A 144,179-nucleotide genomic window follows, 5' to 3' on the forward strand; every position below is an offset into this window, starting at 1 on the left:
TTTTTTGGGAATAAATATGTTTGTGATGTTGAATGTAAAAAAATTAATAGGATTGTGCTTGTAAAGTTATGGGAATGGTGCTTATAAATGTAAGATAAATAGAGAAATTATTGTAAGGGATGAAACTTTCTCAAATTATAATCGCCATAGAAGCTACTAACAGGTAGAGAAATTGAGGTTGAGAATAAGATGTAAGTATTGAAAATTCAACCTCAGTACATCTCCATCATCATTTAACATAAGTCTTGATGTCAAATAAAAATCGGGCTCAAGTTTAAAATTTATGAATGGTACAAATTTACAGAGAACCTCTAATTTGTCTAAATTTAAAATTAAAATATAGACAACCACAGAATAGAACTATTTAAATAATTTTATTAAATCAGAAAACTAGTGAAAAGATGTTAAATTACAGGAAAACTTCAGCTTACTGCTCATATCAGTAGCATATAATAATCAATTGCGGTGGAAAAATAAACATAGACTGAAAGAACACCTGTTTCGACTATGCCATATTAAAATAGAGAGTTGATCAATATAAATATATAAAAAATTGCTACATTCCACAGATGAGAACAATTTTGCACTGACTTCAATCAATTTCTCAACTGTTGATTGACCCAGCGCAAAACTGAACACGGAAGGAGGTGAGTATGTAAGGTGACTGCTTGAATGAATTTTAATTTCACACCTCACATGAGATTTTATACATCATAACAAGTTGATGGATATGTCTCCTGACGTACTTCGGCGATAGTGAGCAGATCTGCCTATCAAAATGTACAGCATGTAATGCCAAAAGGGATGACACTCGATTCCATGGTATTTACGCATTGAACCAAACCCTGCATGTCAATGAGCAAAAGGTGAAAAGAGCTGCTGGAAGAAATACTTTGGTTTGGGGACAGATGTGAGTTGCGCCGTCATGACCTGCAGACAACGGAAGGCTTCTAACAGGGATCAGTGTCCAGTGGCGGGAGAGACAACAAACGCACTTGGCGATACATCGAGGGGAGCAGGTAGCGGCCCAGCGCAGCCTGTGATGGAGACATTCTACGGTGGGGAATTTCTGGATCAATACAAACAGGCCTGAGACGCAGTTAAAAGAGAGACACAGTTACTGATGATGTGAAAGGTCCGTGGTGCTCTTGTGATGCACGCATGTAACTTCTAGGCGTCAGGAGAGGGCACAAAATATCTGACTGGCTCAAATAAACCCGGAAGGAGTAGAAGTGGCAATAATTTGACAAAGTTTAAAGATAGATCCTTTGCGATTGGCGGAGGTAGTTTGGGTGACATTCAGCTAGAAATTAGCTGAAGAGTCATTGAGTTCTGACAGTGGAGAAACGAAACAGCCACGTAGTTAATTGTTTTTCGAGAACTGAGAGGGCATTGAAATATACACAATGCTCCATCTATGCACGTGTATATCGCCATATTTTTGTGACTAGGAATGAATGCGTGTTTTCTCGCCTAACGAGAAACATAGGGCAATTTCAGCTGAAAAAATCAGTAAAGATTTTGATTAGCTTTTTATAGGATTTTGAGTGGGTGAGAGCAGTCATGCTGCTGACAACATATCGCAGCTGAAGGTAAATGCTGCTGGCACAGGCGTAAAATTGTTGGATCACCAGTGATCAGTAGCTTGCGTCTCACTTTTAACTGCGTCTCTGGCCTGTTTGTGTCCATCTGGAAATTCCTGAATGCAATTTTCTAATGAATTTCTCCATCACAGGCAGCGCTGGCCGCCACCTACTGCCCTCGACGTATCGCCCACCGCGTTCGTTGTCTCTCTCGCTGCGGGTCACCGACCCCTGTTAGAAGCTTTTCGTTTTACGCGGGCAGTGACTGTGCAACTCGATTCTATCCCCAAACTAAAGCACTTCTTCCAGCAGCTCTTTTCATCTTTTGTTCAATGACATGCAGGGTTTGGGTTCGGTGTGTTAATTCCATCGAATCGAGTGTCATTCCTTTTATGCATTAAATACTGTGCATTTTGATAGGAATATCTGCTCACTTTCATAGAAGTATATCAGGTGACACATCCATCTACTTGTTATGGAGTATAAAATCTCATGTAAGGTGCAAAATTAACTTTCATTCAAGCTGCCACCTTGCAGCCTCACACTTTCGCAGATGATGCAGTTATCTATAATGAAATATTTTCTGATAAAAAGCTGGACAAAATAGTATCCTTTGACTAAAACATCAATGACACACTGTTGGAATCAGTCAATTCATACAAATACCTGGGTCTGTCTGTTTGTAGTGAAATGAGTTGGAGTGATCATATGGGCTCAGTCGTTAGTAGGGCAGGTGGCAGCCTTCGGTTCATCGGTAAGATCCAGTCAGTGTACTAATGAGATTGGTTAAAAATTGCTTCTGGGACCCATCTTACAATATTACTGATGTGTGTGGGACTCGAAGCGAATCAGAGTGACAGAGCACAATTTACGTATAAAAAGAAGGATACGCCGAATGGTCACAGGTTTGATGGACTCACCGATGTCACAAATGCTTGAAGAGATTGCAGTTTTTTCGCGAAGGCATATTTACGAAGGTAAAAGATGTAATTTAAGGATCTATTTTCCTGAGTCAGTCTGTAAAATAAGCTATTTTTACGACTTTGTTTTTCAAAAACTAATGCCGCAGTCAACATAAGCATTTTTGAGCATTATTTGCTGATTTATGGAGAAAATATTTTCTGATTTTTTAAATAAATTTAGTCTCATGAAACCCCCCCCCCCCCCATTCGAGGAATTAAAATTGCTCTGTCGAAAAAGAGGTGCAGCCATGGCAGAAGTCCAGCATTCTGAATTTTCTTAATACACTCTAACAAGGGGAGGCCGCCAATTGTGAAATTCAGATTCGATTCATACTGCGCATAATAAAAGCTCATGGCCAGAGGTGCAATGTGGCAAAGCACCAAGATGCACTTCTCAGCCGTTGTCGAGAAAATCGACAGTTAAAAGAAACCGTTGCGAGATTCGATCCGGCGACCTTCGGATTACGAACCCGAGCGCTTACCGCTGCACCAAACTATTAATCGTACCGTATTTCATCGGAACGGTTTCTTTTAACTCTCGATTTTCTCGACAACGGCTGAGAAGTGCATCTTGGTGCTTTGCCACATTACACCTCTGGCCATGAGCTTGTATTATGCGCAGTATGAATTGAATCTGAATTTCACAATTGGCGGCCTCCCCTTGTAAAACAAGTAAAACGTCACAGCACGATGGTATGATCCAAATGGGACGGAAATCGGTAGATGTGATGTACTTGTACGGACAAAAAAGTGATTACAATTTCAAAGAAATTTGGTGATTTATTCGAGAGAAAGAGCTTCACGAATCGAGCATGTCAATAACAGGTTGTTCAAACTGTGGCCCTTACTCAAGCCCAAGCTTCATTGTTAGTTTCTGGCTGCGCTACTGACGGTCATCGCGTCAAACTCTGTCACAGTGGCGCATTATATCGTCAAAATACCGAGATGGTTGGAAAGCCCTGCCGATAATGCTCCATGCATTCTCAAATGGGGAGAGATCCGGCGACGTTGTTTGGCCTAGGACTGGTCTAGCGAGCATGTAGACAAGTAGTAAACACTCTAGCCGTGGGCGCCCGGGCACTATCTAGCTGAAATGTAAACCCTGGATGGCTTGCTATGAAGGGCAAAAAAACAGGGTCTAGAATTTGGGGGACGTACCGCTGTGCCGTTTGGGTGCCAAGGATAATAACCAGCAGTCAGGTTCGTATCCTACTACTGTCCAGGGTGTCTCCAGATAGACGCTGGTCATCAGAGCTCAGATCGAAGCGGAACTCATCACCGAAGGTTGTTCTACTCCAGTCAGTGAGAGTCCAGGCTGAAGATGTGTCGTTATTGGGGTTCCTACTGTGCAGATCTCCGGCGGTGGACAGTTTCCGCCAGCATGCAGTGATGGGAGCTCTTACACTTGCCGGTGTGGCCGTGCGGTTCTAGGCGCTACAGTCTGGAACCGCGTGACCGCTACGGTCGCAGGTTCGAATCCTGCCTCGGGCATGGATGTGTGTGATGTCCTTCGGTTAGTTAGGTTTAAGTAGTTTTAAGTTCTAGGGGACTGATGACCACAGATGTTAAGTCCCATAGTGCTCAGAGCCATTTGAACCATCTTACACTGACTAAACCGACCACATGTAATGTGTTAGAAAATACAATAATGTGGTACACCTGAACATGGGATTTTCAAACACCCAAATTTTAGTAAATAATTTCTACAACTGATGCGGAGCTCTCTAAATCAGTTATCATGACTCCCAGTTGCGCATGTCCTACATACCAAATGTTGTATTCGTACTACTCTAAGTGAGGTTGTAGCTGTACTGACAACAGATGGGGCCACTGCTGTTAACTGAAGGAGTAACTGCATGGGGAAGCGTGAGTAGAACTTAAGACTTATTTCTTCCAGGACACTCAATTAAACAGCGAGATCATGACGCGAACCTACAGTTTAGTTTTGCTTTTCTAGTCCTAGTTTAGTTCATTTTATATTGTCAGCCTTTCTTTTTAATTGTGGATCCCTGATTAACTTTCGTTAGCATTTTAAGATGTTTGCTTTCTTTCTGTTATACCTTTTTTAGGATTCAGTACCTGCAAACGGAACCCTGATAGGATCACCTTGTTGTCCGTCCGTTTGTCCGTCTATTAAGACCCCTTTTCTCAGAAAGGGTTAGTTTTCAGGTTGAAATTTGTGTCAAATACTGATGTCTACTGTCCCATGGAGGTGTAAAAATTTTGTAGTTCTAAGTCAATGAAAACGAAAGATACGGCCATCACATTCTTACACTCGCAAACTCTAATAAAAAAAATAAAAAAAAGTTTAGCTGACTTGTACGTATAAAACAATATTGCACTTGAGTCCACGGATGTATTACGGCACTGCACTGAACAGATATTTGTATGCTGTGCAGGGGTAGTTGAATTTGGTGAAACTAAACTTCTAATTTTTATTGTTTATAGATCCAATAACTCTGACCTCAGAGCATTTCTGCTCAGACTAGACAGGGTTCTTTATTCACTTTATAGGAAGTACCAGAAATTAGTTATATGTGGTGATTTATGGATGTTGGTAGATCTCCTAAATTCATATGATCTGATGCAGATAGTGTTTTTTTCCAATTAGGGCCATGGGAACAGTAGCACAGCCATAGACAATATTTTTATTCATTCTTTACTACTAGTTGGGCATTCTTTTAACGGAAGGGTGAATAACTTTACAGACCATGATGCACAAATTTTAACACTAAAAGGCTTTTGTACTGAAACCAATGTCATATTTAATTACAAACTATGTAGGAAAATTAATTCAATAGCATAGAGAGTTTTTTAAACCTTGTCAAGAAACACGAGTGGCAGGATGTTTATAGTGCCTATAACATACATGATAAATACAATGCTTTCCTTAACACATTTCTCATGCTCTTTGAGAGTTGCTTTCCATTAGAACGTTCTAAATGGGGTACTAGCAGTAAAAGGCAGTCCGGGTGGCTGACTAATGGGATAAGTGTATCATGTAGAACAAATCGGGAATTATATCAAAATGTTAGAAGTCACAATCAAGCTACAGTAGCCCATTACAAACAGTAATGTAAGGTGCTTAAAAATGTTATTAGGAAGACAAAGTGTATGTGCTTTGCAAATAGAGTTGCTAGTTTACAGGATTAAATTAAAACCATATCGTCAGTTGTGAAGGAAGTATCTGGTCAGCACCACAAGGTGGACGATATCAAGTCAGTTTGTAGTACAAATATTTCTGTTACTGATAAATCAGATCTATGAACAGTAATAACAATAATCTTCTGAGTATTGCTGGTGAATTAAATAAAAATTTACTTTATACTGGGAATCATATAACTTTCTTGGCAAATGCCTTTCCGACATTGATGACCGAAATATTCCTCTTTGATAGAGACAAGGGGAAGATTGAGTCAATAATTACGAGCGCAGTTCAATAAGTAATGCAACACATTTTTTTTCTCGGCCAATTTTGCTTGAAAAAACCGGAAATTTCTTGTGGAATATTTTCAAACATTCCCGCTTCGTCTCGTATAGTTTCATTGACTTCCGACAAGTGGCAGCGCTGTACGGAGATGTTAAAATGGCGTCTGTAACGGATGTGCGTTGCAAACAACGGGCAGTGATCGAGTTTCTTTTGGCGGAAAACCAGGGAATCTCAGATATTCATAGGCGCTTGCAGAATGTCTACGGTGATCTGGCAGTGGACAAAAGCACGGTGAGTCGTTGGGCAAAGCGTGTGTCATCATCGCCGCAAGGCCAAGCAAGACTGTCTGATCTCCCGCGTGCGGGCCGGCCGTGCACAGCTGTGACTCCTGCAATGGCGGAGCGTGCGAACACACTCGTTCGAAATGATCGACGGATCACCATCAAACAACTCAGTGCTCAACTTGACATCTCTGTTGGTAGTGCTGTCACAATTGTTCACCAGTTGGGATATTCAAAGGTTTGTTCCCGCTGGGTCCCTCGTTGTCTAACCGAACACCATAAAGAGCAAAGGAGAACCATCTGTGCGGAATCGCTTGCTCGTCATGTGGCTGAGGGTGACAATTTCTTGTCAAAGATTGTTACAGGCGATGAAACATGGGTTCATCACTTCGAACCTGAAACAAAACGGCAATCAATGGAGTGGCGCCACACCCACTCCCCTACCAAGAAAAAGTTTAAAGCCATACCCTCAGCCGGTAAAGTCATGGTTACAGTCTTCTGGGACGCTGAAGGGGTTATTCTGTTCGATGTCCTTCCCCATGGTCAAACTATCAACTCTGAAGTGTATTGTGCTACTCTTCAGAAATTGAAGAAACGACTTCAGCGTGTTCGTAGGCACAAAAATCTGAACGAACTTCTCCTTCTTCATGACAACGCAAGACCTCACACAAATCTTCGCACCAGAGAGGAGCTCACAAAACTTCAGTGGACTGTTCTTCCTCATGCACCCTACAGCCCCGATCTCGCACCGTCGGATTTCCATATGTTTGGACCAATGAAGGACGCAATCCGTGGGAGGCATTACGCGGATGATGAAGAAGTTATTGATGCAGTACGACGTTGGCTCCGACATCGACCAGTGGAATGGTACCGTGCAGGCATACAGGCCCACATTTCAAGGTGGCGTAAGGCCGTAGCATTGAATGCAGATTACGTTGAAAAATAGTGTTGTGTAGCTAAAAGATTGGGGAATAACCTGGTGTATTTCAATGCTGAATAAAACAACCCCTGTCTCAGAAAAAAAATGTGTTGCATTACTTATTGAACTGCCCTCGTAAATCATTGAAGACTAAGGTCTCTCATGGATATGATGGAGTGCTTAGCAGAAAATTAAAGTACTGTGCTGCACATGTTAGCCCTGTACTTAGCCATATTTGTTATTTTTCCTTTAGGTAAGGTCAGTTTCCTGAACGATTAAAATACTCAGTAGCACAGCCACTTTATAAAAATGGAGAAAGGGATAAGGTAGACAATCTTAGACCTATTTCTATGCCATCAATGTTTGCTAAAGTTATTAAAAAGGCTGTGTATGTAAGGATAATTGATCTTTTCATATCACACAATTTGCTATAAAATGTACAGTTCGACTTTAGAACGGTATCTGAAGTGAGTGATCCTCGAAGAGTAGTCTACTTTGCTTCTTTTCATTCGCTTATGTCGTATGGTATTATATTTTGGGGCAACTCTTCCCATTCTAAAAGGATATTTTTGGCTCAGAAAGGGGCGATTCGGGCAATAAGTGGTGTAAGTTCACGAACCTCTTGTCGACCCCTGTTCACGAGTCTGGGTATTTTGACATTGGCCTCTCACTATATGCATTCCATACGGTCATTTGTGGTTAACAATATTAGCTTATACCCACTCAGTTAACACTCGGTAGAAATCAAACCTGCATTAGGATCGGACTTCCTTAACTCTTGTGCAGAAAGGTGTGCAGTATACTGTTGCACCCATTTTCAAGCTACCACTCAAATTCCAAAATCTTACCAGTAATCCACGCGCTTTCAAATCGAAACTGAACAGTTTCCTCATGGGTCACTCCTTCTATTCTGTCGAGGAATCCTTTGAAAAATTAAGCTGATTCTCGTTGTATTGTTGTAAACTTATGGCTTGACTTTTTTCGGGTTCATAAACTTTTTATTTTTATCTGTTATTACTTTTATGTTGTAATTTCAGGTACTGGCACGTCCCATGACCTTGGAGATTTGCTCCTCAATTTGGTCCTACGGAACTTGACGTTTAAATAAAATAAATCAAACGTTTCACATACATTCAATTTTTTTTTTAATTTCATACTTGTCTGTTGTTGTTACCGATCGATGATCGGGAAATACATGCTTATGGGTTCACAGACATAAAAACATTGTTGGTTGCCTTCGTCGCAAAAAGATCAACGAACTAATGAGTAGGCTGCAGAAGCTCACTGTCGCAAAGTATTGACTGAAGAATACCCGTACCACTGATGGCCAAATAATGTCATTTCCTGAATGCCCCGTGAAGCTCTTCTTGCCGCGACTGGATTGCTGCGAGTGCACAAGTTCAAAAATAATCTGCCATAAAGGACGTTATTATTCCGAATTGGTAACCCCCTGCCCCAAAGCCACCTAGACTGGCGTTGTTCAGAAGAACTAAGTTCTGTGAGGGCCCGCTCTATACCTTTCTGGATGGAATGATAGGCGAAAGAACAATTACAAGAAAGAAAGCTGAGAGGACCACGAGTCACTGTCATGACATCTCTGATAGACACTGAGGTGACAAAAGTCTTGGTGTACCTCCTAATATCGTGTCTGACCTCCTTTTAGCAGGCGTAGTGCAGCAATTCGCGTGGCATCGACTCAACAAGTCGTTGAAAGACCCTTGCAGAAGTAATGAGCCATGCTGTCTCTATAGCAGTCCATAGTATCGAAAGTGTTGCCGGCGTAGAGTTTTTTGCACGAACTGACCTCTCGATCATGTCCCATCAGTGTTCGATTGGGTTCATGTCGGGCGATCTGGGTGGCCAATCATTCACTCCAGTTGTCCAGAATGTCCTTCAAACCAGTCGCGAACAGTTGTGTCCCGGTGACATGGGGATTTTTTTTTTTTTTGAATGGAGTCCATGAATGACTGCAAATCCTCTGCAAGTAGCTGAACATAACCATTTCCAATCAATGGCCTATTCAGTTCTGCCAGAGGACCCAGTGCACTTCATGTAAACATTAGCTACACTATTTTGGAGCCACCACCAGCTTGCACAGTGCCTTGTTGCCAACTTGTGCCCATGGCTCTCCGCCGGCCGCGGTGGTCTCGTGGTTCTAGGCGCGCAGTCCGGAACCGTGCGACTGCTACGGTCGCAGGTTCGATTCCTGCCTCGGGCATGGATGTGTGTGATGTCCTTAGGTTAGTTAGGTTTAAGTAGTTCTAAGTTCTAGGGGACTGATGACCACAGCAGTTGAGTCCCATAGTGCTCAGAGCCATTTGAACCATTTGAACCATGGCTCTCTGGGCTCTGTGCCACACTAGAACCTTACAATCAGCACTTACCAACAAAATTTGGGCTCTTGTGACCACATCACGGTTTCCCAGTCGTCAGTCGTCTAGAGTCACAAGTGCAGGAGAGGCGCTGCAGGCGATGTCGTTCTGTTAGCAAAGGCACTCTCGTCGCTCATCTGCTGCTGTAACCCATTTCGCCCCACTGTCCCAACGGATACGTTCGTCGTACGTCGTACATTGATTGGTGTGGTTATTTCACGAAGTGTTCCATGTCTGTTAGCACTGAAAACTCTATGCAAACGTCGCTGCTCTCGTTCGTTAAGTGAAGGCCGTCGAGCAATGTGTTGTCTGTGGTGAGCCGTAATGCCCGAAATCTGGTATTCTCGGTACACTCTTGACACTGTGGATCTCGCAGTATTGAATTCCCTAACCATTTCCGGAACTGAATGTCTAGTTACCATTCCGCTTCATAGTCTGTTAATTCCCGGTGTGCGGTTTTGATCAGGTTGGAAACCTTCTCACACGAATTATCCGAGTACAAATAACAGCTCCTCCAATGCACTGCCCTTTTATACCTTGTCTACGCGATACATTCGCCATATGTATATGTGCATATCGCTATCCCATGACTTTTGTCACCTCAATGTGCGTAATTAAGTTTATATGGAACTCTAAGAGCAAGAGTCCTACTTAAACTGCCAGGTTTTATTCCTTTTTAAGTAATGTTAGCTCTGAAATGTTGATATAACGAGTCTACTTGCATGATGTACATTTTTCGAACACGATCTACTCTCAGATACTGTTTACTCATCTTGAGTCACAATCCACCTTCTGATATCAGACAGACTAGTGCGCAATTCTGTGAATACTAGATGGTTGTTGAAAACTCCGATAGATTCCAATACCGAACGGCGTAATCCATATAGGGAAAAAAGATTATGCGTAAGACATCTACTCTTATCTCAGCCAGTGGTTAACGCCGTGGAATGCCATCTACACGATCGATGAACGGAAATGCTGTCCTCTACAACGCCTGAAACTGTCCTACATCCAGGAGAAAGCTCCTCCATTCGACCAGCTTCGGGAAGTTTCGACTACCCTGAACAACATCCGTTCGGACCATGGAAAATTTCCATACACTCTCCTCAAGTGGTGCAAATCTTCATCACCACCTTTTGACTGTGGTGTGGAAAAGAAGATAGTTGCTCCTATTACATTAACATGCCACCTACATGCCTACAACTGTTCTTTCAAAGATTTTCTGATAGTGGTATGTAGTGTGATAAACTGTAAGGGGCGATCAAAATGTTTTCGTTCGAAGGCCACACTAACCCCCTTGCATACGTGTCGAGTATACCTGCTTCGGAATCGCGTTGGGACGCATATATGCTGCAGCAACGCCCTGAAACGGAACTATATGATCGCCCCTTATGTACTCTAAGACAAGAAAAGGAGCACCACGAAGGAATTATTCGAGTGGAACGGAAATCGGTAGATGTGATGTACATGTACAGACAAACCAAGAATTGCAATATCAGAAAATTTGGATGATTTATTCCAGACAAAGAGCTTCGCAAATTGAGCAAGTCAGTAAGGCTCTTATGAAAGCAGTTATTCGGCTTGGCTTTGATTGATGGATGTCCTCCTGAGCGCTATTGCACCAAATTCTGTCCTACTGGTGTGTTCGTCAAAATTGCGAGCTAATTGCAGCGCCTTTCCCATAATGTTCCAAACGTTCTCAACTGCAGAGAGATCTGGCGACCTTGCTGGCCAAGGGTGGGTTTGACAAGCATGAAGACAAGCGGTAGAAACTCTCGCCGTGTGCGGGTGGGCATTCTCTTGCTGAAATGTAAGCCCAGGATGGCTTACCATGAAGGGCAACAAAGCGGAGCGTAGAATATCGTCGATGTACAGCTGTAGTGTAAGGGTGACGCGGTTGACGACTGAGAGAGTTCTTCCCGCTATGAAATGAAATGGTGCCACATACCTTCACTCCTAGCTGTCTGACGGTATGGCGGGAGACACCCAGGTTCTGGGGCGTTCCAGACACGTCTTCGCTAATCAACTGAGCTGAATTAGCAGCGGGACTCGTGAGTCAAGGCAACTGTACTCCAGTCAATGAGATTCCAGACTCCAATGGCCAGCGAAGAAATAACTCTAGACCCCCCAGGCAGCAGTGGGATACCAAAATGACTATCGCCCGCCATACGGCACGACAAGCAGGAGTGATGGTCTGGGGTGCCTTTTCTTTTCATAACAGCCCCCTTTTGGTTGTTATCCGTGGCACCCTTACAGCACAGCGGTACGTGAACGATATTCTACGCCCCTTTTTGTTGCCCTTCGTGGGAAAACATCGAGACTATACATTTCAGTAATATAATGCCCACCCGCACACAGTTGGAGTTTCTACTGCTTGTCTTCGTGCTTATCAAACTCTACCTGCCGGCCGCTGGTGGCCGAGCGGTTCTGGGCGCTTCAGTCTGGAACCGCGCGACCGCAACGATCGCAGGTTCGAATCCTGCCTCGGGCATGGATGTGTGTGATGCCCTTCGGTTAGTTAGGTTTAAGTAGTTCTAAGTTCTAGGGGACTGATGAGCTGAGATGTTAAGTCCCGTAGTGCTCAGAGCCATTTGAACCATTTGAGCCAAACTCTACCTCGGCCAACAAGGTAGCCTGATGTCTCTCCTATTGAGATCGTTTGGAGCATTATGGGCACGGCCCTACATCTATGGGTTTTGGCTACCTAAGGCGCCATTTGAACCGACTTTTGCACGATATCCTTCAGATGGACAGCCAAAAACTCTATCGCTGCCAAGCCGAATGCATATGGGCCAGAGGTGGAGCGACGTCTTACTGATGTGCTCAATTTGTGAAGCTCTTTCTCTTGAATATATCATCCAATTTCTTTGTATGTAAATTACATCACACCTACTGATTTCCGTCCCATTCATGGTGTGTCGATTTTATTTTTGTCTTAGGGTGTATATATACACGTAAAAAAAAAGTTTTGCATCACCTCGGTTCCGAGAGTTCCGGAACCTGTACAGGAAATTGGAACAGAGATCAACATAAACATCATTTCCGCCATTTTATTGCTCACGAAAACCACACACTGCATATTGTACCACCGTACAGTGAGACCTTCAGAGGTGGTGGTCCAGATTGCTGTACACACCGGTACTATCCACAAGTTCATCAGGCCACTGTTGGTCCAGATTGTCCCACTCCTCAACATCGATTCAGAGTAGATCCCTCAGAAGAGTTGGTCCGTCACGTCGTCCATAAACAGCCCTTTTCAATCTATCCCAGTCATGTACGATAGGGTTCATGCCTGGAGAACATGTTGGCCACTCTAGGCGAGCGATGTCGTTATCCTGGACGTTATTCACAAGACGTGCACGATGGGGGTGACAATTGTCGCCCATGAAGACGAATGCGTCACCAATATGCTGCCGATATCGTTGCCCTGTTGGTCGTAGGATAGCATTCACCTATCGTACAGCTGTTACGGCACCTTCCACGACCACCAGCGGCGTACATCGGCCCCTCATAATGCCACCCCGAAACAGCAGGGAACCTCCACCTTACTGCCCTCGGTGGACAGTGTGTGTAAGGTGTTCAGCCTGACCGGGTTGCAGGCCGGCCGTTGTGGCCGAGCGGTTCTAGGCGCTTCAGTTTGGAAACACGAGACCGCTACGGTCGCAGGTTCGAATACTGCCTCGGGCATGGATGTGTGTGATGTCTTTAGGTTAGTTAGGTTTAAGTAGTTCTAAGTTCTAGGGGACTAATGACCTCAGATGTTGAGTCCCATAGTGCTCAGAGCCATTTGACCGGGTTGCCTCCAGACACGTCTCCGACGATTGTCTGGTTGAAGGCATATGCGATACTCATCGGTGAACAGAACGTGATGCCAGTCCTGAGCGGTCCATTCGGCATGTTGTTGGGTAAATTTGTACCGCGCTGCATGATGTCGTGATTGCAAAGATTGGCATCTCCATGGACGTCGGGAGTGAAGTTGCGCATCTTTCCGCCTATTGCGCACAGTTTGAGTAGTAACACGAAGTCCTGTGGCTGCACGAAAAGCATTATATAACATGGTGGTTTTGCTGTCCGAGTTCCTCCGAGGCATAATCCGTAGGTAGCGGTCATTCACTGCAGTAGTAGCCCTTGGATGGCATGAGCCAGGCGTGTCATCGACAGTTCCTATCTCTCTGTAGCTCCTCCATGTCCGAACAACATCGCTTAGGCTCACTCCGAGATGTTTGGACACTTCCCTTCTTGAGTGGCCTTTCTGGCACAAAGTAACAATGTGGGTGCTATCGACAGCGATATTGACCGTCAAGGCATGGTTGAAATACAGACAATACGAGCCGTGTACCTCCTTTCTGGTGGAATGACTGGACCTGGTCGGCTGTCGGACCCCGTCCGTCTAATAGGCGCTGTTCAATCATGATTGTTTACATCTTTGGGTGGTTTTAATGACAACTCTGAGCAGTCAAAGGGACTATGTCTGTGATACAACATCCGCAGTCAACGTCTGTCTTCAGAAGTTCTGGGAAACGGTGTGATGCAAAACTTTTTCTGATGTGTATAAAAGATCTTGATGTTCACGTATAGCTCTTGTCAGTTGTGTTGTATTCCGCTGGCGAGCTGTGCTGAATTGTTGGTATGTAGTAGTTCTGTAGTCTTTTTATATATATAGCTGTTTTTGTGATTCGGAAACTATCAATATATGCCATACGATAAGTAAATAAATAAATTCGAACACGTTGTGTAGAATGCAACTTGTCTTTAGATAACAGCTATAAATAAATGAATTAAATAAATCCAAGCACCTCCCAACTTTGAGTGTTTGCAATGGAAGGCTTTCTGCTTAAGCGATAAGTTTTGTTCCGCTGTTTGTTCTTGAGTCCCAAGTCCTCGGCGGCTGCTGCAAAGTTTCTCGCTCACCAATTCCCAGCTGACAATGAGCTGAAGTTTCCTTTGTTACGTAAGACTGTGCCGTATAGCAAATCTCACCGTCCTATCTTCTTTTCTTTACTAATAAAACTTTAGAAACATGCTGCAACGCCTTTGTTTGTTCGCGGTCTTCTGTTTTCTAAATTTTCATTACTGTTTGCTGTTTTAATTTGCAATACCTCGTAGCTGAAATTGCCCTTGCCGCCCAGTACTGAAGTAAAGTTATTGTATGAAAACTACTGGACTCTGAATTCCAGACTCTGTGCTCTTATACCGAGATTGTATAGTAAATATTTCAGTAAATGGTCGCAAAGCAACTGGCGCCAGCAGGAATGAAGTAAATTAGAACAAATGAAGTCGAGGAGCAGTCCGCAGAGAGATAACTAGGTAGCTTGAGGAAAACAGGTCGGGACTGCTGCTTCCTGGAAAGTCTCAATGCCACCATTACTTTGTGATGACGAGCAGAGAGATTCCTCCAGTGTTACGTGCCCTGGTTTTTGTGCTCGGTGTTGAATATTCCATTCACATTATACTCGCTAGAGAGACATTATGTTAACAAAACTTCCAGCCAGCTGGTGCATGTGTTTCGCTCGGTTCCTCGGTAGGACAATAACATTAAATGTCAAACCTTACAAAGTGCTCATATTGTATCTAGAACGGATCCTTATAGAACATACGTATCCGCGCAATAACTGGACTAAAATCTGGAAAAAATCAACAGTCCGATCCGAGGAACTAAACTAAGTTCTCCATGTTGTGGCATTATCAACGAAACAATACCTAGGAGAGAAAAACTGAAACAAAGGGTGCATCAAAAAGAAAAATCCTCTTTACAAAATCACAACTATTATGTTATTTTAGATATGTGCATGAACAATGTACTGTTGGAAAGAGAAAACTTTCGAGTTTTACATGGTTCCCGCTAGGTAGCAGCAGTGTGCGCCCACTTCAGATCTGGTAAAGATGCTGTTGGGACAACAGGAAGCGTTTTGTGTTCTACGTTTTGCGCAGTGGGGGTCAGTAATAACTGTTCAGCGTAACTTCCGTACTAGATATGGTGTGGTTCCTCGTACACCACAGAGTATCAGATGATGGCATGATCAGTTTCGAGAAACAGGTTGTTTGTGTAAAGGCAAATCGCCAGGCCGTCCCCGAGTGTCTGACACACATTGAAACGTCCCCTTTTGAAAAATTATAGAAGACTGTGCTTATCCTGACACACAATATTTTTAGCGCAACGCAATCTGACTTTCAAAAATCCCTACAAAAGAATGGCCCTGACTAACATTAACCTATACGTTTCACGAATCACTTACCTCACAAAAATCTTCGTCACTCGAATTACTGCAATACAGCGAGCGCCACTACTGCCAGCTAAATAAAAGATTCAGACTACTGAAGGCACTGACTACTGATAGGCACAGTTAGCAAAAGAAAGATTTTGATAGAGAACAAACAATGTATTTACGTTAACAGTGTTCAAAAGTTATAATTTATATAGCAGTTCATGACATCCATTCTTACAAATTTCCTGTCTCTGTCCAGATCATCCGCTCTCAAAAATCTGCCATCTCACTTCCCCACATCCACAACTGCTGGCGGCTCACCTCCAACTGCGCAACGCTACGCGCTGTTAACATCCAGCTGCCCAACACTACAATGGCAGACAACAATGCAAACTAGCCACAGACTGCACACAGCACAGCCATTGATTTTCATACAGAGCGCTACGTGGCGTTACCAATAAGAAAACCTTAACAGCCTACTTACATAGCCCCCATGCTCCCCACAAAAAAAATTTAAATTGTTTTGGGCAGTGGCCAATACAGATTTGAACAAATTTTTCATGATCATAATTACAATAACAAAGAAATCAAATGCACACACTTATTGATACAATGTTGGTCAAAAGCTAAAATTTTCTCACAGTCCATAAAGATAGTCCTCATCATTCATCACAGTAAAATTGCAGTTTTTTATTTTCTCAATGTCTGAGCAATAAAAGAAAATGCTCACGGAAGTAGTGGATTTCCATGCAGTCTTGAAGAAGTAGTGTTGTCCGTCCAACGGAAAGACAGTGCTGACTCTTGACATGCAGACAGGTAATGGGCCACACCAGAGCAAACCCACAGCAGAGTCAGTTGAAGTTATGAAGAATATTGGTAGGTAGGTCATCACAGAGTAGACCCACTGTAGTCCTGGTAGAGATTACGGTATTGGTGGGCCTTCAAAGATGCAGACCCACTATAGTCCCTGTAGAGATCATGGTATTGGTGGGCCATCAAACGTGCAGACCCACTGTAGTCCGTGTAGAAATAATGATATTGGTGGGCCATCAAAAATGCAGACCCACTGTAGTCCTTGTAGAGATGGCTAGCAGCCATCCGTTGCGACTGTGCAGGTGCACAATCGCCATCAAAGAGTCTTGTGGACAATATAGCAAGTCCATGAACCACCACTTGTGCACTCACAATGTTTTTGGAATGTCCTTGGAACCAGCAATGCTGTTATCCAGTCCCTTGCTGACTTATCAACAGTCCCAACTTCTCACATACCGTGCATATATTATGACCAACAGAAATGTGTACAGTGAAATGATACTTAATTTGAAGAACTGGTGTCTATACAATTATAAATTTACAATATAATAATACAATTACGAAGGTACAAAATACATCATTAAAGAACATAACAGTACAGATAACGTTTGTAGTAACACGGGCATTACAAAAGAATAGAAATAAACATATGCATCAGTGTTACAGGAATTACGACATAAGTAAATACATAAAGACCAGAATAACTTTTGAAACATCACCTTCACATATGAGCAACAAAACAGAATAAATAATGTCTAAACATCTTTACAAAGTAAATAGCATATTATCAGAAAAATTCTACAATGTAACTCTCATCAGATAAACACATAAAGACAGGAAGAACACAAATACCCAAGGGTACACAAACACATAGTGGGATAACACAAGGGAAGGACAGGGTTCGTTTTACTGCAGTATTTCGCAAACAAAACTTTCTTTACTTCTTGGAGATCTCCCTTCGTTCTTCATTATTCCCAAAAAGTCCTATCTATACCTGCTTTCTGTACTTTTTTCGTATAACTTCTCAATGCATTTCTTCCAATGCATCGCAAGTCATTCTCTTATATAGTCTCCCCCCCCTCTTAAGCTAACTTAAATCTACTGAGCTCAGATATATATACCAAGGGACGAGGCAATGCAGCAGCACATAACAAATTAACACAAACAGCAATGACAAAAAATGCAAATTGGCAATGTAAATGCAATATTACAACTAATATAAGGCAATGTGCAGCGACAAGAAAAATAAATCAGTTGTAAAACTGGCTTAACAGAGTAATACAAAGTGAAATTCAGTAGCACTATGCCTGGCAAACAGCAGCAGCAAATGCAATAACTTATATCTAAACATGACAGAGCTCAAGCACAAAAAATAGTAGACTAAAGACAACAATGCAGATAAGGGAAATGTCTATTCACATCTTAATATCTATGTCATTAAAGTGGTGCACCACAAGAAGTTATTCTACCAAAAATATTACCAAGTAGTTGAAAAGAAAATTATGTATGCAGTAACTGTTATTAATCCCTTCTTATTGTTCTTTCCTTTCCAAGTGCTCCTTTTTGGAAGAATGTGGATCTTAAAATAATTATTTAATAGATCTGTTGACAGAAAGTGTTCACATTAGTAAATGTATTTAATTTTATTTTATAATACCAATGGTGTAACACAGCTGGAAACCAGATATCAAATGAAATAAGCAACTATGTACAAAGTAAAGCATAAAAATATCATTCAATAGTCATGTGGCATTTCATAAGTTAGTAGAAATTCTCTCAACTCTCGTAGAAAGACGCTTGTCATAATCAAGTGTGCAGATGTATCTTTCCAAGTAATGAGCGTGTCGTATTTGCGATGCTTTCTAGAAATGAATCTCAATAGTGTCGTTAATGGTCCCTCTTTTTTTTTCACCTGTGACTCTGAAAGGCACACACTAATGGCTTTTCTCCAGGCAATTGTCGCACAGCTGGGTGCTTACAGTGACCTACCTTCCTTACCGAATCATTTACGACATCAGTTTCCGCTACACTGACAGTTTGATACAAATAAAGTTTCACAGGTCGAAATATTTGCGTTACAAATCTGTAGAAACAAAATCCTATAAATATAACAGTGTCCAAAAAAATTTCGCCAGCATTGTGATACATTCAGGCATTTACACACATTTCATAACTCTTTAAAGTACGATTCTTGGTTTCCATCATCCTTTTTCACAAGTCAGAGTCCCTAACCACTACTCATTATTCCATACCTTATTACACATATACATATTCATCGACATGTCTTCAGTATTTCATCATAATAAATACAAATCATAATAAACATTCCTCAACAGCATAATGCACATTGTCGTCGTAATAATAACATCATAACACCTCAGTCAAATCTCAAAAACGTCGTAGGTTCCTGCAATAATTTCAAAACCTAAAAAAATTCTCTGCTCATTTAAATAGTGTCATCTACCTCAAACGTACTTTAAAAATCATGATCCCATGTCAAATATATCATTCAAAGCTCTCATAGTATCACAATGGTTCTGAAAAAATATGAAGAGTTCACAAAGTACATACAGAATACAATTTCATAAGTGTGAAGTTATCCAACTGTGTAATTACATAAACATCTGTCACTGATGTAGTAAAAAAAATGTTTCTTTCTATGTTAAATAATCAGATAGCTGTGTAATTCTGTGTTAGAGAAATATGGTACCGATGTGTAAAGTTGTATAAGCAAATACCATATTAGCTAGGGCTCCTTGTGCTAGCCAAACACATGATACACAAAGTAAGCATGTACCCCCCTGAGGATAAATGTAATTATACCCTCAGGTGTTACCGATTACAGAAATGGAATGAAATGTATCACAGAAAACCTTTGTATCATTGTACTTCAAATATCTTTAAAAATAAATGTTTTAAGAACAAAATTAATCACTCAAATACGTGTACTGTAGCGCTAAACTGTGCATCTTGTTGCAAGATAATCTCTGTGGAAGTGTCGTAGTTATCGTCCTCTGAAAGCTAAGTTCTGCAGAAGTCAATGTACTTACCTCATGATAAACAATAGTGAAATGCTTTGCTTATAGATATCTTAGTTATTACGCTTATTGCCGTGATGAAGAAAGTACTGTGCTGTAGCGTACTGTTGTGCTACGGAAAATGCTGTCTCATTGTAGCTATACCACAAAAGTTACTACTAAAACATGTTTTACTTTCCAGAATAATTCAGAAAAACTCTACAGATATAAAGCAAATACAGCACATAAGCAACAATGTAAATTGTGTCACACATTAGTAGCGCCGTAATATAATTGTGTAGCTGTCAAAGAAACCAAATACTAAGTCATCTTTAATCTCACAGAAAGTACTTCAAATAAAGAATGTCTTTTCAAGTAAACCAAAATGTTGCATTAAAATCTCATTAGCAGTACCAGTATATGTTCTAAGTATGTAAGCCTTATAGTCGTTATGTAATTGTGCAACTAACAAGCAAGAATGCACACACACAGTAACACTGTGTCCTCTGTTCGCTATAACAATGCATTTGTAATTACTTGTCTAAATAAGTTCCTTGGGTTCTTGACTGGATAGTTAACTTTAAAACATAGTTGCATGTTAACAGTTTATAAGTGTGACAAAGACTACTAGTAACGTGAAGTGAAAAATTCTATAGCAAAGACTAAATTAAAAAACAGATTATCTCTTAATAAAAGATTTTACATGTGAAATGTGGTGCAACCCTTTCTAGTGTGCAGAGTTTCAACTTCAAAGTAATTATCATGTTGTATACGTCGGTAAGGAATGCTGAAATTTTTCTCATGGTTTGCGTCTATGTTATTTTTCGCTGAGCCAGCCGGCGCACGTGGCTGCCTGAGGTGCGAGTCATTGTCTGTCTCTTTGTTGGCGCGCGTCGTTATTGGGATTAGGAGACCTAACTTCTACAAATTCACCTTGTCGAGATGGCCTTGCCCTGTTTGAATCCCGCCAGTTCTGATGCAATTCAGGTCTGTCGTTACGATCATATCGTCTGTCGTCATGTCGGTAGATTCCATAGTTTCTTTCTTGTCGGTCACGTGGTGGAGAATTTCTCCCGGAATCGTAACTGCGCGCTGGATCGTTGCGTCTAAAGTTATTCTGTCTCCATTGATAATAATTATTTTGGTTCCCATATTGTCTGTTTCTCTGATTGTCTCTGTGATAGTCACTACTGTGGAGAGGTGATCTTTCCCTGTAATTATTACTACTCTGCCAACGGTTGTCGTACGGGTGGTGTCTGTTTTGGTCACGATTTGTGTTGTGTGAATAGCCTTGTCGTGTCCAGTTATTATTTCTTTCATCGCGGAATTGCGAAAGATGTGACCTGTAATTGTTGTGTTCCTGTTTTCGCGTTCCGCGATTGTCAGTGTCAATTTCTAATTCTTGTAAGAGTCCCTGAAAAGCTTCAATGTCGTCTTTGCAACGTCCTGCCAAAATAATATGTCGTAAATGTTCAGGTAATTTGATTAAGAAAATGCGGATGAGTTCTGAGGGGCTGTATGGGTTTGACAGGTACTGATTCTTGTGCAACATGTCTTCAAAATATTTCACAAGACTGGAAGATTCAGATTGTTCGAAATGTATCATCATTATGATGCTATGTTTTACTCGGTCTTGTGTGGCTTGAGACCAATATGCTGAGAGGAATGCATGGTAAAATTCTTCTTCACTGTGGCAATCATGAATGACCGATCACATTCTTACAGCTGGTTCATTCTCTAAGTAGCCACACATAAATTCTAATCTGTGCTCTAATGACCAGTTGGGAGGAAAACAATGAGAGAATTGATGGAGCCATGCTCGTGGATGAATGTCGTTGCCAGAATTCTTAAATGTTTTGAATTTACGTGTAGTAATGAACAGCTTATAGTCAAAATCATCGTGTCGGCGAGTCGCACATCGCTCATTGTTACTTCGTTTCGGCGGTTCCATCTCAAAATTCAATGCGCCTTGCCAATTTCTTTCATAATCTCCAAAATGCCCTGTGTTATTATTTTGTGGCTTTTCCGTATTTCTAAGGCCCTCTTCCCGTGTTGGAGCGCGAGTGTCCTCTGAAATATGTAATTTTTGTATTACTTGTGCCAACTGATCTTGTACTTCCCGGATTTCTCTTTTGTGTTGCGTATTAATTTGATTCTGATTTGGTTTGAATTTCTTAATTTGTTCATACTCTTCTGTGTCAGTGATCGCTACAGGTCTTGTGTCATTCAGATCATCATCTACCTTTGCAGATAAGTTAGTGAACTGATCCGGAAGTTTGGTTACTTTCTCTAATAATGAACTAATTTCCTCCATGTGTCTTTCTGAACCAATTTTCAGAGTATCTACTGTGTCCTTTAAGTTTTCCTGAGTTTTTGCAAGTTGCGTAACCGAATCGGTAGATGCAACTGAGTCAATTTTAGCTTGCAAGGTATCATGATTTTCACGAACAATAGTTTGCAGTTCTTTTATGGTTGCTTCGTGATTCTGTAATGCATTTTCATGCCGCGAAAAAATAGGTTGAAAATGCTCACAAATTTGTGTTTTTACATCATTACAGACTTTTTGAGATTTCGATTCTATGTTATGTAACTCATTAGTTAAATCTTCACGTGTTTGTTCAAGTATGGTGTCTAACTTCCGAAGATTTTGTTCCATTGTGTCTAACTTTTGAAGCTTTTGCTGTGTTTGTCTGTTCCACTATGTCTAACTTTTGAAGATTTTGTTCCATTGTGTCAAACTTATGAAGATTTTGTTCCATTGTGTCTAACTTTTGGAGATTTTGTCCCATTTGTTTCTGCTTTTGTTCAAGCGTTGTGTTTAAATTTTGTAGCCTTTGTCCCATTTGTTGCATTAACTGTAATAACAATGCACTGGTGTCTGAAACATGTTCCTCAGTGCTATTCGGCAGTGCATTTGAACCGGCAATATTCGCATTTGGAAAAGCAGAAAATGTGTCTTGACTTATTTGAGAAAACGGTGAGGACGCAAAACCTGAATCTACAGTATTTGCAAGATTGTGTCCTGTCATTTCGGATTCCTGAGGCGATAATGCTTCCCTGTTCACTAATTGTTTCGCTGCCTACACCATTATTTGCAGCCCGCTCCATTTCCCTATGCACAATTACCAAATTACTACTTTGAACATTAGTTAATTCATTACTCGGTGGCACTAACACACTGCTTTCGTCTTCACTGTCATTTCTCAGATTACTTTGGAGCCTAGTATTACGTTTTTCACACGCCATAATTGTCACAATATTTCACACGATAACACAGAATAGCACAATTTGAAGAGCAAAATAAGAAAACACATTAACATAGAAATGGAAATAATATCTACTTAATTGCAAGCGCAGCTGCGAAATACTTGGTGCAAATCTACATGTATGTCACAACTGTTTTACTGTACAACAATGAAAAACTACAATTACAAAGGAAATTCTCTCTATGATTACGCGCTAGCAATAAACAAAGGCTACACTAATTACACAAACTACAAGAAAAAAATCAGAAGATTCCAGTGAGGTATCCTCGGCTAAGGGTCGACATATGAAACGTCCCCTTTTGAAAAATTATAGAAGACTGTGCTTATCCTGACACACAATATTTTTAGTGCAACGCAATCTGACTTTCAAAAATCCCTACAAAAGAATGGCCCTGACTAACATTAACCTATACGTTTCACAAATCACTTACCTCACAAAAATCTTCGTTACTCGAATTACTGCAATACAGCGAGCGCCACTACTGCCAGCTAAATAAAAGATTCAGACTACTGAAGGCACTGACTACTGATAGGCACAGTTAGCAAAAGAAAGATTTTGATAGAGAACAAACAATGTATTTACGTTAACAGTGTTCAAAAGTTATAATTTATATAGCAGTTCATGACATCCATTCTTACAAATTTCCTGTCTCTGTCCAGATCATCCGCTCTCAAAAATCTGCTATCTCACTTCCCCACATCCACAACTGCTGGCGGCTCACCTCCAACTGCGCAACGCTACGCGCTGTTAACATCCAGCTGCCCAACACTACAATGGCAGACAACAATGCAAACTAGCCACAGACTGCACACAGCACAGCCATTGATTTTCATACAGAGCGCTACGTGTCGTTACCAATAAGAAAACGTTAACAGCCTACTTACAACACGTCGAGCGCAACCGCCATAGTTTCACAAGGCGTCCGCAGAAATCCGTTCACCATGCAGCTCGACAGCTCACTATGCCCCACGATGCCATTCTGGCGTGTGTTTCGTCAACGTTTACACATGAAACCACACAAAATTCAGCTACTGCGAGCTCTTCGTCAAGCTGACAAACAAGAACGTGGTAAGTTCTGTACTTCAGTTCTTGGCAAGATGGAGGATGTCATTTTTTTTTCCACGTGTAGTTGTTAGTGACGAGGCAACATTCCATTTAAATCGAAAGGTGAACTGTCTTAATGCGAGAACATGGGGTACGGAACAACAACATGAAGTTGTACAGCATGAGAGAAACTTTCCAAGATTTAATGTGTTTTGTGCAGTTTGACGGGAAAAGGTGTATGGTCCATTTTTGATTAGAGAGAACGCTGTTACAGGAAGCACATTTCTCTATATGCTTGAGAACGTTCTTTTCTCACCATTGGAGATTGATTTGAACGACATGACTTATCAACAGAATGGGGCACCGCCACACTGGCATCTGGAAGTCCGGGAATTTTTAAATCAAAAGGTCACTGAACGATGGATCGGTCACTCTGGATCAACTGATTCACCCTTTCATCACTGATCTCCACGGTCACCAGACCTAACTGTGATTATTTCTTGTGGGGGTTTATAAAAGACTCTGTTTAAGTGCCCCCGTTACCAACAACAATGAATGCATACATCGCATAACAGCAGCTGCCTAAGCTGTAGCTCTAGACATGCTCGCTGCAGTGTGGGAACGGTTTGAATAACGCATTAACATATGCCGTGCTCCTCTAGGGGGACATTTGGAACACCTATGGAAAGATATACAAAAAAAGCTTTTTAAGTTTCCCATTCATCAAGAAACAAAATTCATTGTATATGTTTATTAGTTTCAGAAATATAGACGTGCCAAATCGGATGATTCTTTTTATACATAGTGTATTAAATAAAAGCCTACACCACGTTTACTGTTATGTCACTTGGTAGAGATGTTAGCTCATAATTTAATTTGCAGGACACAAAGCAAAATTTTGGTCAGGGAAAAGCTTGCAATTCTCAACAAGCCGGCCGCTGTGGTCGAGAGGTTCTAGGCGTTTCAGTCCGGAACCACGCGGCTGCTACGGTCGCAGGTTCGAATCCTGCCTCGGGCATGGATGTGTGTGATCTCCTTAGGTCAGTTAGGTTTAAGTATTTCTAAGTATAGGGGACTGATGGCCTCAGATGTCAAGTCCCATAGTGCTTAGAGCCATTTGAATTTGAATTCTCAACAAAACAACCGATGCAACGATCGATTTAATTCAGACGATCAACATGATCCACACACTTTCCCAGGAGCAAAAAGCAACAGTAATATTTAGCTCCTCAGGCAATAGATCTACCACGTGTTCAAAATAAAATCTCCTTCATTGCAGGGCTATGATTATAGTCTACCTCTCAGCGCAGAGAACATATACAATAAAGGAAATGGTGCCACAATTGGTGCTACAATTTCTACGAAGTAAGCTCCTGAAACACACTTAACTGTCAATACGAACCTTTAGGTGAGGTCTTCTTATCATCTCAACTTGAGAGGTAGAGTTAAATACGTAGTAGCAATATGGTATTCTGCCCTACGGCAGGTCTTGTCATGGGTTAAGCCTCTTCCACTTTTGTCTGTCCATAGCCAGTTTTTTTTCATTTCTGAATATTTGTCTCCTTTGATATTGTCCAGCATTTGATATCTTCTTTTTCCTCTTCCCCTTTTCCCCTCCACCATTCCTTCTATTCCTTCCTTCAATAAACAGTCCCTCCTCAAACAATGTCCAATCCAGTTTCGTTTTCTCTTTCTGATGACTTTCAGCATGTTTCTTTCTTCTACAACTTCTCTTAAAACTTCTTCATTCCATATTCGGTCTTCCCATTTCACTTTTTCCATTCTTCTCCATATCCACATCTCTAGTGCCTCCAATCTTCTTTCATATTCCTTCCCCAATGTCCAGATCTCCGCACCATATAGTGCAACGCTCCAGATGTAACATTTGGCAAGTCTTTTCCTCAGATCTTCGTTTAGTGGGCCACAAAGCAATTTCTGTTTCCTCTTGAATCCTTCTTTTGCCATCGCAATTCTTTTCCTAATTTCTACTGAGCAATACATATAATCCATTATTACACTTCCCAAGTAATTGAAGTTATTCACTTGCTCTGTTTCCTCTCCACCTATTTTCATACGGCATTTTCTCTCCTTTCCTCCGATAACCATGCCTTTCGTTTTCTTCTTGTTAAACTTCATTCCATATTCTTCTGATTTTGTGTTTAGATCATCTAACATTTGTTCCAGCTCTCTTGCACTCTCTGCCATCACAACCACATCGTCTGCAAATCTTATGCACTCCACTCTCCGACCCCCTATACAAACTCCTCTTATCCCATCAAAACTTTCACTAATAATTTCCTCCAGATATATATTGAACAGTGTTGGTGATAAACAACAACCTTGTCTTACACCTCTTCCCAGTTCAAATTCTTCACTCATCACACCTCCTATTCTTACTCTTGCTCTCTGGTTCAAATATAAAATTCTAATTAGCCGTCTATCCCTCCAGTCAACTCCATGTTTTCGGGCAGGATTCGAACCTGCGACCGTAGCGGTCGCTCGGCTCCAGACTGTAGCGCCTAGAACCGCACGACCACTCCGGCCGGCTGACACAGCCAAAAGCCTTCTCAAGATCAATGAACACAAAATACACCTTCCTTTTCTTCTCCATGTACCTCTCCCCCTTCACTCTCAGTAGCCCAATGACATCTCTAGTTCCCACTCCTCACCTGAAACCTAATTGTTCATCTCCTATTACGCAATTCAGCTATCCATATAGCCTTCTGTTGAGCGTCCTCAGCAAGACTTTAGCTGCATGCGATATCAGGCTCACTGTTCTACGTTCCTCGTACTTCTTGCTGCTCTTTTTCTTTTCTATAGGTATTAAGATACTTTCTGTAAAGCCTTTTGCCATTTTCCTGTCATATATTTGATTACATATTTCCCTTCTTTCTACAATGACTTTAACAGTTTCGCAGGAATCTCATCAATTTCCATTGCTTTCCATTTGCCATCTCCTTCATAGATTCTTCAATCTCACTAGTTAGTATTGCATTTCCTTTGTCATCATCTGCAACTTTTATCTTTTTCTTCTATCCCAAGGTCTTCTTCACTTGGTCGGCTGTCTACAGCGTATAGACATTCTATATATTCTTCCCATCTTCTCATTATTTCTTGGGGTTCACTCACCATTTTACCGTCTGCTGCCTTTACTTCCTTTAGCCCATTGTCGTTTCTCTTTCCCCTGAATGTCAAATCCATTGCTTCTTTGTACATCAAATCATATTTTCCTTCGTTCTCTACTTTCTCTATCTTGTCACTCTTTTCTGTCAGCCATTTCTTCTTTGCTTTTTCTGTCTCCCTTCTTATCATTATTCAACCTCCTGTATTTGCGCTTCCTTTCTTCTGTGTTTAAAGTTTTCCATTTCCTGTGATCATCCATCTTGGTTATCACATTTGGTGTTACCCATTCTTCCTTTACCTTTTTCCCCTCCTTGACTCCAAGCGTTTCCTTAGCTGACTTTTTGGTCCCATTTTTAAATCGATCCCATTTTCCTTCTGTGCATTCCGTTTCCTGTCCTTGCATCATGATTTCAGAATATGCATTCTCTAATTTTTCACAATTGCCTTTGTCTTTCAATTTCTCAGAGTTAATGTGCTCTCTCTTCAGTCCTTTCCAGGTTCTTTTCAATCAAACTAGAACCTCAGCTACTACTAATATGTGATCTGAATAAATATCTGACCCTGGGTAGCTTTTGACACTCTTTAGGAAATTTCGGTATCTTTGTTGTATTATTATGTAACCAATTTGATATCTTTTGTTGCCAAATTGAGATATCCAAGTATACCGTCGTAAGAGAATTAAAAATTTTTAACTTTCATTTCGCGCCGGAGCTTAAATTGCGGCAATGTACTACTTAGCGTAGAAAGCGCCTTAAGACATCGTCAGCTGGAACAGAAGGTGAGCCAGTCATGACTTTCAAGCTTCCTTGTTCACCGTGACGATGTAATTCAGATATTTACGCTCTTAAAATATAACCTAAAGAGGGTACAGTTCAGATCTATTGAATATACATGGTCCAATCAGATTAATGTGACCAGAGCCTACTTTCGACGTCAATGTGCAGTAGCCACTGATACACGGCTGGTGGCAGTACTAGCAGTGGAGGCTATATAAAGCGTATCGCAGAATGAGGGAAGCAGTGTAATTGTTGTCCTAATACGGAAACGGAGTGAGATATCTGATGCCAAGATGGGCATGATAATTGGACGAACGGTGGAAGCATTTCCGAAAAGGCTATGTTGTAAACTTTTCGCATGCCACCGTGGTTAAAGTATACCGCGCATGGCAAAATGGCGCTACTTAAATAGCGCATCGAGGCATCTGTGTTCCAACACGAGCCATAGATGACAGGGCTGAACGACGGCTGCGGAGATGTGTGAGGGCGAAGAGACGTGTAACTGTTGACCAACTGACCACCCAGATGAACCAAAGGCTATCAACAGCGTCTCTTTAAAGACTGTTCAGTGAACGTTGCTGCGAGTAGTAGGGCAGTGGGGTTACAAGCACACTTTTGATATCAAGTTGGTATGTAAATTAATTAAATAGATCAATTAATCACCCCCACATCCGATCACACCCACCCCCGCCCCAAGATCACATCACATGTTTTTCTCAGCTGCATGTGTTCCCCAGCCTCCTCAACACCCCCAGCAGTCTGGATGGGAAAAAAGGCTGGAAAAGGACTCATATAAGTACGAAAAGGGGGTCACTATACTTTCAACTACCTAGTTTCAACTACTTTTCAAAGTCATTCGACTATCCACTTTCCACAGCCGAAATATACGCCCATGGGTCATTGTGTGTGGGAAACGTCTTAGGACTTTTCGTAGCTTTACGAATAACACAAGCAAATATTCTAGTACCAAATCTATATTAACTTTTGCATGTACATTTACACACAGAAAACTACTCTTTCCTTGATTTTGTTAGATGTAGCTTTAATAATGTCAAATTTAATTTTTAACTTATAACTTAAATCCACATATGAATCATATATTTCTTTTTCCAGCCAGTAATTTGACAAATGCATAGAGGGTATGTTTTCGAACTCCAGAATATATCAACATTTTTTCCTGTAATCTACCTCTTTTATGGCTTTAACAATTAGTTCTGTTCCTCCTGGCGGTTCTTCTACACGATAGCATTCGAGAGTTTTAATTTTTTCTCGTATTTCCTGCATGACACTGTTGTTATAACATTATACATCCTCCAGGGCGTAGGCTGTCAGTTCTTCTGCTGCAGATTCTTGTGGAATTTCGGTATAGAGCTTTAAGTTTATCCGTTTGTTTTAAGCTCTGCAAACTGTTCTTCTGTTGCTAAGTGTATGACAGCAAGCCCACCACATTTCGATACAATGTATCCCTCTTCTTAAAGCACATCCAAGGAGGAATGGAGTTTGATAAACAGATTTTTCGTGCGTCCTTTAACATAGTAAACGTGCTCCAGTCCATCGTTTTCGGCCAGTACTCCAACATATGGCAACTTACCACTGCTCTTTACAGTAAACGCTATTACCTTGTATTCCCCAGTCGTAGCTAGATGTGTCCATACACTGTGTTTAAAGCCATACGTAAACCTAGCCTGCACATCCGCTATAGCCTTTCCTTTTCAGTTTGCAGGATACATTCTTCCTTTATATCAGCTGTCTTCTCTGCATACTCTAGTTTTCTTTTCTTTACTTCGATGTCTTTCATTTCCAATTTCCTTTTCTGTGCACATGACACACTAACTGTACTTAAAGGGGTGATTTCTTTAATGGGATACATTTAATCTTTTTCTTACAATTTGTAGGATAACGTTGCTCGTGTCAACCAGTCCCAGTTCTGCAATATCTATATCGGACGGTATTGTGGAGAACAGTAAGTTTCTCCTGCTGTAACATAGCACTTCTGTATAATAGTTATATTGCCTTTATTGGAATCAGAGTTAAGAATCTCCATGTAGTTTGTAGGTAGATAATTAAAACTGTATGCAGACAAAAATAGGCGATAAGCTTTTCTCTGTCTGGGGTATCTGGAAGACTTACTTCTAAGACCTGTTCAATACGAGAGCTTGTTTTTTCACGACAATTTCGAAGTGTAGTTAGAAATGTGATGTATTTTTTCCATCAGCTGTGATTGCGTGTATTGGCTTCGGTTAGCGGGGCTGTAGTGTGATTTTTAGTTGGCGTCTATAGCGAACTCTGATGCCAAACAATGATAGATACTGTATGCTTGCAGATAATACACATGTTAAACTCCTCTCTGTCCAACACCAGTATCTAAGTCAGTAGAACGTATTTCCCACCAAAAATAAATAAATAAATAAATAAATATAGTACCTTACACCCCAGCCTTTTCCCGCCAGCTTATAGGTGTAGGATAGAGTTTGAGTGTTTCTGTCGCTGGTTTCGAGCGATATTGCCAATTCCCGAGTGAGGGGTGGGAAGGGATGGCAGCACAGCATTAAGACGAAGAAATTCCCGCCTAAATTCGAAATTGCCGCCAAAATTCAAATTATCTGCTATTAGGGTAGGATGGTGGAGGGGTGGCGGAGGGGGCATGAGGAGGCTGGGACACATATGCAGCTGGAAGAAATATGCGACATCACCCAGGGGTGGGGGTGGGGGTTGGCGTGATCGGGGGTGGGGGGTGGGCGGAGGTGATTAATTGATCAATTTAATTAATTTGCGTATCAGTTTGATATAAAAATTGCGCTCGAGGCGCCTACTCCCTACTACTGCTCCGCATGGGCCTCTGCAGAAGATGGCTCTTTCGTGCATCCATGCTGACTGCTCCTTTTCGGCAACGAAGGCTGGAATTTCACACCAATACCGCAACTGGACGTCGACAGACTGGCCAAAGGTGGGCTATTCAGATGAGTCACGTTTTATGCTCCATCGGATGTACAGCCGTCGGCGTGTAAGGCATGAAACGTCTGCAAAAATCGTCGTAAGTGTCCAGGTCGGAGGTGATCTCGTCACTGCACAGTGAATCAATAAAAGTATGAATCTATCCTTGGGGACCATATCCACCCTTAATAGTTCGCTTCTCCTCGACACGATGACATGTACTGGTAGGAAAATAGAATGTTAACTCAGAGCTCGATGTGCATGTGTGTGGTTCGCAGGGTACCAGGACGAGTTTAACGTACTCCCCTGGCCACGAAACTCGCGAAATTTAAACCCAGTCGAGAATCTATTGCTGTTCGCTCCATCGATCCTCAACCGAGAAACCTAGCACAGCTAGTCACAGCACTGGACTCAACATAGCTCTACATCCCTCTCGGTAGTTTCCAGAACCTCATTGAATCTCTTCCTGCACGTCTCTCAGTAATCCGCACTGCAAAAGGTGGTTCTATGTCTACATCTGCATCTACATGGATACCCTGCAAGTCACATTTATGTGCCTGGCAGAGCGTTCATCGAACCACCTTCACAATTCTCTATTATTTGAATCTCACATAGCGCGCGGAAAGAATGAAGCCTATATCCTTCCGTACGAGCTCTGATTTCCCTTATTTTATCATGGTGATCGTTTCTCCATATGTAGGTCGGCGTCAATAAATTATTTTCGCATTCAGAGGAGAAAGTTGGTGATTGGAATTTAGTGACAAGACCGTACCGCAACGAAAACCACCTTTGTTTTAATGATGTCCACCCCAAATCCTGCATCATTCCTGTGACACTCTCTCTCCTGTTTCGCGATAATACAAACTGCTGCCCTTCTTTGAACTTTTTCTATTTTCTCCATCAATCCTATCTGCTGAGGATCCCACACCACGCAACAGGTTCTAAAGGCGGGCGGACAAGCGTAGTGTAGGCAGCCTCCATTGTAGATCTGATACATTTTCTAATTGTCCGGTCAATAAAACGCAGTCTTTGGTTGGCTTTCCTCTCAACATTTTCAGTGTGTTCCTTCCGATTTAAGTTAATCGTAATTGTAATTTCTAGGAATTTAGTTGAATTTATGGCCTTTAGATTTGACTGATTTATCGTGAAACCGAAGTTTAACGGATTCCTTTTAGCACTCATATGGATGACCTCACGCTTACCGTAATTTAGTGTCAACTAACAATAATTAAGGCTTTTGACAGGTGGTGGCGTTTTTCTGATTGGACAGTGTAAAATGTGAGTGAAAAACTTTCAATAAATACCGCATCGACGAGTATGATATGAAAATATCAGCTAAGACAAGACATACTGAATGTAGAGTGGTAAATTGCATATAATGCTGGAAATACAGGTGCTGAAAATTAATGTCAAAAGGTTACGCACAAATGTAAAACAGTGGAAAGCTCAAAATGCGTACTGAACAGTGCTGCGAATATTCGCCAAGGTTTTTAAAAAAAAATCGCAGTTCTGCTATGTGTGTATAAAGAGACTTTTTCCTACATGAAATAGTGTACGTGATTCAAAGTTAACGTTCCACCCACTCTCACGCAATCTTGTTTACGCTTTCGCTGCTAACAAAGCACAGTATCTTGGTAACTGTTAGAAAACAGTGCCAAAAAGATGTAATTTATATCCTGTTTTACAAGGCAGCAGTACTGATGGAATGAATATGAATTCACATTAGAAAATCTATGCCACATACATATACACTTCTCACTACACGTCTTTACAATGAAGATTCAGCATTTCTGAACGCTTGAGCTGATAGAGATAGAACACAGACGAAGAAGGAATATACAAAAAAGATGTAATAATAGGGATAACACAAGAGAAAGAACTCTTTTTTTAATTAAAAGACACAGCAGCGAAATACATAATTCCTTAGATGTAACAAATTTAATATTCTCTCAACTACGAAGTCATTAGTAAGGTAGCGGAATAATCATCTAACTGTCATCGTCATTCACGTGGAAGCTTTATAGCAACCGAGCGTAAGATCGGATTTTTTTAATGATGGCACCGTCAAGCACAACGCCTTTCTTGCAGTTGCTGCCACTGGAATTGCATGAGCATTTCCCTTACACTTTGGTGTTTATTAAACGAACATATGAGTAAACGTGCTGCTCTTTTAGGAACTTTCTCTATTTACTCTACAAGTTCTAAATGGCAACATTTCATATTAACGAGCAATAGCGAAGTATCGCTCAAATGAGGGTTTCGTAATGTTTACTTTCATGGGTGGACTCTACTCCCCAAAGGCTCTTCAACTGAATTTCAGAGTAGCATCTGCCTTCCATACGATTAGTTTTTACCTGGTCCTTCTGCTATAACCCGTTCAGTACGTATCTTCTTCTTCTGTAGTGGTCAATCCAGGGATTCGTTTGCAACAGCTACAATAGCAGCTTGTCTCCATTCTGTGCGTCTTTCAGTTTTTCTCTTCATTTCTTTATAGGTGTTATATCCCACATCTTTCACGATTTGATCCATGTACCTCAGTCGTGGTCTTCCTCTTGGTCTTTTTCCCTCGACATATCCCTCTATGATTGTGTTCAGGAGTCCTTTATGTCTTAATAGATTGTAAATTGCACTCTTCTTTTAACAATGAAACTACATAAGCTTCTCTTCTCACCTGCTCTTTCCAGAACGCCTACTTACCAATGTACAATGTGGATTTCGTAGGCGCCGCTCTGCTGTTGACCATCTGGTTACCTTGTCGACCTTCATTATGAATAACTTCTTGCGGAAGCGCCCGACCGCGGCTGTGTTCTTTGATTTGGAGAAGGCTTACGACACCTGTTGGAGGGCGGGCATTCTCCGCACCATGCATACATGGGGCCTTCGCGGTCGCCTCCCTCTTTTTATTCGTTCCTTTTTAATGGATCGACAGTTCAGGGTACGTGTGGGTTCTGTCCTGTCAGACACCTTTCGCCAGGAGAATGGGGTGCCACAGGGCTCAGTTTTGAACGTCGCTCTCTTCGCCATCGCGATCAATCCAATAATGGATTGCCTCCCAGCTGATGTATCAGGCTCCCTTTTCGTGGACGATTTTACCATCTATTGCAGCGCGCAGTGTACACGTGTCCTGGAGCGCTGTCTTCAGCGTTCTCTTGACCGTCTTTACTCCTGGAGTGTCGCCAATGGCTTCCGTTTTTCTGCCGAGAAGACGGTCTGTATTAACTTCTGGCGCTACAAAGAGTTTCTCCCACCGTCCTTACGACTCGGTCCCGTTGCTCTCCCAATCGTGGAGACAACAAAATTTTTAGGTCTTACATTTGACAGGAAACTTAGCTGGTCTCCACATGTGTCATATTTGGCTGCCCGTTGTACCCGTTCTTTAAATGTCCTCCGTGTTCTCAGTGGTACGTCGTGGGGAGCGGATCGAACCGTCCTGCTTCGTCTATATCGGTCGATCGTCCGCTCCAAGCTGGATTATGGGAGCTTCGTATACTCCTCTGCACGGCCATCCATCTTACGCCGCCTCAACTCCATACAACATCGGGGTTTACGACTTGCGATCGGAGCGTTTTATACTAGTCTCGTAGAGAGTCTTCATGCTGACGCTGGCGAATTGCCACTCACCTACCGGCGCGATATACTGCTTTGTCGGTATGCCTGTCGGCTACTGTCAATGCCCGACCACCCGTCTTATCGTTCCTTTTTTGACGACTCTCTCGACCGTCAATACGGGTTGTATGTCTCTGCCCTGCTACCCCCTGGAGTTCGCTCTCGTCGCCTCCTTCAACACCTTAATTTTTCACTCCCTGCAACCTTTCGAGTGGGCGAGAGCCACACGCCACCTTGGCTCCAGGCTCAGGTCCGCGTTCACCTTGACCTCAGCTCGCTCCCAAAAGAGGTTACCCCCGGTTCGGTCTACCACTCCCGTTTTGTTGAACTTCGTTCGAAGTTCATCAATATGACCTTCATTTATACAGATGGCTCAAAGACCAATGACGGGGTCGGGTGTTCTATTATTGTCGGGGCACAAAGTTTCAAATACCGGCTCCATGGCCATTGTTCGGTCTTCACAGCTGAGCTCTTTGCCCTCTACCAGGTTGTTCTTTACATCTGCCGCCACCGACATTCTGCTTATGTCATCTGCTCCGATTCCCTGAGCGCCATCCAGAGCCTCAGTGATCCGTATCCGGTTCACCCTTTCGTGCACCGGATCCAACGCTCTCTTCAGCAGCTGGTGGACGTCGGTTCTCCGGTTAGCTTTATGTGGGTCCCTGGCCATGTCGGTATCCCTGGGAACGAAGCTGCAGATGCCGCGGCCAAGGCTGCGGTCCTCCAGCCTCGGACAGCTTCTTGTTGTGTCCCTTCGTCGGATTGTAGCAGGGTAATTTGTCGGCGCATTTTATCGCTGTGGCATGCCGATTGGGCTGCACTTACAGACAACAAGCTTCGGGCCTTGAAACCTCTTCCCGCGGCTTGGACGTCCTCCTCCCGCCCTTCTCGGCGGGAGGAGGTCGTTTTGGCCCGGTTACGCATTGGACACTGCCGGTTCAGCCATCGCCATCTGCTGACGGCTGCGCCGGCGCCGTTCTGCCCATGTGGGCAATTGCTGACGGTCCGCCACATTTTAATGTCCTGTCCGGATTTTAACTCACTGCGTCTAGATCTTAACCTGCCATGTACTCTAGATGCCATTTTAGCGCATGACCCACGAGCAGCTGCTCGCGTTCTTCGTTTTATCAATTTGACAAACCTCTCTAAGGACATTTGATGATGCTGTTTTTTAATCCTTTGCCTGTCAGTCTGTCTTTTATCGTGTTTTCCCTTTTAGTTGTTGTTTTAAACTTGTGCCTCGCGGTGCATTCTTAACGTAGTCAGGGCGCTAATGACCATTGAAGTTGTGATCCCTAAAACCACAAAAAAAAAAAAAAACTTCGTTTGTGACCTTGTCGATACATTTTATTTTGAGCATGCGTCTACAGCACCATATTTCAAAAGAATTTAGGTTCTGGTCTTCCTCTGTCCCGAGAGTCCATGTTTCACACCCATAGGATGCCACACTCCACACATATGATTTCAAAAATCTTTTCCTGATTTCAAGGCTGATGCTCTTAGATGTTTTTCTTCTTGTTAAAAGCAGCCTTTGCTTGAGCAATTCTACTTCTCACTTCTACCTTGCTCGTTCCATCCCTGGTAATATTACTGCCCAGTACGTATACTGCAAGATATTTAATGGATGTGACTACTTCCAATGACTGTTGATCAATTGCGTGATCATACAATAGCGTGTATGTCCGCTATTTATCAAGACATGATACGTTTGTTCATGTTGAATATCAAATCTCAATCCCTGCAACGAGCGTGTGGTACATGCTGCAAGTCGTGGGAACACTATGGCAAATATCGTAAACGTAACTATAGTCAGTACGGGTGACGCAAATAAATGGATAATGGCCGAACGCACTACCTTTTAAATTTACATTTATCGCTGTCGCCTCTTTTTATGTTCATAATTGGCGCTCTCGCCGTTTATAGTTCTATATACGCTGTAAATATCTACTTAGGTACGGATACTCCTGGGTTAGGGTGAATGTTCGGGCTTTTACGTGAAAATTTATTGCGGCCACTTGAGCAAAACAGAATCTACCGTGCTAATAATTTCCTTTCGCCAGGAAGTGCTAAATGCACGGGGTCCATGCCACTACGCCACCCTGGCCGTTTTGTGTTGCTGACGTGCATACGGGCTACATTTTGGACGCGGTCCAGATTATCCTGGCTGTGTTCCATGCTGGAAGTAGGAATGAATGTACGGCCACAGCGGACAAACGCCCTCCCTTCGCTGCATAATTTTCTCTCAGCGCTGTATGTTTTTTTTTTCGTGTAATGCGCGGACAAGCAGTTGCAGAAACTCTCGAAACTCGGCGACGGAGATGTTGCTGTCGCTGGCATCCGGGCTTGAACACATCAGTAACAAAATAAAAAAAAATGTACTGTAAGTTCTCCACCTGTGTTTGCCATCTTACTTTCGTAAAATTTAGGCATCAGACTGTTTGACTAGTAACGGATCTCAAATCTGCAGATCATATTTTTTGCTAGCAGTGACTTTATGCCTTAAGAAATACGATATCGGTTCGAGTTCTTGTACAGGATTTTATATTATTAATGAGAGGAAAAATTGAAATGAGGTAAGTTTAAGAATTTAGTTTCACTATTCGTGGGTTTTATTCTGCAGATCAGTGTAAGAATGACAATTCTGCCTTTTGTAATGGCCGGATCGTGAAATGTTGCCCGAAAAACGCAAATAATCAACCAACTATGAGTATTATCTGTAAGCCTTGCAACTTAGGCAGAGGTGAACAGTGCAAGGCGCTTTCGTCAATCCATGAAGAGGTCACACGCATTGAGAAACCGCTGATTTCATGCGCACTAATTGCGCATCATCCATAAGCAAACAGTCTCAGCGTCGTATATAGATACCCCCAAACGTCAAGCAAAGCAAGGATCGGCAGAGTTGGAAAGTTCAAGAGTCCCAGCAAACAAGATATCCAGCGACAGCCGCCTTGTATAAACGAGAGTACGGCAGACGCCATGTAGGTGAGCAGTCACTCAGTCAACTTTGTACACTAAGAGGGACTTGCAAAGCTGGCCTCTGCGGACCTCTGGGACTAGGGTTATTGGTCTCCTCGCACATTTGCGCACCTGCGTCTGTATGTCACATTGTGAAGACTACTTGAACCTAAGGGTTCAAAATGCTTCAAATGGATCTAAGCACTATCTCAGGTCATCAGTCCCCTAGACTTAGAACTACTTAAACCTAACTAACCTAAGGACATCACATACATCCAAGCCCGAGACATGATTCGAACCTGCGACCGTAGCAGTAGCGCGGTTCCGGACTGAAGCGCCTAGAACCTCTCGGTCACAACGGCCGGCCTAAGGGTTCCACTGGAACAATATAATATGGCAGCTCCATGATTCCTGGTCTGAAATACCATACACGACTGTGTATATTCGAATCTTAACGAAGATTGAGGCCACGTGGTCATTTTTTCTGGTAATTGATAGGAGAATCTAGTAATCCTCCTGTGTTTTTATAACTCAGTGTATTTGCTCTTCTGCATGCTCCTTCGTAACTCGTGCAATAAAAAGAAGGCCAATAAACCAACCCAGAGTCTCATTTTACGATAGCCACCATATCTACTTCCTTAGCCTAACATCCAAGTCATTCAGTACTGTCTCCAACCACAGTGACATGAAAAATCTCAGTTTTACCCAATCGCTGTTTCACTCCTGCACACAGCCGCTCGCGTACCAAGAGATGGATGGCCCAAAATCCCGCTTCACCTCTGATCTGAGCGTGACAGTGTAAAGGAAGTATATCGCGACCCACGTCGAGGTACGGCACTTTCTAACTGCGTAGTCAGTTACTCGAGATATGGGGTTATTAGTCCTCTCATAATCAATTTAACGTTGAAACGTGTACGTTTCATATGTAATCATTACCAGCGATGGCGAGGTATGACAGAATCTCTGACCAGAGAGTTATTTATCGATGCTAGTCTGCGCTTGACCGCGCGAGTGTTCAGTTGCGAGTTGTACTCTGTCTGTAGTAGAAGTCGGATACAGTTGTGTGTAGCGAGTCGGCATGCGTCCGCGGTGTGCTCTGCCCACGAGTCTGGTCAGGAATGTGGTGGACGATATGTACAGATATTATTGTAGAAGGTAATGAAGCAGCATTGCGCTCAGCTAATAACGTATGTTAATTGTAATTAATTTGTTCAAAAAACGCCCCAATAATAATTTTTGCGCACATCTAGTAATGTATGGTAATTGTAATTAATTTGTTCAACAAATGCCCCAATAGTAATTTTATGAATGAACCCGACAGTAGATATCATCCAGAGCGTAATACGTCTGGAAGAAATAACAGAACAGTTCAAATAGTCGAAATGCCACAGCAGCATCTTCCCGAAAATAATAACACGTCAGATAGAATTTGACTAGATACTGTACAGGTCGCATCTTCCAGTAACACAAGCACTACTTGAGACACGCAGAATGTTGTTCACGAAAATGTTATTACTTTTGACGACATCAGAGACACTCTTTTGCAGGAAAGACCAGTTGTTCAGAAAACCATTTCACATCCTGTCATCGAAATTAAAATAGGATCATCGAAATTTTCAGCAGTAATCGATTCTGGATCACCTATGTCAGTTATAAATGAAGAAACTTTCAACGAGTGTAACAAAGAGAATACCTATCCTACGTTACCATTGGCAAAACTAAAGTAAAAGGAGCAGTATCGAGTAAAGGAGTAGACGTTAAATTACAGACACATTTATAATTTTTATTGCATGTCATACATTTCACTCAAATTTTTGGATTGTTCCCTTATTGACAACAGACGTTATTTTAGGTACGAATTTTCTGGTACAACACGATGCAATTATTGACTTTCAAAATTCCTATTTCATGTTAAAGGATGCAAATGTACAACTGGCTTTAGAATTTCAGCACTCTTTATCTGCGGAAGAACAAACAATTAATTGTACTGAGGTCATTTCCGTATCACGTAGCATAGACTGTAATTCCACATTGTTCACAGATCCGTACGTACATAACTATAATACTCCAGACGAAGCTGACTATGACGTAATACAGATGATTTCTGATAAAGTTAAACAAAGCAGTGCAAATACAGACGACGAACGCACGCAACTACACAAAATTCTTTTACAGCAAGCTCCAGTTTTCGACAATGTTCCTGGTACTATGTCCGGTTTTATGTATGAATTTCAAGTCAAACAGCACGACACATTTAAAGCAAAGCATTATCCCATTCCATATATCCATAGAGAACACGTTAAGAAAGAATTGCAAACTATGCTTGACCAAGGAATTAATGGACCGGCAGTTAGTCCGTACATAAACCCGCTCCACATTGTTAAGAACAAAGATGGTTCACTTCGCCTTGTACTTGATTCGCGTCACATCAATGAAATTATTATTAATGAAACAGATCGCCCACAGACACTAGAGGAATTTCTACAGAAATTTCACGGTACTGCTATTTATTCTACATTAGATCTGAAATCGGTATTTTGGCAAATTCAGCTCCATCCGAACTGCAGAAAGTACACAGCATTTCTCTGTTTTGGTGACTGTTATCAATTTTGTAAATTACCATTCGGTTTAACTATTTCTTCTGCAGCTTTTATTCGCGGTTTGAACACAATACTTCCGACAGAACTTAAAGACAGAATCACAACGTACGTAGACGACATTATTATTGCAGAAGCTAACTGGCCTGAACACAATCTGATTCTTGAACGACTGTTGCAAACTTTTCGTGCACAAGGACTCACAGTTAATCTCAGTAAATCGCACTTTGGTAAAACTTCTATAAAATTTCTTGGACACGTAATTTCAGCAGAAGGCATTACGCCTGACCCGGAAAAACTTCAACGTTTACGTGACATTACTGTTCCTACGACGAAAAACCAACTACGCAGCTTTTTGGGTTTAATTAACTTTTTTCGTAAATTTATTCATTACTCTGCTTTAGACACCCCCAGATTATGTCAATTGACAGGTAAAATCACTATTTGGTCCTGGGATAAGCAAGCACATTCTGAATTTATGAACCTGAAACATGCTTTGTTGAATGCACCACTTTTATCGCACCCAGATCTTACCAGAAACTTTTCCATTGCCACCGACAGTTCTAACACCGCTTTAGGCGCACATATTTTTCAGGAAATTGAAGAAGATGGCTGTACTGTGATTAAAAACATAGCATTTGCAAGTCGCATTCTATCACCTGCTGAGCGAAATTATTCTGTTACAGAACTTGAAACATTATGTGTTGTATGGGCTTTTACGAGATTTCGGCATTTTCTTTATGGAAGACATACCACCGTTTACACAAACCACAGAGCAATACAATTTTTACTTTCGGCTAAATTAAGCAGATGGAAACTTTATCTACAGGAATTTAATTTTACAATAGTTAACATTCCCGGCACACAAAATGTTGTAGCAGACGCACTGTCTCGTTCTCTCGGCAACAATCAGCAAGACATCGCAACCAACTTCTGCAAAGCAAATTTCAGTGTCATGTACATTCAACAAAGTTGCATTTGAAAATTTCATTTCGTCGTCATTACAAGACAGCACAAGAGCAAAGTAAAGACAACGTGTGGAAAGAGATTAAACACCTCTGGCAAGATAGGAATAATGTTACGATTAGAAACCATTACACTGTACGCAATAAAATTCAGTTTCACCGCTCTCATCCTGACAGCAACGATTGGTTATTATGCATTCCTGACGAACTTGTTAACAAATTAATCTGGTATACTCATTTAAGTTACGCACATTACGGAGCTAGAAAATGTTTTCTTATACTGAGACAGAACTGTTATTTTGCCAACATGGAGAAACGTATACGACGAGTTTTAGCGTCATGTAAAATCTGCCAGAAAGCTAAGTCAGACACAACTTCTCATATTCCTCCATTACATCCCATTGTACCTGTTAAATTAAGACATATGGCCGCTGTAGACATTTTTGGTCCGATTCCCAGAACTAATAGAGGTTTTTGCTACATCTTTGTCGCTGTTGAACTCACTTCAAAATTTGTTACCTTCACTCCGTTACGCAAAGCTACTGCTAAAACTGTTTCGAAAGCATTTGTAAAACATTTTCTATTTCACGTAGGTGATGTGTTGAAAGTAATTTCCGACAATGGACCACAGTTTCGATCTGCTATATGGACACATATGTTACGAGCTAGAAACATTTCTCCCATATATATATATCCAGGTACCATGCTTCTTCGAACCCTTGTGAACGAATAATGAAAGAAATTGGTAAACTGTGTAGAATATACTGCCATAAAAAACATATTGATTGGGACACACACATACTCTCATTCCAAGATGTAATTAATTCCATACCGAATGAATCTACTATGCTATCTCCGTCTGTTATACTGAAAAATGTTGAACCACCTAACAAAATTAAAGAATTAGTGAGATTTCCTACATCTCGTCGACTACGACACTATGAAATAATTGACATTGCGCTGAACAACATCAAACGTGCCACAGAGAGCCGGAGAAGACAACAAAAACAGGTTTGTATACGCCGTGACTTTCATGTTGGACAGAAGATATTAGTACGTACACACTATTTGTCCAACAAAATAAAAGGTAGGTGCAGTAAATTTGCACTTCTATACGCAGGTCCATATCGAATTCGCAGCATTCCTCACCCCAATGTTGTACACGTCGAAACTTTGAGAACCAGAAAATCGAAAGGAAACCACCACATATCAAATATTAAACCTTTTATTGAATGAAGATACTTTATGATTTAACATGCTGTAGCGCCATTTCCTAATTTTTATGACCACTTATGCAATTATATTCACATGAACACTTACTGATGATTATCGTAATTTTTTTGGCAAGTGCCCGGCAAGGTAAGGTTAGCAGGTCGCTCTTCTTGTCGTTACACATCAGACCGTGCATATTTTTCCAGATGAATTTACACGTTTTATGACCAGTTATAATGTGACTACTTACTGATGATTGTCGTATTTTTTCTTGGCAAGTGCCCGGCAAGGTAAAGTTAGCAGGTCGCTTTTCTTGTCGTTACACAGCAGACCGTGCATATTTTTCCAGATGAATTTACACATTTTATGACCACTTATGCAAATATATTTATGTGACTACTTACTGATGATTGTCGTATTTTTTCTTGGCAAGTGCCCGGCAAGGTAAGGTTAACAGAGGCATTTCTTGTCGTTACATATCGGACCATGCTCATATTTTCCATTTTTTATGTATGTATGATTGTTTTCCTGTTTGTTTGTATGCATTATGAAATAGTTAAGATATAGCAAACACCAGTTGACTTTGACATTTTTGCCCTACGATATCTCAACATCGTGACTATTTTTACATTTTTTGCTGCAGCATTATGATATTCTGTGTACATTTTTGCATCTGAACACTGTCTATATTTTTGACATAATTCGTTTTCTGTCATGCTATGCTGTATGCTTAATTATATCACTATAAACCAGTTTTTATCTAATGGGTATATGAATTAAATGCAAGACATTAATCTTTGTTCATCATATTCAGAAAGAAATAATGTGTAAAGGAAATAAATTAAACAGAAATGGGAATTTCACGTACGGAATAAACGAAAGAAAATGCAAAAACCTTATGAGGAAGAGTAAATGGATCAGAATTAACAAGCATTAACAAGAATATACTATACACATCGTAGAATAGCAGTCTTAACTAATTTTTTTCTTTCAGAATACGAAGCGATTGATGCAGGCTGTCAGACAGAACTTCACATCTTAGTTTTAGTGAGGAAATATGCTAGAAATAAGGAATAGTTGTGTAATGAATAATGAAGTGATTTTTTTTGCAGATGATAATGAATGGTGATGAATAATGATGAAGAATATGCAGCTATGAATAATGAAGTTTTTCTTTACAGGTGATGATAATAACGGAGTTATGATAATGAAGTGATGGATAATGAAGTTTTTTCTTTACAGATGAGGATGATGCTGAAGTTTATGTATTTATGCTATGTAGTTATTTAAGTATTTGTTGCAGTTCGTTTTGACAGTACGTTTTGTATTGCATAGTATGATGACTGAATGTTTTGGAAAGGACAGCTAGGGAACACACATATTTTTTTATACACATTTCACTACCTGTTAATTCGAAGTTCACTACTTTTCAGCATAAAATGCGTTTCTTCTTTCAGTCCATTTTTGTATACTTTACAGGAGAAATTATTCATGAAATTAATGTACTATAAGCAGTTGTTCATTAAACCCATGTCATTTATGAATGTGGTTACATATACTCTACTTGTTTCATAATCTTGATACAGCTGACTCATGACGAATGACGTTACACATCTTCATTTGCAGCAATAACTCAAAAGCAAATATTGTTATTAATTATCGAACCCAACGCAATGCATTGCTAGCACAAAAAAAAATGCTTTGTAACTGGCAAATGAATGCCACTGATTAATGTAATAAGATGAACTATGAGGACAATGTTTACTATAATTAGATTAATTATGCCATTTATTAACTCATTTTCAATGATGACTTCTGATGGTTTGTAATTAGGCAATGAATGCCAATGTTCTCTGTAAATGACTTCTGATGGTTTGTAATTAGGCAATGAGTGCCAACGTTCTCTATAAATGATTTCTGATGATTTGTAATTAGGCAATGAGTGCCAATGTTCTCTATAAATGATTTCTGATGGTTTGTAATTAGGCAATGAGTGCCAATGTTCTCTGTAAATGACTTGTGATGGTTTGTAATCAGTCAATGAGTGCCAATGTTCTCTGTAAATGATTTCTGGTGGTTTGTACTTAGGCAATGAGTGCCAATGTTCTCTATAAATGATTTCTGATGGTTTGTAATTAGTCAATGAGTGCCAATGTTCTCTGTAAATGACTTCTGATGGTTTGTAATTAGGCAATGAGTGCCAATGTTCTCTGTAAAGTTACTCACGAAAATATTCTGTAATACTACGTACATGGTACAGAAATGTTCAATGACTGGGCAATGAGTGCCACCCATTACTAGTGTAATTCTCAATGAAGACTAGTATGTGACTTAATGTCCATCTTCTAACTTAATTACCTGGAATTACTGCAATATCCGTTTGTCCTCTATATCCTCATGATCATGGAGCACTATATTTGGTTTTTGCACTAATTCTACGTTGTTGTAACAGAGAAGAACGTGGTGTTGACACGACATGCTGTCCACCACCATGAGCGATGAAGATGCTATTATGGTCCCACTGTTTGGTGTACCCAATGTACTACCAAAAGGATAACATGGAATATTACTACGGCATTTCAGTGTCTTGGCTACGCTGATTAATACTTCTGGGAAAAGAACTTTAGATTGCCTCACTTGGTGTTGTGCTTCGGTAGAAAGATATGGACTTTCAGTGCAGCTGCGTGCAACCTAAAGTGCTACAACCATGACGCGATCCTTCCCTTTCCTATCCTAATTCTTGTGACATAGTAAAAAAAATATATATCATCATTTTGTTATCATGATTTGTATTTATAGCCTATACATTTTGTGATTTTGCAAATTTGTTCTGAACTAGAGTGCATGTGCACTTTTATCATTTTGTTAACATGATTTCTACTCATCGCATATACATTTTTTGTGATTTGTGAAAATGTTTTGTACTCACTGTATATATTTTGTCTTTACCTGATATGTTCTGTACTCAGTGCATGTGCACTATATTTACTTCATGTTATACACCTATATATCTGTATATTCTGTAATTGTAAAGTTAATTAGTTAAGAAAAAATTTGTTGCTCATGGCAAGTCCAAATGACTCACCATCGCTGCCAAATTTTTGCCCCCCCCCCCCCCCCCCCAGTGGAGAGTTACGAAACGTGTACGTTTCATATGTAATCATTACCAGCGATGGCGAGGCATGACAGAATCTCTGACAAGAGGGTTATTTATCGTTGCTAGTCTGCGCTTGACCGCGCGAGTGTTCAGTTGCGAGTTGTACTCTGTCTGTAGTAGAAGTCGGATACAGTTGTGTGTAGCGAGTCGGCGTGCGTCCGTGGTGTGCTCTGCCCACGAGTCTGGTCAGGAATGTGGTGGACGATATGTACAGATATTATTGTAGAAGGTAATGAAGCAGCATTGCGCTCAGCTAATAACGTATGTTAATTGTAATTAATTTGTTCAAAAAATGCCCCAATAATAATTTTTGCACACATCTAGTAATGTATGGTAATTGTAATTAATTTGTTCAACAAATGCCCCAATAATAATTTTTTTATAAAGTAAATCTTTTAAGGAAAAGTAATCGTTTCAATTTAAAGAATTTTTCCACTCTTTTGAAGAAAAAGCATTCATTTCAATTTAAAGAATATTTCCTGTGCATTTCCTCCAAGAATCAAAATTAAATATAGGCCAGCATTGCTCGGAGCTGTGCTGAAAAATAAGAGCAGATATAGATGCAGTGTTACTGAGATAAGAATTTATTAGATTTAATTATTTCACAGGGCCGAAGGTCAGCGTTGCTGCCCTTATAAAATTTATCAGGTTTAATTATTTCTGTTGAGATGTTACATTCAGTTGATGGTTTATTATTTAATTAATATTACTGTGTGGGTTTTTGATCAATTATTATTCTTTAATTTTGTGGGAAGTTTACATTTGGGCCATTGTTATTCTTTAATTTTGCAAGGAGGTTACACTTGGCTCATTTTTATTATTCACTTGTGTGGGAAGACAACATTGGCACACATTTTCATTATCATTGACATTTATTACTAATTTCTCACGGGGAGGTTACAACATGAGCTCGATTTGATACTCCAATCTCTCGTGGTCGCAGAACTTCATAGTAAGTGATCCAAATTTGTTCAACAGTCGCAGTATGACCGTCAAAGCCGTTCTCCGGTACATAAGAGCTTTGAATCAAATCCGATAAAGCGTGACATACCCGTAATAATATGCGGTATCTCAGTTCTTGTTATATTTGAATCTGTCGAAAATATAAAATTTCACCCTAGGCTAATCATTACAAAAATGCGTCTACCTTCATTCCGTGTCTCTCACATATATCGCCCGTATTCTAAGATATCACTTCCCAGGCATCCCTCCACTAACGCGACCACGCATCTAGCACTGAAACAACAAACCCTCATTGTCGTTCCTTGACGACAATACACGAAGTCGCGTTAGCCTTATGGTAGCTCAAAGACTAAAGTGGATAGAAGAAAAAGTATTGCCCCTCAATTAAGTGTGGCCGAATTTTGTGCGCTTAAAATGTCTATGGAGTGACCAAGGATAGTAAATAATGTTGGACAGTAAGCGCTCTACTCTGCCCCTGACTGACGTTGTGACGTCAACATAGAAGCAGGCACTCACAAGCAGATGCACGGCATGCTCGTTTACGTCAAGTTTTTGGTGAAAGATTTTGCTTATACAAGACTTTAGATGTCTAAACTGATATTCTGCTGCTAAAGTGTTACAATTAAAACTGATTAGTTATATTCTAAAGTATCTTAAACCTTACGCATCGGTAAAATATCAGACCACAACCACACTGACACACACACTTGAAATGAGGAACGTTGGCTCAAATAAATCGGAAAGTATTAATTTAATTGCACTGACATAAATTTACATAAGAGCATAACTGCTGTAAAATGGGATTATATAGATAGAAAACAAGTTTACATACCAATTCTCCTCTGCAGTGAAGCTACCAAGCAGTGTTGTAAATATGAAAAACCATTCGTAACATCAGTCTTGTAAGGCCGTGAAAAAATTCGGGAGATATTTACAAACATAATGTAACACGCAACTACACTCTATATACAAGGGTCCTGTCAAAAATGTATGCACCTACGTACACGACTTTTATATACAAAGCAGTTAAGGCTACGTACTGAACTGATTATTTTGATGACGTATGCCATTTTCTCCCCTTTTTTCGGTGAGCTGTCTCAGACATTCTTACTCGTCTTTTAATGAAATCTAGTGCAAACGAGTAAATGTACAAGTTCTAACGTAAATTCTAATTATCTCTTTGTGTATATTGGCGAACCGCTCACCAAGTGTTGCAAGCAACGTACTAATAATGACCCTTTCTCTAGACAAATTGTCACTGCCATGAAGCTGAGCTAAAGTCGACTCGAATTCGCTTATTGTCTCAAGCAATGTTTCTGAAGGCGTAAGCAAACTTCCCCTAGAAATCATGTACAACCAGCTAATAGATTTTCCTCCTGCACGGATGAGCTATATATCCGGCAAGGTACGGAATTTCCTTCTCGCTGAAGTCCGAACACACGAATACTGAGTAACTCTCAAAATTTTCTGCATTCAGTTGTATCCCCTCAATTTCTTTCTGCTCTTCAACCGCTGAAAGTGTTTCAGACAGATCGGGAAGAATGCTGCTGAACACTGCTGCAGTCACAAATGTTCGTCTTCATGAGGTTCAACAAAAGAAGCGTTAGACAGAGGAACATCGAAAGCAGTGGCACTTAACAATAATAACCTTATCTAATTTTTACACCTACTGGAGTTGGATGTTCATAGAAATGTCCCAGACCCTTTACAAGAGAAAAGAAGTGTACCAGACAGTCCTGATTCAGCCTGGCAGTAAGAACCTTTTTGTCATCGTATTCTATTAAGTCACTGAAAGGAGCTAAAAGTGACCGAACACATTTCATGAATCCTTTCTGAAAAGACAATGAATGAAACTTACTGGCAGATTAAAACTGTGTGCCGGACCGAGACTCGAACTCGGGACCTTTGCCTTTCGGGGGCAAGTGCTCTACCAACTTTTTTTTTTGTTTGTTTGGTTTTTTTTTCTTTTTTTTTTCAATCCCCGGTTTAGGAGACCGATGCCTTATCCATTTTTTTTTGATAGAAAAAATTAATAACTGAATATATGTTTATTATTTCGCACACCTTACTCTGTTTGTTGATATCCTTTCAAATAAAATTGAAAAATTCTGTCAATTTTGGAAAAAAATAGCGAAAGTGCGCGAGCAGGATTTTTTAGTTTTTCTTTTTTATTTTTTTATTTTTTATGTTTTTCTTTTTTTGTTTTCTTTTTTTGCGGTTCCTATTTTTAAAAAACGCAGTTAATTGCTTTTTTTGCATATACATTTGAATTAGAAAAAAAACATACAATAAAAAAAGTTACATGGCGCGAGATTTGATCCGGCGACCTTTTTTTTTTGTTCCAGACTGCAGCGCTTTTTTTTCATTTTTTTTAGCGCTCTACCAACTTTTTTTTTTTAAATAAAGAAAGAAAATTACCTCTTCCACTTCAGGCGTTGGCCCCTATCACCCATACTACCCCCAAGAACCTATCTAGCCTATAAACAAAAACAAAGCTAGTGCCACCGCCACTTTCATCCTAAAGCTAACTAGGACGGCCGTTCGCCGCCACTTCAGGTTTCGCCAACGAACAAAAATTAAATATGCCTCTGAACTTTGTATAAAAAAATAAAATAAAAGGAGAAAGGAAAGGGTATAATACTTTATTAATTTTTTTTATTTGTTGTTCATTTTGTTCTTTTTTTGTTCTTGTGTATTTATTTGGATTCGAACGCAGGTCTCCTGCCCACGTCTTAATATATATATATATATATATTTTTTTTTTTATCAATGTGCGAACAGTCACAGTTAACTAAGCCTGGAAAACTAAAACAGAATGAAGACGCCATCGAAGATATGAAACATAAATAGCATGAAAAGAAAGCTACCACGTCGTAGTGAGGCTTCCCAGCGACTGCGCCCACTGATAAGATTGTTCAATATATGGTCGTTTGCAGTTCGTTCTGACCTCATCTGCCACTGCCTGGAACATTCCAGCTACACGGCGGCCTGTGAAAGGCACTCCATAGGTAGTTTGTGAAGCACTGTCGATATCTGGTATGCCCGGAAATAGCATGATGTCTTTCTTGCAAATAGAGCCAGAAGTCAAGGAAATCCTTGTGTCCGTCACGACAGAGGTAATGGACTGCATGTCCACGTATCCAGGTGACAGAGTTGGTTCGAGTCTTGGGGTAAAATGTCTCATCCGGAAACAATAACGTGCGTGCAGATATATGCTCCGGCCTAACTCACAAGAGATAAGCCAGCATCTGCCGCACTAGGTGCCAAACCGGTTCCGCCTCTCCACAGCTGAGGCGGTGCTCGTCAGAATCTACTGTATTACAACCCACACAATTGGGAGATTCTGCCATGTGAATATTGTAGAGACGTTCTTGCGTCACGAGCTTCCCAGTAACGACGACGTACCATTGAGAAACAACATCGGAATCAAGCATGGCATCGTGTACAGTCTTCCACACCACGCGCCACCGTACGTCAGGATATTTTAGTTCGACCACATTTAGGGGGCGGCGTTGCAGCATGTCATGATATAGGCGTCGAGTTGTGGCCATTTGTGGTGTCGTGAGCGCGACACTGCAATAACTTTGTTCTAAATAGAAACGTCCTATATAAAAGAGGGGCGCTGGGATGTCCTGTAGTGGCACCGGCGCTCTTAGTGAAGCAGGGCGTAGCGCTGTCAGAAGCAGACTCGCGAGGCTCGTAGGACAACGGTGCAGCAGACATAAATGTGAGCTAACATAGAGGGCAATGGCCCTATCATGGACGTTAACTAGGCCGAGACCACCTTTTTCCTTGGGGAGGGTAAGAGATACGTATCTGATCTTCAGTAACATACCAGCGGTGACAAAGTATCCCAGCGCTGCCATAATGCTACAAGCCAAGGGCTTCGGAATGGGTAGCGTTTGGGCGACATGCGGTATGCGGGACGCAAGGTATACATTGGCATAATACGCCCGCTGAACGATGTTGAGGGATCGCAAGCGCTGATTTGCAATTCCGGCCCTAATTTGGTTAAGAAGGCGTCGATAATTGAGCGTCGTCGCGCGTCGCATGTCGTTCATGAAATCTAAGCCCAAGCAGCGTACAGTATCACTGAATCGTAAGGGGGCAATGTGTTCCTGCGGTAGCCCAATCCCGATGCTCAAGGCGACGGACTTGTCAACGTTGATTTGGCTACCAGAAGCTGTACCGTAGGTTTCAATCCAGTCCAAAGCCGCGGCCATATCGTCAGCTCCTCGTATGACGATCATCAAATCATCCGCATATGCGGTGCAGCGATAGATGGAGCCGCCGAACTGTATCCCAGTGAGCCTGTCTCGGAGACCACACAACAAGGGTTCTAAGGCCAATGCAAATAACAATGTTGATAATGGACATCCCTGTCGTACTGATCGGCGGATCGGCATGGGTGCCGTCAGTCTTCCATTGACAAGAACTCGAGAAGTTGCACCATGTAGTAGGCGTGTCAACACTGTGATAAAGGGGTCGGGGTATTCCATGCGGCGTAGAACGGCCGTGAGGAAAGTGTGGCCCACACGGTCAAAAGCCTGGCTAAAGTCGATAGACGCGAGGGCTGCCGGCAAACGTCTCACCCGTGCAAGGGAGATGAGATCTCTGTAACGACATAACGCAGTTCTGATGTTGTTGGGTCCCCCCAAGGACGTCTGATCGCCGGACAAGACGTGCAATAGTGTGCCGCGAATACGTTCCGATAGCAGCCTCGAAAAGATCTTGAAGTCGCTGTTCAATAACGTTAAGGGACGAAAGTCGCGGACATGTTTCCGTCCCTTCGGCTTATGGATGGGGACAATCATACCTTCTAAGAATGGTGCAGGCAATGTTATACCCGGGGACATCAATTCCTGGCAAATTTCAATCAAACACGGTAGCAACAGTTGTTTAAAGGCTCGATAGAACTCTAATGGTAACCCATCGATTCCTGGTGATTTATGGGGAGCACCTTTACCAATGGCGTCGAGCACTTCCTCTTCTGTCACTTCTCCCAGTAAAGTCTGTACCATGTATGGTGGAACTGTACCGTGGACATGTGCTGAAACGGTGTCTACCGTCGCCATATCAGGGAGCACTGCTGAATAAAGTTGAGCGTAATGCCCATAGAAGGCTTCTGATATATCTGCTTGTTCTACCACACGTCGACCGTCGTCGGTTATCATGTCGGTTACCAGTGCCCTACGGCGTCTCCTGCGTTCTATGAGCACGTGGTGCATAGATGGCCTTTCTGATTGTATCATGTCTGTAGCACGCGACCGTATAACAGCGCCTTGTAAATGACGGCGTGCTAAGGAGACGAGCTGCGCTTTCGCGCGATTGACTGTGATCTGCCTGTCAGGTGAGGGCTCCATAGCAAGACATTCCCGTAGGACGGTGTAATAAAAGTTTTCCGTGCTTCTCCTCCATGCCGCTGCTTCCCGGCCGTAAGCCATGAAGGTGCGTCTAAGAGTAGGCTTCGCACATTCAATCCACCAACTGAGGGTCGATCGGTAATGACCACGACGCCGTAAGGACGCGTTCCACGACTCTTCGACAGCACCTTTACATGCTGGCTCGTCCAGATGGGTGACGTTCAGTTTCCAGGGGGGCCTACTGCGCCACACACGTGCAGGTTGGAGGGCAATGGTGCAAATATAGGCTGTGTGGTCGGTGAATGCAGTGGGCCAGAGCTCTGCTCCTCTCGTCGCCGTCGAAAGGGTGCTTGTGACGTAAATCCTGTCCAACCGACTTGATGAATGGCTTGTATAATGGGTGTAACCAGGAGCTGGGCCATGGATGTGGCGCCACGTGTCAATCAGGTGGAGGTCACGCACTAGCATTTCCAATTCCGCACACGGGACGTGATGTGGCTGCTGATCAGATGGAGATAATGTACAGTTAAAATCTCCTCCGATCACCATATCGTCTATGTGGCCCATAAATAGACGCGTAATATCTTCCGAAAAAAAGCGGGCCCGATCTCTCCGTCTCCCTGATCCTGAAGGGGCATATACATTGATGAGTCGTACACCGTTGACAGTTACTGCCATGGCTCTTGCACTCGGTAAGTACAGTACGTCCGTAGCCGCCAAACCGTCCCGTAGCAGAACAGCCACACCACAATCGGTAGAAGAGGCGTGGGAGATGTGGGCGGTATATCCGTAGAAGTCAGGGAAACTAGCGACACATACTTCCTGTAAGAGGGCCACGTCGATGTCCGCCGCATCAAGCATGCGTTGGAGCATTGTCAGTTTGTGTGGTGCCCTTATCGCGTTGATATTGATTGTGGCAAGGCGAAAGGTGTGCTGCCTAGCCCCTTCACCTAGGGTAGACGCCATGGCAATAAAAGCTAACCGCAAGAGATGTCGGACCCACCAAACCCGTTACAACTTATGAGTCTTTCACGCTAGGAGTGGCATCCCCAATGCCGCCCCCTCCCCTGTCACCCGTGCCCTCTTCAGGAAGTTCCTCAACATCGTCCGACCACAGTGGGTGCAACACGATGCTGTGTAGCTGATCGGCAGCTAAATCTCTCTCACGTACGTCGTCTTTGGTAGAGGTAGACGGAGCGCCATCCATCGACGCGATCTGCCGCGTTTGTGGTGCAAGAAGTAACTGGGCACTCGTAGTATGGGCAAGTGAACCGTCTACACCACTTAGATCCTCAGCAGGCGTAGCATCCATGTTGTCTGATGAGATGTCACCTTCTTGATCGGCCGTGTGTAGGAGGCAATCGTCAGAAGGGGTCCGCCGACGTCGCTTGCGTCGTCGGGGCGAACGTTGCTTTCGAACGTGGACATCCGTATCCGAATGTGGGAGGCAATCCAGCGTCGTATCACCTTCCGCTAGGAAAGCCGCGGTCGGGACAATGTTCGCGTCCACGTCCATCGCGTTCTGAATGTTATGTTGCGTCTGGAGTCCGTGGGACTGTTGCTGCTGTTGTTGCTGTGGAGGGGGCGACAGATGGGTTGGCACCGAGGGTCCTTCCTCTTCCTCCCTTGGTACTTCTGGCGTCGATGGATGTGTCTGATCGCCCGTTTCGTCCTCAACTATGGTGCGCATCGTCGTCTGAGCGTACGTGAGGGGCAGGATTGTCGTCCCCGTCGGGGAAACGGAGTCTCCCACTGGTATCTGCGTAATTCTACGTTGTAAGCAGCTCGATCGAACATGGCCTTCCTGCCCACATCCGGAACAGGTACGCGGTTGACCGTCGTACATGATGATTGCACGACAGCCACCGATGTTCAAATAGGACGGCACATGTTTCTTGAGCTCAAGTTTAATTTGGCGCACACCGTTGTAGACCTTATACGTCGAGAAAGTTGGCCACTTTTCTGCAACGTGGCTGATAACATTGCCATATGGTCGGAAGGCGTCCTTGACAACTTCCTCTGGGACCTCGAAAGGGAGCTCAAAAACTCTTACAGTCCTTAGGCCCATGCCTGCATGATCCACCGTCACTGCACCGATATGCCCGTCAGAATGTTTGAATCGGAGAGAGTTCGAGTATTTAGAAACCACTGTCGCGCAGACCTCTGCACTGGTCATTTTAACATAAACCACGCTCGCCGTTATAGAAAAATGTATTCCGACGACAGTCGCCGGATCTAAACGTAGATCGTCGCGAATGAACTGTTCTATTTCATAGGCTCGAGGACGCGCGTGATCTGGTTGGAAAGTAACTTTGATCGTATCGTGGCGCCATGTGTGTGCCATAATCGCACTGAACTTGGAACGAATACAACTCGCGCCGCGAGAAGGTAAACATAAGCAAGCGCTCACGGTCGCGCACGGCGGGGCGCAGCGGACGTCCTCGCCCCACCGCAGCCGAAAGCAGACTGAGCAACTGAGCTACCCAAGCACGACTCACGCCCCGTCCTCACAGCTTTACTTCTGCCAGTACCTCGCCTCCTACCTTCCAAACTTTACAGAAGCTCTTCGGCGAACCTTGCAGAACTAGCACTCCTGAAAGAAAGGATATTGCAGAGAGATGGCTTAGCCACAGCCCGGGGGATGTTTCCAGAATGAGATTTTCACTCTGCAGCGGAGTGTGCGCTGATATGAAACTTCCTGGCAGATTAAAACTGTGTGCCGGACCGAGAATCTAACTCGGGACCTTTGCCTTTCGCGGGCAAGTGCTCTACCAAATGAGCTACCCAATCAAGACTCACGCCCCGTCCTCACAGCTTTACTTCTGCCAGTACCTTCTGTAAAGTTTGGAAGATAGGAGGTGAGGTACTGGCAGAAGTAAAGCTGTGAGGAGGGGGCGTGAGTCGTGCTTGGGTAGCTCAGTTGGTAGAGCACTTGCCCGCGAATGGCAAAGGTTCCGAGTTCGGGTCTCGGTCCGGCACACAGTTTTAATCTGCCAGGAAGTTTCATATCAGCGCACACTCTGCTGCAGAATGAAAATCTCATTCTGTAGACAATGAATGTTTTGATGATCCAACACGCAACCTCTCACAGTATTTGTATAGCCTCCACAGACATTGTTCTTCTGCTTCAAAATGAATTCCGAATTCACATGCCGGAGGTTTCTTATTTTCTAATGTCCTTGAGTTGAGGATGTGTCCTTTTTCTGGCATTATACCGAACGGCCTAAGTCGTTCGAGATAGCAGTTCAGCTGTTAAACGCACTCTCTGTCGGTCTCTGCCCATAACAGTCATGTGTTGCTGAGTTAACTTGGAAACATTTTCTTCTCGCCACAGTCCACAAACAAAAGTCTCCCGAACACGGATTTCGTCACTGCCGTATTTTCTAGAATAATGCCGTCATGCAGCAAATGATTCCGTAACTGCTTCAGCAAGTGTGGGACATCAGCGAACCCTACACAAGCTTCCATGTGGCACTAGGATAAGAGAAACAACTGTTTACGCGTGTCACGCCAAGCTCGTTCCACACGGAAACCTTTTTTGTTCCCATGTCTGCTACAAAAGTTACAACCTTATACGAATCGCTGGCTACGGCGGCAATGATTTGATTCAATAGGGCAGCCGTCATGCGAATATCAAAATCAAAATAAACGGGTTGTTTTCAACTTGCAAACAGCCCATGCACCATGACAACTAAAATGTTACTGTGAGGTCCTAACACCCTGTGCTATTGTTGATCATAGCAAAGCCTACTGTCAATGTTAATTTCACCTGTCCTATGCAAAAACATACGTGGTCTTGGTATAGGCAAAGCAAAAGCTGCAACTGATCGCACTGTTCTAGGCGAAGAACTGAATCAGTACTTCACATCACCTACAACCGCAACTGAACCACAACTAAACAGAGACTCATTGATTACTTCATGGGGATAAACGATCATAGCCACGAGAAATTCTATCTAAAGATGTTACTTGCAGTAGTCCAAATGATCACACTTGTTACTGACCCACTGCTGTCCACTATAACATATTTCTTCAGCCACTCTTTAACCACAACCTTTTCTCTGAGGCATGGAAAGTGGCCACTATCAAAATAAAAGATGCCAAAGCACCCTCTTATTACTGACCTATTCCCATTCTTTCTGCACTGTCCGAGGCATTAGAATTTATTGTGCACGAACAGCTAACAACCAAACTACAAACAACCTACCTGACGAATACCAGTCAGGCCTCCGTAAACATCACAACACAACGTGTACCTTAATAAAAACAGAAGCTATGAAGCTTGCCATAGATGCACTTAGCAGCCAACATTTCTCTCAAAGTTCAGTGCAATGGTTTCGCCCATATCTGACTCTCACTAGCAATGCATGTCCAGCAGCACACAGACACAGTCGTCGCAGTTGTATCAGGCGCCCACCAGGTTTCCGCATCAGGTCGTATACTCTTACCGTTGTATACCAATGATGTGTTACTATTTTTGTACTACTCCAAATATCACGTGTATGCTGATGACCTCCAGTTGTATCTAAGAGCAAAATCAAAGAACCAGAAGACAGCTATCCAGAATTTCAGTACCGACCTATTAGCACTATCAAAATGCGAGCAGGACCCACCCCAAACTCAAAGGCTACTGGTTGGGCATTCTAGGCTCCATAGCCCAAAATATCGGAAGTCCCTACCGTATTTAAACCACAATGGGAAAAATAACAATTTTTTTCCCTCACCAAAGAGTCCAGGCATAACAATAGCTGAAAATCTAAATTGCACGGAGCACGTAACTACATTGTGCAGGAAGGTATCAGCATCTTTCTAAGCTCTACAAAATTACAAAAAGCTCCTCTCTCTTAGCCTGCAAAGAAACGTGTACAAACACCTATCCTTTCAACAATTGATTACAGCCATATTGTCCTGCAAGGTCTTACTTAGGAAAGCTCACGGCGCCTGGAACTGGTTCTGAGTGCCTGTGTTCGTTGTAACTGAGATGTTTGACTCTTTGATCATATTTCACCTTCATATGCACTGCTATCTTGATTGCGTGCAGACAAGTAGAGAGATTTCCATACTTCCTGCCTTCTCTAATGTCTTACCAACGTGCACAGTGCCCCACATTTCTCCTTGATCTTAACGTTCTTGTATGAACAACGTGGTAGAAACACCCGTTCCCATCAGAACAAAATCCTTTATGTGCCACTCTGTCTTTCAGTCACTTTCTTGCAGAAGGAACTCGACTCTGTAATAACCTCCCACATTATATGAGAGAACTGAAGAATATCTCCAGTTTCAGCAAACAGTTAATGAAATATCTACTAAAGCAACAGTAATGATTACCGTTGTTACTATACGCTCTAATTACCGTTATACGCGCTTCTTCAGCCAGATTTTCCCCATATCGCAGTATTCTTAGCTGGTGCAGTATACTTAAATTTGCCATCCCCAAAACTCGCTGCATCAGAAAACATTCTTTTTCTGTCTGCCACTACCATTGTTGTTATTATTGTCATCTTTATTGTCATTATTATTATGACTGCTAGTTGCAGCAACAGAAGTAGTACAAATACTGCCAATAATATATTAACTTTATCAGTTAGTAGTCAGTATTATTTACTCCACTATCACAAATACACTCAGATCATTTCAATACTATTTATAATATTAAAACTGTTATTTATTTGGTAACTATGATGTAGAAAAGGTACTATACGTGTAAAACCTTGATCCAATGTAAGACACTGCCAGATGGCGCTGATCTGACCTGCCTAAATAAATAAATAGTAGAAGCGTAATTTGCGAAATCCCAGGAAAGGAAGAGACGACACTGGTTGCAGTTGAGGAAACTTCTGCACACCAAACCGTGAGCCACAACATAGCTACAGTTCTATGGTTGCACAAATGCCTTTGGATACATTTTGGTTGCCAATAAGCAGTGAATCACCAGCAATCTCCGTGATGGCAGTTAATGTATTACTACCAGTTTGAACTACGTATCTGAATGAAATGAGCTCCTCGAAGTTGACTGAAATTAAAACGCCAGAGAAAGAGTCAAATCTATCGATGAAGAAATCAGACTCGTTTTGCCAACGATCCCGCCACGAATCTGGCGTATAACGTTATATTTCCCGAGCTATGATAGATTGTTCTTACCCCGACAGAGAATTGCTGTCATACAGTAATGGATATCTGTACCAAGTCTGGATGAAATCGGTCGAGTGGTTATAGGAGGAGATGTGGAACATACATACACACACACACACACACACACACACACACACACACGTGCGCGCGCGCGTGCGCTCGCGCACACACACTCAAATTCACATACATCAATTTTTGTAACAAGTATGGATTATGGAGCACAAGGACACTGAACGATGAAAGGTTGTTGATTTTAGCATATGTAAGAGTATATTCTAGGTTTATTAAACTGAAAGATTAGAAGACAAGGCTGTAAATGAGTGTAAAATTATTGGCAGTGGTGCAACACTGCAAGAATAACATGCACCATCTGTGGCATGGTTAGGATCAAATACAATGGTTCTCAGCATTGGTGGAATCACTCCCTGGGTTGTAAAATATTTCTGAGAAGTAAAAATAGAAAGATCATTACTATTATCACAATTTCTTAAGACTTAATACCAATTACGTAAGTTTTTTTTTTTCAAATTCCAGCATTAATGCCCGACACAGTACGATGATGTTACAAGTTGTGAAATGAATGTATGATCATCATCCTCAGTGAGTCCATCCACTACACACTTACTTTACATGTTGTACCATGCATCTGTGACACTAAAATTAAGACATATTCGTCACATGCGCTTAAATACGAGTATCTCAAGAAAATGCCTTATACAAGTTGTCCCTACTTCCATGAATGAATCAAAAATTGCTTCACTATTCACTTCGCGACAGGTAAACGAGCTAAATGATAGTACAGCACAACACAACAGCAACTATGTAATGACTGCTTAGTGATGGGAACAATCGAATGAGAACAATCGATTTATTCGGTTGTTGGAAAACAATCGACTCATTCGGTTGTAGTTACATGTATTAGTTGAATTATTCATTCATTCTTTTGAGTGAAACTACTCTGTGGGAGCAACGAAATGAAAACAACCGTTCAGTTGCTCGGACTACTCATTCATTCTTGTGAATGAAATCTGTATGTGGGGGCAACCGAATGAAAACAATAGTGTCAGTCGGTTGCAATTTCACCTCTAGGTTGGATTATTATTCATTCACTTTTTTCGAGTTAAAGCAGTCAGTGGTAGTAATCGCATGAAAATATTCGATACCGTTGTAGCTTCGCATATTGACTGAATTACTCAGTCTTTCTGTTCAAGTGAAAACAATCAGTAGTTTTTCTGTCGTTTGAACCATGTGTTCATACCTTTAACTGAAACCACTTTTTAGTGTTTTAGATTCATTCTTCTGAGTGAAACCAGCATGCAATAATTTAATTAGATGCACTACAGTATACTGACAGGGGGTGGTCCTAAGTGAGATATCTCAGGGACATGCCAAAGCTATAAAATAAGCAGGATACGTGTTCATTTAATTATGTTCTGAATTGACCAATTTTTCTTTTCATCCTTTAAAACTAATTCATATATTGTTGAGGATTAAACTGTTCCAGGTGCCATTAACGTATAATTAATTAACCTCACGTATCACTGAGGTAGACCTGGCATCACTTAAATTGCCTACCCCAGACAAAAGTACGAAAACCCTCTCCATCTGGGTCAAATCAGATTATTCTCCTGGACGCAAACAGTCTGTAAACGATAAGTTGGTCGATGGCCACGATGTTACGACGGGAGCTGGGTCACGAGATAGGAATATTTTCTCGCTTGCGTTTCAGTACCGACAACGTCAACGGGCGCACTTTTCCATCCGACCGGCAGATGTAAATTACACATGAGGGTGACAAACATTTGTGAAGGCGCATTATGGAGACGTTCATGCTCAGACATAGTACTAATTTGCAATAACGTTTTCCAACATAAATGAAATCAGTTTTATATGCAGAAGGCAAACAACTTTTAGGATATTCAGTTATCCGGCAGGCGGGGAGATGCCGTGGTGTATACTATCGCCCTATGACCGCGGCCTCTCTCTGTCTCAGTAAAGGAGTATGGAAAATACAGGGTGCTCCAAAATTGTCTTTACGACTTTGATTGCATATGTTTCAGAAATGGGGATAGGTAGAAAAGCGCGGTTTGCGGCATAATGTTCATACATACTGTAGGGAAGCAGCATACTCACGCCTTATAAAATTCACATCAGTCTTTCCATTGTGTGCCAGCCTAGTCCGCTGTAACTAGCTCTGACGTCATAAATATTGCACAATACTTTAAAATGAGGTAAATAATCTGAAACGTTTCTAGCATGTCAGGAGTAATACAAAATCAATATGTGCTGGATATCACTTCAATAACTTTAACCATTTTCGAAATTTGGATGTTTTTCTGTAAAAATCATTGGGACAACAGAAAAGAGCTAGAAACTTAAAAATTTATATTTGGATTCCTTTTGCATAATAATTTAGTAGAAACAGTATTCTGGATCTCCAAATTAAAATTTTAGTTGAAATTCATGATTTTCTGGTTTTTGTCTTAGAAATTAAGGAAGCAAGATAGATTAAGTAGGCGAATAAATAAAGCTAGGATGTTTAAATTTAAGTAGAAGGGAGATCCGCTATAATCATAAAAATGTGAGAAGTTTCAACAGAATAACTATAAAACTATAGCTATAGCGTATCTCCAAAGAGCAAGTTCAGAGCTCGTCTACTGCGTGTGGTGTAATTAAATTAATTCTCTCGCCCAAAATATTTGACTTAGCCACGTCAGACTTTTATTATGATTACTTACTTGTGTGCTGATTGCACAATTAAATTGAAAGCTTCATCGGCCATCAGCAAAGGAAGCAATGATTTATTCGATAACTTAAAGTGGTGCACTACTAGCCCAGCGGCTAGTCGGGAGAGCAGATTTGATCAGACGTTCCCTTAGCCGTCCGCACCGCGGCTTTATATGTAAGAACGCTGTGCGAGAAAAAGGAAGGCCCCAGTTCTCTCCACACGCGGATTAGCGCACCACCTGTGCCAGGAGTCGCGTCGCGTCCGCGTCCGTATCGTAGATATAAACAGCCTCGGATGCAGTAATAAGTTACTCGGGAAATGCGAAACCATGAAATCGTTTTCGAGTGAAGTGTTAATTTTGGGATGACGTTAATGATCTATTTTTAGTTTGCATATGTCGTATTTTCACGTGCCGCCGCAGGACAGACATTCTACCATTATTTAGCGTGGCGTTTGATGAACATTATCATCAAATTATGGCGAGCATTCACTTAAACATTTAATTTGAACAGTTATAGTGGCATCACCGCATTAGACTCTGAACTGCTTTGGTAGTTGGATTGTGTGGATTATTTTTGGTCTGTGACTTTCAGAATATAGTGAACATTTTAGAGAGAATGGTTTTTGATTATGAATCCCAGACAATCTCCTAATTCCTCAGAGCTATAAGCTGTAGCTATAAATTTATTTCTCAGATGAAGTGGGCACTAGGAATTCTAATTACAGGCTTCACGTTTTGCTAATCACTTTCTGGTTGCCAATATTGTAGTTAGAGAGCCAGTGTTGAGAACGGCAAACAGCATAAATACAAAACATTTATTCTATTATTCCACCCGCCGCCCCACTTATGTTGCTAATTGGCCAGGAAACAAACTGAGTAAAAGTGAAAGTGATTTTTAAATATTCGGTTTCGGAAGTGAAATGCGACACGCAACTGAGCAATGGAACAGTGACAGACAGTGTTACATGTGCATGTGGACGACGCAATTGGATTAACAATGCATCTGGATTGACGGAGCTGGCGCTGAGTCTAGCTGCACTGCTGGCATCGCGAGAAGTCAGTCTCGCCGCACCGCAGTCATCCGTCGGAGCGGCCGGAGCCGCATCTGCTGTTGCTGGCTACGTTCTCAACACAGCAGTTGTCGAGGTGTCGTCTGCAGTTCAACGCGCTGCGTTACATCAGTAACCCTGGTACGCCGCGCCGGCAACGCCATGCGTCGTGCAGAAGGAACTAAGTTAAGAGAAAAGCTGTTAAAACTTTTACTAACCTGCACTAAAAGACTGTCGGCAATGGAACCGCAAAAAGAAACAGAAGTTAAACCTAAATCAGGATCTATGTCTGTTGAAGGAACTGTAAATCCAGACAACGGTTCAAGTGTAAATATGCATGAAAATAGTAAAGTTAAAGTGAAATCCGAACTAGTGTCTCCTGACGGTAGTGTGAAAAAGGGCAACGATTCAATAATAGAGACCCCTGTAGTAAAGCAGAAATCAGAAAGTGTTAAGTTATTGGATGATAGTTTCTCTGATGAATTAAAAATGAAACAGTCATCAGAGACGGTAGAGTATAAAAAGGAGAAGTTAGATATGACTGATCAATCGGAAGTTTCATTCAGTTTTGATGATTCTGGTGTTGGAGCTAGTTTTTCGTCACCTGAGTGTGATAAAAAGCCAGCTAGTGAGCAACCCAAAGATACTGGGGCTATTGATTTACATGTAATATTACAAGCAATAGCTGCCAGTAATGCAAAAATGTCAGCCAGTAATGCCAGATTGACAGCTGAGTTAAAATCTGATATAATTGAGGTAAATAACAGGACTGTGGCCAGCCAAACCAATTTTAATAAACGGTGTGAGGCAATGGACAATATATTAGAATACAATACAGCTGAATTAGAAAGTTCCTTCAAGACTGGCTGCAATAAGTTGAAAGAGGATCTGGACAGTTTAAATTATAAAATTGATTACAACCATGAGGATATTAAGAGAAAGGTTGCTCAACAGTTATCTGAGATGTATAAAACAGTAAAATCCGAAGTTGCCGAGGTTCGCAAAGACTTCCAAATGGAAGATGCAAAGCTGGAGCACAAATTAACAGAAAAGATCGAGGCGGAATCTGAACTGTGCTCAGATAGGTTTAAAGATGTTAAAATAAAAGTAAATATATGTCAAGCAGACGTAGATGCAATCAAAACTGATACTACTCATATTGCGCAAAGAGTAGATAATGTTGAAATGAGAGTAGAAAATATTAGTACTAACATTGCTAACATTGTGAGTAAAGTAGCTTCAGTAACTACTGGTAATGGTATTATGCAACAAGTTGTAGCTGCAAACGCCGCTTTTATCGGGTGTCGGCAGTTATTGCGGTTCAATCCAGATAAGAATATCCAACCGCTAGATTTCTGGAACGATTTTGAAGATGTGATTCCACCAACTTGGTCTGAACGAGAGAAAATGTTATTTATTAGAAGCCATTTAGCGGGTGACGCCATGCATTGGTCAGCTGATGTTATGATGAAGTGTAAAACATTAGCGGAATTTAAAACAGCTTTCATTAATGAGTATTGGTCTAGCAATAAGCAAAATGAAGTGTTGAGAGAATTCTGGAGTGGAAAACGCTTCAATGCAGGCAAGGAATCTATTAAAGAGTTTGCCAGGTCATGGGTCTCACATTTGTCACATTTGGCCGAAAAGCTAAAACCTGAAATGATAATACTAGGTCTTGAAGCCAAACTGCCATGGTATTGGCAAACTAGAATTATATCTGCCCCTAGAGACAATCTGGATCGTTTCATTGAATATTTGGAACGCGTAGAGCGTGTGGCTGCCATGTAAAGACAAGCTTACAGTAATGAGTGTATCAGGACTAAGAATAATTGGTGGTACTGGCAAGGTGTCAAAAACGGTAAAGCAAGAACTTTACTGCCCTTTGATATTAATGGTAATTTAATTGATCATCCATGCATAATTGTAAACAATCATAGTATTGAGGTTTTAATTGGCATAGATTTCTTTTCGAAATATCAGAGTGTTGTTGACTTTGAAAGAAGCCAGTTAAAATTGGTCTTGCCGATAACCGGAGTAATTACGGTACGTTTTATTGATAAACACGTAGTAACTAATGATGAAACTTGGGAGCTGCCTATACGAGTTCTGAAAAATAGGAGATATTGGGACGAAGGTGTTAATCTTAGTAAAAGTAAGCTAAACACAGAAGAAGAAGAAGCAATAAATTTGGACAAAATAGAAGCTAAATTGCAGGAAATCGATAAAATTTCAGCTAATCAGAAGGAAGAACTGAGACAGGTTTTAAAAAGGCATCATAAGGTATTTTCAAATCGACCTGGCGTGGTCAAAGGTTATGAATGTCAATTAAAGGTGAAACCTGGCCAAGTGTTTTTCAGGAAGCCATACCAAATACATGTAGCTAGGAAGGAGGCGGTTCGAAAGGAGATACAGAGAATGCTATAGCGGGGTGTAATTGAAAAAGCGGTCAGTGAGAACAATAATCCTCTTGTTGTTGTACCAAAAAGAGACGGGAGTGTCAGATTGGTCTTGGACGCACGTTGGTTGACTGAAATAGTGGTTAGGAAAAGTGATAGACCGCAGAACATGGACGAGTTATTGCAAAAATTCCGGGGAGTAAAATTCTTAACCTCTATCGACATCACGTGTGGATATTGGAATTTGCCACTGGCTGAAAGTTCAAGAAAGTACACAGCTTTCTTGTACGAAGGAGTTTGTTACCAATACCGTGTGGTACCTTTCGGACTTAATATCTCTGTTTGTGCCTTCGTACGTGTTATGTGCCATGTTGTAGGACCAGCGTTAAGTAATAAAATAACAGTCTACGTAGATGATCTGCTAATAGCAACTCCTACCTGGGAAGAACACGTAGTTTTATTAGAGGAAGTGTTAGAGGCTATTGAGAGAGGTGGCATGAAACTAAAGATTGGAAGGACAGAGTGCGTTAAAGAGGAAATAGGTTTCTTGGGATATATGATATGTGGAAAAGGTATTCTGACTGACCCATGCAAGCTAGCAGTCATTGAAAAATTTGAGGCTCCCAGAAACAAGAAGAAGTTGAGATCGATGTTCGGTCTTTTCGGCTTCTATAGACGTTTTGTTAGTAATCAGGCTTTTAATGCACCCTGTATTCACCTCCTGCTAAAAAAGAAAACCCCTTGGGTTTGGACAGCAGGATGCCAACAGGCGTTCAAGGTGCTTAAACAACCTTTAATTAATAGTCCTATTTTACATCATCCTGATTTTGAAACACCATTCTGTATGTCTGTTGATGCTAGTGGCTATGGTATAGCTGTGGAGATATTCCAAGTAGAAATAGAGAACGAACAAGAAGTGCACAAGACTATATCTTTCGCAAGTCGATCTTTACAGGCAGGAGAGAGAAATTATGGCATCTCAGAACTGGAAGCATTGGCAATTGTATTTGGGGTACAGAAATTTGAGCAGTATCTATCAGGTCACAAGATAATTGTTTACAGTGACCATAAGGCGTTGACCTTTTTTGAAGACCTGTAAGTTGAGGAATGCTCGTTTGGTAAGATGGTCATTGTATCTCCAGCAGTTTGACCTTGAGGTTAGATATATTCAAGGGAAAGACAATCTGGTAGCTGATGGGTTATCTAGAAGTGCGGAGCTATGTGATGACGCGGGAATTATAGCAACTGACCTAAGTGAAGTACGAATGTTTGCGTTGCACGAAGTAAAGGAAGAAAGTGCATTAAAGAGGGTGATTAAGAACTTGAGACGTGAGCAGAATGCAGATGATCAGCTGAAATTAGTGAAGCGCTATTTAGGAAATGCGAACTATCCTAAGGTTTCGCAATACTATTGTCTGCATAAAGGTATTCTGTTTAGAAGGAAAAATGTAGGAGTTTCAGAGTGGAAGCTGTGCCTTCCCTCACAACATGTAGACTTAGTAATCGACTATGTACACCTGAGGTATGGGCACTACAGTGCAAAGAAGTGCATTGCCAAATTAAAAGACAAGGTTGTGTTTGACAACATGTACCGCCGTGTTGCCAAGCGTCTGCCATCTTGTGTAGTGTGCCAGAAAGTCCGTGCTGCTAACACCAGAATACAAGGGGATATGCATTCAGTAGAGCCAACTGAAACCCTAGAATTACTGGCTTGTGATTTGTTTGGCCCTCTTCCTGCTTCGAGAGGTGGGTGCACCCATGGTTCTGTTGTTGTGGATGGATTTAGTAAATATGTTAAGCTATACCCAATTAAAAGTGCAAATGCAAAAACGTTGGTAGAAAAGTTGGAAAAAGATTTCTTCGTGAACGGTGGTGTTCCGATGAATTTGCTGTCAGACAATGGGCCTCAATTGACTTCTGATAGATTTAAAGAATGTCTGGATAAGGCCGGATTGAAACATCAGAAAATATCTGCGTATTTCCCCCAAGGAATTATGAGTGAACGTTTTATGAGAGAATTGAATAGACTTTGCAGGACTTATTGTGCTCGGAAACACTCAAGTTGGTGAGAGCACATGAAGTATTTTGAGAATGTAATTAACAACTTAAGGCATGATGCAACTGGTTTTGCGCCTTGCGAATTGATCTTTGGCCAAGAACCACACAATGTGATTGCAGATATGGTAGAATTCCCTATTCTAACGCAAATATCCACAGACGAAAAGAAGTTAAGGGCTAGGGCAAATATAAGGAAAAGAACATTAGAAAGAAAGAAGGGTCATGACGCAAAAGCTGTACCCACCAGTTTTGAAATAGGTCAGTTAGTCCTTGTCAAAACCAAGGAAAAATCAAAGAAAATAAATGCAGAAAAAAGAAATTCATGTTCGTATACCAAGGACCTTTCAAGATCATAGGAAAACCACATGCCAATGCATATAGGCTAGAGTACCCTAAGAGTTAAAAGCTATTCGGCCTCAGAAACGTGATCGACCTAAAGAAGTTCATAGGTAGTGAATGAATTCTATAGGGAGGAAACTTTGCCAAATGTAACCTCTACACACTGTGGCAGCTGTGCAGTCCCAGCTGTGTGAGATCTTCTTTCCTTTTCAGGTCTCACTCTTTCTTCATCTTTCCTATCTACCAAAATTTCGACTCCTTCTTTGCAATACTAAAATTTTCTGTCATGGCTATCAAGCCATGAGTTCTGTAACCATTCTATCCACCGATTAGTGAAGAAAATACCTAATGTGACAAACCTAACAGTGACATATACAATAGAGAAGTATGACTTAATTAAGATACGAAGGTATTTCAGTAACAAGTATGTATAGAACCCTGGTAATATTATAAGTACAAAGTTGTTGTTTTATTGGAAATGGTCCACCAACAGTAATTTAAAAAGATATACAAATTCGTGTACAAGCAGGATCTGAAGTGGCAGTGAAACCTGTTGTATGCTCTAGAGCTAACTAATTAACAGTAAAAGAGATTTCTTAGTGTTATGAAAAATATTCAGATAATTTGTAAGAATGAATTCACCTTGTGTAGCAAGGAATGGCAGTGTAATAGAATTGAACAGTGTTTGTGGTTGAGACGTGAAGGACACGTCCTTGAAATATTTATAAGGCTGGAGCTGGCCATTATTTTGGTGTTGGGTGTGCGGTGACACACCAACATGTATTGAGGTTATGAGTTGAAGGCGTGAATGCGACCATAGGTACCCTTATGTTAGAAGAGACAGAGCAGCTCATGGTGTCCTATATGTTTAAGGAATTTAACATTACGCTCGGCCATAATTACTTAATGCACTTTAGTGGTAGGTCGAGAGAGACTACCTGTGGTTTCAGCGTCCGATCGAGTGGAAATGGATTGCCACGTGAGCAAACTGATCAGCTGCAATACACTATAGATATGAAATAAATGTAAGAGGAAGCCGACTTGTAGAATTTTGCACAGAGCATAACTTAATCATAGCTAACTCCTGGTTCAAGAATCATAAAAGAAGGTTGTATACATGGAAGAATCCTGGAGATACTAAAAGGTATCAGATAGATTATATAATGGTAAGACAGAGATTTAGGAACCAGGTTTTAAATTGTAAGACATTTCCAGGGGCAGATGTGGATTTTGACCACAATCTATTGGTTATGAACTGCAGATTGAAACTGAAGAAACTACAAAAAGGTGGGAATTTAAGGAGATGAGACCTGGATAAACTGAAAGAGCCAGAGGTTGTAGAGAGTTTCAGGGAGAGCATAAGGGAACAATTGACAGGAATGGGGGAAAGAAATACAGTAGAAGAAGAATGGGTAGCTCTGAGGGATGAAGTAGTGAAGGCAGCAGAGGATCAAGTAGGTAAAAAGACGAGGGCTAATAGAAATCCTTGGGTAACAGAAGAAAAATTGAATTTAATTGATGAAAGGAGAAAATATACAAATGCAGTAAATGAAGCAGGCAAAAAGGAATACAAACGTCTCAAAAATGAGATCGACAGGAAGTGCAAAATGGCTAAGCAGGGATGGCTAGAGGACAAATGTAAAGATGTAGAGGCTTGTCTCACTAGGGGTAAGATAGATACTGCCTACAGGAAAATTAAAGAGACCTTTCGAGAGAAGAGAACCACTTGTATGAATATCAAGAGCTCAGATGGCAACCCAGTTCTAAGCAAAGAAGGGAAGGAAGAAAGGTGGAAGGAGTATATAGAGGGTTTATACAAGGGCGATGTACTTGAGGACAATATTATGGAAATGGAAGAGGATGTAGATGAAGATGAAATGGGAGATACGATACTGCGTGAAGAGTTTGACAGAGCACTGAAAGACCTGAGTCGAAACAAGGCCCCCGGAGTAGACAACATTCCATTAGAACTACTGACAACCTTGGGAGAGCCAGTCCTGACAAAACTCTACCATCTGGTGAGCAAGATGTATGAGACAGGCGAAATACCCACAGACTTCAAGAAGAATATAATAATTCCAATCCCAAAGAAAGCAGGTGTTGACAGATGTGAAAATTACCGAACTATCAGTTTAATAAGTCACAGCTGCAAAATACTAGCGCGAATTCTTTACAGACGAATGGAAAAACTGGTAGAAGCGGACCTCGGGGAAGATCAGTTTGGATTCCGTAGAAATGTTGGAACACGTGAGGCAATACTAACCTTACGACTTATCTTAGAGGAAAGATTAAGAAAAGGCAAACCTACGTTTCTAGCATTTGTAGACTTAGAGAAAGCTTTTGACAATGTTGACTGGAATACTCTCTTTCAAATTCTAAAGGTGGCAGGGGTAAAATACAGGGAGCGAAAGGCTATTTACAATTTGTACAGAAACCAGATGGCAGTTATAAGAGTCGAGGGACATGAAAGGGAAGCAGCGGTTGGGAAGGGAGTCAGACAGGGTTGTAGCCTCTCCCCGATGTTATTCAATCTTTATATTGAGCAAGCAGTAAAGGAAACAAAAGAAAAATTCGGAGTAGGTATTAAAATTCATGGAGAAGAAGTAAAAACTTTGAGGTTCGCCGATGACATTGTAATTCTATCAGAGACAGCAAAGGACTTGGAAGAGCAGTTGAACGGAGTGGACAGTGTCTTGAAAGGAGGATATAAGATGAACATCAACAAAAGCAAAACGAGGATAATGGAATATAGTCAAATTAAATCGGGTGATGCTGAGGGGATTAGATTAGGAAATGAGACACTTAAAGTAGTAAAGGAGTTTTGCTATTTGGGGAGCAAAATAACTGATGATGGTCGAAGTAGAGAGGATATAAAATGTAGACTGGCAATGGCAAGGAAAGCGTTTCTGAAGATGAGAAATTTGTTAACATCGAGTATAGAATTAAGTGTCAGGAAGTCGTTTCTGAAAGTATTTGTATGGAGTGTAGCCATGTATGGAAGTGAAACATGGACGATAACCAGTTTGGACAAGAAGAGAATAGAAGCTTTAGAAATGTGGTGCTACAGAAGAATGCTGAAGATAAGGTGGGTATATCACATAACTAATGAGGAGGTATTGAATAGGATTGGGGAGAAGAGAAGTTTGTGGTTTAACTTGACTAGAAGAAGGGATCGGTTGGTAGGACATGTTTTAAGGCATCAAGGGATCACAAATTTAGCATTGGACGGCAGCGTGGAGGGTAAAAATCGTAGAGGGAGACCAAGAGATGAATACACTAAGCATATTCAGAAGGATGTAGGTTGCAGTAGGTACTGGGAGATGAAGAAGCTTGCACAGGATAGAGTAGCATGGAGAGCTGCATCAAACCAGTCTCAGAACCGAAGACCACAACAACAACATCCTATGCTTTCAATTTCTCCCCGATGTTATTCAATCTTTATATTGAGCAAGCAGTAAAGGAAACAAAAGAAAAATTCGGAGTAGGTATTAAAATTCATGGAGAAGAAGTAAAAACTTTGAGGTTCGCCGATGACATTGTAATTCTATCAGAGACAGCAAAGGACTTGGAAGAGCAGTTGAACGGAGTGGACAGTGTCTTGAAAGGAGGATATAAGATGTTCCAGTAACATTAATTACTTAAGTTCATACACTAGCAAAGTAAGTAAGTACATAATTGCACATGTGGAACTGACACAGCAGCAGAGGACCAATAAGTGGATTTAGTAGTCAACTAAACGTTGTGTGTTTTGAACACTCAGAACTGTGCTATTACCACAAGTTACTCACATGTACAAAGAAGCTGAGAAGACAACTGCTAATCAAATATACTCATACTATCTCTATGAATAAGGTAATCGAAGATGAGTCAGTTAAGTAAATAAAATACAGATTTGTCAGGAATGTACCAAGCATTGGTTCAGTGTTCCGGCCCAGAAATATTAAATTGAGATAAATAGGATTTATGATTGTATGCCTTGAGCATAAATTTTCTCTAGTATGTGACTAACGGCGTTTTGAGCCATTTGTTTACCGATTTAATGACAGTTAAGTAACCGCGAGAGTAAAATTGAAAAAGTTCTGTTAACTTTGTTCCAGTAACATATTGACAGATAAAATGTATATATCCCCATTTCATTGTGACTCACCCTTAGATATTAAGTGAACAGAGTCTGAGGCACTCTTTTTGTTTGTTCTACAGGACAAACCAGATAATGGCAGCCTGGTAGCTGCATGAAAGCGTGGAGTGACTTGGACACAACTCACAGTGACCCCTCCCCTTTCCCTATGTAATTTAGAGTGAATGTGAAGGACGCACACCATAACAACTTCCCCTCCTCTACCCTTGTGAATGGAAGTGTAGAACACTAGCCAAAGCGGCCACAACCACGTGTGTAAAAATGAAATTGTCATGATTTGTGAAATTTTCTTTCAGGTTTAGAAAAGACTAGTAAGATATAATTATCTGTTTATGTATCATGAATAACTGTGTTATTTTCTTTCAGTTTGTGTATGTAAAAATATTTGCAGACAATTTAATGGATTTAAGATTTTCATAATTTTACATATTTTTATGTGTTTGTCTGTCTAAGGCAATATGTATGCCAAAGTGTTTCATTGATTTTGCTTAAATTTTGAGTGATAATGTTGCTTAAGAGGCAGTGAACATGCCAGCAATTTAAATAATTGAAGTAGGTAATAAGTTTTCTTTTAATATTTCTATATGTTTACATTTCAATTTTAATTTTCATAGGGAGTTAAGCTGTACTCTTGCTTCCCTTTTGGTAATTAATTTTTTTCATTTACATTCAAAAAAATTAAGTAGAGGGTGATGTAGGGAAGCAGCATACTCACGCCTTATAAAATTCACATCAGTCTTTCCATTGTGTGCCAGCCTAATCCGCTGTAACTAGCTCTGACGTCATAAATATTGCGCAATACTTTAAAATGAAGTAAATAACCTGAAACGTTTCTAGCATGTCAGGAGTAATACAAAATCAATATGTGTTGGATATCAGTTCAATAACTTTAACCATTTTCGAAATTTGGATGTTTTTCTGTAAAAATCATTGGCGCAACAGAAAAGAGCTAGATACTTAAAAATTTATATTTAGAATCATTTTGCATAATAATTTAGTAGAAACAGTATTCTGGATCACCAAATTAAAATTTTAGTTGAAATTCATGATTTTCTGGTTTTTGTCTTAGAAATTAAGGAAGCAAGATAGATTAAGTAGGTGAATAAATAAAGCTAGGATGTTTAAATTTAAGTAGAAGGGAGATCCGCTATAATCATAAAAATGTGAGAAGTTTCAACAGAATAACTATAAAACTATAGCTATAGCGTATCTCCAAAGAGGAAGTTCAGAGCTCGTCTACTGCGTGTAGTGTAATTAAATTAATTCTCTCGCCCAAAATATTTGACTTAGCCACGTCAGACTTTTATTATGATTACTTACTTGTGTGCTGATTGCACAATTAAATTGAAAGCTTCATCGGCCATCAGCAAAGGAAGCAATGATTTATTCGATAGCTTAAAGTGGTGCATTACTAGCCCAGCGGCTAGTCGGGAGAGCAGATTTGATCAGGCGTTCCCTTGGCCGTCCGCACCCCAGCTTTATATGTAAGAACGCTGTGCGAGAAAAAGGAAGGCCCCAGTTCTCTCCACACGCTGATTAGCGCACCACCTGTGCCGGGAGTCGCGTCGCGTCTGTATCGTTGATATAAACAGCCTCGGATGCAGTAATAAGTTACTCGTGAAATGCGAAACTATGAAATCGTTTTCGAGTGAAGTGTTAATTTTGGGATGACGTTAATGATCTATCTTTAGTTTGCGTATGTCGTATTTTTACGTGCCGCCGCAGGACAGACATTCTACCATTATTTAGCGTGGCGTTTGATGAACATTATCATCAAATTATGGCGAGCACTCACTTAAATATTTAATTTGAACAGTTATAGTGGCATCAGCGCATTAGACTCTGAACTGCTCTGGTTGTTGGATTGTGTGGATTATTTTTGGTCTGTGACTTTCAGAATATAGTGAACATTTTAGAGAGAATGGTTTTTGATTATGAATCCCAGACAATCTCCTAATTCCGCAGAGCTATAAGCTGTAGCTGTAAATTTATTTCTCAGATGAAGTGGGCACTAGGAATTCTAATTACAGGCTTCACGTTTTGCTAATCACTTTCTGGTTGCCAATATTGTAGTTAGAGAGCCAGTGTTGAGAACGGCAAACAGCATAAATACAAAACATTTATTCTATTATTCCACCCACCCCACAATACCTATGATTCTATCTAGTAGCCACTTAACAGGGTTCGTTGTGTTAAGGCGACCATATTTTCTAGAGCCAAATTCGGGACACATGAAATACTTTGATATTGCAAAAAAGTCTTAATTGAATGTAACAAATGCAAACTATCACATTAATCTGATATTAAAAATCATTAATTTAGATTTTATTAGTACCTTCTAAGATGAAGGAGTGCGAGCAAATATGTAGTGATCATCAGTGTTGTAAATTTTCTTCAGCATGTCTGTATTCTTCAACAGCATTATGATAACATTCAACTCAAGTTTCATCATAATTTATTCTAATCACTAACATTGCTTTCATAGTTTCTACAACAAACTGCGTTTTGACACTGCTCCATACCTTACTCAGCTGGGAAACTGAACGAATAAATCGGCATAAATCATTTCATAATTTTTAAATCCAGGACAAACAGATCTCCCGAATTACTTTCGAAAATATTCTGGACAGAGCTAGTAAAATCGCGATTGTCACGCTAAAAGGGAGGACAGAGGGATGGATTGGCACCTCAAATGCGTGGGCCGTCTGTAGCACACAGGTTATCTAAGCGATATTCCAGTTCCATGTCCGGCATGGGCAGTCCTCATTAAAGTATTCTATTGAAGCTCTCATGGGAGTTCACAGTTCGTGCAAGTCCTGCACGAAGAAAAAAATGTAATCGGGTTCCGCACGACCTTGATCTCTATTATGGTCTGTACAACCATTCCACACATTGTGCAGGGTGGGGAATCAATAATTAACATGTGAAAATAAGAAAAAAATCAGTGTTAGGTGTGTGTGTGAGCATTACGTCGTAAACCCCAATTTTCTACCTATTCCCATTTCTAAAAGGTACGTGTCAGACTTGTAAATATCATTTCGGAATATACTGTATGCGTACTGGAGAGCGTCTAAGCGTGCTTGCCGCAGCGTTTTTAAAAGACTAAAACGAAGACACTATCTATTGTTCGGGCCTCCTCTAATGGATTTTAACTACGGCTTATTACAATCTATTTCCAATCAGTCAAGTTTCCACAGACACGAAAAAGGTCCATGTTTACCCGAGACAATTGCATAAAAATCCCTCGACGCGTCTCTGAACGTCCTCAAAATTAGGACCAGTCCGGGGAAATCCGGACGTATGGCAGCCATAACTGGGAATGCATAGATTACCGCAATGGTTCCCCTAAATATGGAGAAGAAGGAAATCTTGTCTCGTTTTAGCGACAGTATGCATTCCTTTTTATACGCAATGTGTGATGATGTCCACAAATTCAACGTCACTTGAATATTCAGCCATTTACTGGTTTCGAAGGTAAATATTTTGTACAGAAAATTACGTCACCGGCTATACGTACTCCCGGTGTTTTCAGTTTTACGGGTAGTGTCGTAACTACTAAACATTCACATGCACAAATTTTCAGGACGTTAGGGATCTGGACGGGGCTAAGAGAGGTTATTTAATATTTATCTGACAGTTTTCTATCAAAAAGTTTCTCTATTTAAATAGTTATTTTCTGCTTTTTTAGTCTCGTGTTTGTGAAATTTTTCAACTGATTTAAAACATTTTCATGAGATTACAACAGAGACATATGGTTAACTTCAGGTTTATTGCCGGCCGGAGTGGCCGAGCGGTTCTAGGCGCTGCAGTCTGGAACCGCGCGACCGCTACGGTCGCTGGTTCCAATCCTGCCTCGGGCATGGATATGTGTGATGTCGTTACGTTAGTTAGGTTTAAGTAGTTCTAAGTTCTAGGGGACTGATGACCTCAGAAGATAAGCCCCATAGCGCTCAGAGTAATTTGAACCATTTTTTCAGGTTTATTTCGTTTTCTCTTCAACTGAGTCAACCAATATATTGCTTCTTCATAGGCATATCTCGCGAAAATACCGCAAAGTAAAATTGAGAGATAATAGAGCTCATAGGGAAGCTTCGCAGCAATCGATCTTAACTGCGAAATAGTCACGACTGCAACAAGAAAACAGGGAAATAGCAGTGGTACACCAAGCACCTAAAACCCACCGTACAGCAGAAGAGAAGGCGAGTTAATATTGGATTGTCATCCACTTCTGGGGTAAGCTGAAAGTTTCAACTCTTTAGCTTACACGGAAGCTAGTTTAAAATCAACTGCAAAATTTATACCGAACAAACAGACAGAGAGACCAAAAAACAAAGTATCCTCCGCCACATACCACACTCGAAAACTAGCCGATATTACGGTGTCATCCAGTTTCGAGTCTCCAGCGTATCGGGAAACTACTTTAAAATCAATTGCAAAATTTGTACCGAAGAAACGGACAAGAAACGGAGCAAATAAAAACGTGATAAAAAGTGATAATTCATTTATATATACACAAATCTGCAGTGCAGCACCAGGTATTAAACTTTTAAAACCAACAAAAAATTGATATTTAATGCAACAAGTACGAAAGTTCGTATTTCAGTAAGTAAATACCTACGTTTTGAATATAATTTATTTTTAGAAATATTCTTTACAGTCACATTACCTAGTAATAAGATACTTCATATGCCTCTAAAAATGTAGTCAACCCTAGTCGTGGTTCATGTATAATCGAAAAGGCTGAAAAAGATGTATGTAAAATCAATCTAACCCGATGAGCGAATGTAAACATTCATATGACGGCCGCAACCGACAGAGACCTGTTTCAGTCGGTTGTCTCGCATTTAGTAAAACAACTCAAACGCGGTGAGTGAGTGAAATAGTTCATCTACAGTAGCTGACATGGCCGCATGCGCTAATTTCATTCGGTTGTTTCATTCGATTGAAAAAACAGACTGAGCGAAAAACCAGTCGACTGACCAATTGATTGCTATAAGGAGTCGACTGTCCCATTACATTGCCCCAGGGCCTTCACAGTATCATTATTATTATTAATGGGGGTGGTCACACACATTGTCAGCCTGACCTCTTCCAATCTCTGCCAGTTCGGAGGTGAGGGTTAAAGTGATCAGTCAAACAGTAAGTGTAGTGCACGCATTTTAACTTGGTTACTCTTAAATGTCGGTGCAGAGTATTGGTGAAGCAATCACCGTTAGGGAGAAGAGCGGTCCAGAGAAAGAATATGTTTACCATCAACAAGGATTGTTTGTTAGCTTTCTTGTCTAATTTTGTTTATGGTGATGGGAGGCATGGGGGTGCTAGGCAATTCCTCATCTTCCTCAGGGTTAATGGTATTAGAAAAGTTCGCAACTACTGATCCAATGAAAGGTGGGTAAATTACACTACTGGCAATTAAAATTGCTACGCCACGAAGATGACGTGCTACAGACGCGAAATTTAACCGACAGGAAGAAGATGCTGTGATATGCAAATGATTAGCTTTTCAGAACATTCACACAAGGTTGGCGCCGGTGGAGACACCTACAACGTGCTGACATGAGGAATGTTTCCAACCGATTTCTCATACACAAACAGCAGCTGACAGGCGTTGCCTGGTGAAACGTTGTTGTGATGCCTCGTGTAAGGAGGAGAATGCGTACCATCACGTTTCCGACTTTGATAAAGGTCGGATTGCAGCCTATCGCGATTACGATTCATCGTATCGCGACATTGCTGCTCACGTTGGCCGAGGTCCAATGAATGTTAGCAGAATATGGAATCGGTGGGTTCAGGAGGGTAATACGGAACGCCGTGCTGGATCCCAACGGCCTTGTATCACAAGCAGTCGAGAAGACAAGCATCTTATCCGCATGGCTGTAACGGATCGTGCAGCTACGTCTCGATCCCTGAGTCAACAGGTGGGGATCCTTGCAAGACAACAGCCATCTGCACGAACAGTTCGACGACGTTTGCAGCAGCATGGACTATCAGCTCGGAGACCATGGCTGCGGTTGCCCTTGACGTTGTATCACAGACAGGAGCGCCTGCGATGGTGTACTCAACGACAAATCTGGGTGCACGAATGGCACAACGTCTTTTTTTTCCGATGAATCCAGGTTGTGTTTACAGCATCATGGTGGTCACATCCGTGATGGTGACATCGCGGTGAGCGCACATTGGAAGCGTGTATTCGTCATCAGCATACTGGCGTATAACCCGGCGTGATGGTATTGGGTGCCATTGGTTACACGTCTCGGTCACCTCTTGTTCGCATTGACGACACTTTGAATAGTGGGCGTTACATTTCAGATGTGTTACAACCCGTGGCTCTACCCTTCATTCGATCCCTGCCAAATCCTACATTTCAGCAGGATAATGCACGACCGCATGTTGCAAGTCCTGTACGGGCCTTTCTGGATACAGAAAATGTTCGACTGCTGCCCTGGCCAACACATTCTCCAGATCTGTCACCAACTGAAAACGTCTGATCAATGGTGGCCGAGCAACTGTCTTGTCACAATACGCCAGTCACCACTCTTGATTAACTGTGGTATCGTATTGAAGCTGCATGGGCAATTGTACCTGTACACGCCACCAAAGCTCTGTTTGACTCAATACCCAGGCGTATCAAGGCCGTTATTACGGCCAGAGGTGGTTGTTCCGGGTACTGATTTCCCAGGATCTATGCACCCAAATTGCGTGAAAATGTAATCACATGTCAGTTCTAGTATAATATGTTTGTCCAATGAATACCCGTTTATGATCTGCATTGGTGTAGAAATTTTAATGGCCAGTAGTGTACAAATAAAACCAGTAGGCGCAACATGAATGCACTAATACCTCCGCACAGTAGTGTATGATACGCCCAGTGGAGAACTTTATCGAGCAGTGGGTGTCAAATGGTTGCTGATGACGACAACGATGAAGATCAGTCTAACCTTAGGGGTTATAACCAAAGCAAAAAGTAGACCCAGCACTGTAACGACTTTATAATTAGTACCGTTCTTGGCTTACTCACGAACTAGTTACATTTTTCGATGTCTGACGAGTACCAGTTTTTCATTAGTAACTTTTGGTATCATAGCCATACAGCGATTTATGATTTACACATTAGCAATAGTCAGCTGTGTATCCTAACTAACAATATGAGTACCATTACAGATGAAAAAGGGACCAAATACATTTATATAATAAGTAGTATAATGTTGATAATTTAGTAGTAAAGTATGTGTATATATGCACTAGAACATGAATGTCCGTATCGTTTTCGGTTTTTTGAGTGACATGCCAGTAAAAAATGATCCAAAGACGGGAATGCCCACAGAATATTGGTGGATTTCTGGAAACTGTTTTATTCTCTCAAGCTTCTCTCCTTCATTATTAACCTGAGTTTTCAAGATTTCCAAGTGGTGCTTCCATAGTCATATTGAAAAAACCTCGAAATTTTCGTGCGTTTTCCAATTTTCATCCAATTCTTCACTCCATTATGAAGAGAGGGAAGGCAGATGTTCCTCTCTGAATTTTAATCTGTACAGCCGTGTTCCGGTACGAATCTGTTTATCCTCGCCAGTAAGCTTGCCGCAGTCTCGAGCGCCCATGACTGCCTTTTGGGACATCTTCTCCTTCGTCCCCCACTACCTTAATGTGAAGTTATGCCTTTTTTACACTTTACATTACACAGTTGGACTTACTGTCAAACTTACGTCTAAAAAATATGATCAAATTTTGAATGTGAGATTGTTCACAGTCTGAAGATCAGAATAATACTGAGGACGTTTTGGGTCGGACTTGACTGTAGGACAGACCCTGATGTGTTCAGTGAAAAACTCTGATGACTTAACACACGGTAGAGGATTAGCATATGGCTTGGATTGCTTCGATGGCTAAGTGTTGTTGGCGTTCTAGACCAGGTCCAGAAATTTTTTGGCGTATCCTTTGAGACTACTAAGAAGCACATAGCTGACAGATTTGCAGCACTACAGAGAAATGATCCAGATTCCAGGAAATTGTTTGATTTATTATCGTCCCCTGATCCTTATCCTGTTGATGGGGCTGTAATGTCCATTATTTGTGGGATTATATGTAACGAAAGTATTAATTGCCACAAATGTGGTGAAACTGGGAAGTCATGTATTAAGGGGACTTTTGTAGTGTGAAATTTATAAGAACAAAGCGAGCTGCACTCATAAAAACTATGACTTCTCAAATCAAAATTCACGATGGATTTGTCACTGCTAACGCTGGAAAGATATTTCTCAGAGTTGTTGTTCCAAAATGGGAGTCTTGAGTCAGAGTAGAGTTAGACGAGAATAAGCTACGAAAAACCACCCAATCTCTTCTACGAGGTCACAGATCGTTCTTAGTTCTCATATCGCCTTCTGTATCAACAACCGAGTTTACATAATGTGGCGGAGTTTTCTTCTGGTACCCTTACCCCTTCCCTGTTCCATAACATTTCAAGAGCGATTGTCGGTAAACTTCAGTATGAAGTCTACTTTGTCTAATTTTCTCATTGTGGTCATTCCACGAAACGTATGTTAGAGGAAGTAATGTGTTATCTTCCCAAAACGTATTCTCTCGAAATTTCAACAGTAAACTTCCGCGAGATTCACAACGTCTGCCACTGAAGTTTGTTGTGCACCAACTAAACGATTCCGTAACGAAACGCACTGCTCTCCTTTGTATCCTCTCTATCACTTTTATCAGTCCAGCCTGGTAACGGTCACAGAGTGACGAACAATACTCAAGAATATGTGCAACAACCTTTTGTGAACCAGTTCTTTCATGGATGAATTACATGCCCTACCATTCTGCCAGTGAATCTATAGCTGTGATCTGCCTTTCGTTCGACTAGTTTTGTGTGGTACGTGGAAATGATGGTATGGCTGGTCAGGAGACCCCATCTGGAGCTCTATGACCGCCTGGTTCAAGTCTTTCTATCTGACCCTACTTGGCGACTTGCACGACTTTTGCAATAAAGAAGAGATGAAATGATTAGGGCAGCACATCCAGTCCCGAGCGAAGAAAATCTCCCACCGAGAACACCACAATCTAACCACTAGACCACTAGCTGCGGACTATTAAGTGGTCGTTCCGTTTTAGGTCTCTGTGGATGGTGCTCCCACGGCAGCAATCGCTTTGAGTGCTGGTTGTAAGAAGTGTGTCAGAACTCTCCATTACATTGATTGAATATTACATTGAGTATCGAAAATAATATAGCCAACTTAAGGCTATTCTTTGCATTGTATAAGATTCTGTGATGCTTTATGAATACAAATAAGCACGAGGGCGAAATTTGGGAGTGCAATTCTGAGCATTGTTGTGAGACGAGGTCTGTCTGCGAGAGTAAAATTTCAGTAGTGTTGGTCGACAGCTCGGAGACAGAAGATATGTCACGCTGCCCTCACGTCGGTGAATGCAAATTTTACGACACTCAAGGCCTGATTTCGTTTATGTAGCCAGGAGAGATTTATATGGCTTAACAAGGCTTGAAGATGGAATTCAAGGTAAAATTCGCAAGCATAGCGTAATAATTTGTTAATCTGGCACTCAGTCATTATTGATACGTATAAGGTCATTGTCAGGCGTTTCGCCATTATTAATACTTAAACTATTATTGGTCATGAGGATTTCTGAAGTTTTTCAATAGACTTCAATTATGAAATCCCTTCTTACAAGTTATTTAGTAATTAAGAGGACCAAAGCAAACTCCTTTTTATTAAATTCATTCTTAGTAACAACAAGCTTTAGCCGCTGCTGCTGCATGCTGTTGCGAATTGCTGTAAACCACCAGGAAAAAGGCAGTCATCTAAAGAGGTGAGTGCAAAATTTAGGCCCAAAATAGAGACACTGTCACACCACAACATGTCATGTACTCTAATCCAGTAAATTCCGTTGCACAAGTCAGATTCTGTATCGCTTGTAAATTCATATTCAAATACGCAGTCAAATAGCTTATCCAAATGCTAATTTTAAGTTTTTCATGTAACGATCTGTTGAGGGCTTAAATGACAGTGAAACTGACACTCATACAACACGCACGGTGTTATGCAGGCAAGATTCCGACTACCGATAGCTCAGGTTGCTTATCGAGTCCATTTTCACAGACGAACATAGGCCTTATTTGTTATACAGGGTGTTACAAAAAGGTACAGCCAAACTTTCAGGAAACATTCCTCACACACAAATAAAGAAAATATGTTATGAGGACATGTTTGCGTGGTGTGTAACTCTACTCCTGTTTATGTACAGTGTGTTTATTTACGAGTACACTGAGGGTTTATTGCCAGTCCCTGTATCAGTCAAAAACCCTTCAGGTCTTCCTTGCATTTCGCTGAAGTCTTCTGACATTGCAACTTTCCCAGAGACAGTTGCGTCTTCTGTGAACAGCTTCATAAAATTTCCTGTGTTATCCGCTACCTTCTTTATATACAACGAAAAAGGTAACTATAAAGTCTGTTAAAAATTAATTAAGGATGTACACATCGGAGGCAGCATGTCATGCAACTCCCTCAAACACTCAAACTACTCACTTTATAAATATGGAACTTGCGTCAATGTGTTCTGCTGTACAATGTTAGCAGTTTAATTCTATTTGCGGCTAATAATAAGACGATACAAGGAACAGTTTATGAAACTGCATTTTTCAACGAATTTACCGAATTTTCGACGTGCGGGATATTTTTTTGTTATTGAAGTTAATTCACACATTAAGCGAATTAAATCTTAGATGTACATTAAATTTTCATCAATTCCGAACCGTAACTCCATCAGAGTTTCCTATTGTTGTTGTGGTCTTCCGTAATTGAATAACTACTGCAACCTACATCTTTCTCAGTCTGCTTACTGTATTCATCTCTTGGTTTCTCTCTGCGATTTTTATCCCTCACTCTTCCCTCCAATATTAAACTGGTGATCTCTTGACGTACCAGAATGTGTCCTATCAACCGATCCCGTCTTTCGGCCAAGTTTTGCCGCAAATTTCTTGTCTCCCCATTCTGTCCAATACTTCTTCATTAGTTGCATGGTCGACCCCTCTAATCTTCAACATTCTTCTGTAGCATCACATTTTATTGTTTATCATTCGTGTTTCACTTCCACACGTGGCTACACTCCGTAAAAATATCTTCGGAAAAGACTTCCTAACACTTAAATCTATATTCGATGTTAACAAATTTCCTTAGAAATGCTTTTCTTCCAATTGCCAGCCTACAATTTATATTCTCTCTACTTCGACCATCAGAAGCTATTTTGCTGCCGAAATAGAAAACTAATCTACTGCTTCAAATGTCTCGTTTCTTAATCCGATTCCCATAGCATCGCCTGATATAATTCGACTATATTCAATTATCTTACCCTCCAGGGAGTCCACAACTCTTTTGTGGATATGTGTGTGGCGAGCACGGGACCCTGAGCTAGTGCAGCCCTTTCCTTTCTGGGGCCCCCCCGCTCCTTTCTTTCCCCTTCTCTCTTTCTTTGGGAATATGTTTTGTGCCTACGTCTGGACACGGACGCTTGTGAACGTATGACGTGCTTTCTCTTCTTTTATCTCTTACACGGAAAGTCTCTGTCCTTACTTTGTCCTCTTTTCCTTGATTCTTCTCTTTACATTCTTCTCCATTGCGGCATTTGAGAATTCTTCTGTTCTTTCCTTTTCTTTATTCCTCCCTTTCTCTTACTTTCTTCCCTGTGCGTGTCTGAAGGCCGACCCACGACTCCCCACACGTAGCTGGTGACGGAGTAACGCGTAATTCCCTACCCTGGGTTGACAAGTAGGACTCGTACATACCTCCTGGTAAAGGCCAGGCCCAGGGAAGGGTAGTTACCCGAGATGGTACCTTCCGAGCGTCCTGATTGGTCCCTCTGTCCGTTTCTCAGAGGGTGTGACCTGAGGTGTGGACAATCACCTAAGGTCGGAGTGCCCTCAGAGAGGACCCCCACTAGGAAGGAATGCGTCATCAGAGATGCCGGTAATCAAGGGGGATAATTTCGCAATGGTTTCTTATACTTCTACAACTTGTGCCCGCAAAAGTAAGCTAGATGAGTCTCAGCAACAGATAATTCTTCCCTCATTGCCGAAGTTCCTAGTTGTTTCTCGGTCTGATATTTCTCAACAGTAAATCCTTCCATTATTTAGAAAGATGTCGACGCAATTGCAGGTCCTGTAAAGTCTTGTTCCCGATTACGAAATGGCACCTTGTTGTTAGAAACAGCCCTCCAGGCACAAACCTTGCTTCGAACTACACTGGTACACATCTCCCCTGTCTGGGTGGAAGCGCACGGTATGTAAAACTCATCATGCAGGGTGGTTTATGCCCAATAACTCGACCGATTATCAAATGAGGACTTTCAAAATTTCCTGTCTGATCGGAGAGTAATGGCTGTACATCGAGTAATGAAACAGTTTGCAAAAAAACTGACATCGACCCGCACTCTCCTCCTGATGTTTGACAGAGTTCAACTTCCATCGAACATAATTTTAGTTCGCCCTTACATCCCCAACCCTACGCATTACTATCAGTGTCAGAGTCAGTCAGCCAGCCAGTCATGTCCCATTACAGCCAAATGTGTTATCTGTGGCAGGAATGCCCATGAGAGTGACTGTCCACCCTCATCCCCTAGCTGCATCAACTGTATGGGCGACCACGCTGCTTCCTCTAGAGACTATCCTATTTTTAAAGATGAATGAATAATTCAGGAAATCCGAGTGAGGGAAAAGGTGTGTACCTTTGCTGCTCGTAAGTTACCCGCCAGTAGAAATCCCACTGTGCTCCCAGCGGGTAAATATATTACTATCCTCGCCTCTCTTCAACCTACTAAGGAGGTCACCACACAGATTTGCGCTCTCACCTTTAGCGCCATAGGCGTCATATCGGCCAGTCCACAGATCGCGCGTTCCACCTCCCCACTATCACCCACTCACTCTAAGGCTCAACCTTCCTCAGCTCATGCCAAATCATGGGTCCCAAATCGAACGCCCTGACTTCCAGAAAAGAGCCTACTCGTGAAAACGTTTACATACTGAGACCTCACAACCCTCCACTCCTCCTTCATCTCAATGTCCTGCTTCCAGGAAGGCTCATAAGAAACTCAGTTCCTCTCCTTCTCCCCCACAGCTTGTGTCTTCTACAGCACCATCCAGAAGCAGCCCCCCTTGTCATCTTCCATGTTACCAAGACCCACCACTGGTGGCCAATCAACCAGTCGATCACTGTTGGCAAGAGCTGTTCCCGAACAACCAATGGATCAGGATCTTCTGCCTCTGGCTGAATGCCATTCTACATTGTTGGCCACCGGCTCTCAGTAGTTGCTGAGTTGACGGCCACTGTGGTGAGATTTTTTCTTTTTCATCCACCCTATGTCAATTACTACCCCCATGAACCATGGACCTTGCCGTTGGTGGGGAGGCTTGAGTGCCTCAGCGATACAGATGGCCGTACCGTAGGTGTAACCACAATGGAGGGGTATCTGTTGAGAGGCCAGACAAACGTGTGGTTCCTGAAGAGGGGCAGCAGCCTTTTCAGTAGTTGTAGGGGCAACAGTCTGGATGATTGACTGATCTGGCCTTGCAACACTAACCAAAACGGCCTTGCTGTGCTGGTACTGCGGACGGCTGAAAGCAAGGGGAAACTACAGCCTTAACTTTCCCAATGGCGTGCCGCTTTACTGTATGATTAAATGATGATGGAGTCCTTTTGGGTAAAATATTCTGGAGGTAAAATGGTCCCCCATTCGGATCTCCGGGCGGGGACTACTCAAGAGGACGTCGTTATCAGGAGAAAGAAAACTGGCGTTCTACGGATCGGAGCGTGGAATGTCAGATCACTTAATCGGGCAGGTAGGTTAGAAAATAAAAAAGGGAAATGGATAGGTTAAAGTTAGATATAGTGGGAATTAGTGAAGTTCGGTGGCAGGAGGAACAATACTTTTGGTCAGGTGAAGACAGGGTTATAAATACAAAATCAAATAGGGGTAATGCAGGAGTAGGTTTAATAATGAATAGGAAAATAGGAGTGCGGGTAAGCTACTACCAACAGTATAGTGAACGCATTATTGTGGGCAAGATAGACACGAAGCCCATGCCTACTATACTAGTACAAGTTTATATGCCAACTAGCTCTGCAGATGATGAAGAAATTGATGAAATGTATGATGAGATAAAAGAAATTATTCAGGTAGTGATGGGAGACGAAAATTTATAGTCATGGGCGACTGGAATTCGGTAGTAGGAAAAGGGAGAGAAGGAAACATAGTGGGTGAATATGGATTGGGGGAGAGAAATGAAAGAGGAAGCCGTCTGGTAGAATTTTGCACAGAGCATAACTTAATCATAGCTAACACTTGGTACAAGAATCATAAAAGAAGGTTGTATACATGGAAGAATCCTGGAGATACTAGAAGGTATCAGACAGATTATATAATGGTAAGACAGAGATTTAGGAACCAGGTTTTAAATTGTAAGACATTTCCAGGGGCAGATGTGGACTCTGACCACAATCTGTTGGTTATGAACTGTAGATTAAAACTGAAGAAACTGCAAAAATGTGGGAATTTAAGGAGATGGGACCTGGAAAAACTGACTAAACCAGAGGTTGTACAGAATTTCAGGGGGGAAAGAAATACAGTAGAAGAAGAATGGGTAGCTCTGAGGGATGAAGTAGTGAAGGCAGCAGAGCATCAAGTACGTAAAAAAAACGAGGGCTAGTAGAAATCCTTGGGTAACAGAAGAAATATTGAGTTTAATTGATGAAAGGAGAAAATATAAAAACGCAGTAAATGAAGCAAGCATAAGGGAATACAAACGTCTCAAAAATGAGATCGACAGGAAGTGCAAAATGGCTAAGCAGGGATGGCTAGAGGACAAATGTAAGGATTTGGAGGCTTGTCTCACTAGGGGAAGATAGATACTGCCTACAGGAAAATTAAAGAGACCTTTGGAGAAAAGAGAGCCACTTGTATGAATATCAAGAGCAAAGATTAAAACCCAGTTCTAAGCAGAGAAGGGAAAGCAGGAAGGTGGAAGGAGTATATAGAGGGTCTATACAAGGGCGATGTACTTGAGGACAATATTATGGAAATGGAAGAGGCTGTAGATGAAGATGAAATGGGAGATACGATACTGCGTGAAGAGTTTGACAGAGCACTGTAGGACCTGAGTCGAAACAAGGCTCCGGGAGTAGACAACATTCCATTGGAACTACTGACGGCCTTGGGAGAGCCAGTCCTGACAAAACTCTACCATCTGGTGAGCAAGATGTATGAGACAGGCGAAATACCCTCAGACTTGAAGAAGAATATAATAATCCCAATCCCAAAGAAAGCAGGTGTTGACAGATGTGAAAATTACCGAACTATCAGTTTAATAAGTCACAGCTGCAAAATACTAACGCGAATTCTTTACAGACGAATGGAAAACCTGGTAGAAGCCGACCTCGGGGAAGATCAGTTTGGAGGATAAAAATCGTATAGGGAGACCAAGAGTTGTATACACTAAGCAGATTCATAAGGATGTAGGTTGTACTGGGAGATGAAGAAGGTTGCACAGGATAGAGTAGCATGGAGAGCTGCATCAAATCAGTCTCAGGACTGAGGACAACAACAACAACAACATGTCAATTATCCTCTGGAATGCCCGCAGCATTCGCGCCAGTCGGGATGAACTGTAGATCCTCTTACGATCCTACTCCCCAGTCCTCTTCTGTCTTTAGGAAAGAAAGCTACCTCCCCAAGACTGCTTTGTCTCCCCTTATTTCCAATCAGTCCAGTCTGATCTCCCCTCTGTTGCTAGCATTCTGGCACACAGGGGACCTAGGATTCTCCTCCATGATTCTATCCCTTATCACTAAATCCACTTACACAGTTCCTTCCAAGCTATTGCTGTACATCTCTGCCTTTCTGGATTTACCTTCTCTCTTTGTACCATTTACATTCTATCGTCCACACGAATGGCAAGAGCTGATCTCCTTCATATCCTTGGTCAGCTCCAGCCCTCTATTTTCTGGTTCGGGACTTCAACATCCACCACCCACTTTGGGGATCTCTGCGTCCTTGTCTGAAAGGCTCCCTATTAACTGACCTCTTCCACCAAGCGGATCATGTTTTCCTCAACACTGGAGAACCTATATTTTTGTCTGCTCCCACGTCAACCTACTCTCATTTGGACCTTTCAGTCGGTACTGTTCTGCTAGCTCAGCGCTTTGAATGGTTTCCTCTTGCTGATATACACTCAAGTGACCTTTTTCCATGTGTTCTTGGATTACAGGCATGGCTGCCTTCTATACACCGCAGATGCTGGAAGTTTTCCCAAGCTGACTGGACACTTTTCTCCTCTCTAGCAACATTTGATGACTGTCAGTTTCCTAGTATCGACAAACAGGTCATTCATGTTACAGAAGTTATTCTTACAGCTGCCCAACGTTCATTACCCCTTTGCCCTGCGCCTCCAAGTTCCTTGGTGGATCAAGGCGTGCTATGATGCAATGTATGAGCGAAAATGTGCTCTTCACGTTTTACACCATCATCTTACGTTGGCCAACTGTATCTGCTACAAGCAGTTACATGTGCGATACCGTCACATCATAGGTAATAGTAAGAAGGCAAGCTAGAACTTCAGCACCAGCTCCTTTACTACTTACACTCCCTCATAAGTCGTTTGGAGTTGAATCCGATGGCTCTCCAGCATGTCCAGTTATTCCCTGATCTCGGCTAACTGTCACGAGGGATATCTTAGTGGATCCAGTTGCAATCTCTAACTTATTGGGCTGACACTCTTGTAATTACCCACCAGCCTTCCTCCCAAAGAAACGGGTAGCAGTAGAGCGACCACTTGCTTTTTCCTCTAAAAATCGCGAAAGCTATAATGCAAGAGCTCAGACATGCACTCTCCTCCTCTCACTTTTCTGCTCCAGGACCGGATGATATCCATGTCCAAATGATGCTGCTGCCGGCCACGGTGGCCGAGCGGTTCTAGGCGCTTCAGTCCGGAACCGCGCGACCACTACGGTCGCAGGTTCGAATCCTGCCTCGGGCATGGATGTGTGTGATGTCCTTAGGTTTAAGTAGTTCTAAGTCTAGGGGACTGATGACCACAGATGTTAAGTCCCATAGTGCTCAGAACCATTTGAACCATTTGAACCAAATGATGCTGCATCCATCATACTCTAGTGTGTGCTACCTCCTTCGTCTTTATAACCGACTTTGACAGTACCTTTCCCAGAATATGGCAGGAGCCTATTGTCATTCCTATTCAGAAACCCAGAAAGGACAAAGATCTCCCCTCCAGCTATCCCCCAATTTCTCTCACAAGTGTTGTTTATAAGGTTCTGGAGTACATGGTAAATTGTCGTTTAGGCTGGCGGTTGTAGTCCTGAAACCTTTTAGCAACTGCCCAATGCGGTTTGCAAAAGCATCATTCCATGGCTGACCATATTGTTGCTCTCTCCACTTACACCATGAATAACTTTCTCTGGAAATGCCAAGCGGTGGCAACATTTTTTGATCTGGAGAGGTATATGATACCTGTTGGAGGACAGGCATCCTCCGCGCACTGTTTTCTTGGGGATTTCGAGGTCGGTTACCCCTTTTCATCTGAGAATTTATGACAGAGCGCACATTTCAGATGTGGGTAAACACTACTCTATCCCACGCCTTCTCCCAAGAAGATGGGGCTCCCCAGGGCTCCGTGCTAAGTTTTGTACGGTTAGGCATCTCCATAAATCCAATTATGGATTGTCTCCTTCCCAATGTCTCGCGCTCCCTATTTGTCGACGATTTTGCGGTCTACTAGAGCCTTCTTGAACCATGTCTTCTAGGATGCCTCGATCGCCTCCACTCATGGAGCACCAAAACCGGATTCCGATTTTCTCCAAGTAAGACCGTCTGTGTAAAATTTTGGCGTCGTATGGAGTTTTTTCCACCTTCCCTACATCTAGGTCCTGTTGCCCTTCCGTTCACGGAATCGCTAAATTCTTGGGACTTATTTTTGGTAGAAAACTATGCTGGTCTTCCCACCTTTCATATCTTTCGGCTAGCTGTCGGATATCCCTCAACACCCTCCATGTTCTGAGTGGTACCTCCTCCACCTATATCACGCCTTAGTGCCGTCGATATTGGACTATGGGTGTATAGTTTATTCCCCTGCATGGCCATCTATACTTTGGCGTCTAGACTCTGTCCAATACTGTGGATTGCGTTTAGAGTCTGAAGCTTATTACACCATCCCCATGGAGAGACTGCTGAACCTCCACTGTCCAGTCGGTGAGCTGTCCTGAGTTGTTATATAAGTCATCTGTCTTCCAAGACTGCTCATCTGACCCACGCCCTTTTTCCATGCTGCCTTGGATTTAGGGTATGCAGGCCGCCCTTTCTCTTTGGTATCACTGGGAGTCCGCTTCCATCAATTGCTACATTCCCTTTCCTTCCAATTTCCTAAAACTTTCTTGACAAATGAGAGTACGACGCCATCTGGGCTTCGCCCCCAGACCTACCTTCTCCGTGACCTCTGGCACCTTCCCAAGGATAGTAGCCCCCTATAGTTTATCGTCGGGCATTTGCTGATCTATGCACACAAATAGAGGATGCCACATTTATTTACACTGTCAGCTCCAAGATCACCTTTCGTTTTGGGAGTGCCTACATTGTTGGCGACACCTATATTAGATTTTGGTTTCCTGACCAGTGTTCGGATTTTACTGTGGAGCTTTACGCTGTTCTCCAGGCTGTTCAATACATCCGTCACCATCGGTGGATACATTATATTATACGCTCGGATTCGCTCAGATCTCTTCTCAACCTCCAAGCTCTTTATACCGTCCACATTCTGGTCCAGCGGATTCAGGACTGCCTCCACATGCTCCACTTGTGGGGTATCTCTGTGGCATTCCTCTGGATCCCAGGGCATGTTGGTATCCCCAGAAATGAGGCAGCCGATATAATGGCAAAAATGCTGTCTCTCTTACTCGGCCTGCTGTTCGCATGGTTTCTCTTTGCTTATCAACATAGTGTATTATGTCGTCGTGTTGCTGTTTTATGGCACAAACATTGGTCTGCACTTCCCGATAATAAATTACGGGACATAAAGTCTCTTCCCTGTGCTTGGACCTCTTCCTCCCAGCCTCGTCGTCGGGAGGAGGTAATTTCAACTACACTCTGGATTGGGCACTGTGTTTTTAGCCATCGACATCTTTTAAGTGGCGATCCTCCCCTGCTTTGTCCCCACTGCTCCTAAATGTGGATGATGAGACACTTTTCTACTTCAGTTCCTCTATTTTAATCGACCACGCACCCGTTTACAGCTGTTGCCAGATTTATGTTCGCTTTTGGCAGATGACCGACACTCAGCCGATCGCGTCCTTCAGTTTATGTGTTAGTGAGATGACATCGGTCATTTGAAGCTCTTTTTGGGAAAACAACCCTCTTGAATAGCAATTTTCTAAAATTTCCTTCCGTTTTTTGTTTCCCTCCTTCTTTAGTTTCTCTCTCATTGCTGCTGATTTAAATTTCGGTTTTATACCCTTCACTAACACTCACATGCCCAGACATTGCCTGTCCCCTCGAACGCCCAGAGGAGTCATTTCCACCCCAACATTAAAAACGTTTTCTGAACTATTATTTCGAAAGAGCATGTGGTCTTTCTCTTCTTTTTCTACTTACTGTTCCTACTATAGACGTTGATTTTTCTTTCCGTTTTTCGGCTAGTTTGAGTGAAGTGAAGTAATTATCTCTACAGACATTTCTGCCTTTGCCCAGAAATTGTTCCATAAGACGCATCACTATATAACCCGGAACCCTTTCGTCTTGGGATTGTGCAGTATCCTCAACAAGATATGGGAAACCATTGAGTATATACTTGCTTTCAACATCTACAGCTAACCAGTATTTTTGCTCATACTTCTCAGTCTTTGAAGCCATGAATTGTGTGAACGGGCATGTAGAAGAGCTGCTTGTCTATTGCTATGTCACTTCAAGTTTCGTAACACATTGTATAGTTTTCTATGAATTTTTTCCAGACAGCAGAAACCAATGCAAACTTATCATTCTGTAATCGTACAGAGCGTGTAGATTTTTCGTTGAACCTCAGGCATCTCATAATCTCACACAATCTATTCTGCTCATGGTTTCCATGCAAAATGGTAGGCCCCAGAAATCTGACCATCAGCTTTGAAGGTCTGTACTTCGGCAACCACTCACACCACGAGCTTAAATAATTACAATAAATGCTTCTAGTTCTTCCAAGATCATTGACCAGCTGTTATATCATAGTACTCTACGTGCCTCTGTTATAGTGCATTTCAAGATATGTTTGATTATATAATTGTCTATGAACAAGTGCCAAGCACTTGATACAAGTTCATCACTTTTTGCATGTGGTGTAGGTCCAGGAGATTCTCTCAAAATATTGTGATGAGGAAGACGTCCACCTTCTGAACAAGGCACTGCTGCTATCCAGACTGTTCCATCTTTATGTCTTTCATCAGACGATGAAGAAGCAGTCACTTGTTCTACACTCTGAGGAACAGGATTATCTCCTCTTCTGTTACACTATTCTTCTCGATTTATAGAGCATGAATAATAGAACAAATGTAAGAAAGCCACCATAAAATCTAAATTAAGTACAGTAACATTATACATAGATAAGACTGTGGTGATTATAAATTAGCACCAACAATAGTAATATACTTACTAGACTGTAAACTTCAATTATCTGTATCTGAAGAATCAGAATCATTAGTATTAGGTGTCTGCGGTAAAAATTCTTCGACTGAATCGTCAGAAAAAAGTTCGACATCATCTGAATAACACTCCATAACTCTTCATATCTCTTCATCTTGTAAATACTCTTTCCGATTCTTTTCAATCTTCAGCTCAGAATCACCTTTGAAAGACTGATCCCTACAAGGGAATGACGAACAATGGTGAAACGAGTCCATTGTTGTCATTTCATATGGCTATAATATGAGCGAAAGTAAATTTTTGCACTACAGAATAAAGTAGCCGAGGCTTGAGGATGTATGAGATACATATATGGAACAACTATAAACAAAATTACAGCTTTTTTCCAAAGCGATCGATATGACTCCTCTGGCCATTAAAGGTACTACTGGAAAAAGTGATAATGAATTTGGAGAAATGTCCTGTTTTTTAATGTAATGAAAGTACATGCCAAATAAATAGATGTCACGAAAGTAAATGCAGCTTGAAACATTGTTCAAAACATATATAGCACTTAAAAACCGAAAAGGGTAATTTTGACCCCTCTGGCCGTTCGAGTGCTAAGCCCAAAATGACGCTAATGGCAGTAGCAGTTTTGCGCCCTAAAACAATAACAAAAAAACTTTCATTATCTTTGTTTTGCCTTTGTTGATCTTCATCTTATATCTTTCTTTCAAGACACTGTCCATTCCGTTCAACTGCTCTTCCAAGTCCTTTTCTTTGTTTGACAAAATTACAATGTCGTCAGCAAACCTCGAAGTTTACGTTGCTTCTCCCTGCAGGTAAAGTTCCGTTTCCTAACATATGATAATTTCAGATAAATGTGACGCAGAATAATCTGCTCCCACATCAAGTACTAAGTGGTCGTCCATATGATTTCGTTATGAGAAAGGGAACTTGCTGATAAGGCCTTCTTATTAAAATGTCAAAACTTACGAAAATATAATTTTTATGTAGCTACTTACCATGCGAATTGAGCATATCAAACATGCAGATGTATCCACCTATACTTCATTTCTGTGGTGATAAAGGAAAAACTCCTCTGATGTTACTTTCGTTGCTATTACTGGCGCGTGAAATATCACCGTTCCTGTTCTATGTAATGAAATAACTGTTTTCGAAACTTTCTGATTCTTTATCGGTTACTAATAACATGCTGACTGTTGGAATTTCCTTTCTGCGATTCTAATCATAAAGATGACATTGAATCGCACTCTCGGCAATGAATCTATATTGGTAATACGTTTATCCATACCATGTTCTCCCTTCAAGAGTTTAAACCGTCGATGTTATTCCAGCTTCTTATTTCTCGAACATTTCCTTGCCAAGCTTCACAACAGCCTATTTCGTTTATGTTGAGAACTGAAGCAGTTCCATCGATTGCATTGTTAACCGAGAGCCGCGGGCCACCATTACGTTATTCAGTCTCCAAGCAGGCCCTTAATGCGCAAAACATTTCTCTTGACTGACCTCTTTCGGCAATCGCCTGGCCAAGAAATACGCGAAACTTTTCGACTTAAAACTTTCGACGAACTCTTTGCTGACATTGATCAGTACCCCACAACATATAACAGTAATAACAAATAAAACAATAAATCGTGCCGCGTAGATCATAGAGTCACATGTGAAATCCATAAAAACAGGATGGGAAGGAGAAGGAAAGCGTGGAAGGGCTAACATAGAATAGCAGTGTCATTTGTCGTTTGAATAGTTAAATTTCTTTAACCACCACGAAATAGCGTGAATAAATAAATACAAAAGTCACAAATAATTACAAGCGACAGGGTAAAGATAATTAATTGATTACAGGAATAATCGGCTTTAAAAATGATTTTACCTTAACAAGCCACAAAACACACGGCCAGAATAAATATAAAACAGTAAAAAGAAATTTTTAATCAAACTGACCCTTAACAAACCAGAGGGCAAATAAACTGCTGAAATCAACATATAATCTACTGTCAATTTTAGCAAGCACCAAAACACCGTAATAGATTAAGGTTGTCCACACTTGAGGCAATTACAATCCCAATTTATGATGAAACCAGTAACTATGGTTAAATGATTAGGAAATATCCGTATAACATAATAACCAAGGCAGTACCTTGTGCTGAAGCAAGCTTAGAAAACTCATAACATGGGAAATACAAGCATATACCAAAGGAGATGTACAACTTTAAGTACAAAATCAGAACATTAAGTAATAGAGCCGTACTTAACAGTACAGACGATGTAGCAGATACTTGATAGTCCTGGAAATATCCAGTCTCGCTCAGCATGGAATACCAAAGTGGGCACCAACAGAAGGAAGCCATACTCAGCTCAGTCTCATTTACTCCAACTTCACCAGTTACACAAAGTCTTCACACAAGCAGAGACGATATACCCGCTATATAAGGAGATCGGCTAGTGATGCTCTCTAGTCCGCTGTTACTCGCTGTCTGACTCCTACTGCCCGCCAAAGCTGCTCAAGGCGTATTTTAGGATTCGCTCTGCCAGTGATAATCAGCGATAAACTGCGATCGATTCACGCTGCCAATAGTAGCGCCAGTGGATAATTCCCGAAATCAAGACACGCGGAGTCGATCACAAGCCACGACAGCAACCTGCCTGAAATTGAAACACAGGCCAAGTGGGAAATGTTGTGGTGGTGGGCTGGAGGTCTGTTATCTTTGGCATGTCCCTGTGGCTGCAGATATTATTTATTATTGTGTGATTGGCGAAATGCTGTGCTGTCTTCCGTACGGGCTCCACCCGACACCCCCCCCCCTCCACTATTACTACTTCCGTTGTAGCTGCTAGTACTAAAGGTGGTTTTGAACAGACCATTCTACAAAACCTCCTTGTGTTAATCCTGACGTCACTTTCACATCTATCGAATTTGTTCTGTTAAGAATGGCGTGTTGAGTTCTGTCTAGTAGGAAGAGCTTAAAGTCTGTTCAAAACAAGAAGAACTAATTCTGAAGAGGAGTGGAGGAAGCAAACTCCGCCCACAGATTCCAGCAAAATGGTTGCCCAGCGATAAGCGGCAGTGAAGATGGAACAAGTCACGCTTACGTCAAGTACGGCTAGCATTACAGCTGCGCTCACATGTCAGTTTATGCTCGAAGCGGTGTTGACAATACCAGCTATTGACCGCCGTACCACTGTCAGCTGCTGTTCATTCCACGTCTGCGAAAGTAAAATCCGAGACAACGGTGTAACTAAAGTTTACAAGATTCGTAAAATCGAAACTGGCAGTCCCATGTTGAATAATGGTGCTCGAATCCTGTGTCGTTTCTAATTGGCAATTTGGAATTAACAATAGCCAGTAGTGAGACATGCATTGTAGCAATAATCACCGTTGTTATTGCTGCTTTAGTCTCGTATTGGATCATGGGACATTATTTTTTACCACTCATAAACGACTGACTGCCAACCAGGGTAACGGATTGTAAGACGTGTTAGTAGTTGGGACTAGAACCTAAACACCTGCATGTGTAGTTTCAAAAAGTCTCCTCATAAGAGAAACAGTACCAGAAATTCCTCCACTCAATAACGGTAGTTTTAGACACACACATAAGATAGCCACTTTAACGCAATTCAGACAAAGGGGAAGAATTTCAAAGCACTGTCGACCTGAATAATTGGAACTGAAATTTACCTCTTTTTCCGGGAGTTTATGGTGATTCCCCAGCATTATTTTAGCAAAATTTCCAAGTTCTTTTCACAGCGCTGAAGATTCCTTCTGTGTACATCACTGTTCGTTCCACTGACTGCGAAAGAGAGTGGAGCAACTCTTTATTGTTACTCCCTTGCTCACAACTTTCACTAACATTAATAATCATTGTTATTTCTGCACTCCGCAATGTTCCCTTGCTCTTTTCCGACGTGTGGAAAATGCATCTGGTGCTACCTGTGATGGGCCAGGAACCGCTTCGTAACTGGTCAGTATATGTACTAATATGCGACACAGCACAATATGGCGCAACAATCACTCCGCAATGGCTGCTTACGCATTGTTCTGTATTAAGATCGCTGACGTTGGTAACAGCCGCACACAAAACATTAGCGGGCCGATGTCGATCGATTTCTACCACCTTCTCACGAATGTGAACCAACTATAATCTGTGTCACATATCTCGTCCGATACTCAGTAAGCTATTACTTTGAACGACAGTGTGTGACTGTATCGAATGCCTTCTGTAAGTGTGGGAAATATCGCATCAGTCGGGGCGCCGTTGATTGTCGGTGTAATCCATGTTGATTGCTATAGAGAAAAAATTCATTCCCCAAAATCGTCTTAGTACGGGAGCATCACTCACGTTTCATACTTGTGGTAGATATTGTATCTGTCAATCTGAAACAGTTCTGATGTTGATGCTATAGCACACTGCAAGAAATACTGCAAAATATTAAAGACTGTAATACGAACATCAAAGCAAATATATTACAAGGAAAAGATAGTCATATCAGACAACAAAATAAAGTCAATGTTGGATATGGTGAAGGAGGAGACCGGTAGAACCAGACATGAAGAGGGATAAATAGCATTAAGAATAAATGATACATTGGTGACTGATGTGTATAGTGTTGCAGAAATTTTCAACAAATATTTTATAACTGTTACTGAAAAGATGGGATTGTCAAGTTCTGTGATGCTGCTATGGAATACCTCAGACCAGACATTTCAAGTAACTTCCATAATATGAATTTGACCCTCACTACCCCAGCAGAAATAATGTCCATCATAAAATCTTAAAAATCAAAAACATAATCAATCTGTGTAACCAGTCGTTTATCAGTGCAATATTTCCTGAATGGTTGAAATATGCTGAAGTTAAGCCACTGTTTAAGAAGGGAGATAAAGAAATAGTATCAAATTTCCATCCAATTTCACTTTTGCCAGCATTCACCCAAATTTTAGAAAAGGTAATGTACAATCCGCTTCATAACCACCTTATTTCAAATAACACACTGTCAAAGTCGCATTTCGGATTTCAGAAGGGTTCTGATATTGAGAAGGCTATCTGCACCTACAGTGAAAATGTGCTTAATTCATTAGACAAAAAATTGCAGGCAACTGGTATATTTTGTGATCTGTCAGGCATTTGACTGTGTAAATCACAATATCCTTTTAAGTAAATTAGAATATTATGGTTTAACAGGAAATGCTGCAAAATGGTTCAAATATTATATCTCTGGCAGGAAACAAAGGATGTTATTAGGAAAGAGACATGTATTAACCTCTCAGGGATCATCCAACTGGGAACTAATTACATGTGGGTTTCAATTTTAGTGCCCTTACTTTTTCTTGTGTATATCAATGACCTTTCATCAGTAACATTATCAAATGCCAAGTTCGTTTTGTTTGGCGACGATACAAACATTGCAATAAATAGCAAATCAAGTGTAGTCTTAGAAATATCGGCTAATAAAACATTTGTGGACATTAATTACTGGTACCTAGCCAATTCTTTGTCACTAAACTTTGAAAAAACACTACATGCAGTTCAGAACTTGTAAGGGGTGTCCCGTGAGTATATGCCTAACATACAATAACAAGCAGATAAAAAAGTGGACAGTGTTAACTTCTTGGGATTACAGCTTGATAATAAATTCAACTGGGAGGAGCACACCACAGAACAGCTGAAGCGTCTTAACAAATCTCTCTTTGCAATGCGAATTGTATCAGACATAGGGGATATAAAAATGAAAAAGCTGGCATACCATGCTTACTTTCATTCCATAATGTCATATGGGATTATTTTTTGGGGTAATTCATCAACTCAAACATAAAAACGTGCAGTAAGAATTATATGTGGTGAGAACTCAAGAACATCCTTCAGAAGCCTGTTTAGGGAAATGGGGGTACTAACTACTGCTTCCCAATATATTTATTCCTTAATGAAATTTTTCATTAAAAATATATCACTTTTTCAAACCAACAGCTCAATTCATGGAATCAATACTAGAAATAAAAATAATCTTTACATTGATTTAAAGTCACTTACTCTTGTACAAAAAGGTGTGCATTATTCAGGAACACACTTTTCAATAACTTGCTAACAGCCATAAAAAGCTTAACAACCAATGAAATTCAGTTTAAGAGAAGCCTAAAGTATTTATTGGTGGCCAACTTCTTCTATTCCACTGATGAATTTCTCAGTGGGACCAACTGATATATATATATATAAGTACAATATAACTTCTCCACCATTTCAGTGCTGTAATGTGTTTGTTGTAAATAAGTGTGTGTGTGTGTGCGTGTATGTGTGTAAGTACAATCTAACTAGTGCACCATTTCAGTGTAGTAACGTGTTCATTGTAAATAAGTATTGTAGTAGTTCTATTACATGGTTATTACCTGATAAATAAATAAAAACTTTATTTTATTTTAAATTCAGTGCATTAATGTTTGTAAATTGACTCTTTCCTATAGTGTTCATTAAAAAAATGACGATCATTCCACTTGGGACCTGTGGAAGGTATATTGGCTTATTTGTTTAAGTTGTAAATATTTGTCATGTATTATTGTTTTTCTGACATCTTTTACATCCTGGAGGACCTCCTCACTATGGATCAATTGGAATGAAAGTAAATCTAATCTAATCTAATCTAATCTAATTGACGTCAGCGATATAGGCCTGTAATGATGTGCATCTGACACACAACACTTCTCGAAAGCGTCGCTACTGGTCTGCCATAAACTGCTGCTAGAATCGAGAGGGGGTACGGGGTGAGGTCTTGGGAGCATCGCTCACGGTCACGAGCAGAGTTTAGCTTCCGCGCCGCCCCCGCTGCTGTTTACCCGCTCACCTCGCCTGCTGCTGGAGGGGCGGAAGCTCTCAGCTCTTTGTGGCCACTCTGGGCACTTTCTGGCAGCGTCGATCCGTCCATTCCCCTCTCCCCTCCCCCCTCTCCTCACCCATCCTGCCTCTTCGCCGACGATCAGGCCGATAGTAGGCAACAGGTCCCTGAGAGAGTGGACTGCTCTGGAAGGCGGCCACTCTGCACTGAAAGCCAGGCGAGCTACCAGGGAAGTCCCTACTGACCCGAACTTTGGCCTTACCGTGATTGCTGGGATCCTCTCTGAACCTGGTCCTTTCACTAGCTGCAAGTCAGTGGACGAGTAGAGTATCTCTAATAAGTGAAATGTTATGTTCCTAAGCGGAACAACTTATTACCAGTTTAAATTTTTATTCCTCGTTGAAGACAGAACAATCAGCGTATGATGAGTATGATAGCACTCCGTCTTCAGGCGACAAGTGGCCTACCGGGACCATCCGACCGCCGTGTCATCCTCCGAGGAGGATGCGGATAGGAGGGGCGTGGGGTCAGCAGACCGCTCTCCCGGTCGTTACGATGGTATTCTTGACCGAAGCCGCTACTATTCGGTCGAGTAGCTCCTCAATTGGCATCACGAGGCTGAGTGCACACCGAAAAATGGCAACAGCGGATGGCGGCTGGATGGTCACCCATACAAGTGCCGGCCTCGCCCAACAGCGCTTAACTTCGGTGATCTCACGGGGACCGGTGTATCCACTGCGGCAATGATGAGTATGATGAGGATGATGATACCTTTATTCGTATTTTATTCCTTGGAAGTCAGATCACACACTCATACACCATACAAGCTGCTGTTGTTTCGATCCATAACAGCCTGGAAGGGGAGCCGTTACGGAAGGTTGCTGTCACTTCTTCAATTAATCATCGATCTCAATTGCATTGCACCCTTTTAGCCGGAGAAAGCAACCATACAGTCCCTACCATAATAATACCACGCAGCTTATCGTGAATAAGCCACCAGGCTGAGAACATACAATAGCTGAATCGGTACAGAACACAGCCTGAACTGTCCTCTACAAGACACAACTGTGCATCACAGTCACCATGTATTTAACATATTTGCGTCATCTCTGAACCCAGTCATCCAAACCACTTGGGAAAAATTTAGGGTTTTGTTTCTTGAGCAGTTATTTTAAAGGACCCGATTTATAATGTTATTATTACAGCCTACGCATTTGTAATAATTTTCTTCATATTAATGCCTATTAAAATTGGTGGATTTGGTAATTGACTTGTACCATTGGTGCACCAGATATAGCATTCTCACGAGTAAATAATATAAGTTTTGGTTACTACCGCCCTCATTAACCCTTCTTCTTACATCTGCTATGGTAGATAACAGTGCTGGTACCTCGAACCCAAATAAAAACAAAAGATATAATAGCAAGATCAATAAAAAATATAAAAGAATAAAAATCACCATCTAAAAAAATTAAAGCTAACAACATTCTTACAAAAACAATTCTAGTATACTCAGCTACAAAAATTAAAGTAAAACCACCTGCACCATATTCAACATTAAAAGCCTGAAACTAACTCAGACTCACCTTCAGCAAAATCAAGAGGGGTACGATTAGTCTCGGATAAACAAGAAGCAAAACAAGCTAAAGCTAAGGGAAAAGAAATAATAATAAATCAGCAATAAAGCTGATAATTTATAAAGCCAAACATGTTAAAACTACCAATTAAAATAATTAAAAACAATAAAATCAAAGCTAAACTTACTTCATATGAAATTGTTTGAGCAACAGAAAGGAGGGAACCTAATAAAGAATAATTTGAATTAGAAGATCAACCAGCAATTATAACAGTATAAACACCTAATCTAGTACAGCATAAAAAAAAACAAAAACCCATAAGAGAAAGAACACATGTAAGTTAAGTAAGGGAAAATTACTCAAACAGCCAAAGAAATCATTAAATTAAAAACAGGAGAAAAATAATAAAGTAAATAATTAGATATAATAGATATAATTGAGCTCATCCATGAAGGAAGCGTATGGAGACGTTGTAACGGAATCAGAAAAGTGCGGCGTTGGGTGAAGACGTTTGGAAACGGAGAATGTGTGTGTGTGTGTGTGTGAAATCTTATGGGACTTAACTGCTAAGGTCATCAGTCCCTAAGCTTACACACTACTTAACCTAAATTATCCTAAGGACAAACACACACACACCCATGCCCGAGGGAGGACTCGAACCTCCGCCGGGATCAGCCGCACAGGCCATGACTGCAGCGCCCTAGACCGCTCGGCTAATCCCGCGCGGCGGAAACGGAGAAACGGACGTTGCAGATAAATTGCACAGACGCCCACAGACAACAACTGTTACAGAGATTCGAGGAGCGGACTCGTTAGAGTTCACAATTAACAGCAAAATCTGCGTTTTTAAAACCGTCGGCAAAGAAGAGAAAACAGAATTATTTCGTACTGGTTTCGATTCCTAGGTTCAACAATGCCGCAAACGTGTACAAATGCATGGCGAACAGCAAGATGACGTAATATTCTGGATCAAACACAAAGTGCGAAAGTTTTGTTTTTCTGTGTATAAAAGCAGCCACATACCATTCAACGAACATGACAAGATGTTCCTAATTGAATAAACGACAACAGAAGAAAAGAGCACAGAAAATATGTCGCCAACAGCGCCAATAATTGCTTAAAACATGCTATAACATACAATATATAAGATTAAACAACCCCACTGATGATGGTGATATTTGTCACCGAAACTAGTTTGAGATAATAAAGAAATAAACGAATAACAAGGTGTTTTGCATCCAGACGGACTCAATTTCTGATATTACTGTTTTTCTATGCAAACACGGACCAAATGGAAGAGTTCCAAGATAAAATCATGATGGCTCTGTTGAATGGTATTGTTGTGTAGATAACAGATAAGGCTATGATCTGTGGTAATTCCTTTCTTACTCCCACTCTAAGACCAAAAAAAAGGAAAGAGTAATCCAAATGGAACGGAAATAGGAAGATGTGATGCACATCTACAAACAACAAATAACAATAATTTCAGAAAAAATCGATGCTTTATTCAAGACAAAGAGCTTTATGAGTTGAGCAAGTCAGTAACGCCTTGGACCACCTCCTGGTCCTTATGTCTGGTCCTTCGCCTTCACATTGATTGAGAAATTTGTTGGGTATCTTCCTGAGGGACATCGTGCCAAATTTCGTCCAATTGGCTCGTTAAATGCTTAAAATCCTCAGGGGGTGGGAGGCCCCTGCCGATAATGCTCGAAACATTCTCAAATGGGCACACATCCGGCAACCTTGTTGGCCAAAGCATGGTTTTTCAATTACGACGACAACAGTTATAAACTGTCGCCACGTGCAGGCATTATCTTGCTGAAATGTAAGCCCAGGATGGCTTGCCATGAAGGGCATCAAAAGAGGGTGTAGAATATCGTCCACATACCGCTGTTCTGAAAGGCTGTCCCGGATGGTAACCAAACGGGTCCTGTTATGAAAAGAAATGGCAGCCCAGATCAATCACTCCTGGTTGTCAGGTCGTATTGCGGGCGACAGTGAGCCTGGTATTCCACCGCTGTCCGGGACGTCTCCACGCAAGTCTTCACTGGTAATCAGGGCTCAGTTCGAAGCGGGAGTCATCACGAAGACAATGCTACTCCAGTGAATGGGAGTCCAGGCTGAAGACGTGTTTGTTTGTAAATGTACATTCCTTCGTGCTGTGTCGTTTATATTTGCAAAGTGTGTTTATTAAAGACATTTTTACGACGCAAGAGGCACAGATTTTTTATTTGGCATAGCTCACCCATTGCACAACCTACCTGAGACGTCCATTGGTACATAGTCGCTCCGAGCTCTTCTACAACGGTTACCGGGCTTCAGCCAAACCTGCACTCGTCGGTGAAGAGAATCCGACGCCTTTGTCCCAGTTACCATGGCAAGTGTCACTTTACCCATCTTATTCACCCACCACCATTCACTGGGCCGTTGCTCGTAATAGACGCCTCTGAGATAAACTAATCTTGTGGACACGGCTACGAATTCAAAATTTCTGACAGATTGGTACTGTGTGCCAAGCCGGGACTCGAACCGTGGACTCTTATACTCTCTGGGTCGACACAGACCGCACAGTTGCTTCCAAAAAGGCAGCGACCGGTTCTACTGCGTTCTCCACCTGGTAGCTACATATCGGTCACCATCTGGTGTTGTTCAACGCGTGAGACCACTAGCAGGCAATGTTTTGCGTTTCACAGTAGTGACTGAACTGTTGAAATGGCATTGGTCTCGTGTACGCAGATTTGGCTAGCAACTTCCCGTTCTCACAACCCTTACTGCCAGAATCTGACTAGGCGACCACGATAGGAATAGCGGTTATAGTTCAAACAACCGGTTATCGGCTATGTAGAATTTTTCTCCACTTCAGGTTAACCTGGCTGTTAAAACAGCACGGAATAACCCGTTTCTCAAATAACCGATTTTCGTTTTTTATTCCTGTTATTTCCTATAGTAAACATAGTAACCTAACGTAGATGGAAAACTTTTGACTCTTGCAGTTCCAAGATACATAGAATGAAAACATTAAATTAAATTGGCAAATAAAAGGAAACTTCGTCCGCCCACTGTTCGCTGCTTATCTCGAAAAGTGATAAGTGAGTGAATACTACAAAAAAATCACCTGTATTCTCCTACTGATTCAAATTTTTTGAAACTCTGCTCAAAAATCATGTTATAATGGAGTATCGTACCACTATTTTGGTACTGAGAATAGACAGTGTAAAGGGTGAAAACTGAGGTCGAAGAACTCTGGTTTTTTGTGTTAATCTGCATCTACAAGCATAGGCTTCAGATCAGCTAACTTCTGTTTTTATTATGTACTGTGAATAAATTTATGTTACGTTTTTCGTATATACTGTAACCAAATTTCCTTCGTCTTTTATTATTTCATAGAAATGGCAGATAAATCTACACTAAAGTGACAAAAGTCATGGGATAGCGATATGGCGGTACATAAGCTATAAAAGGGCAGTGGATTGGCGGCTAACAGTGGTCCAACCATTGTTGGAACACGGAGCTATGTTGTGGGAAAGGCCGTAAATGAGCTCATTGCAACACTGCAAAGGATCCAGAACCGAGCTCTGAAGACCGCTCTACGTCTTCCAAGGGAAGGTTACACAGGTATCCCGTTCCTGCAGCTTCATCTCGAGGTCCTTTTACGAGAAGGCTGGACAATCTCGCAACCGGCTCGTCCGTTTACTGGGCCACCAACCACACCACAGGCCAACCACACGTCGGTCTGACCCGCTGCGAGAATAGTTTTCTCGTGGAAGGCACACCACATCACCCAAGGACAATTCGTATAAGTAAGGTTCAGCAGGAACAGAATTTTCATGCTTATACTGCTCAACATGGCGAGCAAGAAAAGCTTGCCACTGGAGGTTCAGTGTCAGCGCAGCTATCATTTGTGCTCAGGTAATTCGTGTGAAAATGTTTCCGACGTGATTATGGCCGAACGACTGGAATTAACCGACTTCGAACGCGGATGGTAGTTTGAGCTAGATGCATGGGGCATTTCAAGTTGGAAATCGTTAGAGAATTCAATAATTCGAGATCCCCACTGTCAAGAGCGTGCCGAGAATAGAAAATTTCAGGCATTACCTCTCACCAGGGACGACGCAGTGGCCGACGGCTTTCACTTGACGATCGACAGTAGTTGCGTTTTCGTGGAGTTGTCAGTGTCAACATACAAGCAACACCAAGTGAAATAACAGCAGAAATCTATGTGGGACATACGACGAACCTATCCTTTAGGACAGTCCGCCGAAATTTGGAGTTAATGTTCTATGGCAGCAGACGACCGACAGGAGCGTCTCTGCTAACAGCACGATATCATCTGCAGAGTATCTCCTGCGCTCTAACCATATCGGTTGTACCCTAGACGATTAGTAAGCAGTGGCCTGGTTAGATGAGTACAGATTTCAGTTGGTAAGAGCTGATGGTAGGGTTCGAGTGTGCCGCCGACCCCACGAAGCCATGGATCCAAGTTGTCAACACTGTGCAAGCTGGTGGTGGCTCCGTATTCTGGTGAGCTCTGTTTACATGGAATGGACTGCGTCCTGTGTTCCAACTGAAACGATCATTGCCTGGAAATGGTTATCTTCGGCTCCTCTGAGACCACTGGCTGCCATTCGTCGACTTCATGTTCCGAACAACGAAGGAATTTTTATGGATGGCAATGATGCTTGTTACTAGCTTACACATGTTCGCGACCGGTTTGAAGAACATTCTGGACAGTTCGAGCGCATCATATGGCCACCCAGATCTCCCGACATGAATCCCATCGAACGTTTATGGGACGAAATCGAGAGGTTAGTTCGTGCACAAACTCCTGCACTAGCAACAATTTCGCACTTATGAACATCTGTTGAAGTAAAGTTTCTGCAGGGGATTTCCAACGACTTGTTGAGTCCATGCCACATCGAGCTGCTGCACTAGGCCGGGAAGAAGGAAGTCCGAAGCGGTACTTACAGGTATCCAATGACTTTTTTCACGTCAATGAATAATCCTTTAAAGCAGATGAAGCATTGTACTTCTTTCCTACTTGACTTCATAAAAATATCTCCAAACGAGGGTTCGTGCCACTCTGCAATAAAATGAATGTTCGGCGACGGCAGCTGGAAGTTACCGTGGAGACCAGGTAGGGACAGGTATGCACACTGCACGTACACGAGTGCCTTGAGCCACGACACACGGGCACAGGGACATAATTGTGTGAGCAATGCTATACCAATTCTTACGCCTTGTATTTGTTACTCGTTTCTGTTGGCATTGCTATTATACACTACTGGCCATTAAAATTGCTACACCACGAAGATGACGCGAAATTTAACCGACAGGAAGAAGATGCTGTGATATGCAACTGATTACCTTTTCAGAGCATTCACACAAGGTTGGTGCCGGTGGCGACACCTACAACGTGCTGACGTGAGGAAAATTTCCAACCGATTTCTCATACACAAACAGCAGTTCACCGGCGTTACCTGGTGAAACGTTGTTGTGATGCCCCGTGTAAGGAGGAGAAACGCGTACCATCACGTCTCCGACTTTGATAAAGGTCGGATTGTAGCCTATCGCGATTGCGGTTTATCGTATCGCTACAGCTCACGTTGGTCGATATCCAATGACTGTTAGCAGAATATGGAATCGGTGGGTTCAGGAGGGTAATACGGAACGCCGTGCTGGATCCCAACGGCCTCGTATCACTAGCAGTCGAGATTACTGGCATCTTTTCTGCATGACTGTAACGGATCGTGCAGCCACGTCTCGATCCCTGAGTCAACAGATGGGGGCGTTTGCATGACAACAATCATCTGCACGAACAGTTCGACGACGTTTGCAGCAGCATCGACTATCAGCTCGGAGACCATGGCTGCGGCTACCCTTCACGCTGCATCACAGAGAGCAGTGCCTGCGATGGTGTACTCAGCGACCAACCTGGGTGCACGAATAGCAAAACGTCATTTTTTCGGATGAATCCAGGATTGTTTACAGCATGATGATGGTCGCATCCGTGTTTGGCGACATCGCGGTGAACGTACATTGGAAGCGTGTATTCGTCATCGCCATACTGGCGTATCACCCGGCGTGATGGTATGGGTTACTATTGGTTACACGTTGCATGGGGGCTTAATTGAATTAATGAAAATAATTTTAAATTTTTGTGACTGTCTGTCAGATTACAAAGTCTCGTAACCGGTTGGCCCTGACTAGTATTTGTACGCAATCTGACTGCATAGAACAACAACAAAGAATGAAATGAAATTTCCGTTAACACAATTAATTAATTAAGCCCCAGCAGCTATAAAACCAACGAAACAACAAAGCACAAGTGTAGCTGTTCTGTGTGTGGAAGTGTGATTCAACGTACACATCTGGCACGGTTCTTCCTCAATAAGACAAGATATTTTTAACACCATTTATACTGAAGCAATTAAAAAAAATAGAAATACTATAATTGCGTAAGGAAACCAGAATTTCACTCTAATACAAGAACACAAGCCAGATGCTTTGTTGACTGAACCTGTAATGACGCATTATTTAAGACATTGAAATAATGAAAAAAAACGGAATTTTTTTACCTTCATATATATTGACGAAAAGCACTCTGATGATTACAATATCTCCATTCGAACAACATCTGCTGTCTAGCCCATCAACAACTGCACACAGCATGGAACAAGCACTCCCTACTACAACATCTCAACACCGACTACTGCTACTTCTTAACAAGCACTCTCCACTACGACTTCTCGACAAGCACTGCCAGTGGAGGCGGCGGAATAATACTCTTTGGCGCAATCTCTGGCGCTGTGGCTCAGTGTAGCCACCTTTCAACGTCTCGGTCACCTCTTGTTCGCATTGACGGCACTTTGAACAGTGGACGTTACATTTCAGATGTGTTACGACCCGTGGCTCTACCCTTCATTAGATCCCTGCGAAACCCTACCTTTCAGCAGGATAATGCACAACCGCATGTTGCGGATCCTGTACGGGCCTTTCTGGATACAGAAAATGTTCGACTGCTGCCCTGGCCAGCCCATCCTCCAGATCTCACACAAATTGAAAACGTGTGGTCAATGGTGGTCGAGCACCTGGCTCGTCACAATACGCCATTCACTACTCTTGATGAACTGTGGTATCGTGCTGAAGCTGCATGGGCAGCTGTGCCTATACACGCCATCCAAGCTCTGTTTGACTCAACGCCCAGGCGTATCAAGGCCGTTATTACGGCCAGAGGTGGTTGTTCTGGGGATTGATTTCTCAGGATCTGTGCACCCAGATTGCGTGAAAATGTAATCACATGTCAGTTCTAGTATAATATATTTGTCCAATGAATACCCGTTTATCGTCTACATTTCTTCTTGGTGTAGCAGTTTTAATGGCCAGTAGTGTAATAGTACTGATAGCTTTTTCCGTTCTCTATAATAAAGTAATATTTCAAACCTATATAAATATATCGATTAAAAGTTAGTTTTATTAAAAAAGAATATTTAAAAACGTAAAATTTTAGCACTGATGCTATGGCTAACATATTTATTTTTTACTCGGTTATTAATAAAAACATAAAAAGCACTGGTTACAAAGCAGACCAAAGAAACACCGAAGAACATAGCACGCGGTCGGAGCTTGTAATAACCCGTCGAAGCATACTGGTCAGTGTGCCCAAGGCGCATTGTCCCATTCAGTACTGGAGGTACAGTACTTTCTGCTAGTCTGCCCGGAGATAGTGAAGACTACCCGTACAGCTTCATTTGACAGGTGGCTGTGCTTAGACATTTCTTATGGTGAAATAAATATCGAGAGAGACGGCTTACCCACTAAAAACTATGCGAGTCACGTGTGTGGTAAAGAACATTCTTGTTTAAATAAAACAACGCTCTTCGCCAATTTATAAGTTACGAACGGTAGTCAGTCTAATGAAAACAGCAGATATTTATAAAATGTGATATTTCACGTACGTCCCAAAGAAGATCACGAAGGTCTCAGTTCTCCAGCATTCCATAAAATAATTCCAAAATATACACATTTTTATTCCTTCATAAACGATTTCAGTGATATTTTGATCACCTTTTGATTCCAAATAATTCATTTTAAACATAAATTTTCAGATATCTTTTGAAATAAAAGGTATAATATTTTACACATACGTGGTACGAAGGAAGGTTTTGCAGATCATCTTAGTGTTCTTTATATATACGAGTTTGGAAGAAATTGCACATATGGAAGTGATATCTGGCGTTCCCCAAGGAAGTGTTATTGGCCCACTGCTGTTCCTAATCTACGTTAATGATTAAGGGGACAATCGGAGTAGCCCTCGTGGATTGTTTGCAGATTATGCTGTCATTTAGCGTCTAATAAAGTCATCAGAAAATCAAAAATGATTGAGAAATTATCTCCATAATATACTTGTATGGTGCGAAAAGGGATAGGTGAATGTAAATGAGGGAAAGTGTGAGGTCATCCACATGAATTCTAAAATGAATCCGTTACATTTCAGCTACACGGTAAAGACATAAATTTAAAGACTGTCAATTCAACTAAATACATAGGATTACGATAGGGAACAACTTAAATTGCAACCGTCATATCCAGAATGTTGTTGGGAAGGCTAAGCAAAGGCTGCGTTTTATTGTCAGAACATTAGAAGATGCAACAAGTCTACTAAAGTGACTGCGTACACCACGTTTCTCCGTCTTCTGCTAGAGTACTGCTCTGCAGTATGGGATCGTTACCAGACAGGACTGGCGGAGAACTTCGAAAAAGTCCGAAGGAGGGTAGCTATTTTTGTACTATCGCGAAATAGGAGAGAAAGTGTCAGGGACGTGATAAGCGAGTTAAGGTGAGATTCATTAAAACAAAGGTGATTCTGGACATGGCGAAATTCCATGTCAATTTTCTCCTCCGAATGTGAAAATATTGTGTTGACGCCCATCTACATAAGGACAAATGATCATCGTAATAAAATAAGAGAAATCAGAGCCCGCATGGAAGGATTTATGTGTTCGTTTTCCCCGCGGACTGTTCGAGACTGAAATGGTAGAGATACGTATAGTCTGAAAGTGATTCGTAGTCACCTAGATGAAGATACTCGGTAATGCTTGTTGTCTTTTGCACATGACCATGAGTGACGCCTTGCTAGGCGGTGAAAGATGTTTCTGTTCTTCCCTTTCCTGCATTCTGGTGCCAGTTCCTCTCCCTGTTAGACAAAGCTTTATCTTCTGTCATAGATTTCGATTTACATCGTGGCGTCTCTTTATTTTAAATTAATAATGTCTTATATTTATAATTCATAATTTCTATTTTATTTAGCTTTTTTTTGTTTTAATTAAAATATGTATAGGGTGTTTCACAGTTCACGTTACGCGCTTCTAGAGGTTGTGAGGGAACGTAGTAGCTGACATTTTACATAGTGACTCATGTCCAGGAACGTCATCCAAAGACGCTACAGTGCGTCAAACCCATAGGCGCCGGCACCTGTAAATGTGTGTACTTGTTTATACAGGGTGATTCCGTGATGACGTAACAAACTTTCTAGGAAGATGGAGGAGGATAAATATATCAATCTGAGATGTGAGTCCCTGTACCCGAAACGAACGAGTCGAAAGTTATAAGCGAAAACAGTAGCTGAAACCTTTGACAGTAATAGTACTGTTGTTGCTAACATTGTAGGATAGGCAACTTTCAAAGGTGGTAGTATGGACCAGAACGAGGAAAAGATGCTTAGTGAACACTGGCCCTGAAATGCATTCCTGAGGAGCTATGAGCACTTGTTCATCTTCGGTATTGTGAGACACATCTGCTCTATTGAGCTGTTTGTTAAAATACCTTTATTTGCTTATCTTGTTTTATTATTGAGTCCGAAAAGTGACATGGGCAAGGTCTTGTATGACACTAGCAAGACGGAGATCCCTCAATAATTATTAGGATCAGTTTTCTTTCCTTTTTCATGTAGCGGATGTATTAATGTCGACGTCCATTCTGATGGTATGCTGTTTGTTTCCGTAATTCCGCCATTTGTTCTTTGGTACTATCCAATGAGTAAGCAATTAGTGCCATGTCATCTACAAAAGCCAGTCAGCCTATGGTGATTGTATTTGGGTTTCTTCCTAGTTGTCACTTTCAAAGACAGATTGAGACCTCGTAGTCGAATATTCCTTCAGCAGACAAAATACGTCTTCTGATCACAATGCGTCTTATTTGCAACAAGTTGGGAAGTGGTCAACGTCAGTTCACCAGGGCTGTGACCGAAAAATGTTCCTCGAAGTTAACAACCCTGAGTAGTATCTTTAGGGTACTTGTTCCCTTAACTCAACAAGCAATCAGCAATGAAGATGCACTCTAAGAGATTTTGCGCTATGGAGCAGCCTGTCTCCCACCTCCTAGGAAATGAACAGAAGGCATTCGGATTCTGGGGGCCTACGGTATTGTGCAAAGAATGACTCGTAGCGTTCTGAAAGCTGGCGGAAACAACAAGCCCATAAAATCAAACAAAGAAACATAAAATACCTATCAAAACTTTAATAACTTTTCTAGAGGCAAAAGATACAATGAGAACAGCACATCAAGATACAAGATTTACGGACGATATAGACGGATTTCGGATATTAAGGGAAAACTAAGAAAATGAGTTATGATGAATGCACCCAGATTCGAAACAGGCATAACTGTAAACAAAAACATATTAAACTTAATGACAGAATTTAAATCAATTAATAAAAGACTTTCCACATTAACATTTAAATCATCAAACAAAGTTTACACTATTTTAAATACACATACAGCAACAAAGTAGAAAAAGAGAAAACAGAAAGAACATACAGAAAATTTTTGGCAAAAATCTGCTTAAAGTGTGGCTCAATTGACGTTTACTGATCTTTTGTATGTTGTACTCTGATCTTTTTGAAACCTTTTGATGCATGTTTCCTTGCCTCAATAATTTTTTCCTGCTCTTGTCCTTTCTATTTGCGTTCCAGATATTCCAACCTCGTTGCCTCTCTTAATTAACTCATCATAATCCTTATTCTACCAAGTTTTTTCCATTTCCTTTCGAGAGGGATCGTTTATTCTGCCATGTCAATAATGTCTTTTTGGAGTTGTTCTCAACAGTTAATTATTCTTTGCAACTGCATTTTTTAATCATTTTCTCTAAATAAATTCTGTATGTTAATCTTCCCGGTTTGGTAGTGGTTCTTTTTTCTAAATATTGGTCTAACCTTGAATTTAATGATACATAATTCTGAATCTAAACTGGCGCTGTTGGCAACTTTTACATGGAGTAGTTCCATTACAAAGTGTCTACTGATAACAAAGTGATCGAGTTGTTTTTCAGCACAAATCGGATTTGGTGATACCCACGTAGTTTCTTCACTAGGATGTTTTTTGAAGAATGTAGGTTTTAGTACTATGTTATGCTGCCTGCATAGACTTAACAGTCTTTCTCCGTTTGCGCTGGTTCTTCTATGTGCAGGAAATTTTCCTACTGTTGATATATGCTGACATTCATTGCCAATTTGTGCCTTAAAGTCTGTAAGAGGTGTATTGCTCCTGCGATACGCAAGGTATAAGAAAATCTCTGACCAGAGAGCAGTGTTGACTGCAGTAGGAACTGTGTAGCTGTAGCAGTAAGTTGTTGCTAGTCGGGAGTCTGCTCTGGTCTGGTATGGTGTATCGTGTCGGCTGGCCCGGTCGCGGTGCAGCGATGTCGGAGCCTGAGTATTAATGTAAGTCCCATGTAAATGTTTTACAAAAAATCTCGTAATAATAATCTTTCTCATAAAAAGTAACTTTTAACAACCATTCATTTCAATTTAAAGAATTTACTAATTTCTCCCATCCATGATCATCCCGATTATTGCAATAGAAAAATCAGTTGCTTCCTTTCATAAATGACAGATAGGTCGGCCAGCATTGCACAGAGCTGTGCCGGAAAAATTTACTGTAAGAGCAGACATATCCGGCGACTTCACTGAGGTAAGAATTTTTCCCTTTTTTATTCAGAATGATCTTTCAGGGCCATGACGCAGCACTGCTGTCGTCTAAAATTTACCAGGTTAAATTCACAGTGAATTATTGAAATGTCATAAGTGAGTGACAATTTAATTGAGAGGTTAGTTACATTGTTCTTTTACCAGGTTACTGAATTCATTTTTTTATTGGGACGTTACACTGAATGTGAAGGACATAATTATAATTTTTACTGTTGAGAGGTTTAGGAATTTTTCTGTTTTGAGCTTACATTAAATGGGAACGAATTTTGGGGGGGAAGAATTCTGTTTTGAGGTTACACTAAATTAGAATCATAATCATATTATTCATATCATGTATTTAATTTTTGTTGGGAGGTTACACTAAATTAGAATCATAATCATATTATTCATATTATTTATTTAATTTTTGTGGGGAGGTTACACTTGGCGACAACCAGCCAGGATCGTATTGCTTTTTGAATTTCTGAGAAGTAGTCATATATCTGCTCTTATTTACTTAAACGTAGTTTGCATCTGGCGCAGCGCATATACTAATTTGTCACTCTTTCTTTCACAGATCATCGGCAATTTATTGCTCTTTGTTGTAATTTATTTGTTCCATTTTTGCTTTGACTTTGTTTCATTTTGTGCTTAATTTTGATTAGTGAAAATGCCGCGAAAAACTGTTAACAGTACATCGCGATGTGCAATGAGTGAAATAGCTGACTCGAATAGTTTGACCGATAATATTTGCGACACTCAGTGTAATAGTGATAATCCCCTAATTACAGACAATCAGTGCCTACCGATCACTAGTAATGATTTTGATCCTAATGATGAGCAAACAAATTCAATTATGTCCAGAGTAAATGTAACAATTGATGACGAGGAACGTTCCGTTACAATGAACGCTGTCCAGTTTGACACGCCTAATTTGCAAAATTTACGTAACGAACAGATAATTGTTTCTAACGAAGGTAAACAATGTACTCAAAATACGTCAAATTTATTTAATTCCGATTTAGCGACCAACAGTGCACATGCAATTGGCGAACCTTTTCAAGAAACAGAGAATGACCAAATGGTTACACAAAACGTGACAATTGCAGGCACGCCATTAAACAGCACAGAGAATAGAGTAGGTAATATTGGCATGGATCAAGTTATGGCATTATTGCTACAACTTAATGAAAATTTCAAACAACAACTTAATGGATATTCCAAACAACAGAATGAAAGACAAGACAACAACTTCAAACAACTTAATGAAAATTTCAAACACGACAACCTAAGTGAACAGATTGCAGCCGTTGCCGTGCAATGTCATGATACTAAAGAACAATTACGTGAGAAAATTAAGGCTTGTGCTAGGAACAATAGTGAAGAAATTAGATCTGTGGCTCAAGAATTAAGTAATACACATGCAGCCACAACTAAAGTACTTAGAGACGATATTAGTGCAGTCGCTAAACAATGCTCTGAAAACGCAACACAGTTACGCGACGAGTTTAAATTAATGTCAGCAGAACTTTCACGTACACTGGATGCGAAAGTAGACGCGAAGTTTGACCAACAGAACAGCCAAATTGACGAACGTTTTAATCACCACCTACAAAACAGTGAAACGCGTTACCTTAAATTTATACAGGAACAGAATAAAGTAAAGCAACAAATCATGGAAACAATTACTGCACAGAGACAGGAAGATAAGCGTTAATTGTTTACGAAAGCAAAAACATACGTAGACAACAATATTGCTACAGTATCAGACGAAATCAAACAGTTGAACACCGAATTGCATGATGAAATTTCCGATCTTAAAACAAAAACAGATACACACACGTTAGACTTTCAGACAATGACCAACAGACTTGAAAACTTGGAACTAATACAGGATCCCGATGCCATTAAAGCAGACGTTAAGAAATTGAACAAAACCACGAGTAAAATACAAAAACAAATTAATGCTTGTGATACTAAAAGCGATGATCAGGTAAAAGCACTGACAGAAAAATACACTCCTGGAAATTGAAAAAAGAACACATTGACACCGGTGTGTCAGACCCACCATACTTGCTCCGGACACTGCGAGAGGGCTGTACAAGCAATGATCACACGCACGGCACAGCGGACACACCAGGAACCGCGGTGTTGGCCGTCGAATGGCGCAAGCTGCGCAGCATTTGTGCACCGCCGCCGTCAGTGTCAGCCAGTTTGCCGTGGCATACGGAGCTCCATCGCAGTCTTTAACACTGGTAGCATGCCGCGACAGCGTGGACGTGAACCGTACGTGCAGTTGACGGACTTTGAGCGAGGGCGTATAGTGGGCATGCGGGAGGCCGGGTGGACGTACCGCCGAATTGCTCAACACGTGGGGCGTGAGGTCTCCACAGTACATCGATGTTGTCGCCAATGGTCGGCGGAAGGTGCACGTGCCCGTCGACCTGGGACCGGACCGCAGCGACGCACGGATGCACGCCAAGACCGTAGGATCCTACGCAGTGCCGTAGGGGACCGCACCGCCACTTCCCAGCAAATTAGGGACACTGTTGCTCCTGGGGTATCGGCGAGGACCATTCGCAACCGTCTCCATGAAGCTGGGCTACGGTCCCGCACACCGTTAGGCCGTCTTCCGCTCACGCCCCAACATCGTGCAGCCCGCCTCCAGTGGTGTCGCGACAGGTGTGAATGGAGGGACGAATGGAGACGTGTCGTCTTCAGCGATGAGAGTCGCTTCTGCCTTGGTGCCAATGATGGTCGTATGCGTGTTTGGCGCCGTGCAGGTGAGCGCCACAATCAGGACTGCATACGACCGAGGCACACAGGGCCAAGACCCGGCATCATGGTGTGGGGAGCGATCTCCTACACTGGCCGTACACCACTGGTGATCGTCGAGGGGACACTGAATAGTGCACGGTACATCCAAACCGTCATCGAACCCATCGTTCTACCATTCCTAGACCGGCAAGGGAACTTGCTGTTCCAACAGGACAATGCACGTCCGCATGTATCCCGTGCCACCCAACGTGCTCTGGAAGGTGTAAGTCAACTACACTGGCCAGCAAGATCTCCGGATCTGTCCCCCATTGAGCATGTTTTGGACTGGATGATGCGTCGTCTCACGCGGTCTGCACGTCCAGCACGAACGCTGGTCCAACTGAGGCGCCAGGTGGAAATGGCATGGCAAGCCGTTCCACAGGACTACATCCAGCATCTCTACGATCGTCTCCACGGGAGAATAGCAGCCTGCATTGCTGCGAAAGGTGGATATACACTGTACTAGTGCTGACATTGTGCATGCTCTGTTGCCTGTGTCTATGTGCCTGTGGTTCTGTCAGTGTGATCATGTGATGTATCTGACCCCAGGAATGTGTCAATAAAGTTTCCCCTTCCTGGGACAATGAATTCACGGTGTTCTTATTTCAATTTCCAGGAGTGTATGATGAATTGGTCAGTCGTCTTGACGTTATTGAAAATAACAATGAAACCAAATCAGACGATACATCACCAATTTCTTTCAATCAACCACCCGAATTCGAAAATTTACAGCAGACAATCAGTGAGATAAGTTCGTCCAATAATACATTACGTAGAAAATTGTCATCTTTACATCAAGAAGTGACAGAAATGAAAAATGTTTCAGCCTTTAACACATCACAGCATACGCTACTTTCCGAACATTTGTCAGACTCACACAGCCAGTATAGTTTAGGTAATTTACAGAGAGTACGTGACTTAGATTCCGAACAGTGACAGACAAACAGATTAGCATACAATCCTGAACCTGTTCAGACATTCAGAGACGAACATTTTGATTACAAGCACTTTCTATCCGTTAGGAAATTCAAAGTATTTAAAAATGACAGAACACAGATTCACGCTTTGGACTGGATACGACAATTTGCTTTTGTATTTTCATCAGTTTGGCCTGTAATGCAGAAACTAGAATTGGACTCGATATGACAATTTGTTTTTGAATTTTCACCGCCATTGCCTGTAACGCAGAAACTAAAATTTATTTGCAGCGCGTAATTGACCTCAGGGGATTCATTACGTTTCGATGAATATGTGCCGTAGCGTGCACAGGGCCCCGAGCCGTAGTAGTGCTATTTCATCTTTAGTTTTCTGCACTGCTGCCTTCTCTTCTACTATCCTTTATATCTATCAAAACAGCTCTTCAACTATCGATCTATCTAGAATTCAGAAACGTGTAAAGAAAACCCGATATGACAAGTTTCATTAGACACTCCCGGAATGAAAAGAAATAACAGCGTAATTTTAATAACAAACAAAATTTTAATCATCAGTATGTACAAAATTTTCAGCAGTCGCAAACACATTTTGGTAACAATACAGGTTTTTCCCCACAACAGCAACAAAACCACCTGATTAGCATACCTAACCAACAATGTAGCTCCGCAGGACCGCTACGGTCGCAGGTTCGAATCCTGCCTCGGGCATGGATGTTTGTGATGTCCTTAGGTTAGTTAGGTTTAACTAGTTCTAAGTTCTAGGGGACTAATGACCTCAGAAGTTGAGTCCCATAGTGCTCAGAGCAATTTGAACCATTTGAACCAACCAACAATGTAATGTGCAAGGTCAACCATGCTTTAATGTTTCGCCGCCTACACGCATAGCGTCAGCTCCACCAAATAGTAACTCACAGAAAACACATCATTTCAACTCATATCGCAATGCACCGTATAGAAATGACTATCATGACAGACGTAAAAGTAAGGAGCACAATTTTCAGCGTACGTTTGATAACAGTCGGTCTTTCCAGCAGCATAATCAACCACAACAACAGATTATCATGAATGAACCAGACAGTAGGTATCATCCCGAACCTAATACGTCAGGATGAAATAACAGAACAATACAAATAGTCGAAATGCCACAGCATCCTCCCGCAAATAGTAGCACGTCAGATAGAATTTGACTAGATACAGTACAGGTTGCATCTTCCAGCAACGCAAGCAATACTTTTGACACACAGAATCTTGTTCACGAAAATGTTATTACTTAGGACGACATCCGAGACACTCTTTTGCAGGAAAAACCAGTTATTCAAAAAACCATTTCACTTCTGTAATTGAAGTAAAGATTGGATCATCCAAATTTTCAGCAGTAATCGATTCTGGATCACCTATGTCAGTTATAAATGAGGAAACTTTCAACGAATGTAACAAAGAGAATACCTATCCTACATTACCATTAGGCAAAACTAAAGTAAAAGGTGCAGTATCTGGTAAAGGAGTAGATGTTAAATTACAGACACACTTATCATTTTGTATTGCAGGTCATACATTTCACTCAAATTTTTGGATTGTTCCCTTATTGACGACAGACGTTATTTTACGAATTTTCTAGTACAACACGACGCAATTATTGACTTTCAAAATTCCTATTTAATATTAAAGTATTGAGAATGTACAACTGGCTCTAGAATTCCAGCACTCTTTATCTGCAGAAGAACAAACAATTAATCGGACAGAGGTCATTTCTGCATCACGTAACACAGACTGTCATTTGACATTGTTCACAGATACGCACGTACACAACTATAATTCTCCAGACGAAGGCGATTATGACGTTATACAGATGATTACTGATAAAATTAAACAGAGCAGTGCAAATACAGACGACGAACGTTCAGAGCTACGCAAAATTCTTTTACAGCAAGCTCCAGTTTTTGACATCGTCCCTGGTACTATGTCCGGATTTATGTATGAATTTCAAGTTAAACAGCACGACTCGTTTAAAGCCAAACATTATCCCATTCCGTATATTCACAGAGAACAAGTTAAGAAAGAATTGCAAGCTATGCTTGACCAAGGAATTATTGAACCGGCAGTTAGTCCGTACATAAACCCGCTCCATATTGTTAAGAAAAAGGATGGTTCACTTCGCCTCGTACTTGATTCGCGTCACATCAATGACATTATTATTAATGAAACAGATCGCCCTCAAACACTAGATAACTTCTACAGAAATTTCATGGTACTGCTATTTATTCCACATTAGATTTGAAATCGGGATTTTGGCAAATTCAGCTCCATCCGAACTGCAGAAAGTACACGGCTTTTCTCTGTTTTGGTGACTGTTATCAATTTTGCAAATTACCGTTCGGTTTAACTATTTCTTCAGCAGCATTTATTCGCGGTTTGAATACTATACTTCCGACAGAATTAAAAGACAGAATCACAACGTATGTAGATGACATTCTTATTGCAGAAGCTAACTGGTCTGAACACAATTTGATTCTTGAACAACTGTTACAAACTTTTCGTGCACAAGGACTCACAGTTAATCTCAGTAAATCGCACTTTGGTAAAACTTCTATAAAATTTCTTGGACACAGTTCTAACACCGCTTTAGGCGTACACATTTTTCAAGAAATTGAAGAAGATGGTTGTACAGTAATTAAAAACATCACCTTTGCGAGTCGCATTCTGTCACCTGCTGAACGCAATTATTCTGTCACAGAACTTGAAACTTTATGTGTTGTATGGGCATTTGCGAGATTTAGGCATTTTCTTTATGGAAGACACACTACCGTTTACACAAATCATAGAGCTATACAGTTTTTACTTTCAGCAAAATTTACACATGACTGGTTAAGCAGATGGAAACTCTATTTACAGGAATTTAATTTTACAATTGTTCACATTCCCGGTACACAAAATATTGTAGCAGACGCACTATCCCGTTCCCTCAGAAACAATCAGCAAGACATCGCAACCAACTTCTGCCAAGAAAATCTGCCAGAAAGCTAAGTCAGACACGACTACACATATTCCTCCGTTACATCCCATTGTACCTGTTAAATTGAGACACATGGCCGCTGTAGAGATTTGTGGTCCGATTCCCAGAACTAATAGAGGTTTTTACTACATCTTTGTCGCTGTTGAACTCACTTCAAAATTTGTAAACTTCACTCCGTTACGCAAAGCTATTGCTAAATCTGTTTCGAAAGCATTTGTAAAACATTTTCTATTTCATGTAGGGCATGTATTGAAAGTAATTTCCGACAATGGACCACAGTTTCGATCTGCTATATGGACACGTATGTTACGAACAAGAAACATTTCTCCGATCTATATATTCAGGTATCACGCTTCTTCGAAACCTTGTGAACGACTAATGAAAGAAATTGGTAAACTATGTAGAATATACTTCCATAAAAAACATATTGATTGGGATACACACATACTGTCATTCCAGGATGTAATTAACTCCATACCAAATGAATCCACTATGGTATCTCCGACTGTTATACTGAAAAATGTTGAACCACCTAACAAAATTAAAGAATTAGTATCCTTTCCTACCTCTCGTCGACTACGACACCATGAAATAATTGACATTGCACTCAACAACATCAAATGTGCCGCAGAGCGCCGGAGAAGACAGCAAAAACAGGTTTGTACGCGCCGTGACTTTCACATTGGACAGAAGATATTAGTACGCACACATTATTTATCCAACAGTGGAAAGAGTAGATGTAGTAAATTTGAGCTTTTATACGCAGGTCCATATCGAATTCGCAGCATTCCTCACCCTAATGTAGTACACGTCGAAACTTTGAGAACCAGAAAAAGCAAAGGCAATCACCATGTCTCCAATTTAAACCCTTTATTGAATGAACATACTTTATGGTTTGTCGCACTGTAATGCCATTTACAGATATTTATATGAACACTTACTGATGATTATTGTATTTTTTCTTGGCAAGTGCTCGGCAAGGTAAGGTTAGCAGGTCGCTTTTCTTGTCGTTACACATCAGACCGTGCACATTTTTCCAGATAAACTTACATATTTTATGACCACTTATGCAATTATATTTATATGACTACTTACAAATGATTATCATATTTTTTTCTTGGCAAGTGCCCAGCAAGGTAAGGTTAGCAGGTCGCTTTTCTTATCGTTACACATCAGACCGTGCACATTTTTCATTTTTCGTGTATGTATGATTGTTTTCCGGTTTTGTTTGTATGCACTACGAAATCTTTAAGATATAACAAACACCAGTTGACTTTGACATTTTGCGTTATGATGTCTCAACATCGTGACTATTTTACATTTTTTTACTACTACATTATGATACTCTGTGTACATTTTTTGCACTTGAAAACTGTCTATGTTTTTGACATAATACGTTTTCTGTCATGCTATGCTGTATGCTTAATTATATCACTAGAAACAAGTTTTTATTTAATGGGTATATGATGTAAATGCAAGATATTAATCGTTATTCATCATTTTCAGAAAACAATAACGTGTAAAAGAAATAAATTAAACAAACCACAGTGGATTACTATGAAATGGGAATTTGACCTTCGGAATGAACGAAAGAAAAGGGAATACCTAGTGGTGAAGAGTAAATGGATCAGAATTAACAAGCATTAACAGGAATATTCTATACACATCGTATGATAGCAGTCTTAACAAATTTTTTTTTTTTTTTTACAGAATACGAGGCGATTGATGCAGGCTGTCAGACAAGAACTACACATCTTAGTTTTAGTGATGAAATATGCTAGAAATAAGAAACTCTATACTATGAACAGTTATATGAAGTAAATGGTAATATGAATAATGAAGTGTCTTTTTGCAGATGATAATGAATGATGATGAATAGTTATATGAAAAATATGCTAATATGAATAATGAAGTTTTTCTTTGCAGGTGATGATAGTGATAAATTTTATATGGCCACTTAACGCACCACTTTTAAGATTTTCTTTGCAGATGAGAATAATGATGAAGTTTATATATTAGTTAAGAGATGCTATGTAGTTATTTAAGTATTTGTTGCAGTTCGTTTTGACAGTATGTCTTATGTTGCATGGTATAATGACTGAATCTTTTGGAAAGGACAGCTAGAGTATATACATATTGAGTACACGTTTCATTACCTGTTAATTCGAAGTTCACTACTTTTCAGCATAATATGCGATTCTTCTTTCAACTGAATAATCCATTAATTATAATTTTTACTGTTGAGAGGTTTAGGAATTTTTCTGTTTTGAGCTTACATTAAATGGGAACGAATTTTGTGGGGAAGAATTCTGTTTTGAGGTTACACTAAATTAGAATCATAATCATATTATTTATTTAATTTTTGTGGGGAGGTTACAAGTCTCAAAGTAGTAATACCTTGTTTTTCTATGGAACGTGATCTAGCGTGTTTGATACATTTTGTCAAAAATTTTCTGTTTGCTCTTTCTGTGTTCTGTTTTTCTACTTTGTTGCTGCATGTGTATTTAAAATGGTGTGAACATTGTTTGATAATTTAAATGTCAGTGTGGGAAGTCCTTTATTAATTGATTTAAGCTCTATCATTAAATTTAATATGCATTTGCTTACATTAAAACCTGTTCAGAATTGGGGTACATCCGTCGGAACTGTTTTTCCTGGTTTGTCCTTAAATTTGCGAAATCCATCTGTATCGAAAGGATGTTCGTCAGTAAATCTTGTTTCTTGTACTGCTGTTACCATTGTATCTCTTTTCTTTGGAAAGTTTATTTAAGTTTTGATAGGTAATGAATGTTTCTGTGTTTGATTTTATGTTTTTTTTTTTTTTTTCAGGTTTCAGAACGCTCCGACTCATTCTTTGCACGATGCCGTAGGCCCCCAAAATCCGAATGCCTACTCTCCATTTCCTAGGATGTGGGAGACTGGGTGCTCCAGGGCGTAAAATCTCTTACAAAGTTCATCTTGCTTGCTCGTTGAGTTAAGGCTCTGAGCACTATGGGACTTAACTTCTAAGGTCATCAGTCCCCTAGAACTTAGAACTACTTAAACATAACTAACGTAAGGACATCACACACATCAATGCCCGAGGCAGGATTCGAACCTGCGACCGAAGCGGTCGCGCGGTTCCAGACTGTAGCGCCTAGAACCGCTCGGCCACCCCGGCCGGCTGTTGAGTTAAGGGAACAAGTCCCCTAAAGATATTCAAGGCTCTGAGCACTATGGGACTCAACTGCTGTGGTCATAAGTCCCCTAGAACTTAGAACTACTTAAACCTAACTAACCTAAGGACATCACACACATCCATGCCCGAGGCAGGATTCGAACCTGCGACCGTAGCAGTCGCACGGTTCCGGACTGCGCGCCTAGAACCGCGAGACCACCGCGGCCGGCCCTAAAGATATTACTCAGGGTTGTTAGCTCTGAGGAATATGTTTCCGGTCACAGCTCTAGTGTGCAGACGCTGACCAATACATCGGTTGTTGCATTATGGATTTTTGCTTGTGTTGCTTCTTGCACTGGTTGCGCCATTTAGAGATCCGTTCTTTCCGCCTTCAGTAACGTTGAAGTCTTTGGTATAAACCTAGCATGAAGTCCTCGCAGGCTGCTGTCACCTAGGCCAGGTGAGCTCTGTTCTTTTTACAAGGTTGTTCTTGGGTTGTTTTGTGTTGTACAAATAATGGAGCATCGTCTTAGACCTCACTTCGTAAACACGCTAGAAGAGGAAAAGTGATTACTAGGTCAAAATTAACTTACGCAGTCCCTAGACGTTACCCTCATTTCTAAGAGAAAATTTCTGTGGAAAGCCAACGAAATATCAGTGCGTATGTTACTGGCTTAGAGCCTGGAGCCGCGATGCTGGTCCTGACGCACTGATAGCAGATAGGCGCATCTCTCGGCGTGGCTCATAGCGAGCGCCTGTATGACGGTGCGTACCCGCTTATCTGCTAATCCCACGAGCTGCATAATACCGAAGCTTTACGGTGCTGCCGCATACTAGCCCCATCTCAACCCACGCACACACGCGCGCTCGCACATACACACACACACACACACACACACTCACACACACACATACACACACATAGAAACGCCCGAGCGTGTACTAGATAGGGCCTTGGGAATCTGCATGTGGCGCTGGAAATCCCCTTGGGAATATGCATGTGGCCCTGGAAATCCCGAAATACAGCCCACAACAAGAGTTTTTCGAGCCTTAATCATTGTAATATATGTACAACAGGGGATGCAGAAATGGAAGAGCGTACATTTTGTAGTGCAAGTACGGCCGGGTGTGCGAGTTGATGAGCCAGTGTGTCTGTGCCAGCTTGTGTATGTGAGAGAGACAATGAGTGAGTGGATTCAGAGGTGGCGTAGAAGCGTCAACAGGCCTGCGTAATACGCATTTTCCAACGGCGGTTTCTGTTTATAATGAAACTGTATTTCTCCTATATAATAACGCGGGCCGTTCGCCGGGTGCAAGTCTTTCGACTTGACGCCACTTCGGCGACCTGGCGTCGATGGGGATGAAATGATGATGATTAGGACAACACAACACCTCCAGTATATTAAGACGTGTTTTTATAAAACAGATCTGACGATGGACATTATAGACCGAAACTGTTAGTCTGATGACAAGAACTTTGTGACCGTAGACGTGAAGTAAAGAAAATTTAGTGTAAGGACACACTATCTGACCAGAAGTATCCCAGCTCGTGTTAGTGGGCATTAATACGGTATGTAACAACCCTTCGTCTTTATGACGTCTTGAACTGTGCTGGGGACACTTTCAATGAAGTATGTGAATGTCTGTGGAGGAGTGGCAACCCATTCTTCCTAAGGGTCAGGGAAGGCAGTGACGTAGAGCGCTGGAGTCTGATGCTCAGTCAACTTCTATCTCATTCCAATGCTGTTCCACTGGACTGAGGTCGGACTTCTGTGCAGGCCACTCCATTTCAGGAATGTTGTCCACAAACCACTGCCTTGCAGATACTGATTTATGACAGCGTCCATTGTGGTGATAATACAAATAATCATCGTCCCCACACTGTTTCTCCACTGCACGCAGTGCACAACGATGTAGAGAGTGTTTAAGTTCTTCTGCATTTATCGTTCTCTGTATCGGAATAAGGGCCACATACCAACCACGGGAAATATCCCTGCACCTTAAAATCAGCTCCTCCCGACTTTACTGTTACAGCAGCTAACATTCTCCAGGCATTCTCCAAACCCGAATCCTTTCTCTCAGAATTTATCGTTGTTCTTCACTCCAAATCACCCCGTTTCCTCTCATCAGTATCCTGTGGCGTCGTATAACACCATCTCGAGTGTCGCATAACAGTGACCTCAGTAATGTGTTTCACATGGAGAGAAGCTCAATAATTGTATCCCGGAAATTTACTTCGTTGCGCTCATTTAGTGCCCTAGATGGGCTGCTGGTAGCACTTTGGAACTCAGGAGTGATTTACCAGCTGATTCCATGCGATTTTTACAACCACCCTCCGCAGTGCTGGACAGTCCCTATGAGTCCATAGATGAAGTCCGCGTGGTCACGATTTGGCTGTGGTTGTCCCTTCGCGTTTTCTCATCATAATCACAACACCAACAAACGACTTGGACAGCTTTAGAATGGTTGAAGTGTCCCTAATGGATTTATCACTCAGGTCACAATCAATAACTACTCCAAGTTCGAGGTCACTGAGATTTCCTGACCAACATATTCCGCGTTATATAGTGGTGTTCGTATACTTTTGATCAGACAGTGTTCGAGAAACACTAAAATTTACTCTTCCCAGCTGTAAGCTCAGTTTCAGTGACAGCAGAAAGTAGCGATGGACTTGGCCGTCCTCACTGGAAGGAAATATCTTCTTGTTGTATTTCATTAACCATGTTTGATAGTAGTCCTCCCGCACCTTCGTAGTTGAAGTCATTAGTGCGCATTAACATGATGACGCTCGTTTCTGAGGTATACTATGATCTGGTCACATACGAGTGGACTTTAGCTACGAGCTAAGGACATTTCCGGCGGATTCTTAAAGACCTGCAGTCCCCTGCTATACGTTAGTGGAGGGACAACCTTGAGACCATGATCCGCAGCTTTGGAAACTGCCGATCCGGCCTCTCAGGAGGTATATACAAGGTGGGATTTCTGCCACAGCATGTGCAGCAATAACCCCAAAACCATTGCTGAACTAAAAACTACTATTCAGGAGGCCATCGATAGCACCGACGTTCCGATACTTCAGCGGGTCCTGCAGAATTTCTCTATTCGTCTTTGCGACATCATCGCCAATGATTGCAGCCATATAGAGCATGCAATGACCTAAATCCAAATATCTGTAGTGACGTTTACATGTTTAACAAAGTGTGTACACGCCGTAGTTTGCAACTAATTTACGTTTCTTTCATATACGAGTAGTTCAATTATTGTCACCCTGTACTCTCAGTGAGACGCAGTCGCAACTCGTTAAATCCGTCGGCCATGGCATCTGGCCTGTCGTGTATGGACGGCAGTCCTAGGTCCGCGGGTAAATCACGAAAACCCGGTGAGCTGCAACGAACGGATCCGGCCTGCGGGAAAATTGGCGAGCTAGATCCGACGAGCGAGGGCTGCACGTTGGTGGGAAACGACGGACCTCAGGTCGGCGGGCCAGATCCATCCAGATTTAGGTTTTCCGTGATTTCCCAAAATCAGGTAATGCCGGGATGGTTCCTTTGAAAGGGCATGGCCGACTTCCTTCCCCATCCTTCTCTAATCTGGTGGGACAGATGACCTCCCAGTTTGGTCCCCTCCCCCAAATCAACCATCCAACTAGATCCATCAGAGATACCCGAGGAACTGGTTTGTGATTCTGGTACATGGCACAAATCTGCTCGTATACGACCAAGTGATAATTGGTATTGGGTCGGCAAGGGTAAGCACTCATAGCATGGAATTGCTAATCACAAGAATGACCTTGCAGTATCTCGCGGAATGAGGGCTTGTGAGGCTATTTGATGATGATTCGTCCGTTGGATTGGCGCTCATAATCAATGGAGACACTCCCATTGCGCGAAGAATAATTCCGATGAAACAAAGCGCTTCCAAATTGAGAGTTTATGTAAACCCATCGAGCCCTCTCAGACATTAGTTCTTACATTTCCACTGGATTTCTCTTCTTGGGTTAGAATTCATTCTGGGCTTCCTACAGACCCATTGTACACCTGAGGAGCTTGTGGAGCAGACATCACAGACATTATGTTCGCAAATTGTTCGGTTGTTGTTGTTGTTGCAGTTGTTTTTGTTGTCTTCAGTCCTAAGGCTGCTTTGATGCAACATTTGAAGCTAACCTACCCAGTGCAAGCCTCTTCGTCGCTGGATAACTATTGCAGCATACATGCAATTGCTCCCCCTGATCAACTTTAACTCCTCCTCCACATACACACACATACACACACCTACACACACACACACGTTGTACCATAAAACTCTTATTTCCCCAACCTGTTTCAGTATATCTTCATTACTAATTTGATCAGATAATATGATTTTCTGCATTCTTCTGTAGCACAAGAATTCAAAAGCATTTCTATTCTTTTATCATCAGTAGTGTTTATCGTCAAAGTCGCACTTCAACAAATACATTCGGGAACAACTTCCTAACGCTCAGTGCAATGACTCCAATCCTGCATGTATTCCAAAATGCCAACTGCTCGCTTGACGGAAGGTCCACTGCTAAAGACTGGAAAGCTGCACAGGCCACAAGGCAATAAATAGAAAATAATCCGCTGGAAATATCATGGATCTCGATTTGCAGCAGGATTTTGGAACACACACTGTGTTCGAACATTATGAATTATCTTGACGGGAAGGATCTATTAACGAATAGACACCACGATTCAGGAAATATCGTTTTGTAAAATACAATTATCTCTTTATCCAGACGTTGTAATGAGTGTAATCAAAAGGGGACCTCAAACTGATTCCATATTTCGAGCTGTCCAGAACGCATTTGACACCGTTCATGGCAGGTGGCATCTAATCAAATTGCGTGCCTATGGAGTATCGTCTCAGTTATGCGACTGCAGTAGCAATAGCAGTAGTAAAAGTTCTTAAATCCCTTTGTACAACGACACTGGATGTCTTAACATTACAATTTACGAACAGAAAAAGTAACGTAATTCTTACAGACAGACTTTTACATACTTACAGGTCAAGTGTGACAAAGATGGGACAGGGAGTCGGCCGTTGCTTTACAGTAGGAACCATCCCGGTTTTTACCCGAAGTAATTTAGAGAAACCATGGAAAACCTAAATCGGGATGGCCGGATGAAGACCGGAGGTTGCACCCTCTCGAATACCAGGCCAGCTTGTTTAAAGCAGCATACCTTACTCCACTTGTCCCTAGTATACTATAATGTTTTACAAAGAAGTTATTTAATCATGTATGAGGTTAGTGTTACGCTGATCAGTCATTTCCCACTCCCAGCCACTGCACAAATTGTACTCTCATTGTTACGCTACACACATTATCAGCTGCTGTCAGCATCATAGCATCTATACGTGCATTCCACTTTGTGCATCGCAACTTCCCAGTTGCTACACTGACAAACTGAGTCGGAATCTCTCTATAAGAAATGACATGAGCTCAGAAAGTTGATGTGTTCGTGTTTTGCATCGCATAGCTTTTGGAGTAAGCTTTTGCAGAAAAGAAGGAAAATAACATAGTATGAAATTTACTGAGTAAAACAGTCTTGGTTGCAAAAATATTGCTTTAATGATGTGTTTCGTCTTTGCAGGGCATCATCTGATCATCAACAAAAAGAATAGAGAGAAAATAATAGTTATAGTGTGGTCCTCTCATGCACGGCTGTAATAAAATATCTAAGGAAATTTTATGCAACATTAAATGAAAGACATCCGTATGCTTCATGCTGTGCAGTAACCATACGTACAGATAGAGATAACCGGAGCATGTGCCTAGACAACGACCAAGCATTGCTAAGGAAACCTTAAAAAAAGAATAAATGACGTAGTGGTAAGTCAAATAAAATGTTAAAATACAAAACAATGTCTCTGCTACAGTCATCAAAGTAGGTGCAGTGGTGCAGCTTCAGGATCGCACTTACAGAATGGTGTACATCTTGTTTCTGTAAGCTTAGTGCAGGGAAAACCACCTATCACTGCAGAATACGTCGAACATATATACAGGTGAGCGAGTGCCACATACATTTAAGTAGCGGCACTAGCAGATGGTGTCCATAAACAGTTCCCACACCATAATTAAAATTTACAATAAAATTCCAAAATTAAACTGTAGAAGCGCAATGGATAAAGAATAGTAATGAAATAATGAGTGTGACGGGATATATATTAAAAATTAAAAGAATTTAAAAGAAACAAATTTGTATAACATACCAATAATTTCCGCAGATACTTTCTTATAGCCTTGCATCTTACAGCCACATCTTAACTATTATTTTCCCTTTTTTTTGTAGATAATCTAATGATGCGCCACAAAGGCAAAAAGCAGCACTAAAATAATATTTTCGCAACCAAGACTGATTTATACAATAATAATCTTTATACAGTTGCTGTACCAGTCGACCAGACGAAGTGGGAGATTTTTTATGTTATGAAAGTTTTATGTGGGATGTTAGATGTTTCATTATCAATATTACATTTTTTACCTAACCTCTGCTCTAAGTAAGCCTTGAATGTGTAGAGTGTAACAGGTACTTTGTAGCTGCTTTTTAAATAATCTCTTTATTCTCCTTCGGCAATTTATTGCGCAATTGCACTCCTTGATAGGAAATACTGTCTTCAGTTTTATTTTTATTCTTTCTTGATAAATGCACGTTCAGTCTAGCTTTTGTTCCATGGTCAGAGACAGAATTATTTGTGCAATAATTATCAATGTTATTTTTTATGTATACAGCTTGAAACACGTATGTTGTGTGGCGGCGATGGCGAGGCATTGCAGAGTCTCTGACCAGAGAGCTATTTGTCGTTCCTAGTCTGCGCTTGACTGCGCGAGAGTTTAGTGCAGTCGCGAGTTAGCAGTTGGAGAGAAGTAGCGCGTGTGAGATGATGCAGTTGCGGTCGAGTCACAGTAGTGGCAGTTGCGGACGACTTGTGAGAGAGTTCAGTTGCATGTAGGGAATCGGCAGTTGTGTGTGAGGAGTCGGCGGGCGTCGACATGGCACTCTGGTCAAGATTCGGGACAAGGTATATATTTTGAATAAGGTAATGAAGCAGCATTGCGCACCTTTGATAATGTAATGTAAATTAACTGTAACTAATTTGTTCAAGAATCGCCCCAATAATAATTTGTTTTCAAACCAAGCATTTTAACAAAACAAACATTTTATTGAAAGAAATATTTCCCTTGGTATTCCTTAAAGAAAAGTTTCCCTTAAATTCAAAATTTTTGCAATGCGTTTCCTTCGAGCTATGGTGAAAAATAAGAGCAGATCCAGTTTTACTGAGGTAAGAATTTCAGTTTAATTAGTTAATCAGGGCCTAAAGATCGACATTTCGGTCTATTTGCGTTTTCATTGTCACTGAGATTTTATTATCACTGAATTGACTTTCATTTTTGTGAGGAACTTATACTTGGGTCAGATTGCTAATTTTATTTAATTGTCATTGTCATTAAATTTATTTGCTGGAAGGTTACACTAGCTCTATTACCATTAACATTTTTTAAATATTGTCTTTAAATTTTTGTGGGAGGTTACACTTGGCGACACCCGGTCCAGGATCGTATTTCGTTGAGAATCTTCTGAAAGGTAGTCAGATTCTGCTCTTATTTACTTAATATAATTAGCATTTGGCGCAACGCTTTTACTAATTTTGTGACTTTCTTTCCTCAGATCATCGGCAATTCTCTGCTCTGTTGTATTTGTGTTTCTTGCCTTCTGCATTGTGCTTATTGGTTTTGTGAATAATTTTGACTATTGTAAAAATGCCGCGAAAGACTGTGAATAGTGTATCGAGAGGTATTTTGAGTGAAATTACCGATTTAAACAACGTGACCGATAGTAATTGTGACTCGTAGTGTAATGATGACAATCCTGCGTTCACCGACAATCAGTGCATTCCAACCACTAATAATGATGTAGGCCTTAATGATGAACAAACGAACTCGATTGTGTCTTCTGTTAATTTGACGACAATTGATGACGCGGGGCGCCCTATTGTAATGAGCGCTGCCCAGCTTAACATACCCGGTTTGGAAAATTCAAATAACGTACAGACAATTTTTTTTTTAATGAAACTGAACAGTGTACTGAAAGTACGACGGATTCATTTAATTCCAAGGTAGTGACGCACAGTGCACATCCAATTGGCAAACCTTTTTGTAAATTACAGAATGACCAAATGGTCACACAGAACGTGACAATTGCAGGTACAGCATCAAACAATACAGAGAATAAAGTAGGTAATTTTACCTCGGATCAATTGATGGCATTATTGCTACAACTTAAAGAATCGTACAAACAGCAGAAAGAAATGATGGATAACTATTTCAAACAGCAGAATGAAAAATTTGATGAATTGAACAAACAATTTAGAGAACGAAACAAACAACTTCGCGAAACAATTAATGAAATTTTCAAACAGACGAATGAAACATACGACAAACTTAATGAAAGTTTCGACAACCATTTCAAACAACTTAATGAAAGTTTCGACAACCATTTCAAACAACTTAGCGAAACAATTGATGAAAGTTTTGAACTCACGAATGAAAAACATGACAACATTAACGAACAGAACAAACAAGTTAGTGAACAGATTGCAGATGTTGCCGTGCAATGTCAGGACACTAAAGAACAATTACGTGTGGATACTAAGACTTGTGCTAATAACAGTAATGAAGAAGTTGGCACTGTTGCACAAGGCTTAGATAATTCAAATGCAACACAGATCCACGAAATTAATGTAGTCACTGAACAATGCCCTAAAAACGCAGTACAGATTCGCGACGGGTTTAATTTAAAGTCACTGGAAGTTTCACACACTCTTAATACGGAAGTCGATAATAAAAGTGAACGACAGAACAACCAAATTGACGAGAGTATTAAAGTAACAGTCACCAATACGTCACAGAATCCGCCACGTTGCGAGCATTTGTCAGAGTTACGGAGCGCGTATAATTTGACCAATTTACAGAGACTACGCGACTTAAAATCCGAAAAGTCACGCGACTTAAAATCTGAAAAGCTACGCAACTTGAAATGACACAGACAAACAGATTCTCACACAAACCTGAACGTGTTCACAAATTCAGAGACAAGAACGTTGATTATAAGCAATTTGTATGTGTAAAAAAATGTAAGGAACTTAATAATGACAGAGCACGGGTGTACGCATTGATCTGTATACGACAATTTATTTTTATACTTTCACCAGCTTAGTCTGTAACAGTGAAACAAACTTTGAACTGGGTACGACAATTTGCTTTTGCGTTTTCAACAGCATTGCGTGTAATACAGAAAATAGAATTAGCATGGATACTACAATTTTCTTTTGAATTTTTACCGCGGTTGCATGAAACGCAAAAGCTAAAATTTATTTGCAGCGCGTAATTGACCTCATTAACTGGAATACTCTCTTTCAAATTCTGAAGGTGGCAGGGGTAAAATACAGGGAGCGAAAGGCTATTTACAATTTGTACAGAAACCAGATGGCAGTTATAAGAGTCGAGGGGCATGAAAGGGAAGCAGTGGTTGGGAAAGGAGTGAGACAGGGTTGTAGCCTCTCCCCGATGTTATTCAATCTGTATATTGAGCAAGCAGTAAAGGAAACAAAAGAAAAATTCGGAGTAGGTATTAAAATTCATGGAGAAGAAGTAAAAACTTTGAGGTTCGCCGATGACATTGTAATTCTCTCAGAGACAGCAAAGGACTTGGAGGAGCAGTTGAACGGAATGGACAGTGTCTTGAAAGGAGGATATAAGATGAACATCAACAAAAGCAAAACGAGGATAATGGAATGTAGTCAAATTAAATCGGGTGATGCTGAGGGGATTAGATTAGGAAATGAGACACTTAAAGTAGTAAAGGAGTTTTGCTATTTAGGGAGTAAAATAACTGATGATGGTCGAAGTAGAGAGGATATAAAATGTAGACTGGCAATGGCAAGGAAATCGTTTCTGAAGAAGAGAAATTTGTTAACATCGAGTATAGATTTAAGTCTCAGGAAGTTGTTTCTGAAAGTATTTGTATGGAGTGTAGCCATGTATGGAAGTGAAACATGGACGATAACCAGTTTGGACAAGAAGAGAATAGAAGCTTTCGAAATGTGGTGCTACAGAAGAATGCTGAAGATAAGGTGGGTAGATCACGTAACTAATGGGGAGGTATTGAATAGGATTGGGGAGAAGAGAAGTTTGTGGCACAACTTGACTAGAAGAAGGGATCGGTTGGTAGGACATGTTTTGAGGCATCAAGGGATCACAAATTTAGCATTGGAGGGCAGCGTGGAGGGTAAAAATCGTAGAGGGAGACCAAGAGATCAATACACTAAGCAGATTCAGAAGGATGTAGGTTGCAGTAGGTACTGGGAGATGAAGAAGCTTGCACAGGATAGAGTAGCATGGAGAGCTGCATCAAACCAGTCTCAGGACTGAAGACCACAATAACAACAACAATTGACCTCAGGGGATTCATTACGCTTTAATGAATATGTGCCGTAGCGAGCATAGTGCCCCGAGCTGTAGTTGTGCTGTTTCATCTTTAGTTTTCTGCACTGCTGCCTTCTCTTCTACTATCCTTTATATCTATTAAAACAGCTCTTTAACTATTGCTCTACCTAGTATTAAGAATATGTAATGAAAACCGGATATGACAAATTTTTACCGAAAGTGACAATTTTCATTAGGCACTGCAGAATTACCGCCGTAATTTTAATATCAGATAAAATTTTAATCATCAGTATGTGTAAAATTATTAGTGACAGGAACCACATTTTTGTAACAATAGATGTTTTCCACCACAATAGCATGAAAGTCAGCCGGTTAGCATACCTAACCAACAATGCAGTCTACAAGGTCAAACAAACTTTAATGTTTCGCCGCGTGCACGTATAGTCTCAGCTACAACAAATAGTAACGCACGCCAGCAAGGAAATCACTACGTACAGACAACACACTATTTCAACTCCTATCGCAATGCGCCGTATAGGAATGACTATCACGACAGACGTAAAAAAATAATGAGCACAATTTTCAGCGTACATTTAATAACAGTCGATCTTATGAGCAGCAACAACATCAGCAACAACATATTATCACGAATGAGCCAGACAATAGGTGTCATCTATAGCGTAATACGTCAGGAAGAAATAACATAGCAGTTCAATTAGTGGATATGCCACAGCATCCTCCCGTAAATAACAACACGTACGGTAGAATTTAACCAGATACAGCACAGATTGCATGTTCCAGTAACGTAAGCAATAATTTTGACACGCAGAATTTTGTTCACGTGAATGTTATTTGAAACATGCTTTGTTGATGCTCCACTTTTATCGCACCCAGATCTTACGAGAAATTTTTCCATTGCCACCGACAGTTCTAACGCCGCTTTAGGGGTACATATTTTCCAGGAAATTGAAGAAGATGGCTCAACAGTAATTAAAAACATCGCATTTGCAAGCCGCATTTTGTCACCTGCTGAACGAAATTATTCCGTTACAGAACTTGAAACATTATGTGTTGTTTGGGCATTTATGAGATTTCGGCACTTTCTTTATGGCAGACATACCACCGTATACACAGACCACAGAGCGATACAATTTTTGCTTTCAGCTAAATTCACACACGATAGATTAAGTAGATGGAAGCTATATTTACAGGGATTTAATTTCACAATTGTTCACATTCCCGGCACACAAAATGTTATAGCAGACGCACTATCTCGTTCTCTCAGCAACAATCAGCAAGACGTCGCAACCAACTTCTGCAAAGCAAATTTCAGTGTCATGTACATTCAGCAAGTTGCATTTGAAAATTTCATTTCATCGTCGTTACAGGACATAGCACGAGAGCAAAGTAAAGACAATGAGTGGAAAGAAATTAAACACCTTTGGCAAGATAATATTAGAAACCATTACACTGTACGCAATGACATTCTGTTTCGCCGCTCTCATCCTGACAGCAACAATTGGTTGTTATGCATTCATGACGAACTGGTTAACAAATTAATATGGTATACTCATTTAAGTTATGCACATTACGGAGCCAGAAAATGTTTTCTTATACTGAGACAGAACTGTTATTTTACCAACATGGAAATACGTATACGAGGAGTTTTAGCGTCATGTAAAATTTGCCAGAAAGCTAAGTCAGACACCACTTCGCACATTCCTCCATTATATCCCATTGTACCTGTTAAATTAAGACATATGGCCGCAGTAGACATTTTTGGTCCAATTCCGAGAACTAACAGAGGTTTTTGCTACATCTTTGTCACTGTTGAACTCACTTCAAAATTTGTTACCTTCACTCCGTTACGCGAAGGTACTGCTAAAACTGTTTCGAAAGCATTTGTAAAACATTTTCTATTTCATGTAGGGCATGTGGTGAGAGTAATTTCCGATAATGGATCACAATTTCGTTCTGCTATATGGACACGCATGTTACGAGCTAGAAAGATTTCTCCGATCTATATATCCAAGTACCATGCTTCTTCGAACCCTTGTGAACGATTAATGAAAGAAATTGGTAAACTGTGTAGAATATACTGCCACAAAAGACATATTGATTGGGACACACACATATTCTCATTCCAAGATGTAATTAATTCCATTCCAAATGAATCCACTATGCTATCTCCGTCTGTTATACTGAAAAACGTTGAACCAGCAAACAAAATTAAAGAATTAGTAAACTTTCCTACATCTCGTCGATTACGACACCACGAAATAATTGACATTGCGCTGAACAACATCAAACGTGCCGCAGAGCGCCGGAGAAGACAGCAAAAACAGGTTTGTACGCGCAGAGACTTTCACATTGGACAGAAGATATTAGTACGAACACACTATTTATCCAATAAAATAAAAGGTAAGTGCAGTAAATTTGAACTTCTATACGCAGGTCCATATCGGATTCGCAGCATTCCTCACCCCAATGTTGTACACGTCGAAACTCTGAGAACCAGAATATCGAAAGGAAACCACCATTTATCCAACATAAAACCCTTTATTGAGTGAACATACTTTACGATTTATCACACTGTAATGCTATTTACTAATTTTTATGATCATTTCTGCAATTATATTCACGTGACTAATTATTGATGACTATCGTATTTTTTCTTGGCAAGTGCCCGGCAAGGTAAGGTTAGCAGGTCGCTCTTCTTATCGTTACATATCAGACCGTGCATATTTTCCAGATGAACTTACGCATTTTATGAATAATTATGCAATTCTATGTAGTGACGTATTAATTTTATCAAATTGTCTCTCCATTAAAGTCTTTATTTCTCGCCCCTATTAACTACACTACATAGAAGCTGAACACAACGAACGTCACATTTTGTCCTTTTTATGTACGATTGTTTTCATGTTTTGTTTGTATGCACTGTGAAATAGTTAAGGTATAACACACCAGTTGACTGTGACATTTTTTTTGCCCTGTGATATCTCAACATCGTGACTATTTTACATTTTTCTTCTTTTTTTGCTGCTGCATTGTGATATTCTCTGTACATTTTTGCCTCTGAACACTGTCTATGCCTTTGGCATATTACGTTTTCTGTCATGTTACGCTGTATGCTTAATTATGTCACCATTAACCAGTCACTATTTAGTGGGAATATGATTTAAATGCAAGGCATTAATCTTTGTTCATCAATTTCAGAAAGAAATGATACGTAAAGGACATAAATTAAACAAAAATGGGAATTTCACATACGGAATAGACGAAAGAAGATACAAAAACCCTATGTGGAAGAGTAAATGGATCAGAATTAACAAGCATTAACAAGAATATACTATACACATCGTAGAATAGCAGTCTTAATTAATTTTTTCTTTCAGAATACAAGGCGATTGATGCAGGCTGTCAGACAGAACTACACATCTTAGTTTTAAGTGATGAAATATGCTAGAGATAAGGAATAGTTGTGTAATGAATAATGAAGTGATTTTTTGCAGATGATAATGAATGCTGATGAAGAGTAATGATGAAGAATATGCTAGTATGAATAATGAAGTTTTTGTTTACAGGTGATGATAATAACGAAGTTAAGATAATATGGATAGTGAAGTTTTTCTTTACAGATGAGGATGATGTTGAAGTTTATGTATTTATGCTATGTAGTTATTTAAGTATTTGTTGCAGTTTGCTTTGACAGTATGTTTTATATCGTACGGTATGATGACTGAAGGTTTTGGAAAGGACAGCTATGGAACACATTTTTTATGCACATTTCACTACCTGTTAATTCGAAGTTCACTACTTTTCAGCATAGTCTGCGTTTCTTCTTTCAGCTCAATAATCCATTTTGTATTTTTTTTTCTTTTCAGGAGAAGCTTTTCATGATACTTACTAAACCTGTTACTTATTATACCTGTTCTAGTACTTGCATTTTTATTTTTTACCCATTTGTGTCTATCATTTATAAATGTGATCACATATACTGCCTTGTTACATAAGCTTGCTACAGCTGACTCATGACGAATGACGTTACCTATCCTCATTTGCAGCAATAGGTTAAAAGCAAATATTGTTATGCCTCAGCAATTAATTATCGATCCCAACGCAATGCATTGCTAGCACAAAAACAAAAAAAATGTATTACCAGTCCCAAATAATGCTACTAGTTTAAGAGAATTCTGAATAATACTGATCAGCTCTGAATAGTATGTCACTTCAGTAATGACTTTTTAATGATACAAAAAAAAAATAAAATAAAATAATGCTTTGTAACTGGCAAATAACTGCCACTGTTTATTGTAATGAGACTACTTATAATGCCCATGATTATTAATGCTATGACTGTAATTAACTGATTTTTAATAATGACTTCTTAATAGTGTGTATCACCAGTTTCAAATAATGCTACTCATTTAAGAGAGTTCTGAATAATACTGAATGATGAACAATGTTTTATACTATTCCATACTTGCTGGCCATTAAGTGCCGATAATTAATGAAACTAAATGAATTATGTTATTAATTATGCCATTAATTAGCTCCTGTTTTCAATGATGACTTTTCATGTTTTGGTAACTGGCCAATGTGTGCCAATAATTTGTATAACTCAATGAATTATGTTAATGCTATGCCAATATTTGACTCTCCTTTTCAATGATGACTTTTGATGAACATTATTCTGTCATACTAAATATGCTTAATGACTGGCCAAGGACTGCCACTGTTTATTGTAATACGATTACCCATGATGCCAATCATTTAATTTTATGAACATTATTCTGTAATACTAAATACATGGTACAGAAATGTTCAATAACTGGACTATGAATGCCGCAAACTACTAATGTAATCAAGACTAATCTGTGACTTAATGTCCTTCACCTTCTGACCTAACTACCTGGAACTACTGTAATATCCATTTGTCCTGTCCATCCTCATAATCATGGAGCACTATATTTGGTTTTTGCACTAATTCTACGATGGTGTGCCTTGTAAGAGCGTGGTGTTGACACGACATGCTGTCCACCACCGTGAGCGATGAAGACGTTATTATGGTCCCACTGTTTGGTGTACCTGATGTACTGCCAAAATGATAACAGGAAATATTACTACGACATTTCAGTGTCTTGGATACGCTGATAAATACTTCTGGGAAAAGAACTGCAAATTGTCTCACTTGGTGTTGTACTCCTGTGGAAAGATATGGTCTTTCAGTGCAGCTGCGTGCAACCTAAGTGCTACAACCATGATGCAATCCTTCCTATCCCTTCCCTAATTCTTGTAAAATGAAAAAGTCATATACAGTGCGTGTGCACTTCCTTTCTTTTGTTAATAAGATCAGTTATCCTGAAATTACTAAAGACTTGTATAGTGCATGTGCACTTTATCACACTCCTTGATTTGTTTGTTTGTTGTAGAAAAATACTAGAGAGTACTACAGTCCGTGTGCACTTTTGTCATTTTTGTAACATGATTTCTACCCATTCTAAGTACAATTCTTTTGATTTGTTTTGAAGTACAGTATATGTGCACTCTTGTCATTTATATTGTATATACATTTTATGATTTGATAATTTTTTGCTATTACATTTATTTGTTGTGAAAACGTTGAAGAATTCTTCAGTGCTTGTACACTTATGTCATGTGTTAATATGTTTTGTGCTGAACGTCAGTAACTGTGCACTTATGTCATATGTTCTGTACTCATTCTCATTGTCTGAAATGTTTTGTACTCGGTGCATGTGCACCACATTTAATTCATGTACTACATCTGTATATATGCTGTAATTGTAAATTTATTTATTTTATTTTTATTTATTTATTGATTTATTTAACCTGGCAAGATTAGGACCATCAGGCCCTCTCTTACATCTAACCAGGCATTCTACTTATTTTACATTCATATGTTTTAGTAGGCATGTTAAACTACATCTAGTACAAAAAGTGAAATAAACAATTTGAAAGGTACACCTGGAAAAATACATACATATAGAGTTTATATTCTTACATCACAAATACTGTTATAATTAGACATTATTGAAGAGACAGATTTTAGATAGGAATGCTGGCAGCAGGGAGTATGAGGGAGACTCATGGTGAAGGGAGGAGAGGAATAGAGACATGATGAAACATAATTAAGGAAATATAAAGGAAAAGAAGATTGCGTGGCTAATAGAGATAGATGAAGAGGAAGGCATCTCAGGAGCAAGATAGCTTTGCTATTTGACAGATGAGGGGATTGCCCTTGTACATTCATTTTGTGGAGAACTTTATGAGGATGATAGTAGGAAATGCTTCAACTTCTTCTTAAAAGCAGCAGGAGATTGAATTTTGCGGAAGGTAGGGGGCAGTTTGTTCCAGAGGCGGGCAGCGGCAACTGAGAGGGAGTTTGCAAAAGTTTTTGTTTTGTGAGTGGGCACAGTTAGGATACCAAATAAGAGTGACCTCGTGTTTCGATTATGATGACATGACAGGTTTTTAATCTCTGAAGCAAGGTACTGGGGTGCTTGCGCGACGAGGAGTCGGTGGAGTAGACATAGAGTGTGGTAGTCACGCAATTTGTCCGGCCGCAGCCACCCTAGATCGGAGTATGAAGCACTAACATGATCATATCGGCGAATGTTGCAGGTGTAACGCACACAGGCATTCATGGTTAGCTCTAGCCGTCTTTTGTTTTCACTACTCATGCCTTGTTGAATCACATCACAATAGTGGAGGTTCGGAAGAACGAGTGCTTGCACGAACTGGCGTTTCAAGTCCAGTGGAAATATGTTCCGAAACTTTTTGAGAGCATAGAGACAAGCAGACGTCTTTCGGCACACTGCGACTGTATTCTCCGCCCAGTTGAGATGCTCATCCAAAGTTACACCCAAGTTCTTCACTGTTTTCTGATATGGTATTGGAGTACCGTCGAACAGAATAGCAGGTAGCCGTTCGCGGAAATCTGAACTTATTAATTTCTGATGGGCTATTAAGATTACTTGCGTCTTTTTTGCATTTAGTTTAAGCCCCAGGTTTTTCGCCCATGTCACTACTGAAGACAGATCATCATTCATCTGAGCGATTGCAGTGTTTACATCTTCAGGTCTGACGCCTAGGTAGAGCTGGAGGTCGTCGGCATAGAAATGATATTTACAGGAGGACAGAACCGACGAAATATCGTTGACATATAAAGAAAACAAAAGTGGTCCTAAGACTGATCCTTGTGGCATTCCCGAGGAAACATGTTTCCAGGAAGATTTTTCATTTACGCAGACAACACATTGCTGTCTGTCTTTTAAGTAGCTTTCAAACCATCTCATTGCACTATCAGAGAAATTAAGCTGTTGCATTTTTCTGAGCAATATGTCAAAGCTAACAGTGTCAAAAGCTTTGCTGAAGTTCAGTAGCGTCAAAATTGATGCCTTTCCATTGTCGATGGCATATTTCAGGTCATCAGTTACTTTAATTAGAGCAGTGTTTGTGCTGTGATGTTTACAGAAACCGGATTGAAATTTGTCATATAGGCTGAATTCATGCAAGTGTTCAGTAATTTGGTCATGAACAATATATTCAAGTGCTTTGGAAACAGCAGGCAGTATGCTAATTGGTCGGTAATCACTAGGCAGTTGCGGGTTTTCGATCTTAGGGATGGGTCGAATTAGGCTTCTTTTCCATGCAGTGGGATATATTCCGTTCACGAGGGAAAAATTAAATATGTCAGTTAAGACAGGTACTAAGATATCGGCACCATTCTTAATCATGGTTATACCGATACTGTCGTTGCCTATTGCATCAGAAGAGATTCTCATTATTGCTTTTCTTGCCGTATTTGTTGTTACATGTTTTAGATGGAAGGTATCGTTGTTAGTTATCCTGTTTGGTGATTCTTGTGGACGGTAATTATCAGCTGTGCTGGTATTCAGAGGTGCAGAGAAGAATTCATTTAATTCGTTAGCTGACACATGAAAAGTAGTTTCCGATTTTGCCTTTCCGACCCCCAACCTACGGAGATTCTTCCATAGAGTCGTGGGCGTCAGATCGCTGCATACAAGGGAGCGAGCGTGCCTGATTTTAGCATTGCGAATGCATTGTTTCACTCTGTTCCGTAGCTTTCTATATTGTTCGAAACGCTCGGGTTTCGGATCTGCCTTGAAACGCCTGTGGGCAGCATCCCTATTAGTCATCATTTGACGTAATTCAGCTGTCAGCCATGGAGCAGGAGATTTTCTTACACGGATTGTGCGCACAGGTGCATGTTTGTCATAGAGGGCAGTGAGTTTATCACCAAGTTCATTAATTTTGCCGTCGATTGTGGGTTTTCTGATTATTTGATGCCATGAGATTTCTGAGCAATCGGCTGTTAGAGCGTCAAGGTCAATACGTTTCATGTTCCTACAAGTTATGTAGCGCGATTTGATCCTTGGGGGCTGTACAGAGTAGGCCAGGAATATTACATCATGTGCTGAGAGGCCAGGGGCCGATGTTTGACCAACATCTCTTACTTTGTCAGTCTGTTTTGTTGCGATTACGTCTATAAATGACTGTGCGCCGTATGGTGTGTAGGTTGTAATGGAAGAATGTTCATGCTATTGCAACTAAACAGTCTTCTTAGGTTTATTGCGGATGGAGTGTCTCTTAGCAGGTCTATGTTCAAGTCACCCATTACGATGACATGTTCATATTGACACTGAAGTGAATGTAATTCCGACTGGAAGGAACTCATTGAGCTTATTTTTGGCGGCTTGTACACGACGCCAGTCAAGAATTTCCGACTTTGTATATTTATTTCAATGAACATGAATTCAGCCTCTTTTTCTTCAGCGGGATTTGACGTACATAAGACTTTCGCTTTGAGATCTGTTCGTATATACGCGCCGACCCGGCCACCTCGCTTTTTTGATCTGTCTGCCCTAAGAAATGTGTACCCTGGGAGATGAAAAGATGCAGAGGATATGTGTGGTTTCAACCACGTTTCGGATAAGAGGATTACGTGGTAGTTTAGTTGGTTGAAGAGGAGGCTAAGTTCTTCGTAATGTGCAGGTAAAGACTGGATGTTGCAGTGAGCTGCTAAAAACTCTGACGCGTTCCGCTGAGCCGCCTGGAGTAGGGTGGCAGACTGGTTTGTCCCTTTGTTAGGCACTACCTGCCGCGAGGGGCACTAGCCACTGCTTCCGCCAGGTGACATAACACAGGGGTGTCCGAGATTTTGCGCGCCCTGTTTGTGACACCGCGAGTGCCGAAAGAAAGGCGACTGCTAGAGATTTCCTGAGGTTGCGGGAGTATAGAAAATGGATTAGTGGTATTCGGTGCAAGGAGAATATGACCAAAATAGTGACGGCTGTGTGTCACTGTGTAGCCTCTGTCGTAAGAGGAGAAATGTAATTAGCGTATTTGAAACACCTTAGGGTGGAAATAAGGGAAAAGGGAGTGATTTAAGAGGCCGATGCTGCCAGCAGAGAGAATTAAGCTTAATAATTAATAGATTATCGTAGGAAGCTAGAATTAAATCGAAATTTACTAAAGTGAAACTGGTAGTGATTATCGTAGGAAGCTACAATTAGATTAAAATTTGCTAAAGTGATACTGATAGTGATTTTTGTTATGAACAATTTAAACCGAAGAGATGGGTGATTAATGAACTAAAGGAGAGACTAATAATTGCAATAGAACTATTTCAGAACGGAAGAGAATAAACTGAGAAAATGAAAAAAGTATTAGCAGTAACCAAAATTAAGTAATGGTTAGAGCTACAGACACAAAAAAAAATGAAAAGTTAGTTGAAGGTACAAATATGGGTATAATTAAAAAATTAATAAAATTACAAGACTATATCTGAGTATAGGGCTGTTACAATTTGCAAATGGTGTTAAGTTTGCACTTTTGGCTCGAGTAGCTTCACTTAATACTATTCAGTTCTGTCATGTTTGTGACTGTCTTCTTTCCAGCTGCTGTCTTAATGATTACTCTGCCATCCTGAGTCCACACATTCTGAAGACTGAAATGGGATATGGCACTGTTTAAAATCTTTAGCCGTTCGTGTGTCAGATCTTCCCTTATTGTAAGCCCTGTCCTTGCTAACTTCTTCTTCTGGGTAAAGATCTCTGCCCTTTTTCGGTACGAGACAAATTTAATTATTATTGGACGAGGTTTGGTGGCACCTGGTAGTTTTCGTCCCACCTGATGGCTCCTGTCAATGTCTGCCTTGGTCACTTCAACGCCTAATTTTTCACGCGCAACCTGTATAAGCAGGTTGTCTGTGTCTTCCTCCTTATGTTCTGCTACTCCGAACAGTCGCAGACTATTTCGCCTTTGGTACTGTTCTAGCTCGTCAGTTGCGGCAGATAGTTTCACTTCCAACTCTCGTGCCTTTTTCTCGTATTCAGACACAGACTATTTAGTGCTGTAATTTCGGCAGTATTGGCCTCAACAGTTTCACGCATTTTGGCCAATACTGCTGCCGTTACAGTATCTGATATAGTGCCTGCTATCAGATCAAGATTGTTTTTATCGCTAAGCGCAGCGTTTACCTCAGAGCGGACCAGCTCCGCTATACCGGGAGCCGCGGCCGCACCTTCCGCCAAGAGCGGGCCCGCCGCACCTGCTGCTTCCCCGCTGCTGGACGCGCTGCTGTTGACTCTTCTGTTTACCATTTTCTCGAAGATATTGGCGGAGCACAGAAAAAAATAGCACTACTGCACAGAACACTGTTGTTTACACGATTTCCACTTGTACTAGACAACACCACCTGCGAGAACACCTTCGAATTCAACTAAATTTCGGGAGCCGAACTTAACACGTGTTACACTGTAGCCGCCATGACACATTTAATTAGTTAAGAAAAAATTTTGCCGCGCTTGGCAAGTCCAAATGACTCACCATCGCTGCCAAATTTTTGCCCCCCCCCCCCCCCAGTGGAGGGTTATGAAACACGTATGTTGTGTGGCGGCGATGGCGAGGCATTGCAAAGTCTCTGACCAGAGAGCTATTTGTCGTTCCTAGTCTGCGCTTGACTGCGCGAGAGTTCAGTGCAGTTGCGAGTTAGCAGTTGGAGAGTAGTAGCGCGTGTGAGATGATGCAGTTGCGGTCGAGTCGCAGTAGTGGCAGTTGCGGACGAGTTGTGAGAGAGTTCAGTTGCATGTAGGGAATCGGCAGTTGTGTGTGAGGGGTCGGCGGGCGTCGACATGGCACTCTGGTCAAGATTCGGGACAAGGTATATATTTTGAATAAGGTAATGAAGCAGCATTGCGCACATTTGATAATGTAATGTAAATTAACTGTACTAATTTGTTCAAGAATCGCCCCAATAATAATTTGTTTTCAAACCAAGCATTTTAACAAAACAAACATTTTATTGAAAGAAATATTTCCCTTGGTATTCCTTAAAGAAAAGTTTCCCTTAAATTCAAAATTTTTGCAATGCGTTTCCTTCGAGCTATGGTGAAAAATAAGAGCAGATCCAGTTTTACTGAGGTAAGAATTTCAGTTTAATTAGTTAATCAGGGCCTAAAGATCGACATTTCGGTCTATTTGCGTTTTCATTGTCACTGAGATTTTATTATCACTGAATTGACTTTCATTTTGTGGGCTGCTTACATTTGGGTCAGATCGCTATTTTTCATTTAATTGTCATTGTCTTTAAATTTAATTTCTCTGGGGAGGTTACACTTAGTTCTAGGTCCATTTCCATTTCAGTAAGATTTGACTTACATTTTGTGGGAGGTTACAAGCTGACTAGGAAATGCGCTTACACGGTGTAGTTAAAGTATCCAGTGTTTTGAAAAGATCTTTACAATGAGCTTGAGTACAATTTTTTGCTATTATTTTTACGACCCGTATGTATAGCTTAAAAACTTCATTCATATTTTGTGCTTTTGTCCACAGAAAAGCTAGCGTAGCTAAGAACTGGGTATACATACGAATAGAAGGTAACTAAAAGGCACTGATTGATTCACTCTTATGACAAGACTCTAATAGGGACATAACATTGTGCCGAAATTCTGTTTGCAAGTTCCTAGATTCGTGATTTCCTATCAGGAAGTTCATAGTAGATAGTAACTGACGAAAGATCATCGAGTAAAACAGGAGTGTTATTTGGTGTTCACGAAGGACATGGTAAGCCCTCTGCTATTCTTAATCTAACCAGGATGTTTCCATGGTAACGTTACAAAATTACTTAGGATGATGGAGAAGGATAAATGTTTCAATTTGTGGTAAGATTCGGACACGACCGAGTCGAAAGCTATAAGAAAAATCGTTCTCGTGCTTCTCAGAGTGGAATACTTGTACCGGTATTGTTGTTGCTAAAATTGTAAGCTAGGCGTCTTTCATAGGTAGTACTATGGACCAAAAAAAGGAAACAAACGTGTAGT

The sequence above is a fragment of the Schistocerca nitens genome, chromosome 7, assembly GCF_023898315.1.
Source record: "Schistocerca nitens isolate TAMUIC-IGC-003100 chromosome 7, iqSchNite1.1, whole genome shotgun sequence".
NCBI classification, from domain to species: domain Eukaryota; kingdom Metazoa; phylum Arthropoda; class Insecta; order Orthoptera; family Acrididae; genus Schistocerca; species Schistocerca nitens.